We start from the raw sequence: 144,179 nt of genomic DNA on the forward strand, positions 1-144,179 counted from the left end.
CACCCAGACAGAGAAAATACTAATCAAATATGCATTAAAAGACCAATACTTTGAAAGCACAACGTTAGAAATCCATTCTAGGCTACAACATCATTAGATATTTGTTATCAAAGGGAGCGCTGCCCATTTAGGAGATGGTAAATGAAATGGAAGAGTGTGTCTGGTGCAGATTTTACCATGCGCTCATTATGTCCAGGTGGACACACACACACACACACACACACACACACACACACACACACACACACACACACACACACACACACACACACACACACACACACACACACACACACACACACACACACACACACACACACACACACACACACACACACACACACACACACACACCATTTGATGAATAAGTAAATCCATCCTGGCTATGGATACATAAAGGAGAACTCTGTGTACAGACACAGTGAACAAATCACTGTGCTCAAATCAATTGTGCTGCTCATGATAAAAAGCCCTCATCCCTCCCCCCTGTATTCCTTCAGGCTGAGCTTGTCTTGAATATTAACTTGAGCCTGGGGGTTGAGGAGAATAGATAAGGTATTCTGCCAGGCAGTACAGGGGTGTGAGAGCACACGAGCGACAGAGTTCTGAATGGGCTTTTTATTATAGCCGCTATTAACCTATCTTCCAATGTCATAATGTAGTGTGCTGTGGTTCTGGGCTTAATGGACGTCAACAATGTATTATCACTGGGGTGTATTATATGGAGTGTGTTGAACTCAAAATGGAGATGTGTCAGACTGGTTGCCATTCTGTTGGTGCTTGACAACAATGACAGGGGAGTTGGCCAATGAAGAAACAGTGATAACCAGGTTGAAGGTGTGACACTGTATTGGGCTTACCTTGTGCCTTGGTGTCCGACTAGTCGAATAACTGGTTGGAAGGTATGTTTACACTACCTGCCAGGTAAACTTTGGGCCCTAGTTACATCCTACAACCAGAGTTGATCCTAGTCAGGTCCCACTGACAGGAGAAAACTCCTGTTTGCCCCAGAAATAGAACCCCCTCTCACACCCTCTCCCTCCCTCCCTCCCTCCCTCCCTCCCTCCCTCCCTCCCTCTTTCTCTCCCTCCCTCTCTCTCTATCTCTCTCCCTCCCTCCCTCCCTCCCTCCCCTCTTTCTCTCCCTCCCTCTTTGTTCCAGAACACGGATGACATATTGGTAGCGTCTGCTGAGTGTCCCAGCGATGACGAGGACTTGGAGGAGTGTGAGCCTGGAAATGGTGAGTCCACTCTGGGGGTTCTGTGTCCACTACAGGGGGTCCATCAGCCCAGCAGAGACCCACAGAAACAGCTAGCTCCAATAACCCATTTTTTTCTACTACTGTGACCCCATGACCTCTCATATGCAGCTCTGGTTGGCCAGATGTGCACCCACCCTGGTTTCTCATTGACTAAGATCTCAAAGTGGCTCAGTGACAGCTCCAATGTCGACGTGAACAGAAAGGTCAAACGAACTTCTGACACGGGATGGACGGGGGTGTGAAAAGGGCAGGATGTTGATAGATTTTACCGTGGTTTCAGGACACTGGCTGGTTGCCTGGGAACTGCCAAGAACTCTTACATGCATCATAATGCTAAGACTGCCAGAGCTAAGTTCCACTGGGCATGTTTATGTGTTCTCCAGTGAAGACTCAAATCAAATGCTTACCCTACAGCAACCTAGGAGATCTAGAAATAACCTTTATAAAATATTTAGCTAACGTTCCGTTTTTTGATCTTGTTTTCATTTGATGTGGAATAGAACTCAGCAAAGATTACATTACGTTTGACTATTTTTATTCAATAGATGTTAAGGTGTTTTAAAAAACCACATGAAAATCGTATTACACCTTAATTAAGTGGGTGGAGATTATGGGAGTCACTGTGCTTACTAGGTAATACTGATCTACACTAAGCCGAAATATTCGACACTAGATCAATTCTCTGTGTGGTTTCACTGTAGGTGGTGGAGGCCGAAATTGAGGTGTTATCAGAATGAGAAATGATAGTTTTTCGGTAGCTGTCCAGAAGACAGAGCAGTACCACACAGCTCCTGATAGACACTAGGCTCTCTCACACTATTGTCGAGGAAACTTTCTCCTCAGTCTGGCCTTCCCTGCGAGACAGAACATCACACACACACACATGTATCCTCCACACACACACACACATTATGTTCTGTAAACCTTTCCATTTTAGTCATTTAGCAGATGCTCTTATCCAGAGCGACTTACCACTGTGAGTGCATCTTAAGATAGCTAGGTGAGACAACCACATATCACAGTCGTAGTAGAGGGGCGTGGCAACAGCCTGAATCCCTCCTTGAAAACAAAACCCCTGTGAGAGACCTAGTATTATCTGATGTGAGCCAATGACTGGGGAGATCTACCTCTCATATGAGCCAATGACTGGAGAGATCTACCTCTCAAATGAGCCAATGACTGGGGAGATCTACCTCACAAATGAGCCAATGACTGGGGAGATCTACCTCTCATATGAACCGGCTGCAGGGGCATTGTAACTCTCTGAAGGCTTTTCAGTGGAGTCCAAAGGGAAAGAAACACATACACGCACGCACGCACGCACGCACACACACACACACGGAAGCACACATCAAAACACACATACAAAGTTAAAGAAGGGGAACAGACGACAGAGAGGGAGAGAGTGAGACCGATCATGAAAGAAAGAAGCGGCCACAGAAAGACAGAGAGAGAGAGAGAGAGAGAGAGAGAGAGAGAGAGAGAGAGGGGTGGAAAGCCACATCTTGGAGGAGTGATTGGCGTTGAGATGTGCGTCACGTCTCCTTGCTCTCCGACGAGAGGGGGAGCGACAGAGAAAGAGAGAAAGAGATGTTGGATCCCTCCCTGCGTATCGTCTGAGTTTTCTATCTGCCCTGCCTGCCTCTCCCATCGGGCTAATTAATATTTGGCCTCGTTAGACTTGCTGTAATTACATCATCCAACCGAGCCTGGATTTGGTTTCGTTCACTTTTAATGAGCCCCAGACAGAATAGGAAGAATACATAGCAGGGCTCCCTTTAACAAAGCCCTGCTATCTATAACACAGCATCGGCTTTGGAGGACTCACGCACATAGTCACATAAAGAGATACAGCTAGTTCCGGTCTTCTCTCTTTATTTAAGTAGGCAAGTCAGTTAAGAACAAATTCTTATTTACAATGACAGCCTAGGAACAGTGGGTTAACTGTCTTGTTCAGGGGCAGAATGACAGATTTGATCCAGCAACCTTTCGGTTACTGGCCCAACACTCTAACCACTAGGCTACCTGCCACCCTTTAGCCTGCTAACAATCTATCTACCCATCTCTCTCTCTCTCTCTCTCCCTCTGTCTCTCTACCTCTCTATCTACCTCTCTCTCTACCTCTCCCTACCTCTACCTCTCTCTACCTCTCTCTCTCTCGCCTTCCCTGTCTCTCTACCTCTCTCTTTCACTCTCCATCTCTCTCCCTCCCTCCCTCTCTCGACCGCTCTCTCTCTCCCACACATGTACACTACAGTAATGTCTCATGAGAGGGGCAGGTGCCAGTGCTGTCACAGAGCTCCACATCAGTGAGATGGAAGGTTCAGTTCTCTTTAAAGGTGCACTATGCAGAAATCGCTGCGCAATTTCAGTTTATGTGACTAAGCAAGCAAGTATAGTGTAGAGAATCATTGAATCATCTAAGCCGATGTGAAATATGTTTTCCATAACCAAAAATATAGTATTTCCAGCTGTTTGAAGCTGGTGTACAAAACTGAAAGTAAAATATGCAAAAATGAAACTTAAGAATGGGAAGCATAGAAATACTGCACATAGAACAGATACACTGCTTCTTAGACTTGCTTTCAATGAGAATAGCAAATCTATAACACACATTTCTATGTTAATTTGGTCAGGTTCCCAAAATGTTACATACTGCAGCTTTAAAGAACAAATGGTGGGGCAGAAATAACTTTGGTCAAACTGATCCATTGAGAACAGTGTGTATCTAGGAACACCAGCTCTTTATTTTATTACATAGACTGACCAGGTGAATCCAGGTGAAAGCTATGATCCCTTATTGAAGTCACCTGTTAAATCCACTTCAATCAGTGTAGATGAAGAGGAGACAGGTTAAAGAAGGAGTTTTAAGCCTTGAGACAATTGAGACATGGATTGTGTATGTTTGCCATTCATAGGGTGAATGGGCAAGACAAAAGAGATAATTGAAGAGTTACCTCATTAATTATAATCATATATTTCATTTCTTCTTGCAGATGTATTATACAGTGTCTGAATTCAGATTTTCAGAGGAATGTACAAACTTATGCTGGTTGATACTACATATATTTCCATGTGTCAATAGACTATATTTGAGGTATTTTCTGTGCATCAATATATAGTATATTGTCTGTCTTATGAGGTACATCAAATCCAATACGCTCACTGAAGCAGAATATCAACTAGCTTCAACTCCACTCTCCAAAGGAAAAAAACACTGCAGCCATATCAAAATAAAAATGAATTCATGTTCCAAAAATCACATAAAAACTGTGAAAAAGTGTAAACAAATGTTGTTTGCCAGATTAATGTCACTTTTTCTTACTCTTTAGTCCTTAATGAGATTGTGGGTTGTGGATTTTAAAATAAAATTTTAAAATAAAATACTAAAATATTTCAGTAAATATTAGTAAGAGATGAGAAGACTGACAGTGATTGAGAGAGAGAGAGAGAGAGAGAGGGGACAAAGAAGACAAGATGGAGAGAAAAGAGAGAGATAGAAAAGTCAAACAGAGGTAAATAGGTTGATATTTCATATGTTGACTCAGCCCAGGATCAAACAAAAGTAAATAGGTTGATATTTCATACGTTGACTCAGCCCAGGATCAAACAAAAGTAAATAGGTTGATATTTCATACGTTGACTCAGCCCAGGATCAAACAGAGGTAAATAGGTTGATATTTCATACGTTGACTCAGCCCAGGATCAAACAGAGGTAAATAGGTTGATATTTCATACGTTGACTCAGCCCAGGATCAAACAGAGGTAAATAGATTGATATTTCATACGTTGACTCAGCCCAGGATCAAACAGAGGTAAATAGGTTGATATTTCATACGTTGACTCAGCCCAGGATCAAACAAAAATAAATAGGTTGATATTTCATATGTTGACTCAGCCCAGGATCAAACAGAAGTAAATAGATTGATATTTCATACGTTGACTCAGCCCAGGATCAAACAGAGGTAAATAGGTTGATATTTCATACGTTGACTCAGCCCAGGATCAAACAGAGGTAAATAGGTTGATATTTCATATGTTGACTCAGCCCAGGATCAAACAGAAGTAAATAGATTGATATTTCATACGTTGACTCAGCCCAGGATCAAACAGAGGTAAATAGGTTGATATTTCATACGTTGACTCAGCCCAGGATCAAACAGAAGTAAATAGGTTGATATTTCATACGTTGACTCAGCCCAGGATCAAACAGAGGTAAATAGGTTGATATTTCATACGTTGACTCAGCCCAGGATCAAACAGAGGTAAATAGGTTGATATTTCATACGTTGACTCAGCCCAGGATCAAACAGAGGTAAATAGGTTGATATTTCATACGTTGACTCAGCCCAGGATCAAACAGAAGTAAATAGGTTGATATTTCATACGTTGACTCAGCCCAGGATCAAACAGAGGTAAATAGGTTGATATTTCATACGTTGACTCAGCCCAGGATCAAACAGAAGTAAATAGGTTGATATTTCATACGTTGACTCAGCCCAGGATCAAACAGAGTTTGTCGGGGCCTCGGGACCCTCTAATTTGCGTCACGCTGAGGTAGAAACACTAGGCTGCCGACCAAGCCAAAACCAGGGAGAATTCATGGAACCCATCCAGAAGTGCTGTGCAGAAAGCATTGCGGAAAGGAGCAATCCGTAATCAATCAGACGGGGTGAACATAGTTTCATCAATCAACGTCAGAATACATTACCCTCCCTCAGGACGTAGGACGGCATGTGTGGACTGTGTATTAAATTATTTATTCACTGTCTATGTGAAAGGAAACTGTGTGCTTTTCGCTATTGAATGCAAACTAGGTGCAGACAAAGAACTTCTTAACTAAATCAAAGATGTAGTCTTCATGAAATGGATTATTACCCAGTATAGCAGACCATTGCAGAGATGGAGAATGCATTAGGTTAGACAGAGACTAGAAAATACTTAAATCCACTTCAATCAGTGTAGATGAAGAGGAGACAGGTTAAAGAAGGAGTTTTAAGCCTTGAGACAATTGAGACATGGATTGTGTATGTTTGCCATTCATAGGGTGAATGGGCAAGACAAAAGAGATAATTGAAGAGTTACCTCATTAATTATAATCATATATTTCATTTCTTCTTGCAGATGTATTATACAGTGTCTGAATTCAGATTTTCAGAGGAATGTACAAACTTATGCTGGTTGATACTACATATATTTCCATGTGTCAATAGACTATATTTGAGGTATTTTCTGTGCATCAATATATAGTATATTGTCTGTCTTATGAGGTACATCAAATCCAATACGCTCACTGAAGCAGAATATCAACTAGCTTCAACTCCACTCTCCAAAGGAAAAAAACACTGCAGCCATATCAAAATAAAAATGAATTCATGTTCCAAAAATCACATAAAAACTGTGAAAAAGTGTAAACAAATGTTGTTTGCCAGATTAATGTCACTTTTTCTTACTCTTTAGTCCTTAATGAGATTGTGGGTTGTGGATTTTAAAATAAAATTTTAAAATAAAATACTAAAATATTTCAGTAAATATTAGTAAGAGATGAGAAGACTGACAGTGATTGAGAGAGAGAGAGAGAGAGAGAGGGGACAAAGAAGACAAGATGGAGAGAAAAGAGAGAGATAGAAAAGTCAAACAGAGGTAAATAGGTTGATATTTCATACGTTGACTCAGCCCAGGATCAAACAGAAGTAAATAGGTTGATATTTCATACGTTGACTCAGCCCAGGATCAAACAGAGGTAAATAGGTTGATATTTCATACGTTGACTCAGCCCAGGATCAAACAGAGGTAAATAGGTTGATATTTCATACGTTGACTCAGCCCAGGATCAAACAGAGGTAAATAGGTTGATATTTCATACGTTGACTCAGCCCAGGATCAAACAGAAGTAAATAGGTTGATATTTCATACGTTGACTCAGCCCAGGATCAAACAGAGGTAAATAGGTTGATATTTCATACGTTGACTCAGCCCAGGATCAAACAGAAGTAAATAGGTTGATATTTCATACGTTGACTCAGCCCAGGATCAAACAGAGTTTGTCGGGGCCTCGGGACCCTCTAATTTGCGTCACGCTGAGGTAGAAACACTAGGCTGCCGACCAAGCCAAAACCAGGGGAGAATTCATGGAACCCATCCAGAAGTGCTGTGCAGAAAGCATTGCGGAAAGGAGCAATCCGTAATCAATCAGACGGGGTGAACATAGTTTCATCAATCAACGTCAGAATACATTACCCTCCCTCAGGACGTAGGACGGCATGTGTGGACTGTGTATTAAATTATTTATTCACTGTCTATGTGAAAGGAAACTGTGTGCTTTTCGCTATTGAATGCAAACTAGGTGCAGACAAAGAACTTCTTAACTAAATCAAAGATGTAGTCTTCATGAAATGGATTATTACCCAGTATAGCAGACCATTGCAGAGATGGAGAATGCATTAGGTTAGACAGAGACTAGAAAATACTGATTTCTAATCTCGATTCCATCCCCCAACGTAATAGAAGCAATTTTTATGCAACGTACAAACTCTGAACAGTCAGGCGTTCAACCGTTAAAATTTCAAGTGGCTCAGGACGAGCCAACGTGATAGGCAGAATAACTAAGTCCCAGTGTTTGTTCAGAAGGAGCCAACGTTATAGGCAGAATAACTAAGTCCCAGTGTTTGTTCAGAACGAGCCAAAGTGATAGGTAGAATAACTAAGTCCCAGTGTTTACATCAGTATCCATCTTTAACGATCTGCTTGCTTATTAGGGAAAATACACACCCCTTTTGAGTTTTGGTTTGGTTTTAAAAAGGTGAGTATTCCTCTAGTGCTGCGGAGAGGGTGACCGACACAGGCAAGTGACCACAGCAGGCTAGCGGAAAAGCTCAGACTCTCTCAACAGGTCAAATCATTTCACAATGGAGTGAGTAAAGTGGATTTTTGATTTTCCAAACCAAGGGAAATATTATGGGTTCTCTATGGGTTCTCAATGGGTTCTCTATTAGTTCTCTATGGGTTCTTGGCAGTTCTCTTTGTGACGATGACCGAAACGTTTGAAGCCTGTTTGAACAAGTCCATTCACACTAGCTGATTCATCATACGGCCAATGGCGTAGCTGTGCGGCCAACCTATGTGTGCGAACTGACCAATCAGAAGCTGCATATGCCGTTACAGGGCACAGTCATGGGAAGGGGAAGTATTTCAGAGGTGTTGACAGGACTGTGTCCAGACAAAGAAACACTCAGTGAAGAGATGAGCGAGTCAAGTGCAGCTGTACATGTAGATGTCTGTGTTTGAGGGTTGAGAACCCATCATCTTCCCCATTCTGTGGTTAACAGTAACTTCTCCTATCATGGCATGGCACCAATGACAAAGCTTATGGCACTCACGCTAAAGCTGTGAATTCTGTGGCCAGTAGAGAGTGGTGGTATCATTTGCAGGGGTGGTCCTATCAAAATGCTTTTGCATACTCATTTATGATAATTAGGCCCGAAGGCCTGCAACATATTTGAGAAGAATGTGAACAGTAATAAATGAAGCGGAACGCAGTGAGGGATAGTCGGCCTACAGAGAGGCAGGGGGACAGCGAGGCATCGCGTTGGCACCATTTCCGTCAGACAGACAGATGGCGAGGTAAAGATACACTACACGACCAAAAGTATGTGGACAAACATCTAATTTCAAAATCCTGGGTATTAATATGGAGTTGGTCCCCCCTTTGCTACTATAACAGCCTCCACTCTTTTGGGAAGGCTTTCCACTAGATGTTGGAACATTGCTGCGGAGACTTGCTACCATTCAGCCACAAGAGCATTAGTGAGGTCGGGCAATGATGTTGGGCGATTAGGCCTGGCTTGCAGTCGGCGTTCCAATTCATCCCAAAGGTGTTTGATGGGGTTGAGGTCAGGGCTCTGTGCGGGCCAGTCAAGTTCTTCCACACTTATCTCGACAAACCATTTCTGTATGGACCTCGCTTTGTGCATGGGGGCATTGTCATACTGAAACAGGAAAGGGCCATCCCCAAACTGTTGCCACAAAGTTGGAAGCACAGTATGGTCTATAATGTCATTGTATACTGAAGCATTAAGATTTCCCTTCACTGGAACTAAGGGGCCTAGCCCAAACCATGAAAAACAGCCCCAGACCATTATTCCTCCTCCACCAAACTTTACATTTGGCAATATGCGTTTGGGCAGGTAGCGTTCTCCTGGCATCCGCCAAACCCAGATTCGTCCATCGGACTGCCAAGTGGTGAAGCGTGATTCATTACACCAGAGAAAGCATTTCCACTGCTCCAGAGTCCAATGGTGGCGAGCTTTACACCACTCCAGCTAACGGTTGTCATTACGCTTGTGTGCGGCTGCTCAGCCAAACCCATTTCATTTTGGAACTTGGTAGTAAGTGTTGCAACCGAGGACAATTTTTACGCACTACGCGCTTCAGCACTCGGCTGTCCCGTTCTGTGAGCTTGCATGGCCTACCACTTCGTGCCTGAGCTGTTGTTGCTCCTAGACGCTTCACAATATCAGAGCTTACAGTTGACCGGGGGCAGCTCTAGCAGTGCAGAAATTTGACCAACTGACTTGTTAGAAGGGTGGCATCCTATGACGGTGTCACGTTGAAAGTCACTGAGGTCTTCAGTAAGGGCATTCTATTGCCAATGTTTGTCTATGGAGATTGCATGGCGGTGTGCTCGATTTAATACACCTGTCAACAACAGGTATGGCTGAAATAGCCGAATCCACTAATTTGAAAGGGTGTCCACATACTTTTGTATATGTAGTGTAGCTGCACCTCCATCTTATCTAGACACTCAGAGAAGAAGCTAACTATCTCTAGAGTCCAGAAGAAGGGAAATTAGGAAACATTTGAAAGATTACTCAGAATCTGACGAGTTTACAGAATATGTATGACAAGTCATTTTATAATCTATAGTGCTATCTTATTTGGGCTAATGGTTCATTCATTTTCTCTGTGAATTTTTCTATTTTCCTCAAATATGCCACTTTCTTCAAAGGTGTATCTTAACCTTCAGACACAGAGATACACACATAAAAGTAGGCACCCTTATGTTGCCAGGGTAACACAGCGGCCATTTTGGCTGTGCGGTAGGAGTTGTAGGAGTTTTGAATGGGCTGGATCCTATAAGGTTGAATACTGACTAACCTTTCTCTTTCTCAGCATTCATGTTTTTACTCCCTTTCAAGGCCTGTTTTTGTGCGCTGTGTGTTATTGTTGATAATCTTTTGAAAGGTTTTGTGTAAAAGTTGCTCTATAACCATTCTGAAAGTCCCTTGTCCTACTAATTGTGGGGTTGTCAGGAAAAATGTGGCTTGGGGGGCTTGAGCGCTGGTGTGATATGTTGGCCTGGGGGTGACAAATACATCCCAAAATACCCTCGATACACATTTCTAGGTTCCTCCCTACACAATCACTCGCTTTATCCGATCCCTATTCTGTTAAGATACATTCATTTACCTCATCAACTCAAGAAAGGCCCAGCGTTAAGACTATGTATGATTCATGTTATGGACATTTCTGTGGCTCACATTATCAATGTCTATAAAAATAAATGTCATAACCTTTTAAATTGCCCCCTAACATTTTTGCTAATTGTTTCTGGGATTGTGACCCTAACACGATTACGGGACGCGGCAGAGGGTAGCAAATTGTTTTTCGAAGAAGGAATGTAACTTGTTATTTATGTTGTGCTATGTACTGCTAACACTTTCCTATTATGTTATTGGCACTCCTATGTTTGACTCAATGATTTTGTCCTGACTTAACTTCAAAGCAATGTACTGATGTGTAACACCCTAAAATGTTTTATTAACTGTGAGTGTGATTATATTACAAAGGACAAAAAAGTAGTTTGCAAAATCATTCAATTCCCCTCTAAGACTGAATATGAAGGCATAGAGATCCGGGTAAGACAGAAGGATCTGAGAAATTGTTAACTAATGTCAAGTAATAATTGAGAATAGGATTTCTTCATGTCCCATGTTTTAGCATATCTAGTGGGAGGATATGGGTGTTGGGACCACATCTGTAGACTGTGTTTCAGGGTAGAAACTAGGGGAATCAGTTTCCCCCAGCTGGTCTTTAAGGTTTGAATACAGATCACCATGCCCCCAGGCGGAATGGGATTTGAACCATTCTTCATGAAAACTGAAAAACACAATGAATTATTCAGATAATTATTTTATTTTTCACACAAAAAATAAAATAAAATAAAAAGAAATGGGGGGAAAGTTGTTTATCACTATCCGAGAACAATCTTACACAGCTTTCTTTTTGTAATTTTTTTTTCATGCAAAAAACATGCGGCCAATTTGTTGATGTAAGTGACCTGAACTCCGTGGTTTGCTATCTTATTTAACCCAAAGAAAAACTGAAAGCTAGCGTAGAAATAGAACAGCATAGACAGGCAGCTAGAGAAGGATAACTTGTATCTAGTAGATGTTGATATGTTGTTTAGTCTTTTAAACATGTACAGTAACATATCTGTGTAGTCATGTCCAGTCTAGCGTCAGGGAGATTTCAGGAATAGCAGAATATTTATTATTATCTTTATACTATGTATTGTACATCTGTTTAGTCAACTTAACTCTTTAAATAGAAGACTAGAGACTAACTAAACTAGCTTTAGAACTAACCTCATGTTAGGTTTTAGTGATGTTCTAATAATGGTGTTGGTGTTTTCATTTGAACTGTTGTTGTTTTTCTGTTTTGGTCCCGAGGAGGTGCCCTCAGTTTCTCACTAACGCTGTCTTCCCTCCGTTGTCTCTTTCTTGTCCTAGGAGGTGAATTAGTGTTGCCCATTATAACAGTGGACTCCCTAGACCCCCCCTACGCCACCCGCTACCCCGTAATCCCCCCTCCCCCCACCTACCGCCCCTTCCTCGAAACCACCAAAGAATCCCTTCCCCTGCCCAATGGCCGCCCCCCCTGCCCACTGGATCAGGAGGACTGCGAGGAGGCGGGACCCATCGAGGTGTCCGCCTACGGCTCGGGTGAGATGACCGAGTCGGACGATGAGGACTATTACAAAAACTCCCCCCTCGTCACCGATAGGACGGTCCTTCCCCCTCCCCCCAACGAGGGCAGCGTCCAGAACCCCCGCGACCGTCACTTCTCCCACCGGCCCCCCAACTCCCACCGCCCCCCCTTGTCGTCCACCCCCACGGCCAACCCCGACCAGCTAGGCCCCAGGCTCAACAAGCCAGGCGGCAGCAGCAGCAACATTCCTGCCGGCAAGATGAACACCCGGGATCAAGTGCTGCTGCCGCCCGCCCACCCCTCCTCCGACCCTGACCGCCACCGTCACGTCCCGGGTGTAACCTACCCTCCCAATTTCCCCCATGTTCCCACCCCAGACCCCACGTCCCCGGAGAGAGGAGGGCCTCCCGGCGCGGTAGAGGTGATCAGGGAGTCCACCAGCACCACGGGTATGGTGGTGGGCATTGTGGCGGCCGCTGCCCTCTGCATCCTCATCCTGCTCTACGCCATGTACAAGTACCGTAACCGGGACGAGGGCTCCTACCAGGTAGACCAAAGCCGTAACTACATCAGTAACTCGGCCACGCAGAGCAACGGCACCCTGGTGAAGGAGAAGCAGCCGGGCACAGCCAAGACAACCATCAAGAACAAGAAGAACAAAGACAAGGAGTACTATGTCTGAGACCGGCCTAGCCAGAGACAGAGGACGAAAGGAGACGCACAGAGAGAGGGAGGGACGGAGAGGAGGAGAGAGGGAAGAGTTGAAGGTATAGGTAGGACAGAGGCACTAGATAAACTGGCAACTGTAGAGTAATGAGTCAAATCTTTGTTGGCAGAGTTTTATTTTGTTTAGTATAGAGGTAACCTTACTGACAAAATGACCTCCTAGCTTTCCTTCTCAACCCATTTAGAGCCTAAAGCAGAGAGATAAAAGATGAGATTGGCAAAGAAACATATTTCATTAGATCTACACGTACTCCTTTTTTCCCCACAGTTATTAAAAAAAACGGGTGGTATTTTTCTCCATTACAGTAATATTCATTCTCACATAGCCGTATAACCTTTTTCTTTAAACACAGAGAGACAAAGTCTTGGCTACAACAAATGGCTGCCAAACCTCGCTCAATGCAACATCATTTTGTGCCAATCGCCAGACCCAGAGCTCATGCTACAATGGAGCCAGCTAATCCAGCAGCGTTTTAAAGGGTATTGTATTGTATATAGCCTACAACCAGAGTTAAGCATGGGGCTACAGAGAGACACAGAGAAGGAAGAACCCCCATCAGTGTTAGAGCAGAGGCCTATTGTTTGGTATCAGATGCTATGTAGCGGGTCTAAACAGTCAACAAGCTAACGGATTAAATCGTAAATGTGTTGATTCTATCTACATAGATGGGTTTGTATTGGAAGTTGAAACCTCACTGCTAGCCAAGTATGATAACACAAAATGACTGCCAATATACAGAAACTACGTGTCAAATCTGCCTTCTTCCCTCCTCCTCCAAGTATTGAAACATCACCTCGCTCCTCTCGTAAAGTCTCTCTCGTTCTCTCCCCCTCCCCTTCTCTTTCACTCGTGCGCTCTCTTTCTCTCCATGTCTGTGGTCCCGAGGAGCTGATGCGACATTATTCTGCTGTGTTTCAAGCATGTAGTATTAATTTACAAAAAAGAGATGACTATTTCTGTGGAGAAAAAAAAAATGATGATGCTGATTGATAACGTTTAACTAGCGTGTGAGAACAACAAAACCTCCTACCAACAGATCCTACTTATTACGTTTTAGCAGCAAAACCAACTTCTGAGGCCAAAACCCTGGGTCGTCTTTCAGTTTTCCAACAGATAGGCTATCCGTCATGTGTTTTCTTCTGGGCTCCACACAGCATTTCCCCCTACTGAGCCCACTAATGCGGAGGAACCAGCTCACGTCGTTACTATCAAACACAGACCAGAAACCAACCTCCAGCAGACAAACTGACTTTGCTCTAAATAAATATATATATGTATAGAAGTTTCAGAGAAAAAAAACCTATGGACCTAACTGAGAGCATAAGAGGAGAAATTCACCCGAATGCGTGTGTATCAGTGGACTGGGTGATAAATAACGAATTTGATGGACGATTGATACTTTGACGTGAGACCGATTTTCCCCCCCCACACACCCCCACCAATCATACATACTATGACCAACATTCAACGACAGTGGGAAACAGGTTTCTTTCCCTCAAAAAATGCGAGACATTTGATGGAAATTGAGAATTCATTTGCTGGAGTCCCACTGTCGCCCCCTACTGTTGGGGGGAAAGCGTACGTTACCTTGGATCTGCGTTCTTGCCTCTCATTGGTCAAGACTGATGACAGCCAATGAGGGCAAGTCTAGTGAAAAACATTCAATGAAAAAAAGAATTACAGAACAAGTCAAACAGCAGTTCCCTTGCAGATGGACAAGAACTCTAGTATTCCAATTTTCTCAACTATTAAAAAAGAAAACTGTACCATGAAAAGAAAAGAAAAACCTCAAAAAAAAAGTTTGTGCAATGTCTAAATATTTGAATCTCTCATCCCATTACTAAGAAAATATGTGTTTTCCCTTCCTGTTTAGAGAAAAAATTATGACAAAGATAATTGATTCTGGGAAATTGGAAATTGATATATAATTGGTAATTGAGCAAATGTGATTTGGGTTACAAACATAAAACCGTGTTTTCTCCTTGTCAGTATGGAGAAAATATACTTTCCTCTCCATCCCTCCTGCTGCCACTTCACTCCGTTCTTTTCCTAAATCAATCCCCCCATCCTTCATCCCCTTTACTCACAATGGCAGATTGTATGTAACCATTCATTAACTGAAGACCAAACAGGGTCTTACCCATCTTCTATTTTCTATTGTTTTATATCTATCTCTATAACTGCTAGAGTCAAAACGGCTGCCAAGTCTGGAGACTGGCTCCATCCCATCATTCTTCCTCATCCAGTTTGTCCGGTTTATGTTCCTCTCCATCCTCCTCCTCCCAGTATCTTCCTGTTCTTTCTAAATGTTATTGTAAAGTGTTCCAGTGAGATGACTCTAAATATGTGTACATTAACAGAGGGGAATACACTTGGTTATATACTTCTTATATCTCTTGTTGCGTGGTCTTTTGGTCTCAATCAGTCACATATATTCCAGATGTTGTTTTTCACCTCGAAGAGTGTTAATACAACACTTATTTCAATACTCCTACTTTAACACGTACTTAACACTAAGTAGATCCTACTTTAACATGAACATAACACTAAGTAGCTCCTACTTCCACTTACAGAAGTGTAAGTTGAAGCTGGCGCTTTATAGGGACTAATGAGGCTAGATATTTAAGGTGTTATTCCAGTATAATGCTTGTCCAGTACACCTGTCAGGAGTCATTGTGAAGTCATTAATACACATGCACAGACATCACAACATAACAATCCTGTCTGCCTTCCGGGATGCGTAGGTGACGAGTGGAAGAGGAGATAAGCGTGCTGCATTGTTTCCTTACCTACACACATAGGTCGTACTGTATTTACCAGCTGAAACACTATACACTCACCGGACAGTTTATTAGGTACACCATTCAGGAAAAGGGATCACGTGGCTTTGGATTGCTATATAAAGCAGGCGGACAGGCATTCTGTTACTAAGCGAGTTTTGGGCTTGGTATGATCGTCTGTGCCAGGCACGCCGGATCCCGCATCGGGGCTTTTCATGCGGGACAGTGTCTAGGGTTTCCTGAGAATGGTGTGATAAACAAAAAGCATGTAGTCATGTGGGCGAAAATAGCTTGTTGATGAAAGAGTTTTAAAAAATGATTAACTAGGCAAGTCAATTACCAGGGAACAGTGGGTTAACTGCCTTGTTCAGGGGCAGAACAACAGATTTTTATCTTGTCAGCACAGGGATTCGATCCAGCAACCTTTTGGTTACTGGCCCAACTCTCTAACCACTACGTTACCTGCCGCCCCAGGTTGAAGGAGAATGGCAAAAATGGTGGTGTACCACCATCCAATCTCCAGCAATTGCATGATGCCATCACAACAGCATGGACCAACATCACTGTGGAATGTTTTTGACTTGTATAATCCATGCCCCAAAGATTTCAGGCTGTTCTGAAGGGAAAGGGGGTCCGACCCAGTACTAGATGGATGTAGCAAATAAACTGAGTGTATACTTAAACAATAAAGCATGAGGGGGTGTGGTATATGACTAATGTACCACGGCTAAGGGTTGTTCTTAGGCACGATGCATCCTGGTTACAGCCCTTAGACGTGGTATATTGGCCATATACCACAAACCCCCAAGGTGCCTTATTGCTATTATAAATTGGTTACAAACGTAATTAGAGCAGTAAAAATACATGTTTTGTCATACCCATTCAGGGCTTCAACCACCCAGTGTGTACTCCCATATAATGAGCACACACACTATGGAGAACATCTGGCTTCCAACCCCACACACACTATGGAGAACATCTGGCCTCCAACCCCACACACTATGGAGAACATCTGGCTTCCAACCCCACACACTATGGAGAACATCTGGCCTCCAACCCCACACACTATGGAGAACATCTGGCCTCCAACCCCACACACTATGGAGAACATCTGGCCTCCAAACCCACACACTATGGAGAACATCTGGCCTCCAACCCCACACACTATGGAGAACATCTGGCCTCCAACTCCACACACTATGGAGAACATCTGGCTTCCAACCCCACACACTATGGAGAACATCTGGCCTCCAACTCCACACACTATGGAGAACATCTGGCTTCCAACTCCACACACTATGGAGAACATCTGGCCTCCAACTCCACACACTATGGAGAACATCTGGCTTCCAACTCCACACACTATGGAGAACATCTGGCTTCCAACCCCACACACTCTATGGAGAACATCTGGCTTCCAACTCCACACACTATGGAGAACATCTGGCTTCCAACCCCACACACTATGGAGAACATCTGGCCTCCAACTCCACACACTATGGAGAACATCTGGCTTCCAACCCCACACACTATGGAGAACATCTGGCTTCCAACCCCACACACTATGGAGAACATCTGGCTTCCAACTCCACACACTATGGAGAACATCTGGCTTCCAACTCCACACACTATGGAGAACATCTGGCCTCCAACCCCACACACTATGGATAACATCTGGCTTCCAACCCCACACACACTATGGATAACATCTGGCTTCCAACCCCACACACACTATGGAGAACATCTGGCTTCCAACTCCACACACTATGGTGAACATCTGGCTTCCAACCCCACACACTATGGAGAACATCTGGCTTCCAACCCCACACACACTATGGAGAACATCTGGCTTCCAACTCCACACACTATGGAGAACATCTGGCTTCCAACCCCACACACTATGGAGAACATCTGGCTTCCAACCCCACACACTATGGAGAACATCTGGCTTCCAACCCCACACACTATGGAGAACATCTGGCTTCCAACCCCACACACTATGGAGAACATCTGGCCTCCAACCCCACACACTATGGAGAACATCTGGCCTCCAACTCCACACACACTATGGTGAACATCTGACTTCCAACCCCACACACACTATGGAGAACATCTGGCCTCCAACCCCACACACTATGGAGAACATCTGGCTTCCAACCCCACACACTATGGAGAACATCTGGCCTCCAACTCCACACACACTATGGAGAACATCTGGCTTCCAACCCCACACACTATGGAGAACATCTGGCTTCCAACCCCACACACTATGGAGAACATCTGGCTTCCAACTCCACACACTATGGATAACATCTGGCTTCCAACCCCACACACTATGGAGAACATCTGGCCTCCAACCCCACACACTATGGAGAACATCTGGCTTCCAACCCCACACACTATGGAGAACATCTGGCTTCCAACTCCACACTCTATGGAGAACATCTGGCCTCCAACCCCACACACTATGGAGAACATCTGGCTTCCAACCCCACACACACTATGGAGAACATCTGGCTTCCAACCCCACACACTATGGAGAACATCTGGCCTCCAACCCCACACACTATGGAGAACATCTGGCTTCCAACCCCACACACACTATGGAGAACATCTGGCCTCCAACTCCACACACACTATGGAGAACATCTGGCCTCCAACTCCACAAACACTATGGTGAACATCTGGCTTCCAACCCCACACACTATGGAGAACATCTGGCTTCCAACTCCACACACTATGGAGAACATCTGGCTTCCAACCCCACACACTATGGATAACATCTGGCTTCCAACCCCACACACACTATGGAGAACATCTGGCTTCCACCCCCACACACTATGGAGAACATCTGGCTTCCACCCCCACACACTATGGAGAACATCTGGCTTCCAACCCCACACACACTATGGAGAACATCTGGCCTCCAACCCCACACACACTATGGAGAACATCTGGCTTCCAACTCCACACACTATGGATAACATCTGGCTTCCAACCCCACACACACTATGGAGAACATCTGGCTTCCAACCCCACACACTATGGTGAACATCTGGCTTCCAACCCCACACACTATGGAGAACATCTGGCTTCCAACTCCACACACTATGGAGAACATCTGGCTTCCAACCCCACACACACTATGGAGAACATCTGGCTTCCAACTCCACACACTATGGAGAACATCTAGGTTCCAACTCCACACACTATGGAGAACATCTGGCCTCCAACTCCACACTCTATGGAGAACATCTGGCTTCCAACCCCACACACACTATGGAGAACATCTGGCTTCCAACTCCACACACTATGGAGAACATCTGGCTTCCAACCCCACACACACTATGGATAACATCTGGCTTCCAACCCCACACACACTATGGAGAACATCTGGCTTCCAACCCCACACACACTATGGATAACATCTGGCTTCCAACTCCACACACACTATGGAGAACATCTGGCCTCCAACTCCACACACTATGGAGAACATCTGGCTTCCAACCCCACACACTATGGAGAACATCTGGCTTCCAACCCCACACACTATGGAGAACATCTGGCCTCCAACCCCACACACACTATGGAGAACATCTGGCCTCCAACTCCACACACACTATGGAGAACATCTGGCCTCCAACCCCACACACACTATGGAGAACATCTGGCCTCCAACCCCACACACACTATGGAGAACATCTGGCTTCCAACCCCACACACACTATGGAGAACATCTGGCCTCCAACCCCACACTCTATGGAGAACATCTGGCCTCCAACTCCACACACTATGGAGAACATCTGGCCTCCAACCCCACACACACTATGGAGAACATCTGGCTTCCAACTCCACACACTATGGAGAACATCTGGCTTCCAACCCCACACACACTATGGAGAACATCTGGCTTCCAACTCCACACACACTATAGAGAACATCTGGCCTCCAACTCCACACACTATGGAGAACATCTGGCTTCCAACCCCACACACACTATGGAGAACATCTGGCCTCCAACCCCACACACACTATGGAGAACATCTGGCCTCCAACTCCACACACTATGGAGAACATCTGGCTTCCAACTCCACACACTATGGAGAACATCTGGCCTCCAACCCCACACACTATGGTGAACATCTGGCTTCCAACTCCACACTCTATGGATAACATCTGGCTTCCAACCCCACACACACTATGGAGAACATCTGGCTTCCAACCCCACACACTATGGAGAACATCTGGCTTCCAACCCCACACACTATGGAGAACATCTAGGTTCCAACTCCACACACTATGGAGAACATCTGGCCTCCAACTCCACACACTATGGTGAACATCTGGCTTCCAACTCCACACTCTATGGATAACATCTGGCTTCCAACCCCACACAGACTATGGAGAACATCTGGCTTCCAACCCCACACACACTATGGAGAACATCTGGCTTCCAACTCCACACACTATGGAGAACATCTGGCTTCCAACCCCACACACTATGGAGAACATCTGGCCTCCAACTCCACACACTATGGTGAACATCTGGCCTCCAACCCCACACACTATGGAGAACATCTGGCTTCCAACCCCACACACACTATGGATAACATCTGGCTTCCAACCCCACACACACTATGGAGAACATCTGGCTTCCAACTCCACACTCTATGGAGAACATCTGGCTTCCAACCCCACACACACTATGGAGAACATCTGGCCTCCAACTCCACACACACTATGGAGAACATCTGGCTTCCAACTCCACACACTATGGAGAACATCTGGCTTCCAACCCCACACACTATGGAGAACATCTGGCTTCCAACTCCACACACTATGGAGAACATCTGGCCTCCAACTCCACGCACTATGGAGAACATCTGGCCTCCAACCCCACACACTATGGAGAACATCTGGCCTCCAACTCCACACACTATGGAGAACATCTGGCTTCCACCCCCACACACTATGGAGAACATCTGGCTTCCAACCCCACACACACTATGGAGAACATCTGGCTTCCAACTCCACACTCTATGGAGAACATCTGGCTTCCAACCCCACACACTATGGAGAACATCTGGCCTCCAACCCCACACACACTATGGAGAACATCTGGCTTCCAACCCCACACACACTATGGAGAACATCTGGCCTCCAACTCCACACACTATGGAGAACATCTGGCCTCCAACTCCACACACTATGGAGAACATCTGGCTTCCAACCCCACACACTATGGAGAACATCTGGCTTCCAACTCCACACACTATGGAGAACATCTGGCCTCCAACCCCACACACACTATGGAGAACATCTGGCTTCCAACCCCACACACACTATGGAGAACATCTGGCTTCCAACTCCACACACACTATGGAGAACATCTGGCTTCCAACCCCACACACTATGGAGAACATCTGGCCTCCAACTCCACACACTATGGAGAACATCTGGCCTCCAACCCCACACACACTATGGTGAACATCTGGCTTCCAACCCCACACACTATGGATAACATCTGGCTTCCAACCCCACACACACTATGGAGAACATCTGGCCTCCAACTCCACACACACTATGGAGAACATCTGGCTTCCAACTCCACACACACTATGGAGAACATCTGGCCTCCAACCCCACACACTATGGAGAACATCTGGCTTCCAACCCCACACACTATGGAGAACATCTGGCTTCCAACTCCACACTCTATGGATAACATCTGGCTTCCAACCCCACACACTATGGATAACATCTGGCTTCCAACTCCACACACTATGGAGAACATCTGGCTTCCAACCCCACACACTATGGAGAACATCTGGCTTCCAACCCCACACACTATGGAGAACATCTGGCTTCCAACCCCACACACACTATGGAGAACATCTGGCTTCCAACCCCACACACTATGGAGAACATCTGGCCTCCAACTCCACACACTATGGAGAACATCTGGCTTCCAACCCCACACACTATGGAGACCATCTGGCTTCCAACTCCACACACACTATGGAGAACATCTGGCTTCCAACCCCACACACACTATGGAGAACATCTGGCTTCCAACTCCACACACACTATGGAGAACATCTGGCCTCCAACTCCACACACTATGGAGAACATCTGGCCTCCAACCCCACACACTATGGAGAACATCTGGCCTCCAACTCCACACACTATGGAGAACATCTGGCTTCCAACCCCACACACTATGGAGAACATCTGGCTTCCAACCCCACACACTATGGAGAACATCTGGCTTCCAACTCCACACACTATGGAGAACATCTGGCTTCCAACCCCACACACACTATGGAGAACATCTGGCTTCCAACCCCACACACTATGGAGAACATCTGGCTTCCAACCCCACACACTATGGAGAACATGTGGCCTCCAACTCCACACACTATGGAGAACATCTGGCTTCCAACCCCACACACTATGGAGAAAATCTGGCTTCCAACTCCACACACACTATGGAGAACATCTGGCTTCCAACCCCACACACACTATGGAGAACATCTGGCTTCCAACTCCACACACTATGGAGAACATCTGGCCTCCAACCCCACACACTATGGTGAACATCTGGCTTCCAACTCCACACACTATGGATAACATCTGGCCTCCAACCCCACAGAGGTGACTGTTACACTGGTAGTGATGGTATCTTCTTCCCGCTCAGCCCAGTCAAAACTGTTCGCTGCTCTGGCACCCCAATGGTGGAACAAGCTCCCTCACGACGCCAGGACAGCGGAGTCAATCACCACCTTCCGGAGACACCTGAAACCCCCCCTCTTTAAGGAATACCTGGGATAGGATAAAGAAATCCTTCTAACCCCCCCTTAAAAGATTTAGATGCACTATTGTAAAGTGGTTGTTCCACTGGATATTATAAGGTGAATGCACCAATTTGTAAGTCGCTCTGGATAAGAGCGTCTGCTAAATGACTTAAATGTTAAATGTTAAATGTTCTACATCCCTTTGGCTCTCACAATCCTGGAGGTACTTCGTCTGACCAATACCTGCGGCTGGAAGACATGTATACAGGTTACAGAGTTATTTAGGTTGATGAAAGCCAGTGGAGACACTAATAGGAAAGTCTGATAATTGAAATGTGTATTTGTATTTCTCCCTACACTAGTCCAGCAGTCGGCAAGCAGAAACACACACACTGCTGAATAAGAGAATGCGCATGCACACACTTCACACACGCCTCTCACCCCAAAAAAGACTTTGGTACCAAATACATTTTCTCTTTCTCCAAGCATGATACTAAAGTTATAGAAAAACATGAACAGAGAACCCAAACCCAACTCAGTCACAGAGTTCTCTGGAGCAAGCTAGGTAAAGGATGGCTTGATCATCAACTTCACATCCTAAAGAATTCCCTCCAATTATTGTTGGTGTTTCCCCTCTATTTCATCATCCCTTGTTCTTTCTCTCCCCTTTGTTCCATTAAAAAACAAACGCTCCCCCGCGGCCACACCTTAACATGACAGGTCTCCTCAAACACTACGACTCCTAACTAGTCTGAAGACATGAGAGAGAGAGGTTCGCAATAACGTCAACCCCCTTCTCTGAAAATACTAATCTTTGTTCTTCCTGAGCTTCCCTCTGCATTCATCAAAACGTCTATGGCGTCTCATAACTACGCATTGTTGGGAAAAGCGTTGTGGTAAACAAGCCTCGAACGTTGCTTTAAGGAGTACATCATCACTTCCCCCAACGAGCCGTCAGCTCTGACATAATCTGAAGCAGCCGCCGCTGCAGCACGCACAAATTAGTGTTACTGTGCGTTTGTGTTTGCGATGGCTCTTCAGTCCCAGGTTATTGTTTATTCACTTCGCTTTCTGAGCTCAAATGTCTTGTGTGATGTACGGCGTCTGATGTGTGTGTGTGTGTGTGTCTGATGTGTGTGTCTGTGTGAGATGTGTGTGATGTGTTCCCTCCAGGCACATCGTTTTAAACGACAGAGGAGCATCCCTCAGGGCCAGAAGTTGTGCCCCTGCAGAGAGCAGGGCAGGTAATCCTTCTCAGCCTATTACCTGTAAAAGGGGTTTGGGGCAGGGACTCCTCAGGGCGTTTAATATGCCAGGTCATGATAGAACTACGGGTATTATGTTGTTAACATACAATCAAAGATGCAGTGACATTGTGTCTCATATTGCCTCATGGACAAATATCAAGTGTGTGTGTGTGTGTGTGTGTGTGTGTGTGTGTGTGTGTGTGTGTGTGTGTGTGTGTGTGTGTGTGTGTGTGTGTGTGTGTGTGTGTGTGTGTGTGTGTGTGTGTACGTGTGTGTATAAACGTTTGTAACACATAGTTCTCAGTGCCACTACCAAGCCAGCTTCAGTGTTCTGAACTACTGTGTGTTAACACCATCCCAAACAGTATCAAACCCCTCTCTCTCTCTCCACTATGGTGAGAGAGAGGGCCTAGTCTCTCTCTCCTACCGCTCCCCCATACTGAAGTCTCCTCCACGGGGTGCATCATGTGTTACTGATCCAGAACCTTTCTCTAAACCGCCGGGGGCCTTCTCTGATGACACACCAGCTGATCTAGGACCTGTGGAAACATCGGGAAGCTTTCTCTGATAACACACCAGCTGATCTAGGACCTGTGGAAACATCGGGAAGCTTTCTCTGATAACACACCAGCTGATCTAGGACCTGTGGAAACATCGGGAAGCTTTCTCTGATAACACACCAGCTGATCTAGGACCTGTGGAAACCGCGGGAAGCTTTCTCTGATAACACACCAGCTGATCTAGGACCTGTGGAAACCGCGGGAAGCGTTCTCTGATAACACACCAGCAGCAGCAGCCTCTGACGAGCCTCCTCCTGCTCTCACTCTCTCGCTCTCTAAATGTCTCTCTCTCTCGCCACACGTCTGAGTGTGTAGAAATGCACAAGATGTGTCATGGCTGACAGACACATTGATAGCCACGGGTGAGGATGACACATAGATGCCCAATTTACAAGTCAAATATGTAGCGTGCGCTATCTGTGTGGATGGGAGCCAGGGAGAGATAGAGAGATAATGGAAGAGAGAAAGATAGTAAGACAGAAAAAGAAGGAGAGCGAGTAGGAGAAAGAGACAAAGTAAGAGAAAGGGAGAGCGAGAGAGTAAGAGAGAGCGAGGCTGTCAGTGTAGTGCAGAACTCTGCAGCCCTGCAGACATACTGAAGCACAGGGACGTGGAATGATGGATGAACATATAGCTACCTGCCTCCAAACACTAGTCACTGGAATAGAGCCATTCTCACTGCGCTTACCTATCAATCTGACTGTCAGAGGATTACAGCAGCTCAGAGGCAGATGGAGAGATGGAGGACATGGGGATGGGATGAAGTGATCTGTACTGCAAAGGGGAGACGTAGCTGAGATTGGAGGAGCAAGCCTAGGTGTGTCTGTGTCTGTGTGTGTGTGTGTTTTCCAAGCTGCACCATCCTTCCCCTATCATTTTTTGCCATGGTTGCCATGGTAACCGGGTCCGGCCATCGCGCGTGCTTGTTTAGGGTGTAAAGGCCATGTTGAGACCAGCAGCAGACGCCACAGATAGAATAGAGCCCTTGTCTATAACGACTCAGAGGCTTCTTCACTCAGCCCATATAACCACTCCCTGTTGAATTCTAATCACCACCGTGCCAATAACAAACTAAATCATTGTCATTGATGAATGAATCACGTTTGAGATTAATCCTACGCCCGTTCACGCAGAACAAATTAAGGACACAAAAGAATGAGTAGGTGCTCATTAAATTAGCCTGTATACCATTGTAGTCAGGCCACTGTGGCTTTAAAGTAAGTATCCAGCTCACCTAGATATATTCTTTAAATGTAGTCACATTCTATTCTACTAAAATCTACTCATCATTCCATTCAAGTCTATCAAACTAATGAGGATATTGGAGCTGACTATTCACACACAGTCAGGTGAAAACAATACCAAATGAAATCCAATTGTATTGGTCACATACACATGGTTAGCAGATGTTAATGCATGTGTAGCGAAATGACTGTGCTTCTAGTTGACAGTTCAGCATTATCTAACATGTAAAATAACAATTCCACAACAACTACCTAATACACACAAATCTATGTAAAGGAATGGAATAAGAATATATACATATAAATATATGGATGAGCAATGACAGAGCGGCATAGGCAAGATGCAATATATGGTATAGAATACAGTATATAAATACGAGATGAATAATGCAAGATATGTAAACATTATTAAAATGACATAATTAAAGTGACAAGTGATCCATTTATTAAAGTGGCCAATGATTTCAAGTCTGTATGTAGACAGCAGCCTTTCTGTGTTAGTGATGGCAAATACCACACACAGTGTGTGAGAAGTCTTAGGGAGGACTGGGATAGGGAGGACTGGGATAGGAAGGACTGGGATAGGAAGGACTGGGATAGAGAGGACTGGGATAGGGAGGACTGGGATATAGAGGGACTGGGATAGGGAGGGACTGGGATAGGAAGGGACTGAGATAGGGAGGGACTGGGATAGGGAGGACTGGGATAGGGAGGACTGGGATAGGGAGGACTGGGATAGGGAGGGACTGGGATAGAAGGGACTGGGATAGAGAGGACAGGGATTGAGAGGACTGGGATTGGGAGGACTGGGATTGGGAGGACTGGGATAGAGAGGACAGGGATTGGGAGGACAGGGATTGAGAGGACAGGGATAGAGAGGACTGGGATAGAGAGGACTGGGATAGGGAGGGACTGGGATAGGAAGGGACTGGGATAGAGAGGACTGGGATAGGGAGGGACTGGGATAGGGAGGGACTGGGATAGGGAGGGACTGGGATAGGGAGGGACTGGGATTGGGAGGGACTGGGATAGGGATAGGGAGGACTGGGATAGGGAGAACTGGGATAGAGAGGACAGGGATTGGGAGGACTGGGATAGAGAGGACAGCGATTGGGAGGACTGGGATAGAGAGGACAGGGATAGAGAGGACAGGGATAGAGAGGACAGGGATTGAGAGGACAGGGATAGAGAGGACAGGGATAGAGAGGACAGGGATTGAGAGGACAGGGATAGAGAGGACAGGGATTGGGAGGACAGGGATTGAGAGGACAGGGATAGAAAGGACTGGGATAGAGAGGACAGGGATTGAGAGGACAGGGATTGAGAGGACAGGGATTGAGAGGACTGGGATAGAGAGGACAGGGATTAGAATGGCAGGGTTGACCGAACACAATATTGGGATGACTTTCAACCGGTAAGGATAATTAATAGACCAACTGTGGAACAGCAAAAGGGGTTAGAAAGGAAAACAGAGGGTTGATGAGGAAAGAAGAGAAAGAAACAGAGAGAGTGATATATAGAAAACAAGGAGGCAGGGTCAGCTAATATGAAGACAGTCCCCAGGTGTATATATAGGAAACAAGAAGGAGGGAGGGTCAGCTAATATGAAGACAGTCCCCAGGTGTATATATAGGAAACAAGAAGGAGGGAGGGTCAGCTAATATGAAGACAGTCCCCAGGTGTATATATAGGAAACAAGAAGGAGGGAGGGTCAGCTAATATGAAGACAGTCCCCAGGTGTATATATAGGAAACAAGAAGGAGGGAGGGTCAGCTAATATGAAGACAGTCCCCAGGTGTATATATAGGAAACAAGGAGGAGGGAGGGTCAGCTAATATGAAGACAGTCCCCAGGTGTATATATAGGAAACAAGAAGGAGGGAGGGTCAGCTAATATGAAGACAGTCCCCAGGTGTATATATAGGAAACAAGAAGGAGGGAGGGTCAGCTAATATGAAGACAGTCCCCAGGTGTATATATAGGAAACAAGAAGGAGGGAGGGTCAGCTAATATGAAGACAGTCCCCAGGTGTATATATAGGAAACAAGAAGGAGGGAGGGTCAGCTAATATGAAGACAGTCCCCAGGTGTATATATAGGAAACAAGAAGGAGGGAGGGTCAGCTAATATGAAGACAGTCCCCAGGTGTATATATAGGAAACAAGAAGGAGGGAGGGTCAGCTAATATGAAGACAGTCCCCAGGTGTATATATAGGAAACAAGAAGGAGGGAGGGTCAGCTAATATGAAGACAGTCCCCAGGTGTATATATAGGAAACAAGAAGGAGGGAGGGTCAGCTAATATGAAGACAGTCCCCAGGTGTATATATAGGAAACAAGAAGGAGGGAGGGTCAGCTAATATGAAGACAGTCCCCAGGTGTATATATAGGAAACAAGAAGGAGGGAGGGTCAGCTAATATGAAGACAGTCCCCAGGTGTATATATAGGAAACAAGAAGGAGGGAGGGTCAGCTAATATGAAGACAGTCCCCAGGTACGTATCCAGCTGGTTATCTGTTAAAGGAGGTCGGTGGAAGGATGGACTTCCTATATTTCATTTGGATAAGAGATGGGGCCAATCTGTCATCATTGTTCACACAGTAGGGCTATGGACTTCCTGGATTTAAATCTCAATACTCTATTGTTGGGGGTGCATCTCAATGCTCTTTCAAAGGCATACCTGTACTACAGATCAAGACAGTAGGCTGACAAGTTCAACCCATATTCCACCTTTATTCATTTCAGAGCATGAGCAGTATGACATCATTCAATCACTTGCTGTTGTAACCGCTTTTTCCAACAGAACACTCATGTATTTACATGGTGTGCTGATCCACAGCATGGCTTATTAGGAAAAACCACCCCACCTCTTAATATGCACATTGCATATTACAGTGTAGCTTCAAAACAAGCAACGTTTATTATCTTGTGCGCTGTGACACACACAGCCGAAACAAAATGAATTCCAAGTGCCCGGTGCTTCTCAAGCAAAGTGAAGAACAAATAACTGCCGTTGTCTCGGCCATTTTGTCACAATAATGAAGCATGTAATTGTTCTGTACACATTATGCAGAGGCCAATTGAAATATTTACCCTCAAACACTCCTTCTCTGAAGTATTTTGTGTAAACACAACTATTTATTCAGCTTCTCTTATCAGCCGCCTCAAAATAGCAGCTTTGTAGTTGTTTATGTGCTGGCATGCACTTCACAGCCCCAAAACACGGCCATGGTATTTGTAGAATTAGTTTGGCTATCAACTAAAACGATGTTACACCTTTTAGGGATGCCAGTACCAAAGAACAACTACAATACTGAGTCATTTAGAATCTTGTATTAAGGACATGGTCAAGATATCGTGACAAATTGCAAAAAGGAGGCTTGGCATACTTCTCAGTGGAGCTATAACTAGTGCAAAAACATGGTCTTGTGTTTAGAGAATAACTTCTCTATAATTGAGTATTTGATCCAAAAATACATTCTGCCATAGATTTAATAGGACATTTAACCAGGATCATTTTCTTCGCCATGTGCCATCTTTTTCAGATAATGTATGTGGCAAAAGAGTAATTTCAAAAGTACAGTAGAATTCTACAAGGCAGGCTTTACAAAGCATTTTTCTTCTGTAATGTTGCTGTTCTCAATCTAACAATATGCAGTCTTGGCTTAACATAACTCACTATGATTGAACAATGCTTCTATCTTCTTTACACATCAGTTGATTATTCCGCAGTGAAAGCCATCTTTTGACCAATTTAATGGAAGGCGTTGATCAGCAGAAGAATACAAGCTCAGTAACGAGTCATGATGACGACGGCCTAAACATTGTGTATGTTTTGTCATTTAGCCTGGATAGATCCATCGAAATGTGCAAGTGATCTAAATACATGTTTTTTTTTTTTATTATAAATTAATTCAGAGAATCTTTGAATGTGCACCATGCAATTGGAGTTGTTGACAACAGATGCACGTTGAAACACTGCCCTCTGCTGTCCATCTTCAGAAAACAGGCCATTTTGACCCTCATAGTATCCCCTCTTTTTGTGTTTCTGCACGTGGGGACCGGAAGTTACTTTATTTGACCTACGTGGTTTTCAGTTTTTCTATGTCAAAGGATAGCCTGGAATGCACACTGAATATCACTCAATTTCACTATTGTTTTGCTTGAACGCAGCAATATTATGTATGTACACCAGGCCAGTGGAGAATGCTGAGGGGAGAACGACTCATAATAATGTCCGGAACAGAGCAAATGGAATGGCAACAAACACCTGGAAACCATGTGTTTGATGTATCTGATACCAGTCCACTGATTCTGCTCCAGTCATTACCACGAGCCCGTCCTCCCCAACTAATAAGGTGCCACCAACCTCCTGTTGTCCAGGCTATCCTTGATAAAGTGAAAACCCTGTAGTTCAATGTTTTTTATTTCACCTTTATTTAACCAGGTAGGCAAGTTGAGAACAAGTTCTCATTTACAACTGCGACCTGGCCAAGATAAATGTAAGGGACGTCCGGTCTCCATGTGCAGCAACACACCAAAGATTGTCAATTATATTGACAAGATAGTCAAGTGACCTCAAAGATGGAACGGTGGCGAGATCAGGTGGGACCATTCTAGCCAATGAGAGTGCAGATAAACGTATGTGAACAACAGGCCATAGAGATAGATAGAAGACTCATCTTTGTATCTGTGCCATTATAGTGTCTGTGACAGCCTCAATGGCGCTGCCAATGCTATCTCCATTTTAAAGTAGTGAATTTTGTTCTTCATTGGCTGATTGCTCCTAACTCATAGGAATCCCCACCCAGTTGACTACTTTAAAATGGTGGAAGCCCTCAATTGACCAAATTTGACACGCTCTCATCATTGACTCTCTCAACTATCTGACTTCGTAGGCTTGTTTTCATGGACAGATTTTGGGCAGAGTAAAACCTCTCACTTCCTCTCTGAGCACACCAAACAACCAGCCCTCCCACCACCAGAGACAGAAGAGGAAGCAAAACACCCCACTTGCTGTTTTTTTTTGGGGGGGGGGGGGGTCAAAGAAAGTCAATGAACTAAGTGGACCAGACCCAAATGCTATTGCATTGGTGTCTATGGGAAACACACCTATTTTTTTCCCAACGGTAAAAGGCCTGTATGAACTATCTTCATTTATCCACCATCTTTGACCACCACATGGAATCTGAGCGAGGGCTAGCCACATCCTTCCTTTGAGTAGCCTTTAGAGTATAGATAGCTTCTGCCTGTGGCCTGTGGGCATGGAGTGGCCTGTGGGCATGGACTGGCCTGTGGGCATGGAGTGGCCTGTGGGCATGGAGTGGCCTGTGGGCATGGAGTGGCCTGTGGGCATGGAGTGGCCTGTGGGCATGGACTGGCCTGAGGGCATGGACTGGCCTGAGGGCATGGACTGGCCTGTGGGCATGGACTGGCCTGTGGGCATGGACTGGCCTGTGGGCATGGACTGGCCTGTGGGAATGGACTGGCCTGTGGGCATGGACTGGCCTGTGGGCATGGAGTGGCCTGTGGGCATGGAGTGTGATTAAGTGGTGATGCTGTCTAAACTAAATGCACTTTCCTAATATAGAACTACCCCTTTTATGATGATGATATAATTGTGTGTTCATACTTTTCTGATCTTGTAGGAAGTTAATCTAACAAATGATGATAATAAAAAAACCGGAAAGAAAACAATTTAGCTCGATTTGCCTCAACTTAAAGGCCCTCAGAAAAAATGTATTTGGTCTTGTTTACTTTTTCAGTCGGACTACAAACGGCATAGGAATGACATATTCACCCAATTATATTTTTGCAAGGCATTGGAGTTCAGTTCATTGGTGTGGTTGTGTTAAAATCATCCCTGAATACAAAATGAAAGCCAGCAAACTATCAAATCAGAAGGAGTAAAAAAGTTTAGAAGCCTTTCTTTCCCTCAGAAAACTTGCAAGCACCCGTCAAAGATAAAAATCATAATTTTTACCAAGTTTTCTCCCAACGTTAATCATCTTCTTAACATTACGCTTTGATGAACCGGGAAATGCACTCTAAGGATTTGGATTTAAACAAATGTAATCTCGCATAGGGCTCAAGGTTCTCCACTCCTTCAGATTTCCCTGAAAGAAAAGGAATCAGTTGAAAGGAGAATCACCAGAACAGAAGCAGATCGGAATGCTAAGAGAAAGTCTGTGTCTATTCTTCATTAATGATGAGGATGGCGTCCTCCCTTGAGTGGAGTGCTTTGGATGAGTCGGGATTCTGATTTAATTACATTTTTACTGCTTCAATGTATTAGGCCTACCCACGCTAAAATTCTGCAAATCATTTGTCAAATATAGTATAAGAAAAATGTATTTTGTTACTTGAAAGTAGGATTTGGGGGGAAATGTAAAACATTTATTTCTAGCATTGAATGATTATGTACTAAAAACAAAGGTAAAATAAAACAGAACAAATACATAAATATCATAGAAATATGCACAGATACCTATAGACGTTCACTTCACATGGTGTCCATGGTAACAGTGAGAGCCTCAAAGACATTGGTCGGGATGGAAGAGGGTCATACATCCAGAGGGTACTCCTTTTATGCATCTTCCAAATGGCACCCTATTCCCTATATAGTGCACTACTTTTGACCGAGGCTCATAAGGCTCTGGTTAAAAGTAGTGCACTATATAGGGGATAGGGTGCCATTTGGGATGCAATAATTGCTTTCTCTGTGTGTTTTGGATGCGAATTGACATTCTATGAGGCGTAAGAGTTTTAAAGTGCAAAGTCTCAGAGTAGTACTTAGATACAGAGCCTTCAGAAAGTATTCACACCCATTGATTTGTTCAACATTTTGTTGTGTTACAGCTTGAATTTAAAATGTATTAAATTGAGATGTGTCCAAGGCCTACACACAATACCCCATAATGCCAAAGTGGAATTATGTTTTTCAATTTTTTACAAATGAATAAAAAATGAAAACTGAAATGTCTTGAGTCGATAAGTATTCAACCCCTTTGTTAAAACAAGCCTAAATAAGTTAAGGAGTAAAAATGTGCTTAACAACTCATCATAATTAGTTACATGGACTCACTCTGTGTGCAATAATAGTGGTTAACATGTTAATAACATGAAAGACCAGGGAGGTTTTCCAATGCCTTGCAATGCCTATTGTTAGATGGGTGAAAATTTTAAAAAGAAAACATTGAATACCCCTTTGAGCATGGTGAAGTTATTAATTACATTTCAGACGGTGTATCAATAAACCAAGTTACCACAAAAATACTGCCGTCCTTCCTAACTCAGAAAAAAATATATATTTAATCCATTTTGAATTGAGGCTGTAACACAACAAAATGTGGAGTAAATCAAGGGGTATGAATACTTTCTGAAGGCAAGATTTAATGATAACGTCTCTAGAAACATAAAGGCACTGCATTTTGGAGTCACATCAGAGCTCATTTGCATGTTTAGACCTCACAACATGAAATAACCTCAATTCTGAAACAGTTTCCCACCTTTTATATATAGAGTGACTTGGGGGAACACTTCCCTCTGTCGTGTTAGTGTGGTTGTTCCTGAGGATTGCAATAGTGGATCCAACTAGGCTAACATATTACAAGTTGTGCAATCATTTGAGACATGTAGCCTATTTGAATCGTTATGGAATGCAGACCATACGTAGCAGTTTAAACCTGGAGCACGGTTCACGACGACTGGACCGTTATCATCACAGTTCTACGATTAGTAGGGTACATTTATAGGACTACTGTTAAACCCCTGTTGTACACTTCTCAGCTTCCAATAGTTCACGGATTGAACATGGCAACTTTCGGGATTAATCAAACCACTATTTTTGATTCACCAATATATTTCATGCGTAAAGGCTCTCCAAACCGATTTTCCTAATCCTAAATAATATACAAGAGCAAAGCATTTTTAAGAGTATTGGTGCTGACAATGCAAAGCAACCACGCCTGCAAAGCCCGTTATGCACCTGTATAAAGGTACGTTTGAATACCAACTACTGAGAAGTGAGTAGGAAAGGTGTGCACAGGAAAGGTGTGCACAGGAAAGGTGTACATTTCCTAAGTCTGAATCAAGCTCGTACTGAGTTTAGCTGCAGCATATTATTAATGTACAGTTCCTCTAAACGTCTGGCTCAGATACTTAAAGGATTGCTGAAAAGCAAAACATTTTGGGACTATGTCAACAATGGACTAATGAAACAAATATCCCCAAAATATTTTTGGTGTGTAGTTTTCCTTTAGGGCAGTGTATATGCACTGCAGAACATGCCATTTAGTTACGCTGCATTGAATATCTGAGCCAGCCATATACAGTCACCTCCAAAATGAATGGCACCCTTGATAAAGATGAGCAAAAAAAACTCTATATAATAAATAATCATAATAAGTTATGCTAATACATTTGCTCAGAGAAACACATTTTGTTTAACAAGTAATAAAAAAATTGATTGGCACCCCTTATAAATAAAATAAAACAAAACGTAATCTGCGTTAACATTTTACTGTATTGTGGCATTCCATGGATTCCGGTTTCACTGGGGTTTAAACATCTGGTAAAACGCATGAAAAATCACTTTGTCATCCATCACCATGGGGAAAGGCAAGGAAGTCACAAATGAAGAGACGAATGGTTGTTGACTTTCACAAATCAGGCAATGGGTGCAATTAAGTCGTTTAAAAGGACTGGAAGTGGTAAACTTACATGGTAGAGGAGACAGTTGGATCTTGTCCCCACGCAGTGAGGAAGATGGTTCGGGAGGCGAAGAAAAGTCCAAGGGCCACAGTTGGAGAATTACAGAACTTGGTCACATCTTGGGGTCTCCAAATCTACAATTAGACGCCACCTCCATGCCAATAGGCTATTTAGAAGGGTTGCCATAAAACGCCTTTATTGAGAGCAACCAACACATGTAAAGGCCTGGAGTTTGCTAAATGGCATTGGCATTTGAATTGGAACCGGGTGCTATGGTCAGACGACATGAAAATAGTGCTCTTTGGCCACGCACACCCGTGGTGGGTTTGGCCTCGAAATAAGCAGACAATAACCCTCATACCTACTGTAAAATATGGTGGTGGATCTTTGATGTTATAGGGCTGTTTGCTTGCACTGGCATCATGAACTCTACCAAGTACCAGAACATATTAACCAAGAACCTGGTTGCGTTTGCCAGGAGGCTGAAACTTGGCCGCAAGTGGATCTTCCAGCAAGACAATGACCCCAAGCACAGAAAATCAAAATCTACAAAGAAATTTTGCAATGGCCATCTCAGTCTCCAGACTTGAATCCCATTGAAAATCGGTGGTTTGAAGAGGGCAGTACATAAGCGCAGACCGAAGGATATCAAGGATCTAGAAAGAGTCTGTATGGAGGAATGGTCTAAGATCCCTCCCAATGTGCTATCCAATCTCATAAAACATGATAGAAAAAGTCAAAGTGCTGTTATCCTCGCAGAAGTATTGAAAACAGCGATGTCAAAAAACATTTACACCTATCTTTTGTTAAAGAAAAGATTTCTCTGAGCAATTGTATTAGTATAACATAGTATAATTGTCCCATTTTTATGAGCGTACAATACAGCTCAGTATTTGTATTATTTATTATATACAGTATGTTTTGCTCATCTTTACCAAGGGTGCCAATCATTTTGGAGGTGACTGTGTCTATCCATCTTTGTTTCTGGGGTCCTCTTTTGTTTCAGGGGAACATGTATTTCTACCTGGTCTGTCTTTACAAAATGGCACTGGGTTAGTCACAACGTAAGCGAGGCGATGTGAGACCAAGCACTGACGGTGAAGAACAAAAACCCACTCTCACTCTGATGTGTGTGTGTGTGTGGAACGTATGGGTCAGTGAACTAAGCCCAGTGAACACACACTGCTCCTCACCCCGTCATCGCCCCGTGTATCTGAAAAGCATTGGGCTTCACAGCTGCCATAACATAGAAATGTGCACTGTCACACAGAAAAAGTGGGAAAGATGAAGACTGCTGATCCTTTCACGTGTCTAACACGCTGCACCGTGGAAGAAGCACATAGCCTACAAATAGCCTATTTCCTATTTAAATGCATTGTGCAGCTTGATATTCTATAGATATTTGTTGTAGCATTAACTAAATCTATTGTGTAGTAGAGATGTTCTATAGCTATTCACAGTTGGACAATTTACCATAGACTATTAGTGAAAAGTTCCCTGCGAGCCAAAATGTTGAATAAAATTCAATTTCCCCAGCAGGTTGTCTGTGTGGCTAGTCCGTATGCAGCTGGTAACAAAACATCCACAGGAAAGTATTATTAAACAGACTTTCCAAACAGGGATCTGCTTTAGGTAACCTTCCTTACAGCTGACAGGTCACTTCTTCTCTGCTCCCCACAAAATAAAAGTCCTGCATGTGCACCATTTGTGGGCAGCAATCCATGCACAAGAGGCTTTTAGGGGACTTTTATTTTTTACATGAGGTGTAGAGAGGAAGTGTAGGTACACATCCTTGGAAAATAAATGAATTTATATATATAAAAACATAATGGACTTGGATTAATATATGGATTAATTATTGCTGGCTTTTCATTTGAAAAACCCCAAAGGAAAATAACAAAACCACACATCTCAGGGTTGTGTTAGATTTTATTTGGTCTCGTTTTCTTTTTGAGTGTATCCTTTATGTTTTTCCACAGGTTAAACCCCATTAAAATAGTCAAGAACAAAAAAACAAGTACACACATTCTCACAAACACGCCTCTGATGCACAACAATAAAATAGTTTTTGATTAGGCCCAGCCCAGTGCGGATTTCACAAACAACTCAACAAATGACGACATCCTCTCAAAGCCCAACGACAAACTCATACGAGCAGAAACCAAGGGCTCTATTCAATTCCTATTGCCAAACTGAAATGTAAAGGCACTGTTCCCACGTTGGCAGAGAGAGCATTCAAGGTAAATGCTGCGTATGTCGGCTCACTCAGAAATTCCTTTACATTTCCATCCACGAAATCTGTAACGCTTCAGCGATACAGACTGAATAGAGCCCCAAATCTGGGAAATTGTACTACTTTGAGGAAATGCAACACAACACTCATCACATAGCCTATGTTTTTGAAGAAAATTAAAATGGATTCAGAAAGGAATGTTTAACAAACACAAAGCAAATATATATATTCTACAGAGACAGGGAGGAAGTCACAAAATGTCCACTGTTGTCAAGACATATTTCAGTCAAACTGAAGACCTCATCTCTACAGGGTGGATAGCAGTCTCTCAGTATGGGTGCCTCGAAAGGATCTCCGTTTGGGATCTTGTTCAATGTACAAGTCAGAAGGATATCTCTCGAAAAATATTTATGCCTAGAGAGATTTTACAAAACCATTTTGGTTCAATTTGGAAGCAGGAACATGAGAGTTTTCCCCAGTGAAGCGCCCATACTGTTTCATCTTAAATACTCCAGTGAAAAACTAATGTGAAATACAATAAAAACCTATGTCATCCAAAAATATGAAGCAATCAAGCATCCTAATGTAGACTGTCTCTGGCCCTCTTCAAAATGTTTTAAGTCCAGTGTTTTAAAAAAAGGGCCATTATAAATATGTCCTATCACTTGTCACCCTATATAAAAAACTCCATAGCAAGCTGATGGGAGCTGGTCACAGTAAGGAGTACTACAGTGCATTTGGAAAGTATTCAGACCCCTTCCCTTTTTTCAAATTTTGTTACGTTACAGCCTTATTCTAAAATGGATTAAATAAAATGATTCGCCTCAATCTACACACAATACCCCATAATGACAGAGTGAACACAGGTTTCCAAAATTGTTGAAAAAAAAAAGTGTGTATATATATATATATATATATATATAAACTATTCAGACCCTTTGCTGTGAGACTCGAAATTCTCAGATGCATCCTGTTTCCGATGATCATCCTTGAGATGTTCCTACAACTTGATTGGAGTCCACGTGTAGTAAATTCAATTGATTGGACATGATTTGGAAAGGCACACCCCTGTCTATATAAGGTCCCACAGTTGACAGTGCATGTCAGAGCAAAAACCAGCCATGAGGTGAAAGGAATTGTCTGTAGAGCTCCGAGACAGGATTGTGTCGAGGCACAGATTTGGGGAAGGGTACCAAAAACTTCCTGCAGCATTGAAGATCCCGAAAAGAACACAGTGGCCTCCATCATTCTTAAACGGAAGAAGTTTGGAACCACCAAGACTCTTCCTAGAGCTGGCCGCCCGGCCAAACTGAGCAATCGGTGGAGAAGGGCCTCGGTCAGGGATGTGACCAAGAACCCGATGGTCACTCAGACAGAGCTCCAGAATTCCTCTGTGGAGATAGAAGAACCTTCCAGAAGGACAATCATCTCTGCAGCACTCCACCAAATCAAGCCTTTATGGTAGAGTGGCCAGACGGAAGCCACTCCTCAGTAAAAGGCACATGATTGCCCAATTAGAATTTGCCAAAAGGCACCTAAAGGACTCTTCAAATCATGTCCAATTGAATTTAACACAGGTGGACTCCAATCAAGTTGTAGAATGATCAAGAATGATCAATGGAAACAGGATGCACTTGAGCTCAATTTCAAGTCTCATAGCAAAGGTTCTGAATACTTATGTAAATAAGGTATTTCTGGTTTTTATTTGTAATAAATGAGCAAACATTTCTAAAAAACTGTTTTTGCTTTGTCATTATGGGGTATTGTGTGTAGATTGCGGGGGGGACAATGTAATCAATTTTAGAATAAGGTTGTAACGTAACAAAATGTCTGAATACTTTCCAAATGCACTGTGTACAGTACTGTGATTAACTGAGTGTGAGTCCAAACATATCCCAGGGAATTGCACCATCCAAACCATCTTTTATAGGTTACTTACCGTTTGACGATTTTGATTAAATTAGTTAATTTAAGCAGGACTTTAGTGAGATGACCTATACCAACAAATACCCCCCACATATCTTGCATATGAACTGTTTACTCAAATGAACCAAAAGGAAAAGAGAGAGAAATCAGATAATTTATCGGATTCAGTCTAATTCAGGTTGACAGGGTAACCCTCTCTGTCAACACCTTCAAATGTTGACAGCTCCATCAGAGATATTCTAATTACATTTATTCAGTTTATGTGTTCCATATGCTTTTGTGTAAGGACTTGCCTAGTTAAATAAAAAAATATATAAAGCAGCTACCCAGAATTCAGTTCAGTTCATAATGTGTGGGAAAATGACGCATGGACCAATCTGTGGGTATTTAGTTCCAAGGTCTAGATGCGTCTCCTCCGTAGCTCTTATTATTGTCCTGATTGACTATTGACTGAGGGTAAGAAAGAAAGCCGTTACCTGTATGAGCAATTAACAAAGATGTGTCAAAAGCACATGCGTGTGTAATTGTTTCGTTTACAGCCAATCGCTCCCTCTAAAGTGTACTATATTTTGAATCATCCCGGTGTGTGTGTGTGTGTGTGTATGTGTATGTATATATTTTCAACCTTTATTTAACTAGGCAAGTCAGTTAAGAACAAATTCTTATTTACAATGACAGCCTACTCTGTCCAACCCCGGACGACGCTAGGCCAATGTGTGCCCTGCCTTATGGGCTGGATGTGATGCAGCCTGGATTCGATCCAGGGAAGTAGGGCACTGAGATGCAGTGCCTTAGACCGCTGAGCCACTCGGGAGCCCAAGTGTGGTTGTCTAGTGTGGTTGTCTTGGAAACAAATCTGCCTCATTTATTTGATTTAGGCCTCTTAACTGTTATCATTTGAACGAGAGGACAACAGATTGTGACCTTGAAGAGCTTTCAGACTAAAACGGATGAGAAATACACTTAAGAGCTAGCTTCAGAACTAGACTACACCTGGTATTGGCTTAGCCTCACACAGACATTATTGGCTCCCTAGAGACTATTTTCCCCCACGGTTGGTAAAGGTCATCTTTAATAATTTTGTTTGACAACATCATGCAGAACAAAAGTACATGGCAGGTGATCACAAAGAGACATAATCCCCCTCTGGTAATAATAGCTGGGTACGAGAGGGTGGAAATGGAGTCCATAAATCGGGTTTATTTGAATGAACGTCTAATTCATTCAGTCCAGGTAAGTAGCGAGGATGATGGGTAAATGAGCCGCATCTGGCCCTAAATCTCCACTAACGATGAAGGAGAGGGAGAGCATGCCTTGGCTGAGGCAGGAAGCAATTACCGTAATAGACCCGTTGCGATTTGTTAAGTGAAAATAAAAGAGCTTCAATAATTTGGTTATGTTACTAACTGATACAACTCAAAGCTTGACACAAATGGACAAAGTATGCATGAATGAAGCCAGTATTTGTCCTAGAGACCTATTGGCGTACTTTCCTCTCCTCCTCTGCAAAGTTCTGTTTCATTCAGGCCTGTCAGCACGGATGGGGGGGCACCGATTCGCGATGACGGATGAGGCAATGCCTGAAAGGGCAGCACGTCACAAACAACTCGTCAGGAGTTTCTTATTGGAGCGCCGCCTGTCATCCGCATCAATCAAGGGACCAGCGGCGCGACCCGACAGCGGTCTAGGAGCGTTCAAGGAATCTAGTTTCCTGTCCAAAAACCTGTCATCACCATGACCAGGTTAGAAGACCATGGAGATAATCAAAGAGAGAAACAAGGGCGGAGGGTTTTTTCTTTCAATTGGGTTAAGGCCAGGGAGATAAGGTAGACTTTTGATTCTATCCAGACATCATGAGTGAATTTGAATTGTGTACAACCGAAAAGGTCATCCCAAAGGTTATCGTCTAATGACCTTTGCACCATATGGGACAGCGGAGACAAAAGAGACACAAACACAGGCACACACAATAATATACACACACACGGATTTTGTATTGTAGATAAGTGGCAGTGGAGAAGGGGCCTGAGGGCACACACTTACTGTGTTGTGAAATCTGTTGTGAATGTATTGTATTGTTTAAAAAAAATGGTATAACTGCCTTAATTTTGCTGGACCCCAGGAAGAGTGGAGCTAACGCAACCGCATATATATTATGGGGATCCATAATAAATACAGCTAGTTACTTCAAGAAAATTGTAAATGTTCAATCTCACTACCAGTGTAGTATGACACCCAACATGAAGTGGAGATTCCACTGTATCTGTTTGTCTGATGGCTTGCCAAGATCAAAACACACTCCTCAAACAGATCACTCTGACTCTTGACCTAAAACGATCAAATATAGTCAAACTGATCATCTACACAAGATTATCACATATGTGGAGAGTGACCGTGCCCTTAGTAAAGCAAACATACAACTTCACAAAAATGCAGAGAGGCATAAGTTGAGTAAACTCTCTTTGGGGTTATCTGTGCACTACACTATAGCTTTTAAAAGGGTTGGACGCATCCGACTGACAGCGTGTGGTCTAAAGGAAATCACAGATAAGACCTTGAAGAACTGAGACGGACATGAGGGCTTGGGCCTAGACAGACTGACACATGACGAGACAGACGGACAGGCAGCAATACCGATGCTCTTGCGACAATTTCGACCATCAGTCTCAGTTTCATCCTATGGGAATTACAGGGGTTGTCTGTTGACTTGTATGTTGAGGCTAAAGTGCAGGGGTCTTGTATGAACTAGTATAGTAGGCAATAACACACCTGCCACAGCTTTAGATGACTGTGATGGGAGAGGGAAAAGCCAGGGGCCCAGAGCGGAGGAGCTGCTCTATATTCAATGGCACCCTATTCCATATACAGTGGGGAGAACAAGTATTTGATAACCTGCAAAATCGGCAGTGTTTCCTACTTACAAAGCATGTAGAGGTCTGTCATTTTTATCATAGGTACACTTCAACTGTGAGAGACGGAATCTAAAACAAAAATCCAGAAAATCACATTGTATGATTTTTAAGTAAATAATTTGCATTTTATTGCATGACATAAGTATTTGATACATCAGAAAAGCAGAACTTAATATTTGGTACAGAAACCTTTGATTGCAATTACAGAGATCATACGTTTCCTGTAGTTCTTGACCAGGTTTGCACACACTGCAGCAGGGATTTTGGCCCACTCCTCCATACAGACCTTCTCCAGATCCTTCAGGTTTCGGGGCTGTCGCTGGGCAATACGGACTTTCAGCTCCCTCCAAAGATTTTCTATTGGGTTCAGGTCTGGAGACTGGCTAGGCCACTCCAGGACCTTGAGATGCTTCTTACGGAGCCACTCCTTAGTTGCCCTGGCTGTGTGTTTCGTGTCGTTGTCATGCTGGAAGACCCAGCCACGACCCATCTTCAATGCGCTTACTGAGGGAAGGAGGTTGTTGGCCAAGATCTCGCGATACATGGCCCCATCCATCCTCCCCTCAATACGGTGCAGTCGTCCTGTCCCCTTTGCAGAAAAGCATCCCCAAAGAATGATGTTTCCACCTCCATGCTTCACGGTTGGGATGGTGTTCTTGAGGTTGTACTCATCCTTCTTCCTCCAAACACGGCGAGTGGAGTTTAGACCAAACAGCTCTATTTTTGTCTCATCAGACCACATGACCTTCTCCCATTCCTCCTCTGGATCATCCAGATGGTCATTGGCAAACTTCAGACGGGCCTGGACATGCGCTGGCTTGAGCAGGGGGACCTTGCGTGCGCTGCAGGATTTTAATCCATGACGGCGTAGTGTGTTACTAATGGTTTTCTTTGAGACTGTGGTCCCAGCTCTCTTCAGGTCATTGACCAGGTCCTGCCGTGTAGTTCTGGGCTGATCCCTCACCTTCCTCATGATCATTGATGCCCCACGAGGTGAGATCTTGCATGGAGCCCCAGACCGAGGGTGATTGACCGTCATCTTGAACTTCTTCCATTTTCTAATAATTGCGCCAACAGTTGTTGCCTTCTCACCAAGCTGCTTGCCTATTGTCCTGTAGCCCATCCCAGCGTTGTGCAGGTCTACAATTTTATCCCTGATGTCCTTACACAGCTCTCTGGTCTTGGCCATTGTGGAGAGGTTGGAGTCTGTTTGATTGAGTGTGTGGACAGGTGTCTTTTATACAGGTAACGAGTTCAAACAGGTGCAGTTAATACAGGTAATGAGTGGAGAACAGGAGGGCTTCTTACAGAAAAACTAACAGGTCTGTGAGAGCTGGAATTCTTACTGGTTGGTAGGTGATCAAATACTTATGTCCTGCAATAAAATGCAAATTAATTACTTAAAAATCATACGTGATTTTCTGGATTTTTGTTTTAGATTCCGTCTCTCACAGTTGAAGTGTACCTATGATAAAAATTACAGACCTCTACATGCTTTGTAAGTAGGAAAACCTGCAAAATCGGCAGTGTATCAAATACTTGTTCTCCCCACTCTATGTATACTAGTTTTTTGGCAGGCATTCACACACACACACACACACACACACGGATGTTGGGTTGGAACACAAGTCAGTACAATAAGGGCGTATTTTGTGTGTTTAAGCATTCAGTGTCACAGGGCACTGCATGGCTGGTTTACAAATCTACAAACTAAACCTAGAGAGGACCCTTTTGAAATACCAATATGTAATACTATGAATGGGAATAAAATTACTTTTTGCAGATTACTTTTAGAATCCTAAACCTGAAAAATCCTTGGCCATTTCCTTGTCCTTTGGTGATGACTAGACCACTCCTACTCAGTTGCACTGGACTGCCCTTATCGACTCAGACATTGACACTGCTAGCTGTTTATTTCCACTCAAGCACAATTGAAATTCCATTGTACATGCATCTTCGACTGGAGTGAATGCTCACTTTGTTCTTTATCGGATATGAAATGATGACAGACCGATTTGGGATTGACATATGCTGTAGTCTCAGGCCACACCTGCCTCTTAAACAAATCTCAATAAGAACGATGACAAAGATCAAAGATGATATGTCTCTAAGTAGTTATGTGCACATCACATAGGGGAAGAGGTAGAGAGGGGAGGCACCTTATAGGTTGAGATGCAGTCCAGTCAGTAGTCAATGGCGTGAAGCGAAAACGGACCCAATCTCTTTGGATCAAGAGAGGAGGAGTTTGCCTGACCTGAGAAGAAGTGGGATATAAGTGGTGGGTAAGGCTAGGAGTCTCTGCTGACCATCTGACCTGACCAGGAAGGAAGAACTCTGGGCCCCTGGTCACGTGACCTGACCAGGAACCAAGAACTCTGGGCCCCTGGTCACGTCCATTGGTCAGGAAAAATTCCAAGCCCTTATGAGGCAGTGCTCTAAAGGCGAGAACTTCTGTATCATCTGGAATCGCATTAAAGGGGCCTCCTGCCATGGATGCGATAAAACGAACAGCACTGCTTAAATCCACTTTAAGATCCTGACTCATTTAGTCTAAACTTTATGTTGGGGGAAATGTATCAATTAGGCAAATATCTCCATGTTAATAAATTAACCCTGTCCTTATCACAATCCTAATTAATATTATCACTCGTTCGTCAGCACAGTCATTAAGACTAATTACAAAGCTTGCCACTTGGGTAAACTCTCTTCCCCTAGAACGAAACAGCCATTGGATTCTAACGGCACGTTTTTTTTTGTGAGAGGATATCTTAACCAAATTTGTTTGCAGGCTATTATACTGTAGCTTCCCTTCTAACATGCCAATTAGTCACTAAGAAATGAGTGTAATAGTCAGTGATCCTCTTTAAGTTGCTACTTCCAGGATTTCATCCAATCAAGATTTAACAGTATTCCCATGTCGGACAGAACCAATCCGGGTAGATAATTCTGGACAAATGGGGGAGGGGCTAGAGTTATGCACCCTACCACTCTGCCATACTGTAGGGGCAAACATGTATAATGCTGTGGGCTGAAGCAGTCACATTCTTTGCCACATGAACGGAATGTGCTGTGAGGCGCCTCTAGTCTCCCCAGGCTTTGTCGCCGGCTGACCTGCCAAATAAATCAGTTGAATTTTGGGAATGTGGTCAGAATGCTATTGGAATGTTATCTTTTTCCTAGTGTAATGCCTGGGTCCTGGGTTTGTTTGGCTTTAATATCCAGAGAATTTCTAAGGAACTTCGATTGGATGATATGGCACCTCTGTAGCCATACTTGGAGTACTCTCTCACATTGACCCATCACATGTTGTTTATTGCAAAGAGAGAGACAAACATGCTTGAGACTTTTTTTTGTTTGTCGAGGGTAAGACCAGAATCATCGTCATATCTTGCACCTAGCTTCACTTAGCTCCTAGTCCTTTGCACATTTAAGACAAATCATTGAAAATAGGTTCTGAAGTAGGTTCACCACTCAAGACCAGAAACCTTTTAAAATGCTTCATAAAGCAAATTGCACTCTAAATGTCCAAGGCCCTGAATGCTTTCAGAGCTACAGATAAAGCAAGCTGCTGTTTCCAGCTTCATATTGTCCACACACTTCAAAAAATAGTAAGAGAGAGGAGTGGAAGCGATAGAGGGACTTCTGATTGAGTCTGGAGAAGCCCACCGATCTGACTCTCCAAAATATATATGAGAGAGAAAGGGAGAGCGAGAAATCCTCTGGAATAAAATGGGCATCAGACGTTGGTTTGTTGTGCACAGAAATCCACTCCCACAATCCATTGTCACTGAGCTAGATGGCAGTCAGGCTTAGCTTCCTTGTTGGTTTCTAAGGCAACACGAAACCACTCCACTGTTTGGGCACCACATTTCCCACAATTCCCCTAAAGAGGGGCAGGCATGAGTGTCATGTGCATTTTTGTTTTGAATAGGACTCCAAATCCTCCTCATTCCTAACACAGAACATATACAACCTGTATCTGTCTATTTAGGGTGCTGGGGGCCGCATTCCTAAAAAAAAAAACGCTTGTATAAACTCTGTGCTATGAGAAAGGAAAGGTCAGGGTTGGAGGTTTAGTTTAGAAGCGATCGTCTCTGGGTTGCGTGGGGGACTTGAAGGGCTTGAGTCCCAGAGTCCTCCCGGGTCGCGTCTTCTCTTTGGTGACCTCCAGGGACTTGACCCCGACCACCGCCGCCCAGCCCAGGTCGATAAGCGGCGAGTCGGCCGGGTTCAGGGGCGCCACCCGGAACGTTGGCAAGGTTGGGGACCCATTGGTGGAGCAGGGCGCCGAGCGGGAGGTGGGGAACGGTGGCGAGAAGGGGTCAAAGGGCGAGGGCGTGTCGGGCGCAATGCCTGACAATGGGTCGGCTCTCAGGGAGAATGGGTCGCAGTCCGGGGAGGGGAAGGGGTCACAGTTTGTGAAGGGGTTGGTGGGCGAGGGCTGGTACCCCAATGGGTGGCTTTCTGACCGCCGGGGGCTGCGGGCGCCACCGAACGCTCCGCCACCGCCCCCAGCAGAGATGAAGCTCCAGGGGTCAATGCGGGGTCGGATGGGGGAGGGGCGCGGGCGGGGGATGACGTTGACCTCCAGGCGACGTGTTTTGGGGCTCCAGAGGCAAGGGTCAGGGAAAAGGGAGAAGGGGACCGCCAAGGGATTGTCTTCCGACTCCAGACTGTCCTGGCACATGGGGAGGTCCAGGCCTGAGAGAGAAAGAGCAGATTAAATGAGCGGAACACAGAGATGATAATAAATATGTTACGTAATAATTAATTAAAACAGGTGTCGGAAGACTGAAGCATCAAAATCTACCACGCCCCAAACAGGTTGCTAAGATACAGGAAGATAAATAATAACCATTTCACTGACAGATTAGCTAATATAAACCACATAAATCACATAAATGCCAATTGACTAAGTGTGCAGACATTTTCTTCTTAGTCTAGTACTACAGACTGACAAAAGCCTCACTTTCAATGATGGAAATTAGACCCTACTGAGGCATTGAATAAGCACTGACGCGAGATCAGCTTCCGTGTAGATGATAGGGTTGAAAAGGTGGGTGTCAGATGACCTGAGACAGCTCTCTGGAGGCAGTAATAATAGTGATAACTGCAATCGTAATTGTGCTGTTAAACTCAACCATTGTGGTTAGGCCTATTTTATGGGCATTTTGGGAAAACCCCTTTCAGTCTGTTGGGACACAGAAAATTCCTGTAGGTGTGGTATAGGACCTTATCTATGGGGAGAATTCTCCCACTAAGGGGAAACAGTCACTAAATGGAATTAGTCTTTAGCGCTGAACTCCAGAGCAGTGCTGTTAATCAAATGCACCTCCACGACGCTTTCGACACTTTATAGTGTCCATCCATGCTCCAACAAACTGAGGCTGTTCTGGGGGGGGGGGGGGTATACTCAGTGTATATAGGAACTAGGGTGCAATTTGGGACGCATCCTAGAGAAACATAGAAATACAATTACACAGACATATTGAGTGTACCCATGAAAGTACAGTCAAATTGCTGAGCAGTGTTCTGAGATTTTTTCTTTTCTTCCTTCTAGTAATTCCATTACTGTCCAAACAAGTTGCTGGCAAAAACATTATAACAACTTGTTATTTTCATGTCATTACAGCTAATAAAACGTAACATATTACGGTGTACGGTAATTGCGTGATTTGTTTTATGTAGCTTTTGACTCTAAGTGCTCCTTGTGATGAGTTGCTTGATTAGAAGATGCTAGTTATTAGCAGCATTACAAGCAGAGACACGCTTGATGAAGGGCTTGAGGCTGTTCTACCATGGCATCCTTAGAGAAAACACTGTTGTCTGACAGACAAGACTAGATATGAAGTTAACGTATAAAATGGCACCGGAGGGCAACTCTTTAAAACAGCCCTGAACTGACTGAGAATGTATTACCTTTACTCTTTAGCTCCATCATCATTATAACTGTCAGAGCTGCTATTAAGTAAGCCACACGCAACGCATATGGGGGAGATGTGTGTTTTTGTATCGTAATGATGAAATAATAAAGATCTCCTGTCTGGAGTCTGAAGGGGGAAGTATGTTGCGTGCATGTGTCTGTATTTGTGCATATACACTCACCTAGTTGAGAGGCAGAGAGCAGGCCTTGGCTGGACCTCCTCCTCCTGTCTGACCCCTGGCCCCAGGCATCACAGCCTGCCTCCCCGTTGGTGTGGTGGGGGGACGGGGCCAACTCTGCTGGGCTAGCCTGCCCCTGGACCTGGTAATGGGGGCTCCGGGGGCTTTGAGAGGTCTGGGCGTGCCTGTGGCAGGCCCTCTCCCGGGGGTGAGGCGGAGGTGGCGTGAGGGGCAGGGGCTTCACCCCAGGAGCGTGCAGGGCGCAGGGGAAGTCAAAGAGGGGCCGGGGGAGGTGCTCCAAGCTGGAGAAGGTTATAAGGTCATCCACCACCGGGGGGTCCGAGGAGGAGGGGATTTTGAGGGCCGTGATGGGGACCTCCTGCAGAAGGTGGTGGTGGTCCAGGGGTGGGGGGTTAGTCCGGGGGGGAACCCTGGGGGGGATGTGAGGCACCTCCAGGTGTCGTCCCAGTGCCACAGAGGCCAGGAGGGAGCCGCCGCCCAGTAGGGCCCGGTGGGTGCTCCTCAGCAAGCCTCCCAGGGAGCGGTGCTCAGGCCTGGGGGAGCCCCCCTCCAGCCCCTCCTCAATGCCCGAGTCCCCCTGAGGTAGAGTAGGCCTTGGGGGCTCCTTCACCGAGGAGCCTGGGGGGGAGGAGCGAGAGAGAGCTTGGTTGGTCAGCTCATGCATACAGAATACTAATTTAGGACAATTTACAATCAGCTATTACCCAATTAGTTAGGATAGAGGGGGTGTTTGTGTGAATATGGTAAAGTAACTCTGGTAGTGATGAAGAGCATACCGTTTTGGACAGGCGTGGAGGGTCTGTACTCCTCAAAGTCATCCTTGGATTCTCCGTTCTCATTGCTGTCCATGTCCAGAAGCTTGGCTCTCATTGAAAGACTGGAACATACATAATTGCTTTAAAACACAATATTTCTGCTTCAGCCAATACAGTGCCACACAATGTTCCACATTGGATTCATATCTGGCCTGTGTGTATGGAGGGGTGGATTTTATTTATATAACCTTTATTTAACTAGGCAAGTCACTTAAGTACAAATTCTTATTTACAATGACGGCCTACCAAAAGGCCTCCTGCGGGGACAGGGATAAAAAGAAGAGAAAAAAAATATATATATATGACAAAACACACATCACGACAACACAAGAGAGACCTAAGATGAAAACATAGCAAGGCAGCAACACAACATGACAACAACATAGTAGAAACACAACATGGTAGCAGAACAAAATGGTAGCAGAAAAAAACATGGTACAAACATTATTGGGCACAGACAACAGCCCAAAGAGCAAGAAGATCGAGACAGACATAAATCACGCAAAGCAGCCATATCTGTCAGTAAGAGTTTCCATGATTGAGTCTTCGAATGAAGAAATTGAGATAAAACTGTCCAATTTGAGTGTTTGTTGCTGCTTGTTCCAGTCGCTAGCTGCAGCGAACTGAAAAGAGGAGCGACCCAGGGATGTGTGTGCTTTGGGGACCTTTAACAGAATGTGACTGTCAGAACGGGTGTTGTATGTGGAGGATGAGGGCTGCAGTAGATATCTCAGATAGGGGGGAGTGAGGTCTATGAGTTTTATAAATAAGCATCAACCAGTGGGTCTTGGGACGGGTATACAGAGATGATCAGTTTACAGAGGAGTATAGAGTGCAGTGATGTGATGTGTCCAATAAGGAGCATTGGTGGCAAATCTGATGGCCGAATGGTAAAGACAATCTAGCCGCTCGAGAGCACCCTTACCTGCCGATCTATAACTTATGTCTCCGTAATCTAGCATGGGTAGGATGGTCATCTGAATCAGGGTTAGTTTGGCAGCTGGGGTGAAAGAGGAGCGATTTCGATAGAGGAAACCAAGTCAAGATTTAACTTAAGCCTGCAGCTTTGATATGTGCTGAGAGAAGGACAGTGTACCATCTAGCCATACTCCCAAGTACTTGTATGAGGTGACTACTTCAAGCTCCAAACCCTCAGAGGTAGTAATAACACCTGTGGGGAGAGGGGCATTCTTCTTACCAAACCACATTACCTTTGTTTTGGAGGTGTTCAGAACAAGGTTAAGGGTAGAGAAAGCTTGTTGGACACTAGGAAAGCGTGTTGGAGAGCATTTAACACAAAATCCGGGGAGAGGCCAGCTGGGTATAAGACTATCATCTGTAAATAAATGGATGAGAGTTTCCTACTGCCTGAGCTATGTTGATGTAAATTGAGAAGAGCGTGGGGCCTAGGATTGAGATTTGGGGTATTCCATGGGTGAAAGGCAGTGGAAAAACTTTGTAGCGGGGCAGGGAAAAAAAGAGGGAGGAACATCAGGGATAGTTGAATTAGAAGGGGTGGGAGATGAGGAAATGTTGGACGGGCAAGCTGGCATGGCTGAGTCAAATAGGAATCCTGACTTAATGAAGTGGTGATCACAGAGCTCAGCCATGTGTTTCTTGTCAGTGTAAGGGAGGGGGTTACTACCTGCTCTCCTGTGGGCTGAGGCGCAGGACTTTGGGGCTCTTAGGGCTCTGCGGCCTCCAGTGGGGGCCCAGCCGGTCCCCGTTGGCCTGCTTGTTGTGTGGAGGGGCCTCTAGGGGCCACATGGAGCTCAGACCAAATGCCCTGTTGTTCTCACTAGGGCTGACTGGAAAGAGAGAGCGAGAGAGCAAGAGCGCGCGAGAGAGAGCGCGAGAGAGAGAGAAGTTTGGGAATAGAGGGGAGAGGTGGGGAGCGACAGAGAATGGGGGAATCAAAGCGGGCAATAATAGAAGTGAGATTCCACCTGGTGCTGCACACTTAGACTTTCTCATCCCCTCAGGGCTAGCGATGCTAATTCAGCTACGCTAATGTTAAACAAACACTGACTGCATGACTCAGCAGCTCTCGCAGAGCCATCACACAACAGGCTTCCCGTCCTAAAGGGGGTTCTGACTCCGAGATGCAAATTTCTGTCACGTTAGTCATTCACGACGTCGCTGCAATCTCTATGGGCTAACACAGTGCAAAGATGCTAAGACGCTAAAGCGCTAACATAATGCTACCGAAATTCTAACCATATGACCCCTGGGTTCAGTAAGTCATTGTCTGCCGTGACATAGCTAGCACAGATGTTTGCTAAATAAGGAAATACATTTTAATGACAACTGCACACTGAGCCCTAAAAAGTACCATTAAGCCTACAAATGATTACAGACGCATGAATCCAACCCACTTTTTAAACGCATAAATGAATCAAACAGATGTTTTCGAAAACCACTAATCCAATAAAAGATTTAATATAAATTAAATTGCAATCTTTATTGTGCTGTTAAACTCAACCATTGTGGTTAGAACTATTTTATGGGCATTTTAGGATATACCCTTTCAGTCTGTTGGGACACAGAAAATTCCTGTAGGTGTGGTATAGGACATTATCTATGGGGAGAATTCTCCCACTAAGGGGAAAGAGTCACTATAATGAAATTAGTCTTTAGCGCTGAACTCCAGAACAGTGCTGTTTATCAAATGCCCCTCCACTCCTACTTAGCGCTGTAACACACAGACCAATGAATTTAGTTGGTTTCTTATTCAGTAAAGAGACATTGTGTAACAGCACACGCATGTAAAAATACAGAGATGATTTCTGTCATTGTAGCACATGGAGCAAAGACTCCCCTAGCTGGTAGAAAGAGGACATTGCAGATATAGAGAACTAAAGGCTAAAGCAAATACGCTGTTGATCCATTGTTAAAAGGAAGGATATTTGGACTGGAACAGCTATTGTTGTGAAAGGATGTGTAAGAGGGAGAGAGGAAGTCTGTAGGGAAAGAGCAGAGAATGTAAGGGCAGAGTGAGGTGAGCGTGTAGAGGTGAAAAAAAGGATGATGTGTGTTTGGTGGAGGGGTGTGTGTCTGTGTGAACTGAGAGTGTGTGGTGGATGAAGACCACACTCACGTTGGATTGCTCGGAAGCGTGGGCCGAAAGAGGGAGAGGTGCCGGTGCCCAGATCGGGAGAGTTGCGTCTCTTCTCCAGCCCCGGGGACGCCTGGACAGTGATCTTATGGATAAAGTCTGGAAGAGACATACACCAGATGTGAGACCAGACTACACAGACAAAATAAAGATGTTGGGTCTTGTTCAGTAGGGAGGAAACGTTTTGAAACAGTAAAACAGGGAGGTACTACCTTAGCTTCGTCCAATAAGAACACATTGATTTTACAGGTGAAAAGTGTTTTGCTACAGTGTGGCCCACTGAATTCGACCCAGGTTCAAACAAAGACAAAAAAACTAACATGCTTGTCTTCAACAAGATTGTTTACCTTAGAAATACATTTATATTTTCTGTGGTGGCATGGGTGTCTGAATTTCCTTTTCATGCCATGAGAATATGGTAATATGTGAGAATATGGTCATTTGTGAGAGAATATGGTCATTTGTGAGGCCAAAGTAAACGAAAACATGAGAGGCCTGAAGGATGTCTGTCCTCGGCTAACTTGGCGTAGTAAGATACATTGGTAGTGGAAGTACTGGGAGAGAAGAAGAGAGTCAAGAAGGAAAGGGAGAGCTGGGAGAAAAATGAAGAAACAGCTGGGAGAGAGAGAAAGCTGGGAATGAGATATAGCTGGAAGGGAGAAAGGAGTTGGAGGAGAGAGGGCGAGCGAGCGAAGGGCCAGCCAGGAGTGACAGGAAGCCCAGAGGCGTGGTTGGGTTAGCTCCATGTCCCTTTCATCAACCCACCACCAAATCACTACCCTGCTGCTGGGAATGGCCTGACCACAGCCTCTATACACAGACACACACGCACACAGTAAGTCTGTGTGCATTTGGAAAGAGAGAGAGCATCTGTATGAGAAACTGAGTGCCTCTGTGTCAGGCATGATGAGTGATCAGCATTGTTTGTTTCTATGGTGAGTTTCTTATCAGTAGACAATAGGAGTGGTCTACAAGAGAAAGTGAGTCTACAGCAGATAACGGATATATGATTCTTCTGCACACTCAGTTGACACAGTAGTGAAGGAGTGTGAGGTGAGCTGAGGTGAATGACATGTACTGTAGACTGACTCTTTTTCTGCCTATGTGCCTGACCGACTCACAGACCGACCAACCAGCTAACCAACTGAACAATATACATCCGCCTATGTATGCATTGTTTTTAAATTGGCTCTATATTCTAGCATTTTTTATTGAATATTACATGTTTTGAGGTGACAGTACAGAATGACACCTTTTATTTGAGGGGATTCTCATACATATCTGTATTGTCCCCCCATTTCAAGGTCATAAGTATTTGGATAAATTCACTTACAGTATGGGAGGGACTAGATCTATAAAGTGCTTTAATTTCTAAACGGTAAAACAGATATTTATGAGAAAAAAAACTCAAAAAGGTGACATTCTGTACTGTCACCTCAAACAGTACACTTACTTCAACGCAAAATGCTGAAGTACATACTGTAAGAAAAAAAGGTGCTATCTACGTAAAGGGGTTCTTCGGCTGTCCCCATAGGAGAACCCTTTGAAGAACCCCTTTTGGGTTCTACATTGAACCCAAAAGGGTTCTACCTGAAACCAAAAATGGTTCTACCTGAAACCAAAAAAGGTTATCCTATTGTGACAGCGGAAGAACCTTTTTGGAACGTGTGTCGAGAGACATTTCAAGACATCCCAAGCAAGTTTCATCGCCGTCCCCTCACCTTGAGGCATGCTGATCTTCTCTCCATTCTTGCTGCCCTTCAACTTGTGCTTCTTGAAGGTTCCCTTCCTCTTCTTGACGTTAGGCTTCTCCTGGTTGTTCATGTGCAGGATGAGGAGACTGAGCTCCCTCTCAAACACATCCTGTTCCCACTGGGCCAGCTGCTGCTCCCTCTGCCTCAGGAACTCCTCGTGAGACTTCTGCTCCACTGCCGCCCGCTTCAGCTCCTCCTCGCGACAACGCAGCTCCTGGAGTAATTACTGGTTATTATTGTTTTACTACGCAAAACACACACTTACACAAACACCATTACAAAATGTTCCGTGCACATGCAATAACATGCGGAAACATGCACTCATAGTCCTACATACATACCCATCACAAGTGGACCCTCCGAACACACAAAATAGTCATCATTCAATCCTACTCTCCCAGCCTCTCTCTAATAGAGAAGACAGCTGGCTCCGTCTCCCTCGTCTCCCTCACCTTCTCCTTGGCTCTGAGCTCATCAAACATGTCCTGGATCTCCAGTTTCCAGTCCTCCTGCAGGGAATGAAAGGAGTCCTGAGGCATCTCCTCCACCACCTGCCTCTCAAGAGCAGTTAGCTGAACCAAGATGGAGGCAAAGTTGGGCCTGAGGTGTGGGTCCTGATCCCAGCACTCTGTCAAGGCAGAAACACTCAGTTAAGATACATTATAAAAACATGCAAATGACAGTTGCTCCACTACCAAAGTATAATCATGGGACTTTTATCTATAAGTGCAGCATTGCATATTCAGGTCATGACACAATTCAAGCACAAACAACTCTCCAACTAGCATGGCTGAATTTTAGCTGAATTTTGGCTAGGCATTGTCAAAGCTGATACCATGACAATGATTGGGAGTGACTTTTCTTTTGCGCTTTTATCAAACGTAACCGCCACCAACACAACTGGCACAGCAAATCAACCACAACCGCAAACCAACAATATCCTTCAGAAGACATATGAACGGCAGCCAAAATACATTACACAACATAACCAGCTGCTCAGTGTTCTTCCTGTATGTGACCAAATTTAACATTTTATGGAACATTTCATATTTCTCCTCCAGTTTTGAGGAAATGGAGAAAGAGAGAAAGAGAACATTATGGTAACACCAAATTCAACACACACAAGTATGCGCACGAGCACACACACACAGGACTCTTACCTGCCATGAGCTGGGCGAAGGGTTCTGGGCAGGTGGAGGGGATGGGGAGGGTGAGTTTGTTAACAGCCACTCCGTAGGCCACTGCCAGACCATCTATCCCTCTGTAGGGAACCTCCCCTGTCAGCAACTCCCACAATAGAACACCGTAGCTGGGGAGGAGAGACAGAGCGCAAGGAGCATTCAATGAAAAGTTAGGGCTGTTTATCAAGCCAGTCCCTGGTCCTTCTAGTATTAGCAAAGATTATGGATAAATGAAGATAGTTCCTTCAGGCTGTTAGCCATTGAATAAAAACGGGAGTGGGTCTCCCATAGACACCAATGCAATAGCAGCTGGATTCTACTTGTTTGAGAACCACTGAACTCTCTTCTCGGGGACCCCAAGACATTTCACAATTTTGTTGTAGCCCTGAACTAACTCAACTGATTCACCTATTCAAGGGCTTGATTATTAGTTGACATTTTGAATCAGGTGTGCTAGCTGTGGAATAGTTATAATACACGGAACGGCCGGGGGTCCCCGAGGAGAGGTTTGAGAACCCCTGACTTTGTTCATTGACTTTCATTGAATCAGGAAAAAAAGATTGTGTGGGATATCTCCCTTCCTCTGCCGTCTCCGGTATTAGCACACCTGATTCAACTAATCATGAAGCCATTGATTGACAAGTTGAATCAGGTGTGCCAGTGTTGGAACAAATATGTGGAATGGCTGGGGCACCTCAAGGAGGGGTTTGTTTTATGTATGTATTGCATCACACACTGTACAGAGCATGCAAATTATATCAACAGCTGAAGTGGAGGGAAGGCAACTGTGCAATATATTATTATTATTTATGCATTTATTTATAATAATGGCGCTCATGGAAGTGCACTATGAATCTATAAAACATGCATAAAGACAAATAGGGTAGAAAGACATCCACTTTTTTACAACAAACAACAACAATATGATAGAGCTGTTGTGTGTGTGTGTGTGTGTGTGTGTGTGTGTGTGTGTGTGTGTGTGTGTGTGTGTGTGTGTGTGTGTGTGTGCACCACACACACACGAGACGTTACCAATCCTCAGAGTGGCAAAGTGCTTGGATCTCCCACACTGTCAATTACATCCATTCAACCAACACACTCTAAAAGGCCTGTAGGAAGCCTGCAAGTGGGGCGTGTAGCCCTCAGCGTTTTAATATAGTCCTTTAATAACACCATCCAACAGAGACTGTGCCACTCCACTCCTCTGTTTTTACCTCGTCATCTGAGATCTACAGCTTTATGATGAAGAAGTAGTGACAGAAAGCGTCCCAAATGGCACCCTATTCCCCAAATAGTGCACAACTTTGGACCAGAGCCCTATGTGGAATAGGGAGCCATTTGGGATGCAGCCAGGGAGATGGGTGATAAAGAATAGGGGGGGGTCAAGATTACCCCTTAATTTTCATAGCAGGTTCCACCACCCTCTCATTAAGATATGCAAAGTATCTGTTATGAAGGTAAAATGGAAGAAGCTTGTTTGGGAATAGTGACATGTCCAAGGAGAGTGTGAGAGAGATATTTGGGTGTGTTGATGTGCTATTTTGAATGTACATCCTGTGCTTGGCCACACACAGACACACCCTTCACAGATAAAAGGGCTGCGGTCAGTTCTGCAGTGTGGCCTTCCACCCTCCTCTCTCGCTCTCTCCGTACTTGTGGACAATAGGACAGTGTGCACGACACGTCTCACACAAAGCAGGCTATGAAGTGCTGCTGCTACTGCTATCACGTGGCTGTTGACCCTCCTGCAACATATCCCTATATTCTATCACTGCTGCTATCACGTGGCTGGTGACCCTCCTGCATCATGTCCCTCTATTCTATCACTGCTGCTATCACGTGGCTGGTGCCCCTCCTGCAACATGTCCCTCTATTCTATCACTGCTGCTATCACGTGGCTGTTGTCCCTCCTGCAACATGTCCCTCTATTCTATCACTGCTGCTATCACGTGGCTGTTGACCCTCTTGCAACATGTCCCTCTATTCTATCACTGCTGCTATCACGTGGCTGGTGACCCTCCTGCAACATGTCCCTCTATTCTATCACATGGCTGTACCCTCCTGCAACATGTCCCTCCATTCTACCACGTGGCTGTTGACCCTCCTGCAACATGTCCCTCTATTCTATCACTGCTGCTATCACGTGGCTGTACACTCCTGCAACATGTCCCTCTATTCTATCACGTGGCTGTTGACCCTCCTGCAACATGTCCCTCTATTCTATCACTGCTGCTATCACGTGGCTGTACCCTCCTGCAACATATCCCTCTTCTCCATCACGGTCAGAGAAGGTGGAGGATAAGCTCCTACACACACACACAACAGTAATGGCCCTGAAATATTCTCGTCATTTATCTGTATTGTAATTTAACCCTTATTGTTGCAGGGAAGTTCTCATCTCTCGGAGAGAGATACACAGTTATGTAACGGTAGAGGTATGTAGCTATTTAATGCTGGATATTGCTTCTGCACTGCTCTACCACACACACAATCTTACCTCCAGACGTCACTGCCCTTGGAAAAGGTGGAGGACTTGATGACCTCCGGTGCCATCCAGGCGTAGGTGCCCGCTGTGCTCATCTTGGTGGTCTTGTGCCACTCCCGTGCCAGGCCAAAGTCTGTGATCTTCAGAGTTATTCCTTCCATACAATCATTCTCCATAGGCTGGGCCAGGAGGACTGGGAGAGAGAGAGAGGAAAGAAAGAGACGTTTTTATCCTCCTTTACATTTTAGACATGTAACAGATGATCTTTGCCAGAGCGACTTAAGAGGAAAGGTCAGTTGTCCAACTGAATGTATTCAACTGAAATGCGTCTTCTGCATTTAACCCAACCCCTCTGAATCTGAGAGGGTGCGGGGGCTGCCTTAATCAACATCCACGTCATCGGTGCCTGGGGAACAGTGGGTTAACCTGTCTGTGCTAGGGGGCAATATTTTCACGGCCGGATAAAAAACGTACCCGATTTAAACTGGTTAGTACTCTTTCCCAGAAACGAGAATATGCATATTATTAGTAGATTTGGATAGAAAACACTCTGAAGTTTCTAAAACTGTTTGAATGGTGTCTGTGAGTATAACAGAACTCATATTCTCCCTTTGCTTCTCTATCGAAACTACAGTGCCCGTGGGGTTATGTAGCACTTTCTAAGGCTTCCATTGGCTCTCTAAAGCGTTCATAAAGCGGATTGACGCGTCTCCTGTCTCCGGGCAGAGTACAGGAGCACAGTTTGTCAGTGGACTGCCTGGTGGCTAAGAGATTGGAAATGCGCATTCACGAGACCTCGCCATTTTTTCTCTTCCTTTTTGAATGAATACAGCATTGTCCGGTTGGAATATTATCGCTATTTTACGAGAAAAATACCATAAAAATTGATTTTAAACAGCGTTTGACATGCTTCTAAGTACGGTAATGGAACATTTTGAATTTTTTTGTCTCGAAATGCGCTCGCGCGTTACCCTTTGGATAGTGACCTGAACGCACTAACAGGTATTTGCACGTAACTTTGGATTATTTGGAACAAAAACAACATTTGTTGTGGAAGTAGCCGTCCTGGGAGTGCATTCTGACGAAGAACAGCAAAGGTAATCCAATTTTTCTAATACTAATTCTGAGTTTAGTGAGCCCCGAACTTGGCGGGTGTCAAATTAGCTAGCCGTGATGGCTGAGCTATGTACTCAGAATATTGCAAAATGTGCTTTCGCCGAAAAGCTATTTTAAAATCTGACATAGCGATTGCATAAAGGAGTTCTGTATCTATAATTCTTCAAAAAATTGTTATGTATTTTGGCAACGTTTATCATGAGTAATTTAGTAAATTCACTGGAAGTTTTCGGTGGCAATACAATTTCTGAACATCACACGCCAATGTAAAAAGCAGTTTTTTTTATATAAATATGAACTTGATTGAACAAAACATGCATGTATTGTATAACATAATGTCCTAGGAGTGTCATCTGATGAAGGTCATCAAAGGTTAGTGCTGCATTTAGCTGTGTTTTGGGTTTTTGTGACATATATGCTTGCTTGAAAAATGGCTGTGTGGTTATTTGTGTCTACGTACTCTCCTAACATAATCTAATGTTTTGCTTTCGCTGTAAAGCCTTTTTGAAATCGGACAATGTGGTTAGATTAACGAGAGTATTATCTTTCAAATGGTGTAAAATAGTCGTATGTTTGAAATATTGAAATTATAGCATTTTTGAGGTTTTTGTATTTCGCGCCACGCTCATCCACTGGCTGTTGAATAGAGTGGGAAGCTAACGTCCCACCTAGCCCATAGAAGTTAACTGCCTTGCTCAGGGGCAGAACGACAGATTTTGACCTTGTCAGCTCGGGGATTCGATCCAGCCTTCCAGTTACTGGCCCAACGGTCTAACCACTAGGCTACCTGCCGCCCCTTACAGTTAGAGCATTCAAGTTAAGGTAGGCACAACAACAACATATCACAGTCATAGTAAAGTAAAAACTTTCCTCAAAGCAGCTATCAGGAAAGTGACAGTAAGAAAAGATAAGTGAAACCTGAACAATATTTACACTAGGGCAGTCCCCGACAAAAAAAAATTTGTCAACGAAAAGTCATCTGTTCTTTCGACAAATTGATTGTTCGAATATATATATATATTTTTCCATATATAGACACTACGTGTTTGAATAAATCTACTATATGGTTTAAGCTTACGGTTTGATGAAATAAGACAAATGCCTCAAGAGGGTGCCAGAGATCTAGATAACCAGAAGAAAAAAAACCTGACCCAACTACCCACTCCTGCTGGCTTTCCAGATTCTGTCATTCCTCTCCTGAAGTTGCCGGTAACGGGCTACACGAGGAGAAGGCAACCTTTCTCATATTGAATGCCAATCTACCGATCTGAGTGCCAGTTACAGTTTTCATATGCACATTTTCGCGAAACAGTTTAATTTTGTTCATAATATCTCATATCTAAAAATCATTGACATTTGGTTAATCAACATTCTATCGAAATCTAAATGAAAATGATACAAACCTAAAAAGTAACTTCTATTGCCATTGGCAACTATTTATTTATTTTATTTTTACCGTTATTTTACCAGGTAAGTTGACTGAGAACACATTCTCATTTACAGCAACTACCGTAATTTCCGGACTATAAGCCGCAACTTTTTTCCCACGCTTTGAACCTCGCGGCTTAAACAATGACGCGGCTAATATATGGATTTTTCCCGCTTTCAAAATGTTTTTCTCAACAAAAAAACACATTCTGTGACGTGCTCAGTTTTTTGACGGCATGAAGCTTTCATTAGACCAATGAAATTGCCGAACGGGTTAAGGTCAAACAACTTTTTTGTTTACTGTTTAGATTAAATCGAGCGCTCTCAAACTTCCCATCATTCTGATTACGGTAGTCATTTTGTCACCCTCATCATGGCAAACACACGGAGAAATGCATATGATGCAGCTTTCAAGTTGAAGGCGATTGATCTGGCTGTTGGAAAAGGAAATAGAGCTGCTGCACGGGAGCTTGGTCTTAATGAGTCGATGATAAGACGTTGGAAACAGCAGCGTGAGGAATTGACTCAGTGCAAAAAGACAACTAAAGCTTTCAGAGGGAAGAAAATCAGACGGTCCGAACTACAAATTGAGTTCGAAGACTGGGTCAACACACAGAGAGCAGACGCCCGAGGTGTTGCGGCTTATAGACATGTGCGGCTTATTTATGTTCAAAGTCAAATTAAAATTCAGTGGGTGCGGCTTATATTCAGGTGCGCTCAATAGTCCGGAAATTACAGTATGTAAAAATAGCCCACATAAAGCCAACAAATAAAAACATAGCAGCCTGCAGGTAGAAAATATGCTGATAAAAATAAATATCCTATCAATCACATTGGCTACACATGGCCGGTCTGCAACAAACTTCAAACATTGTATCAACTTTTAACTTGGGTCTGGCCTGAAGCTTGCATAGCGAACTTGCAACATTGTATTTTCTTGTGCCAGTGAGCTCATGACAGACACAGCTGTAGGCTATTTGCACAAGGGATAAGAAGAGGTGCTTGACTTGGGCAGGAGCTCACCGGAGCTGTGTACCCTCACCTCAAATGTTCTACTGCTTGAGCTCCTGTTCCTCTTATAGAATATTAGCTCAAAAGTATTGTAGAGCTCCTGCATCTACATATAAACAGTACCAGCACCCAAAATGAGTTTTATTTTATGACGTTTCCACTGGATCAGAGCATGACATTTTTCCCTTTTACGTGGAGTGGTTATGGAAAGGGAGAGAGCTGGAAAGATGGTTAAAATACATTGAGGAACTATTGTAATTCTCAATGGATGAAAAAACAGACTTTGTTTGCTTGCTGTTTGAGGTGAAGAAAACCTTACTTTGAGAAGCTCCACAGGTCATTAATGGTGGTGTGTTAAGCCAATCAGAAATACTATCAGATCCCCAGGTTGCCTATAGGCCTACTTCTATGCATGAGCGTCCTTACTCAACATTGACAGGAGCGCTCCAAACAAATAACCATGACTAAACTGACAAAACTCGTAAACGGAATGAAATAAACCAAAACTTGTTTCTCACAAGTGTAGCATAGGTTGTGCGCTCTGCAAACAATGTGTCCACTCCGACAATGAGAACAGGAAGACTGGAATAATAATACTGAATGCAATAAAATAAATTACCGTAACCAAAGTAACAAACATTGTAGATTAGAAATGATAGAAATTAACAGTAAATGTACTACAAGTGATAAACAATACACAGTGCATTCAGAAAGTATTCAGACCCCTTGACTTTTTCCACATTTTGTTACGTTAAAGCCTTATTCTAAAATGGATTAAATAAACAAAAATCCTCAAATCTAAACACAATATCCCATAATGACAAAGCAAAAACAGGTTTTTAGAAATGTTTGCAAATATATAAAAAATAAAAAGCAGAAATACCTTATTTACATAAGTATTCAGACCCTTTGCTATGAGTCTCGAAATTTAGCTCAGGTGCATCCTGCTTCCATTGATCATCCTTGAGATGTTTCTACAACTTGATTGGAGTCCACCTGGGGTAAATTCAATTGACTGGATATGATTTGTAAAGGCACACATCTGTCTATATATATATATATATGACAGTGCATGTCAGCACAAAAACCAAGCCATGAAGTCGAAGGAATTGTCCGTAGAGCTCAGAGACAGGATTGTGTCGAGGCACAGCTCTGGGGAACGGTATCAGCGGCAGGGACAGTGAGACTAGTCAGGATCGAGGGAATGATGAACGGAGCAAAGTACAGAGAGATCCTTGATGAAGTCCTGAGCGCTCTTGAGCAGGTTCTCAAACTGGGGCGAAGGTTCACCTTCCAAAAGGACAATGACCCTAAGCACACAGCCAAGACAACACAGGAGTGGCTTCAGGACAAATCTTTAAATATCCTTGAGTGGCCCAGCCAGAGGCCGGACTTGAACCCGATCGAACATCTTTGGAGAGACCTGAAAATAGCTGTGCAGCGGCACTCCCCATCCATCCTGACATAGCTTGAAAGGACCTGCAGAGAACAATGGGAGAAAACTCCCCAAATACAGGTGTGCCAAGCTTGTAGCGTCATACCCAAGAAGACTCGAGGCTGTAATCACTGCCAAAGGTGCTTCAACAAAGTACTGAGTAAAGGGTCTGAATTCTCATGCAAATTAGTTTTTTAAAATTTGTATTATTTATAAAAACCTGTTTTTGCATTATGGGGCATTGTGGGTAGATTGAGGAGGAAAACCTTTTTTTAAATCCATTTTAGAATAAGGCTGTAATGTAACAATATAGAAAAAGTCAAGGGGTTTGAATACTTTCCGATTGCACTGTATGTAATGGGTAATTGATATACACTAACAATCCAACGCAAACAATTCACACAATGAAGTTATGTAACAATGAATGTGCACAAATTTGCGGGAGTGAGCGCATTCTGGAGAGGGATGTGCATTGTGCATCTGGGCGCATGGTCAATCCAAAGTCTGCATTGGCCATGCAGCATTTATGGTGATACGTCAGGGCATTCATACTTCTTGCGCTTCGCAGAGAAGTGCAGAGCTGTTGTCAAGGAAGTGAGTTTGTGTTTATACAGGATGTCAATGCGGAGCTATACAGAGCCCTCTGCATTGTTACAACATTTGGGAGGTGCATGGCAATGCGGTACAGAGCTCGATTTGGCCTCTGCATGCCTCTGGAGGCGCCGACCACATTTTAGGATCAAGCATAAATTGGCTTTAAGTCTAGGCCTCCGTCATGGATTAGTTCACTGAGATGGGCGCAAATACTGTACATATATGTCACGACTCCTACCGAAGGTGGCTCCCCCTAAAACGGACCACAGCGTGAATTAAGATAGTCGCAACCCCACAAACGCAACACGAGGAAGAGGGCAAAGGAACCTCTAAACAATCAAGGCTAGGGTTGATTACTGTATCTAAAAAAGTGGAATTCAAGAAGAACTAGCCAGTTATTCTCTTCAAATCATCAGTTGTCCAAACGTCTCTCCTACCCAAGCAAGGAGCGTCGACACGGCTGATTAGCCTCCCCAGAAGTCCACTCTCACAGAACGAGTGCGAGGGAACAGACCACTAAGAGAAAGGACACTGACATCGTGTGGACAATCAGAGACTTACACCCGGTAACGAAGGAGGTGCCGCCATCGGAGAAGAAGGTCTTCGGCTAAACCTCCTAAGAGGAACTCGGTCCAGGAAGAGATACCCAATGGAGACCTTCAACAAGTAATTACATAATTATAATGCTGACCCATTAGAGCGGCAGTTCGGGGAAAGGTGTTAGGGCTAAACTAAGCATAGTTTACAAATGTATCCAAGTGTGCTTTTCCCTCGTTCTCTCTCTCTTTCTAAATCCCCATTTGTGTAACACGTGTCATATTGTGTTGGCCCGCTAGGGACCTGTTTCATTGTACTAAGGCTAGACTGTGTGTTTGTGTATATTAGAATTTATTTATGCTGCAGTAGTTTATGTGTCGGGGGGCTAGGGTCAGTCTGTTATATCTGGAGTATTTCTCCAGTGTCCTGTGTGAATTTAAGTATGCTCTCTCTAATTCTCTCTTTCTTTCTCTCTCTCGGGGGACCTGAGCCCTAGGACCATGCCTCAGGACTACCTGGCATGATGACTCCTTGCTGTCCCCAGTCCACCTGGCCGTGCTGCTGCTCCAGTTTCAACTGTTCTGCCTGCGGCTATGGAACCCTGACCTGTTCACCGGACGTGCTACCTGTCCCAGACCTGCTGTTTTCAACTCTCTAAAGACAGCAGGAGCGGTAGAGATACTCTCAATGATCGGCTATGAAAAGCCAACTGACATTTACTCCTGAGGTGCTGACCTGTTGCACCCTCGACAACCACTGTGATTATTATTATTTGACCATACTAGTCATTTATGAACATTTGAACATCTTGGCCATGTTCTGTTATAATCTCCACCCGGCACAGCCAGAAGAGGACTGGCCACCCCTCATAGCCTGGTTCCTCTCTAGGTTTCAGCCTTTCTAGGGAGTTTTTCCTAGCCACTGTGCTTCTACACCTGCATTGCTTGCTGTTTGGGGTTTTAGGCTGGGTTTCTGTACAGCACTTTGAGATATCAGCTGATGTAAGAAGGGCTATATAAATACATTTGATTTAGCTTGTTAGTAAATAAATAATCAACTCAATTGGTGTGGTACGGAGTGATTTAGTGAGAGCCGGGTTTGTGCAGATTTACGAATTATGTGACGTTCAGGATGAGACTGTAGAGGAAATTAATTGATTAGCGACTGCTGTAAAATCTATATTCTGATATTCTTTGAGTTAATTTGGGAAATGAAAACTCATTAAACAAACATTTCCCATAGTGCCCCAAGTGACTGAGTTAATGATCACCTGATTAATTTAATCATGTAATTATAAAATAAGTTAATTACTCGATAAACAGCAGTCGTCACATTAATGATACAACGTTACGACATATTTTAACAAACCTAATACAATGGCACATTTAAGCGCAAGAGGAAACGCTACAGATTCAGGGGTGTGTCAGAAATATTTGGCTATTTTCACTATCACAATTATCGGCGCACTTGCTGGCGTTGCCGTGAAAGGGCTGTGTTTTTATGAATAAACAAGTTGTGGGTGTGTCGAGGTTTGGCCCCTCACTGGCCAATCAAAACGGGCTCCATGGCATAATATGTGGTTGCTTCAGATTGTGTATTTACGGTATTTTATGTATTGCCTTGGAATCAACTCTAATTCCAATGTTAGTCCGTTATAGTTTATTAAATGGCTTACAGGAACTAAATAAAATGTAGACTTTATATGTTAACTTGAACCCATTTGCAGTCCACATTGTTGTAAAGGAATTGTATGGCTTCAATAGCATTCACACTGATATAGGGGCTAGGCCTACTGTAAATAACACTTTGGCTGAGCAAGGACATGCTGAACATTGTCAATAAGCAAGATTCAATTAATTATTGATAAGGCCTAAAAATAGAACGAATAATTCTAATCAAATTCTGAACAAAACAAACCAAGACTTTCTTTTAAATAGACTATGTCACACTTACAGGCACCATCATTTCTCCCCGTGGGAATATAATATTAAAACAATGCAGACTATGATAGGTTTGAGGCACATCCAAAACGGGACCTGCATGGTTAAAATATGCTATGCTCTCTCTGGTGTGGATATGCTCTCTCTGGTGTGGATATGCTCTCTCTGGTGTGGATATGCTCTCTCTGGTGTGAGATGAAGAGGTTGAAGCTCTGGAAATAAGCCAAACGTGGTAGGATTTGACCGACCCCATGCCCTCCTCCTTCACTGCCCAAATGGGCATCTTCAGGGTGAATGACAGGCACCCAGCGTCCAGACAGAGTCGGCATTATGGAAGAATTTAACGTGTTACAGGGAAGTAAGCATTGTACTATTTACAGACACTTTCAGTTTATTTCAGAGTATAAGTGCATGTTTTCTTTCTGTGTCTCGCTCTCTTTCTCTCTGTTTCACCCACAAACACACTCTGGATCCCTCCCTCTGGAGACATCTGCCTGGCAGCCCAGCGGGTGTGCCATGTTTGACGTCACAAAGGAATGCATCACAAGAGTCTGGGGTGAGGGGGGGGGGTATCGTGAAAAGGCTCAGCTCTCACAATGAACAGTAACCTCTGCACCCTCGCACAGTGCTCGCTCTGGCGCACACACACACACACACTTCAACTACTAGAAAGATGGAGAGAACAGCAGAACACACAGACGTATGCACATGGGAACAACACATGCAGTGTCACACACAGCATCAAATAAACATGCATATTGGAAACACAGAGATGCCTTAGGAGGACTTTCTAAAAACTGAGCAGAGACACAGTTGAGAGCTGATGCCATTAAATTATGTGATGAGAACCAGACAAATGCCCTCCGTCCCGCTTGGCCTCTCTATTTTGTCTTTCCAAGAATCATACCGTTTTTCTCATTTATGTGCGTCAGACTTCCTCTCATTCAGAGGATTTACAGTAAAACCATTGTCTTAGAATCGTAGGTTATCAGGTAACTACAGAAAAACAAACCAAATGGGGTAGAAATGAGACGTTAGACAGGAAACTTTAGACAGGACACTTTAGACAGGACACTTTAGACAGGACACTTTAGACAGGAGACCTTAGACAGGAGACTTTTCTTTGTCAACGTTGTTAGCTGCATGATGAGTCCTTGTCTTGGAAAAAAGGCCTTGTAAGCGAAACGTAAACAACAATAAAACGAGTCTCCATTCCATCCATCAAATGTCGCTATTTTATTGTATTTTTTTATTTAACTAGGCAAGTCAGTTAAGAACTAATTCTTCTTTATAGTGACGGCCTACCCCGGATAACGCTGGGCCAATTGTGCACAGCCCTATGGGACTCTGGATGTGATACAGCCTGGAATCGAACCCTGGTCTGTAGTGATTCCTCTAGCACAGAGATGCAGGGCCTTAGACCGCTGCACCACTCGGGAGCCAGAGTTGGGCACATTTCAAAACAAGGGCTGCATCCCAATTGCCAGCCCATTCCCTACATAATGTACTACTTTTGACCAGTAGCCCTATGGGCCCTGGACGCAAGTAGAGCTGGGAATTACCAGGGACCTCACGATACGATATTATCACAATACTTAGGTGCCGATACAATGGAAAGATGTGTTTTGTACACTCAGTGTATGTCTGGTGCAGAAGGGAAAGCATGAGAAAGCATGAGAAAACAAGAACTCATCTTCAGGAAGTGACGCCAATAAGACCAATCGGCTCTGTCCCTTCCTCAAAACAGAGGGCCTATTTCACCATTGCGCTTCATCGTGCACATTAAGACAAATCCTATTATTAGAAACTGGGGTTAACAGGGGTCAGGTTGCTCTCATGATTGATACAGCCAGAGAGGACTGTGGGATATTTGGGTGAATGACAAATCGGTCGCTCCGATGAGAGAAGGTTGATTGTTATCGACCAATAGGACACCCAGAGGTGTCTGCCAGGGTCGTGACTTGCAGTAACTGAAAGAAAACTGTTAAGATGTACAGACACACACGCACGCAGTCACACACACAGACAAAGCCTTTTAGCAATGTCAGCATGCTCAATAGTCTTCCTCCACTTCCTGTGATGAGGCAGAGTGTATCCTTAATTCAGACCCTCTTTGGCACAACGCACCACGTGACCACGGCATTCTCCACTCAATATAATTGGCTGCTTCAACAATAACCAGTGAACTGTGTGACCACTGACTTCTATAGCATGACATATCAGGGTTCAAGGTTCACCAACTGATGTAGCAGACTAGAAGTCTATGGCCTTCTAGCTAACGTTACCATAAGCCTTATGTAGAAGGTAATAGGCCTATGTAACGTTACCATAACCGTTATGTAGAAGGTAGTAGGCCTATGTAACGTTACCATAAGCGTTATGTAGAAGGTAGTAGGCCTATGTAACGTTACCATAACCGTTATGTAGAAGGTAGTAGGCCTATGTAACGTTACCATAAGCGTTATGTAGAAGGTAGTAGGCCTATGTAACGTTACCATAAGCGTTATGTAGAAGGTAATAGGCCTATGTAACGTTACCATAACCGTTATGTAGAAGGTAATAGGCCTATGTAACGTTACCATAACCGTTATGTAGAAGGTAATAGGCCTATGTAACGTTACCATAACCGTTATGTAGAAGGTAATAGGCCTATGTAACGTTACCATAAGCGTTTTGTAGAAGGTAATAGGCCTATGTAACGTTACCATAAGCGTTATGTAGAAGGTAGTAGGCCTATGTAACGTTACCATAAGCGTTATGTAGAAGGTAGTAGTAGGCCTATGTAACGTTACCATAAGCGTTATGTAGAAGGTAGTAGTAGGCCTATGTAATGTTACATAAGCGTTATGTAGAAGGTAATAGTAGGCCTATGTAATGTTACATAAGCGTTATGTAGAAGGTAATAGGCCTATGTAACGTTACCATAAGCGTTATGTAGAAGGTAGTAGGCCTATGTAACATTACCATAAGCGTTATGTAGAAGGTAATAGACCTATGTAACGTTACCATAACCGTTATGTAGAAGGTAATAGGCCTATGTAACGTTACCGTAAGCGTTATGTAGAAGGTAATAGGCCTATGTAACGTTACCATAAGCGTTATGTAGAAGGTAATAGGCCTATGTAACGTTACCATAAGCGTTATGTAGAAGGTAATAGGCCTATGTAACGTTACCATAAGCGTTATGTAGAAGGTAATAGGCCTATGTAACATTACCATAAGCGTTATGTAGAAGGTAATAGACCTATGTAACGTTACCATAACCGTTATGTAGAAGGTAATAGGCCTATGTAACGTTACCGTAAGCGTTATGTAGAAGGTAATAGGCCTATGTAACGTTACCATAAGCGTTATGTAGAAGGTAATAGGCCTATGTAACGTTACCATAAGCGTTATGTAGAAGGTAATAGGCCTATGTAACGTTACCATAAGCGTTATGTAGAAGGTAATAGGCCTATGTAACATTACCATAAGCGTTATGTAGAAGGTAGTAGTAGGCCTATGTAACGTTACCGTAAGCGTTATGTAGAAGGTAATAGGCCTATGTAACGTTACCATAAGCGTTATGTAGAAGGTAATAGGCCTATGTAACGTTACCATAAGCGTTATGTAGAAGGTAGTAGGCCTATGTAACGTTACCATAAGCGTTATGTAGAAGGTAGTAGTAGGCCTATGTAACGTTACCATAAGCGTTATGTAGAAGGTAGTAGTAGGCCTATGTAATGTTACATAAGCGTTATGTAGAAGGTAGTAGGCCTATGTAACATTACCATAAGCGTTATGTAGAAGGTAATAGGCCTATGTAACGTTACCATAACCGTTATGTAGAAGGTAATAGGCCTATGTAACGTTACCGTAAGCGTTATGTAGAAGGTGATAGGCCTATGTAACGTTACCATAAGCGTTATGTAGAAGGTAATAGGCCTATGTAATGTTACATAAGCGTTATGTAGAAGGTAGTAGGCCTATGTAATGTTACATAAGCGTTATGTAGAAGGTAATAGGCCTATGTAACATTACCATAAGCGTTATGTAGAAGGTAATAGTAGGCCTATGTAACGTTACCATAAGCGTTATGTAGAAGGTAATAGGCCTATGTAACGTTACCATAAGCGTTATGTAGAAGGTAATAGGCCTATGTAATGTTACATAAGCGTTGTGTAGAAGGTAGTAGGCCTATGTAACGTTATCTTAACAGTTGTAGTTAACTGGTCACTGCTTGTCATTGTGAATAAAGGGAACAAGTACATATGGCAGTACTACACCCAGAGCTGGTACCTGCCTCTCTGTCCAGCTCCAGACAATCAACCTCCTGACACAGGCAGGGCAACCAAACAGACGCCCGAAAGACGGCTGTTCCATCCCCATGGCAACGGGACTCTGTTTGGTATAGTTTGTTGTTCAGAAAACAGAGTATGTAGTCACTTACTGAAATGACTCTCTCAGGAGCGACCTAGAAATGTATTTACTGGCCCGGTATACAATGGATACCTATATGGGAAGCAAGATCTTCGGCTCTGTTGCATTGCATTGTGGGAAGAAAGGTTTCCCAATGCCTTATCTTATCTAGGGGAAGTCAAGCTATTTAACATGTTACAGGGAAGAAAGCCTTGTGCTATTTCCCTTGGTTCACTCCAGACCTGACTGCAATAGCATCGAACAGTCCCCGCGATATGCAACTGTTCAGGGAAGTCAGGAATCAATACACACAGTCAGTCAGGAAAGCAAAGGCTAGCTTTTTCAAACAGAAATTTGCATCCTGTAGCTCTAACTCCAAAAAAATGTTGGGACACTGTAAAGTCCATGGAGAACAAGAGCACCTCCTCCCAGCTGCCCAATGCACTGAGGCTAGGTAACACTGTAACCACCGATAAATCCACGATAATCGAGAATTTCAATAAGCATTTCTCTACGGCTGGCCATGCTTTCCTCCTGGCTACCCCAACCCACAGCTCCGCACTCCCCACAGCTACTTGCCCAAACCTCCCCAGCTTCTCCTTCACCCAAATCCAGAAAGCAGATGTTCTGAAAGAGCTGCAAAACCTGGACCCGTACAAATCAGCTGGGCTAGAAAATCTGGACCCTCTCTTTCTAAAATGATCTGCCGCCATTGTTGCAACCCCTATTATCAGTCTGTTCAACATCTCTTTCGTATTGTTCGAGATCCCTAAAGATTGGAAAGCTGCTGCGGTCATCCCCCTCTTCAAAGGTGGTGACACTCTAGACCCAAACTCTTATAGACCTATATCCATCCTGCCCTGCCTTTCTAAAGTCTTCGAAAGCCAAGTTAATAAACAAATCACTGACCATTTCGAATCCAACCGTACCTTCTTCGCTGTGCAATCCGGTTTCCGAGCTAGTCATGGGTGCACCTCAGCCAAGCTCAAGGTGGTAAACGATATCATAATAGCAATCGATAAAAGATTGAAGATGGCTGCACAGTACATCGACCTGGCCAAGGCTTTCGACTCTGTCAATCACCATATTTTTATCGGCAGACTCAACAGCCTTGGTTTCTCAAATGACTGCCTCGCCTGGTTCACCAACTACTTCTCAGACAGAGTTCAGTGTGTCAAATGGGAGGGCCTGTTGTCCGGACCTCTGGCAGTCTCTATGTCGGTACCACAGGGTTCAATTCTCGGGCTGACTCTCTTCCTTGTAAATATCGTCGATGTCGCTCTTGGTGATTCCCTGATCCACCTCTACGCAGACGACACCATTCTGTATATATCTGGCCCTTCTTTGGACACTGTGTTAACAAACCTCCAAACAAGCTTCAATGACATACAACACTCCTTCCGTGGCCCCAAACTGCTCTTAAACACTAGTAAAACTAAATGCATGCTTTTCAACCGTTCGCTGCCCGCACCCGCCCGCCCAACTAGCATCACTACTCTGGACGGTTCTGACTTAGAATATGTGGACAACTACAAATACCTAGGTGTCTGGCTAGACTGTAAACTCTCCTTCCAGACTCATTTTAAACATCTCCAATCCAAAATTAAATCTAGAATCGGCTTTCTATTCCGCAACAAAGCCTCCTTCACTCACGCCGCCAAACATACCCTAGTAAAACTGACTATCCTACCGATCCTCGATGATGTCATTTACAAAATAGCCTCCAACACTCTACTCAGCAAACTGGATGCAGTCTATCACAGTGCCATCCGTTTTGTCACCAAAGCCCCATATACCACCCACCACTGCGACCTGTATGCTCTAATCGGCTGGCCCTCGCTACATATTCGTCACCAGACCCACTGGCTCCAGGTCATCTATAAGTCCTTGCTAGGTAAAGCTCCGCCTTATCTCAGCTCACTGGTCACGATAACAACACCCACCCGTAGCACGCGCTCCAGCAGGTATTTCTCACTGTTCATCCCCAAAGCCAACACCCCTTTGGCCGCCTTACCTTCCAGTTCTCTGCTGCCAATGACTTGTATTTGTAGACTTGTATTTCCCTCACTAACTTTAAACACCAGCTATCTGAGCAGCTAACCGATCGCTGCAGCTGTACATAGCCCATCTGTAAATAGCCCATCCAATCTACCTACCTAATCCCCATATTGTTTTTATTTACTTTTCTGCTCTTTTGCATACCAGTATTTCTACTTGCACATCATCATCTGCACATCTATCACTCCAGTGTTAATTTGCTAAATTGTAATTACTTGCTACTATGGCCTATTTATTGCCTTAACACAATAGAAAAAAATAAAGTCTATATCCAGTGTGTGCAAATGGCGTGAGGTATTTACTTTACGGTTGTTTACTCCATGTGTAACTCTGTGTTGTTGTTTGTGTTGCACTGCTTTGCTTTATCTTGGCCAGGTCACAGTTGTAAATGAGAACTTGTTCTCAACTAGCCTACCTGGTTAAATAAAGGTGAAATAAACTACAAATAAAAAACATTACATCTCAGTGTAGGTGAGTGAGTTAGCACTGATATGCACTTTAGGCACCACAACCAAGGAAGGGCTGTGGGCCTATTTCAATTTCTCAGCAGCTTATCAGAGAACACACATTTGCATTCTCCAGAGGCATGCCGTTCCAATAAATGTAGCACGTACTTACACACAGATATTGGTTGTTCTTTTTGCAACGTTACGGAATAAGGCCTCACCTGCGTTGACAACTTGACTAAATTCATTAGTAGCATGACACTGATCAGTAATTCATAAAGTGGTCATCTGTCTCTACTGTTCATTTCTCTCCAATCTCCCTCTCTCTCTCTCTCTCTGCCCTCCCCTTCTGTGGGTTTGGTCCGGATCTGCTCTCTGTCCGTAGGCGAGGGAGAATTCCGGCAGGGGTGGGGGCTTTCCCCGGGAAGAACGAGAGCTTTGTCCCCTGTGGGACGGAGCCATAGGCTGACAGACAGTCTGGCAACCTCAAACTCTGAGGGAGAGGGAGGGAGACAGAAAAGAGACACAGAAACAGAGACTGAGACAGAAGAGAGACAGCGACAGAAGATAGGGAGAGACGGAGATACATGTCCAAATCACAGTGAAGCTAACATCAACGCTGTCTGAGAGAGTTATTAATGATTATCTCTGCATCATGTAATGCACCAGGGGCCTGAGATAACTCACCTATTAACCAGCGCTAGCTAACAAAAACTACTGGAGCCACAATGGCTGCCAGTCGTTGAAGTTTAACCTCCATTCGCTGAGTATCCTCAAAGATGATCTATATATTGACAAGATATTGGACTGTCTGCTCTAACAATAGGAAAAAATGTCCGCAATAGGGGAGGGCAGGCGGGAGGAGTCGGAAACATTCTGGCCAATGAGAGGGCAGACACGTATGTGAACAGGCACAACTCCTATATAAAATATTCCCAACTTGGTCTGCTCAAGGCTAGATTCTCGCACAGACCAATTTGGGGGCGGAGTCAACCCTATCAATTCACCTCTTCCTCTCTGGTATCCTGGGAAATACAGAATGTGGGGGTCGCCAAGGGGTCAATCAGGGGTCGAGGTCAGGAGGTTGTGTCAGACTTAGCTGGTGGTAAGTGGGCAGTCACTTTCTTTTTTTTTTTTTAACTACCCCTTTTTAAAACATGGTTCAATGCATTGGTCCCATGTCGTGCATTGACCTACCTAGCTAATCAAGGTTTGGCTGACTAAACACTCTCCAATGTTTGCACAGTTGTGTAGAACAGCACTGCAACAGATAAATCAGTTTCAACTGACACAGAGAGCCAAACGGAAATGTAGAAGTATGATAAGTATCCCTCAACTCTAATACAACAACTGCACATACACATACACATGCTCAGGTACAGAGATTGAAACATAATATAGGGAAATGTGTCAAATGTTTCTGGCCAAATATCTGCCTGATCCTTGCATCCATTTAGCATTCACAAGTCAGTGGTGAGAATTCTCTATCTACATGACAACTGCCTTACAATCACTGTAGAAAAGATGCCAAACCAAGCTAGTGAGAGAAACCAAATGTTAGCCTAAACCTGGAAAAAAATTATCAACGATTTCCTGGGTTTTGGAATCCTCTCACATCCTGTGTGGTGTGACCTTACAGTGCCTCGTTGTCCCCTCTCGTCCCCTGGAGTTCTGTTGTTCGGGCCGTCATTCTAAAGCTCTCTGTTCTACGCAGCATATTATTATTCTGGAACATTAGTCAAGTGTGTGTGTAGGGGGATTGTGTGTGTGTAGGGGGTTTTTTTTTTGTGTGTGTGTGTGTGTGTGTGTGTGTATGTATATGTGTGTATATGTATATATATATATATATATATATATATATATATATATATATATATATATATATATATATATGGTGTACGTGCATGCGTGTGTATCAATGCATGTGTGTATCCAAGCCAGAGTTACCCAATGGGGCCAGCAGTGCGTGTGTGAAAGGGAATCCCGTGCCAACTCCTACCTGCTCCAGCATCCTTCCCCCCCCAACCTAATCAGAGCCTGGGATCTCCGGATGCAGCCTGCCGGCATTTCGAAAATAAAGAGGGGAGGGGGGGGGCCTGGGCCTAGTGAACTCTTATCAGAGCCAGTCAGACACTGTGCCAATGGAAACACACCGGAGCCAAGCCCTGGTTGAACTCCTCCACAGAGCCTGGTACTGCCACCCCATCACAGGTGATGCCTGTCAGGCAGCAACACGCTGGCATTGAAGATATGCCAATGTCAGCGAAAGGATAAGTACAGGTTTGTTCCAATCAAGACTGAGGGAGTTTTTCCTTGCCACTCTCTGTGTCGGCTGTGTTATAGTTGGGGGTTTTGAACTTTGTTGTCTCTCCTAACATGGACAGTAAGCGAAACTATGCACTTTGTGACAAAGGTATTTGTAGAAAAAACCTTGATTGGTTGGTGAATTAATATAGAAGATTGGAATGAACTAATAGCAAGGTAATTTATTAAATTGATTTGAGGTTACATTTAGCATTGCAACCTGTTTCTATCTACAAGACCAGGATCTCTTCCTAGTTGTATTTCAAGCCACAAAAAGAGCATAGCTTGTTTGCAACTTTAAAATGCAGAGTAGTTATTGATTTGAATTTACGAGAACCGTCTCTTCCTACTCATCCCATGACCTACTTAACAAACCACATACTTTATTTTAAATGACTAACTGGCCATGACTGTGAAGCCCTATCTCTAACCATCACAGTGCTTTAAGAAAGTATTCATACCCCTAGACTTATTCCACATTTTTGTTCTACAGACTGAATTCAAAATGGATTTAAAAAAATTTAACTATTACAAAGTGAAAACATATTTTTAGAAATGTTTGAAAATGTATTAACTATGAAATACAGAAATATCTCCTGTACATAAGTATCTACACCCCTGAGTCACCTTTGGCAGCGATTACAGCAGTGAGTCTTTCTGGTTGTCTCTAAGAGAAAGTATTTGCACACCTGGATCGTACAATATTTGCACATTCTTTAAGCTCTGTCAAGTTGGTTGTTGATCATTGCTAGACAGCAATTTTCAAGTCTTGCCATGGATTTTCAAGCCGAATTCAGTCAGAATTGTAACTAGGCCACTCAGGAACCTTCAATGTTGTCTTGATAAGCAATTCCAGTGTATATTTGGCCTTGTGTTATAGGTTATTGTCCTGCTGAAAGGTGAATGTGTCTCCCAGTGTCTGTTGGAAAGCAGACTGAACCAGGTTTTCCTCTAGGATTTTGCCTGCGCTTAGCTCTATTCCGTTTATTTGTATCCCCCCCAAAAAAACTCCCTAGTCCTTGCCAATGACAAGCATACCCATAACATGATACATCCACCACCATGTTTGAAAATATGAAAAGTGGTACTCAGTGATGTGTTGTGTTTGCCCCAAACATAACGCTTTGTATTCAGGACATAAATGTAATTTCTTTGCCAAATTTTTTGCAGTTTTACTTTAGTGCCTTATTGCAAACAGAATGCATTTTTTTTATTCTGTACAAGCTTCCTTCTTTTTACTCTGTCATTTAGTTTAGTATTGTGGAGTAACTACAATGTTGTTGATCCATCCTCAGTTTTCTCCTATCACAGCCATTAAACTGTAATTGTTTTAAAGTCACCATGGAACTCATCGTGAAATCCCTGAGTGGTTTCCTACCTCACTGGCAACTGAGTTAGGAAGGACACCTGTATCTTTATAGTGACTAGGTGAATTGATACACCATCCAAAGTGTAACTAATAACTTCACCATGCTCAAAGGGATATTCAAAGGGATATTCAATGTCTGCTTTTTTTTAACCCATCTTTGCGAGGCATTGGAAAACCTCCCTGGTCTTTGTGGTTGAATCTGTGTTTGCAATTCACTCTTCGACTGATGGACCTTACAGATAATTGTATGTGTTGGGTACAGAGATTCTGTAGTCATTGAAAAATCATGTTAAACACTATTATTGCCCATAGAGTGAGTCTATGCAACTTATTAAGCAACGTTTTACTCCTGAACGTACTTAGGCTTGCCATAACTTCAGGGGTTAAATACTTATTGACTCAAGGCATTTCAGCTTTTCATTTTTAATTAAATTTGTAAACATTTCTAAAAACATAATTCCACTTTGACATTATGGAAAATTGTGTGTAGGCCAGTGGCACAAAATCTAAATTTAATTAATTTAAAATTAAGCCTGTAACACAACAAAATGTGGAAAAAGTAAAGGGTTGTGAATACTTTCAGAAGGCACTGTACATCCATTTACATATAATTCCTCTAGGATTCTCTTTCTAATGTCCATATCAAGGCTCGTCTTCATACAGAGTCTCAGAGTTAGATCATAATGAATAAGATGACATGGACAAAACGGGACCTGATCCTAGATCAGCACTCTTTAGCCAATTAGTGCTTGACTCTGTAGTCTCCACCTACATACCTGTGACTGGCAAAGCAAGTCTATTGACGCAGCAACCCCTGTTACAGATAATACAAGTCACTATGCATTTTAGGAGTTTATCAAGTTCAATATGTCTATTTCCTGGACTGAATACCTCACATGCCACCACTGTGGGCTAAATGTCCAAATTGCCCTCATAATTCCCCTCAGTGAACTTGGGAATGTTGATGTGTGTGAGTAGCGAGAGACTGCAAGTGTCTGTGAGGGCAGAATAACACAGGGGATGTTTTCAGTGCGCTGCATTGGGGCGCTAGGGGCCCTGAGTGAAAACATGCTGGTGGTGCACAGCTGTGTCAGATGCTTGTCCACTCTGGGAAAAAAGTGTTGATCCAAGATTTATTTAAACATTTTCTAGCATGAGAGCTACTTTTAAAAAGAGTTGATCCAAGGTCTTTTTAAACCAGGGTATTTAAACATTTTCTAGCATGAGAGCTACTTTAAATAAATTATAGCCTTCAAATAGGCACATTCTTTTCTTCTCCCCTGCGACTGTTCCCGGGTCCTTAGTGCACTATGTTTTCTGCCAATATACCTGGTAGAATGATGGTTGATAAACTTCTAAGGGGGCCCTATACATTTTTTATTTTGAAAACGGTTTTACATTTTCTCAAATTATGTTGTTTTCTCAGTTGTATTTTTGCTGGTTTTAGAAAGAAAAAAAATATATAATAATCGCTCTCAAAATTACAATTGTTTATAGAGCAACAATGAAATAAATTGGATGTTCTGAGTCCATGTCAATGCTTAAACCACATCTGAATACCATTTTTTTTTAGGTCTGGAAGAAAACTAACAAATGTAATTTTGGGGGGGGGTGTAATTCCCCCTTTAATTGCCATTCTGGCCCTTTAACTGTGAATCTAGCGAGTGAGGAATGTGCAGTCTAATGTGCCGGTCTAGCGATGGTTCTGTACTGCTGCTGATCATTTCATGGCAAAGTTTGCAAATAACAAATAATAGATTTACTTCTGCCAGGTAAGTCTACTTTGCAGTTAACATTTAAGCTTTTGGGGAAAGTATTTCTGTCAACCCACAAGACGGTTATCACATCAACTGGCTACACACAAAGTGATTGACAAACGCACGCACCACAGACAGACGCAATAATCCTGGAAATGAATTTGCAAATATTGTGTTAGATTTGGCTTTTTAAACCAATAGTGGCTAACCAGGGGTGGGATATTGTCAATGTTGCATTGATTTGATAATAGCTGGGAGCTTGCAGTGTTTGATACTTGTGAGATTTGTTTATGACAGTTTGCAGTGAAACACGTGAAAAGTACTTTCAGAATAGATTGGAGAGCTACTCATAGGTGGGCTATGAGCTACAGGTAGCTATCAACCTGTTTTTAAACTGTGGTTCCTCTTGAAAACACAATTAAGTTAAGTTTGACTCCACCAACGCTTAGTGTGGCATTTTCCATGTGATTTCCAATTATAGTTGGCCAAGCTCCAGAGTACACGCGCGCACACACACACACACTCCCCCTCTCTTTGTTTCATGTGTGTTTTTTCCTGCTGTTAATCTGGCCTTGTATTGATCTCGTTCTACAAACGTAGAGCGACTTTGGGTCATTGAAAAGCGCAATATAAGTCCCATGTACTATTATAAGTGTGTATTTATAATTAATCTAAATATACAGTATGTGTGCCAATGTGTTTATGACTGATTGTGTGCATCTGAGGGCCAATGTGTCAATGACTGACTGATGTTGAGGTGTGTGTGTGTGTGTGTGTGTGTGTGTGTGTGTGTGTGTGTGTGTGTGTGTGTGTGTTGTGTGTTGGATTAATGCAGGGGCTTACCGGGTGAAGCCCCTGGGCCCAGGCCCGTGAGGGGCCCAAGAGGCAGCAAAAAAATAATTATATATCTACATTTTTAATTGTTTTTAAGACACTTAATTATATACAGTACCAGTCAAAAGTTTGGACACACCTACTAATTCAAGGGTTTTTCTTTATTTTTACCATTTTCTACATTGTAGAAAAATAGCGAAGACATCAAAATTATGAAATTACACACATGGAATCATGTAGTAACTAAAAAAGTTATTTTATATATTTATATTTGAGATTCTTCAAAGTAGCCACCCTTTGCCTTGATGACAGCTTTGCACACTTGGCATTCTCTCAACCAACTTCATGTGGTAGTCACCTGGAATGCATTTCAATTAACAGGTATGCCTTGTTCAAAGTTCATTTGTGGAATTTCTTTCCTTCTTAATGCGTTTGAGCCAATCAGTTGTCTTGTGACAAGGTAGGGATTGAAATTTTCTTCAAGTGCAGTCGCAGAAACCATCATGAAACTGGCTCTCATGCGGACCGCCACAGGAAAGAAAGACCCAGAGTTACCTCTGCTGCAGAGGATAAGTTAATTAGAGTTACCAGCCTCAGAAATTGCAGCCCAAATAAATGCATCACAGAGTTCAAGTAACAGACACATCTCAACATCAACTGTTCAGAGGAAACTGCGTGAATCAGGCCTTTATGGTCAAATTGCTGCAAAGAAACCACTACAAAGGACACCACTAAGAAGAAGAGACTTGCTTGGGCCAAGAAACACGAGCAATGGACATTAGACCGGTGGAAATCTGTCCTTTGTCCAAATTTGAGATTTTTGTTTCCAACAGCCGTGTCTTTGTGAGATGCATAGTAGGTGAACGGATGATCTCCGCATGTATGGTTCCCACCGTGAAGCATGGAGGAGGAGGTGTGATGGTGCTTTGCTGGTGACACTGTAGATCATTTATTTAGAATTCAAGGCACACTTAACCAGCATGGCTACCACAGCATTCTGCAGCGATACGCCATCCCATCTGGTTTATGCTTAGTCCCACTATCATTTATTTTTCAACAGGACAATGACCCAACACACCTCCAGGTTGTATAAGGGCTATTTGACCGTGAAGGAGAGTGATGGAGGGCTGCATCAGATGACCTGGCCTCCACAATCAGCCAACAAGTGCTCAGCATATGTGGGAACTCCTTCAAGACTGTTTGAAAAGCAATCCAGGTGAAGCTGGTTGAGAGAATTCCAAGAGTGTGCAAAGCTGTCATCAAGGCAAAGGGTGGCTACTTTGAAGAATCTCAAATATAAAACATATTTTGATTTGTTTAACACTTTTTTGGTTACTACATGATTCCATATGTGTAATTTCATAGTTTTGATGTCTTCACTATTATTCTGCAATGTAGAAAATAGTCAAATTAAAGAAAACCGCCTGGAATGAGTTGGTGTGTCCAAACTTTTGACTGGTACTAGATAGATAGATATATATATATAAAATATATCCTTAATATTGTAAAAAAAACAAGCACAAACACACACACACACACACACACACACACACATACATATATATATATTTTTTTTTACAATACAAGGAAATATATACTGTAAAAATAACTATGAATTAAGTTATCACAAGGGCATACAGATATCTGCCAAAATAAGGAAACACCAACATAAAGTGTCTTAAAAGGGTGTTGTGTCACCACGAGCTGCCAGAACAGCTTCAATACGCCTTGGCATAGATTCTACAAGTGGACCTAAACCATGCCAGGAAAATGCACCCCACACCTTAACATATAGTTTGTATCCCTTGTTTACTATAGTGTTTGCTTTATTTTGGCAGTTACCGGTATGCCTACAGTCCAGGAGGCCGCAGTTTTGGCAGCATGTGCGCTAAATATAGGCTACAGTTTGTTGCATTGTGGCCATAGACATGTAATCCATAGATGAGTTTTGTAACCTCTGACGCTGGCAATCTGACTGTTAAACTCATGGGTACACTAGCATTGGATGCCATTCCTGACATGGCAGTTCCCATTCATCTATAGATTATATTTCTGTAGTTGGTGCAGCTGTCGGTTTGCCTTTTGCAAATAAAAAAAAAACTCCCAATTTGTAGCTAACAGCAGAACTGTTTTTCAAAGTATCTCATCTTGAGATGGTCTATTGCCACGACGAGCACGTTGGCCATCACCGTGAGTAACCTATGGCTTCATCTTCAACATTAGGCGAGTCAGTGTGCCACTGGAAATTGTATTTAGTAGCCAGATTGAGCTCTGTTTCTCAGTGTCAGAGTAGCCACTCATTTAGGTCATTTGTGTGGTATTAAAAAAGATTCAGCTAATGTCTTTTGCCATGTAAACAAGGTAGAATTGCATGAAATGCGTTTTTATAATCCCCGGGGTTTATGATTTCTTAATCCAGCCCTGTGTATACGTGTACACGCTCACTCGTGTGTGTGTGTGTGTGTGTGTGTGTGTGTGTGTGTGTGTGTGTGTGTGTGTGTGTGTGTGTGTGTGTGTGTCTCTCTTTGCATCTACTTTCCAGTGATGGCCCCTGGCCTGCATTCAAGGCCGTCTTCTGTGTGCACTTTCTTCAATGGTCCTGTTCAATCAGTACGCTTCACTGATGTGTAACTACAGCACAAAGCTACAGGCTCTTCTCCTTTCAAATCTCTACAGCTATAAATAGTGTCTGTCACCCTAAACACAGCTCTATCGTTGCAACAGTGCACTAAAAAAAGTATTTTAATTCACTTTAAAAGTCTTTAAATGTCACCCACCATCTCAGATTGTTCTGAAATCATTTCTGTAGTTAGAAACATATTAAATATGCATTCCGGCAAAATTATTTTGTTGAAATAGATTTTGATCTTTGAGAAATTAAACGAATTCTTTGATTGTGCCCAAATTGGCCATTTTAATTTGTAGGATTCATATCATATTCAATAATTATATTACCTAACATCAGATTTGAACCAAACTTTTTTCTAACAATGAATAAGACATGAGAAATCCAAAGAAATTGTCAAAAGCAGCCCACAGACACCCCACGCCCATCCCACCCCGACAAAATATCGTATCAGGTTTCTATGACTGACAAGTAGTATAGAGATGCGGCTCAAAGTATTGATTCTTCATCCTATGTAATGTATTCTCAGTGAATTTGGTGATGATTCTTTCCCCCTGTTCAGAGAAATGAGTAATTGAAGTTGTTAGGTTTATGTCCCATCCTACATCCAGGTATTACCAGGTTCTGACTACTAGATAGGGTTGTTCCTGCTATTAGGTGTCTTCGCCGGCTATCACTATTGAACACTAGAAATAAAAGTTGGACACCTTTGCACCAGAACCTTCTGCATTCTTCTGAATATCTGCCCTTAAGACCGCATCTCTACGCAATCTATTTCACAGTTCACCTAATAGCAGGAACTTCGTTGTGGATCAATGGTTTGTGATTATTTTTAGAAGCTCGAACACCTCAATGTTCCTTCAATGGCCGCTAACTTGAGCGCCTCGCTACCTTTCCTTGAACCCTTAAAGCATTTCGCTAAACCCCTAACAACATCTGATAAATATGTGAATGGTATGTGACCAATATAATTTGATTTGATTAAAGAGGTGGTTCTCCTGTACACTTTAAAATTATCGGTAAACACTGAAGAAACCATGCCCTTGTTCTCTCGCTCTCTCTATAGGAACAGATTGAGTTTCAAAAGATACATCGGGAGCGAACACAGACCTCCCTTTCCCCAAACAACTGGATATTGCTCACTGCCACAACAGAGGACATGTATAGGCAGGTCTGGGACAAAGCTTCAGAGAAGAAATAAAAAAAACAAGAGGTAGGAGGTAGTGCAGAGATAACATCTTTACAGCACAAAGAGGGACTGTGTTGGTTGTGTTGCTCCATATAGCCTACAAACCCTACATTTAAAAAATATATATATTTGCGCAACAGGGATGTTTTCCAGTCCAGTGGGTTCGTTGATGTCTGCTCAGTCAGAACAGTGGAGAATGAGAGTGGACGGGAGTGTGTGGGAACAAGTTAAGATTAAGAATACTTTATTTGTCAATTGTACACAATGTCCAACTAAAATGTGACTTCTGATTTATCCCAACCCTTCCAACAGACAAACATACAGGTTGGAGAGGTTGGGGCAGGGGGCTGCCATACTGGGCGCTCGTGGAGCAGTTGCTGTGGGGGGTTAAGTGCCTTGCTAAAGGGCACAACGTCAGGCAAGGCAATGGCATCAAGGATTTTATACCAGCCACCCTCCAGTTGCCAGCTCACTTCCCAACAGATCTTTTTCCTGTCAGACCCGGGATTCTCCCAGCTGCTGGCTTGCCTCTTAATGAGGAAGATGGAGGTGATGGACTGAAACAGTGATACTTTGGCCTACTTAGTGTTTGGTGTGACGGAAAACCTTGAAATTAGGTGTAGAACTAAGAAGACAGACCTACCATGGCCCATTTTCTCAGAAGTGCTGTCGGTCTCTTGTCTAACAAAAAAACTGCCTTGATCTTTTTCTGTTTGCCTAACGTAACACGGCTGTACAGAGAGATTATCCAAGATGGAAGTGGGTCTTTGGTGATCTGAACGAACGGAAATGAGGGGATGTTGAACAAAAACAAACACTGAACCATTACAGATATTGCCAAGCCACTGACAGGGATTATCGGACTTGTCAAAATTATGATAATAATGGTTTTGCCTCTGTGTGAATTCAGGTGGCCTTGTGTATTGACAATCAAGGATACTATCAAGCCTCTCAGCCTGACAGTTCCAAGTAGCTTTTGGTTTGAGAGGGTTGAATTCTCTGTATGAACTTTATTGCATCTATTTGATGTGGTTTAATGGACAAAGTCCACGAAAGGGCCTAGATGACCAAAGCTAGAGCCCAAAACACCTACTTAAGCCTACATCACGGTCATTCTCGCAATCAACATCATCAAAGTTCAAGGAGTGACTTTTGACGGTCTTTAAAATTCACCCACTAGAATTCTTGACCTTTGCTTGCGAAGCGGCTGGTCTCGTTATCGAGAAATGCTCGCTAGAGGTTTCACAATTTCCTCAGACTGAGAGCTCTCTCTCTCTTTCTGTGATATGTATACAGGCTACAGTGCTCACATGATATGAAGCAATAACCTAGCGCAACAGAGAGAGAGATGCTCCGTCCAAATAATCATCTCATTTCCCACGCTCCCTGTGAGATCAAGCGAAGAGCAAACACAACAAAACATGTGACAAAATTGAAATCCCTTTTGGACTGCAGCCAAAGTGAATTAATAGTGTCCAATTTTGCCATTTGAAGGGACAATAATAATCAAATGTGTATGTTTGTGCTTGTTATTTGTGAGCTATTAGAGCCGATATTGTAGTGGAGAGGGGAGAAGAGTGAGCTTCGCCAAAGACAAAGTGTGTGGTGAGGTGTAGCCTCTGGCAATGCAACAATATAACCTATAGCACAATGTCCTGAGTCCTGTAGGTCAAGCTCCCCAGCAAATAGGAAGACTAACCATTTCACTCAGAGCCAATTGAACTGGTGAAACTGAATTTGACAGTTTGTCATGGAGCTAAGGAAATGTAGTAATTCACAACAGTTGACACCTGTTTATGACCTTCTAGCTCTCTTTAGTGTTGTCTATAACAACGTTCTAACCTCTGTGCATCGTTAAAACCAGCCTACTGTGGACGTGACTAGTGTAGTGACTTACTGTTGTTAGACTTGAGGTCACGATGGATGACAGGAACGATGGCCTCTGTGTGCAGGTAGAGCATCCCTCTAGCAATCTGTACTGCCCAGTTGACCAAGACGTGCGGCGGGATGCGGCGCCCAGCCAGAGCACGGCTCAGCGGGCCACCGGACGCATACTCCATGATGAGGCACAAGTTGGGTTCCTGTAAGCAAACCCCTTTGAGGGCGATGATGTTGCGGTGAGTGAGCATGGCAAACAGCCGGGCCTCCTGGCGCACGTTCTGGGCCGTCACGCTGATGTCCTCGTCTGGGTCCTGGCGGGCCGCCTTCACGGCGACCTCCAGCCCACCTCTCCATGTCCCGCGATACACCTTGCCGAAGCCGCCGACTCCAATGACCTCCTCGAGGCTCAGTTCCGTGAAATCCACGGCCTCGGGTTCGAACTCCCCCACCCCCACTACGGCTGGCCCAAGCTCCCCAACCACGCCAACTCCATTGCCCTGCAGTTTCCCATATGAAGGAGGCTTGAAGGAGACATAGTTCGAGGGAAAGATTCCCACTTTGTTGTTGACCTTGCCTGCCCACCAGCCCTCGTCACCGGATATCTCAGAGTCCAGTGACAGAACTTCCACCAGGTCACCTTTGTGGAGGGTGAGCTCGTCTTTACCGGACGCCTCATAGTCGAATAAAGCCGTCCACACGGGATTGGTGAAGTTCCCTTTTTGTGATCGATCCAGACCTTTCCAGTTCGACAGTGGGCCACGGGTAAAAATGTTCTTCAGTGGCTCCATGGAGCCACAATGAACAGATGTTCAGACACTGGGTTTGATTCTGTATGGTTTTGAAAATAAAGTACAATAATGTACTTTATTGCGCCTCTCTCCCGTTTGTCTGTGTCTAGTTGGCTCATCAGGGACCAATGAAATTTGTTCAAAGGCCTGGCCAACAGGAACACAACCGTGTTCAAAGACAACAGGATAAAAAATGTCTCTCCTGCAACCTGACATGGACTGCATATGTTTCCATTAGAGCTGGCAACAATCAAACAAAGGCCATGGATGTGACCAGTCCTACCAAGTGTGCCGATGGGTAAAAAGGCAGAATTGTCTCCATAAAGCAAGTTTCTACTCAACTGTTGTGGTGTGGTTTCTCAATGCGTGGTTTGAGCACATAGCTCACTCAATTACTCTATTACTATACCAAAAATGGTCACATATTGACCAATGATTAGGTGCTGCTTCTTGAGATATGAAATATAGGAGAACTTATTCAACTATAGCAAAACCACGACCGTGTAGAACACTGGATGGATCACATCATACCAAAATGAGCATCAGGTGGTTGTAGAATATCCAGAACATTGGACAATAATAACCCAACGGAAGAGTTCAACTCCGTTTAGTTGTCCATTTTGAGTTCTGCATTTTTAGCCATGAAGTGAGGTGGCCACCATAAGCAGGAAGCGCTGAGAAGAGGAGAAGAATAGCAGGAAAGGCGCATTTAGTCCTGAGAATCCCGTGCTTTACGACAAGTTTCAAAGTTTACCAATTCGCCCTAAACCATGAGCACGAATAACGGTGTCTGGCCAAAACTTCTATGCGTTCTGTCAACAAATCCCGCACCCGTTTGCGCAACTGTATCCATATTTGCTGTCTTACCCGATGGTGACATACAATGTCTCAATTGTATACGTATGTATTTTCAAAAAAGAACTTGATATCCACCTAGTTCGCAACAAGAAGAGTTGTACAAACCTGCTTAGGAGTCTACTTTTTCTAAAAGAGAAACGCACACCAAAAACAAATCCTGTATTGTGCGTAACGATAATTTAGTGCCAAGCCCTGGCAAGCTCGTCGTTATTATCAATGTCATAATTGATGCATTAATATTTGTTATCATGTCCCCTCTTCCTTAAGCAGTCTTCCCTCGTCCCGTTCTCGAACCACTCTACGTCTGTGCTTACAGTCAAAGAAGAGGGTGGGGTTTAGAAACTTTTTTCCCAACAGGAAAAGAATCAGGGGGGTATTCATTATTTCTTGCAACGGAAACAGTTTACCGTTTAAGAACCAAACGGAAGCAAACAGAGCAAACGGAACAAAACCGGGAAGGGACCTATCTGATTTTGTCCAATAGAAGCTCTCGTTTTCGTTGCAAAACTTTTCCCGTTTGGAGTAAACGGTTTTGTTGCAACAGACGAAACGTTTTGCAACAAAATCGGCGAATACACCCCTGGGCCCTGATTAGAGAAACAACGCAACACTCGCTCTGGTCGAGAGAGGATGGAGAAGGCAGTAATATGTGGACTAATTCCTAATTCCCGTGTTCTGCATTTGAGGTTTACTGGAATATCTGAGTGCCAAATAAATATGCATGTCGCACAAAGGAGCCTTATTGTCATTAGGCCACTAATTGTTATGGGCCAAGTGTCACAACTGGATGAGGTTAAACACTGAGTGTACAAAACATAAGGAACACCTGCTCTTTCCGTGACATAGACTGACCAGGTGAATCCAGGTTAAATAAGGATTTTTAAGCCTTGAGACAATTGAGACATGAATTGTGTATGTGTGCCAGTCAGAGCATGAATGGGCAATACAAAATATGTAAGTGTATGGTTTGAGTGTGTCAAGAACTGCAACACTGCTGGGTTTTTCACGCTCAACAGTTTCCCGTGTGTATCAACAATGGTCCACAATCCAAAGGACATCCAGCCAACTTGACACAACTGTGGGAAGCTTTGGAGTCAACATGGGCCAGCATCCCTGTGGAACGCTTTTGACACCTTGTATAGTCCATGCCCCAACGAATTCAGGCTGTTCTTTACCTTGGGGCAAGTTAGTGGTCCGGTCCAATGTGCAAATGTTGACATATAAACATCATCATTGAGTTTATAAGGCCTATAATGGGTTACATAGTCTCAAATAATATTGTGGTTGATCATACAGTCATATGAAACAGGGATAATTGTCCTTGTCATTACTGTAGTGTAGATAGGGGAGGGGGCACCTTTGCCGTGTGCTGCTATGTGGAAACAGTGTTGGTCCTTCTGTGGTAGCTTCCCTGCCCCGTGGTAGGTGCTTGTTGCTCCGCTGCTTCCTAAAGTCAACTCCCCCACCAAACACCACCCATGCATCCCCCACCCCATGTATCCCCCATCTCATGCATCCCCCATTCCATTTATCGGGGCAACAGGTAGCCTAGCGGGTTAGAGCTTTGGGCCAGTAACCGATGGTTGCTGGATCGAATCCCAGAGCTGACAAGTTACAAATCTGTCGTTCTGCCCCTGAACAAGGCAGTTAACCCACTGTTCCCCGGTAGGCCATCATTGTAAATAAGAATTTGATCTTAACTGACTTGCCTAGTTAAATAAAACATGTATCCCCCACCCCATGCTACCCAGCGCTGACTCATTGCTTGTGCAGGAAGGATGCAGTTATTTTTGTGGCCAAGTGGCTGAGACGGGCCTAATGCTACATTTACAATATGAAAGCAAACTCAGAAGATGGGGGGAGGGGGGTATAAACGGTGCACAGTGACAATAAAAAGAGTATTTCCTCTGTGCAGTGTCTAATCAAATAAACCTCTCCCACAGATCAGACCTGTGCTGGCCTGCACTTCAATCACCTTGCCTACTCTGTTGATGACATAGCCTTGACAGGCAAAACCACACATCAGCTATGGTGACAAACGGCCATTGTTTAAAAGTTTATACACTTCATAGGAGTACTGACAACTAATGCATGGTCGGCTTGGCCATTTCTTTTGTCCATGCCTGACAATCTGGCACACCCCTCAGGAAGTCTTTGGAGACATGAAGGCTGTTTAGAGAAATATAGATTTTCCATATAGGAATGTGAAGCCAAGAGAATGTGGGTAGCAGGGTGGGGTTGAACACAAAGGACGTTTTACACTACGGTGAAGCTGTGTGCAATGTTTTGCTTATGTGCCAATGGGATTAAGTTCATTGCCAGTTTCAATGGACTCAATAGCAAATTGCTTATGGCATCAAGGCTTGTTATGTCACAGAATTGTTTGGTAAAACATCTCGTGCAGTTATGTGAAACAAAAATAAAACAATTGAAAAAGTTAGCAGTGTCTTATTGAAATCTGAACTTTATTTCACCCATACAAAATAAAAAGAATGTTAAAGTTTACATACAGCGTCAAGTTTAACTGCCTACCTTTAAACATTTCATATCAAGACAGACAGACATTAAAACAATCTAAAAAGAGAGAAAGAACAACACGTAATACAAAGGCAAATTTTATTCCAAGTGGGGAGAGGAGGGTACGATATCTTGAAAACAAATTATAGGTGAGAAAGGGGAGGGGTTTAACAACTTTAAAAACAAAGTTATGCTTCAGGAGCGTCACAGTATCTTTCAGATAAGAATAGCCAGCAGAGACACTTGTCTTCAAGAGATGGTTTGGGGGGGGGGGGGTTACAAAACAACATATTTCATGTCATACCTCCAAAGTAGTGACTTGTCACCCAAATTTCAAATGAACAAACAAGAACATCCAATTGGAGTTGTAAACATTAGCATAATTACATGTGAATATGGTTGAAGTAAGCTAACGGTCAAGGTCTTCATGAGGATAAATTATCATAAAAAGTTGAATTAAAAAGGGGGAAAAAATGCATTGACAAGAATTCATAACCTTTCGTAAAATACATCTCCTTACCCATTTGTTGAGGGCCTATGTAGCCTAACAATCAAACTAGTTGGCAAGGATGACCTGCCACTCTGCCAAATTCATGATAATCCTCACAGACAATAATCTCATCTCCTTTTTCTATAGGTAAGTGCTGATCACTTTTAAAATATGACTTACTGCTGCTCTGAAATCATCAAGTAGGTGTCTGTGTGTACAGTATTCTATGAGGCTATGTTAGGCTGCACAGGTGTAACTGTTTGTGGATCTCAACCGAACTTGAGCAGACATTGAAAACGGAAATGGAGTGATATGTTCTTTGAACACCAATGTCGTAAACAGAAAACACAGAGAGAGAATAACCAAAGTGCAAACTACAATGGGGGACTTAATAATCAAACCTGTCCTTGGGCTAGGCCAGAGCCTTTTCGACGCATCAACTGTTATTTTTTTTTGTAGTCGAAATAGAACGACCACCTGTCTTAAAAAAAACAACCTGGTTCAAATTTTCTCCACAATAAAATAAGAAAAAAAATTATAATTAAAACATAATATACAACCGATTACTCTCGTCTTCAGCGGTGGTGGCTGTCATGTCTACGAGCCTTACTGACAGTTGGAGACTTTTCCTGAACAATGAGCTGCGTGTGAGCGTTTCCCCAGACCCACCTCTTTGTCAATGCAGCCAAACAAGAGAACAACTTATGAGAAAATGAAAGGTAAGAGCGGGGGGAGCTAAGAGTCATAGTCTTCATCGTCGTCGTCGTCGTCTTTGTGCGGCATGGATGGGGGAGGCGGGGGTGCGGTGCCCATCAGCGAGGGGTGGGGGGCAAAGGAGCCCAGGGACATGGCCAGGCCCCCGTGTGCGGTGCCCATGTGGAGGTACTGAGGTGGTATGGTGTCTGGGCTGTGTCACACAACAGAGAGAAGAGTCATGTCCTGGACTTGGAAAACATTGTTGAAACGTTTTGTAAATGAGAAGTAATCATTGAACTTGTCCAATTAGCAACAGATTTTTGCTCTACTGGACACCACCCAGAAAAATGAATATCTGCTTCACTTCAGTGTGTGTGTGCGCGCGCGTGTCGCGTGCACTAGTACAGTGAAATGCCTTTCTTGCTTGCTCTTTCCCAACAACACAGTAATCAATATCAGTAGCACAAAAAGGTGAACAAAAACACAAGTGAAATAGAAATAATAACAACACAAGAAAGTTAGTTAGCTATATACAGGGTCAGTCCCAAAACCACATTTACAATTTACAGGGATACTGGGTGGCAGGCAGTGCGTGTTTACCTGTGGAATCGGGATTGCGGCTGCAGGTTTGTGCTTGACTGAGAACCGTCCTCCTCATCCCCATCTGTCTCGCTGTCCTCAGAGTCATCCTGTTCCCATGGCAACAAAAAGCTAAATAAGCCTCTGAAATCCACACACTCTTCCGTCTCAGAACTCTTTCCCATCACACCTGATATAACTTCAATTGGCCACCTAGCCAAACTAACTAACATTTCCCCCAATACAAGGTTACTGTTACCGAAGGTAAGGTTGTGTTTAGTGACCGCCAAATTAAAGGTCAACACCGACCTCTTGCTCCGACTCTGTGTCTGATAGTTTCTTGTCTTTGCCCTTGGAGCGGGCTCCTCCGTTCTTGCGGCCTGACCCCGGCTTTCGACCTCTGCAGGACACCAAGTAAGAACACAAAGTTAAGATTTCATAATTCACATTTTCCATTGACCAAAACTTTAGGGGGCAATCAGTCGTATCTATCCAAGTCAACAGTGGGTATCATTCAGTGTCCGTTACCTGCGTGCAGCTTTTTCCCCCCCCTCTGCGTGGTTCTCCTCTCCCTCGCCCTGCATGTCTGGTACTGCTGCTACCAGGTCCTTCAGGAAGTCAAACTGCTGCTCCAGCTCAATGCACTGTTTTCTGCACACAGACACACATTGTTTAAAACATTACTTCCCCAGACATCCAAAAGCACTGATAGGCAAGAATGCTGACCATTATGATCTGTAGTCCTACCAACTTTTGTGACCAACACTGATAACTGAATAAATGACTTACAAGTGTGACGTTGTCATTGTTTTTGCGTTCCGGGACTGGGTGACTTGACAGGCTTTCGTCAGGAGAGACTCCAGGAACAGCTCCAGAGCTCGTGCTGGTGGTTGAATTAAGAAAAGGGAAAAGTAGCCACTAGCCGACGGGACCAGGCTGCCATGTTTTCTTGTCTTCAATAAGTCAATTACAGTTAGATATTTCACAACTACTCAAGAGTGAACACTAGACTGTTACTAGGCCAACAAACACTCAAAACAGTGAGTCAAATGAATTTCATTCAAACGACACAACACAATCACAAACAATTACCCTATAAGCTAAATCTCCATATTGTCATTGGAAAATAAACACATTTTGAAATGCAGTTACTTGAAACTTGCAATGAAATACAGCCAGGTGAAGCTCTCAGGCCTGATAAGGATACATATGATGACAGGAACTGCGGCAGCCACTTTGCCTATCTCTTCATCAGTCTGCATAATCTTCTTAATCCTGGCCTGTAATAGGAATGGGAAAACATCAGTGAAAGAGTGCTTTAAAGATTCTACTGCTATTAAGTATTTGCATGATTGCAGACTGTACTAATTGATCAATCAACCAACCACACATGAACAGCACACTGACCGCAGTTAGATGACAAGGAAACTAGGCTACAGACAGCAATGGCTGAATGTGCAACGCATAGGCCTAACCCAGGGTTTCCCAAACTCTGTGCACGTTTTGGTTTTTGTCCTTGCACTACCCAGCCAATTCAAATAATCATCAAGCTTTGATCATTTGAATCGGCTGTGTAGAGTTTGGGCAAAAAACAAAACATGCACCCCTTGGGGTCCCAAGGACCGAGTTTGCGAAATGCTGGCCTATCTGAAACACCTGAGGATTTAGGTAATGAGCAGAAGTCATGCAGAGCGTAACATGATGACGATCTTGATAGGTAGCTAATAATACCACACTCGAACTGGGAGCTAGTTGTTTGTTATGGTGACGATTATATAATCTACAGGCCTATTTCTTTTGAAGATGTACCTGTTATTCTCCTACCAAGTTCACCTAGCTAGAGACCACCATGCACCTACTTGGTTTCAGCCCTGTCTGTTTTGGCTCATCTCACATCTCAATAGAGGGAGGAGGTCATCTACAAAGCCATCTAGCTACCTCACTCCCTCTACTGCACCTGCTGTCTCGACCTCTGAATGCTGAGCTATGAAAAAGCCAACTGACATTTACTCCTGAGGTGCTGACCTGTGATTCTTATTTGACTCTGCTTGTCATCTATGAACGTTTGAACATCTTGAAGAACGATCTGGCATTAGTGGCCATGTACTTTTATCATCTCTACCTGGCACAGCCAGAAGAGGACCAGCCACCCCCCAGAGCCTGGTTTCTCTCTAGGTTCCAGCCTTTCTAGGGAGTGTTTCCTTAGCCACCGTGATTCTAAAACTGCATTGCTTGCCCTCTGGGGTTTTAGGCTCGGTTTCTGTATAAGCACTTTGTGACAACTGCTGATGTAAAAAGGGCTTTATTAATAAATGTTCATTGATTGACTGAGTGAGTAGCGGCAGCAGGTATCATGACATTCATAGGGGGACTGGTTTTCTGACCACTTAGCCATTATACTAGCTAGCAACATCCTCTTATTTTCCATACAAGACGTGTCACTTATTTTGATGCAAATCCCTACCTAACATGGTAATACTGATTTTGGTCAATAATTAATCCAGGTCTCTCAGCACAGATGGCAAGCTTGCAAATAACAATGACCACGCTAGACAGCAATGCATTTTTAATGGCCACCCTCCCCTAAATAGTGGCTGGCTAACTCGTTACCACATTAGCTAGATAACATATCGAACGATACAGCTCTAGTTAGCTAGTTACTAAGTAACTAGTTAGTTTTGTCTTCTTGTATTGCAAACTAGCTAGCAACCAAGCCCAAATCCCATTCATGGGTGCACTGTTTAAGCTAACGTTAGCAAGCTACTTAACAAACGCGTTGGCAGTCCCAGCTCATACTTAGCTAGATCATTACCGTTAGCTAACTGCTTAACAAGCAAAGTATCAACTTACCGGAGGGAATCTGGCGTTATATTTCTTCTTTTTGCTGGGCATTATTGAGTATCCGTTCCAGTTAACTTAAAACAATCTCCAATGGTGTGTTATTATATGTCCCTCCAACACGCACCTAAGTGGGTACCTATCGTTAGCTACTAGCTAGCCTAGCACGTAGCAACGTCGTCTTCTCGAGATGTTCCGCAGGGTCTCACGTTCCGTAGGGTTCTCGCCTAAGCCTGCACACTGTCTAGTCTGGTCTGGTCTGGTCAAATAGACAGCACACGGGTTTCAAATAATAAACAAACACAGATTGATTATTATCAAAGGACTCCCGTGTTGAGGTAAAATGCAACATTGCAAGCTATACGTGACAAAACGCTAGAAGTGCATGATACAAATGTAATGTGGCACTATATTGGATCACTCCTTCCGTGCGGCAGGATACACCCCGAGTAAGAATTTCAGGTTAGTCTGGTGTACCGGGTAGTGCTGCGGCTGACACCCTTAAATAACTCTCAGCGCACTACTTCCATCTCTTCATTTTCTCGGCTCATTCCAGCGAGGATTCGTTTGGTAAGAGCTCTATGTTAGTGTATAAGCGCATAAGTAATACCCGCAGCAAGCTAGCCTCTCCATCAAGGTGCTCTACTGTCCCCCCACTCGGTTTAGTTTGTGCTATCTCGTTTGGTTTTCGTCCTTGTTTTTATTACTAACCTGGGCGATACTCGGTTTGGTATATCCAGTATTGTGGTGCTGAGGGTTTGTCTTAGTTGTCTGTCCACCAGAACCCTCCTGGTCTTAGCCCTCGGGTTCGGGTACCGCGCCTACCCCACTAGATCCGGAGACTACATGTTTCATTTCGGCGGGGTGGCAGTTCTCCCTGAGAATGAACTAGGTGTCATGAGGCGCAGTCGTCTAGACTCGTGTGTTACGTAGAACTATATTGGATCACTCCAGCATGGTATTATTTAGCGCGGCAGGATACATTCCCACTAAGATGCTTCAGTCCAAACACCAACTGGCTGCATTCCAAACACACCTTCCCCCGTCAGCCCTCAAATTAAGTGAACACTTCTGATAACATATCATGCGGTATGATGACGAGTTGACACTTGTAGGGCAAGGTACGAGGGAAGAAGGAATGAATTTTAAATGGTCGACCTTGGCTTAAAGTTAGTCCAACGAATGTGTTTTCATTAATCATGGAACCACCGGTAGCGGTATGTGCTTTTATATGCGCTCTGTCAATTTTTATTGCGGATGCGTTGTCATCTAGCCATGATATGAAATGCAGACATCGAATACTAGCCATCCGACGATATCGGGTAAATCGAAAATTGTGATGTGTGTGATGTCTGCTAAATGACGTAAATGTAATGTAAATGATGTCAGGGAAAGTTGTATGCCCTAGCTAGCATTTCCAAAAGCTAAACGAACAAAAACGTCATTACGTGTTTGTGCTGTCGTGCATTAGTAGCACAATTTTGAACTTTAGATTTGTTTTTACTTATAATTGTATGGTGACTTGATGTTGGTTTTAAGTTTTGGCGGACGTAATCTTCGAATTGAATTATGGGGCGTTTTAGGCCCTGGATTGAATAGAATCTTACTCTTATCACAAACGAGGGCTGAGGGGCCAACTTCACTTGCTTGGCCAATTGTTTGGACCGGTGGAAAAGATTGCAGCGAGGATTCCCACAAGGGCATAAGGCAAGGGTAAGTGGAGGGTTTGTCTTTTCCGCATTTGAAATGCAGCCAGAATTTCAGGTTAGTACCAGGTAGTACTGCGGCTGACCCTCTTCCTTTTCTTGGCTCATCCCAGAGAATTTGCATGGTAAGAGCTCTGTTAGTGTAAAAGTGCAGAAGTATACCTGCAGCTATTCAATATCTTGGAACAGCTAGCTAGCCTCTCCATCAGGGTGCTCTGCTGTCCGCCCACTCGGAATGGCTTGTGCCATCTAGTTTGTGTTTTGTCCTTGTTTTTATTACTTGTGACAGTGTACCAACCTGGGCGATACTCGGTTTGGTCTACCAGTATTGCGGCACTGAGGGTTTGTCTTAGTTGTCTGTGACTTGTCTGTCCCCAGAACCCTCCTGGTAATAGCCTTCGGCTTTGGGGACCGTACCTACCCAGCAAGATCGGGAGACTGTTTGTTTTGCTCTGGCGGGCTTGCAGTTCTCCCCTGAGTGAACTAGGTGATGCGAGGTGCACCACGTTTAATCTCTCACAGGGTACAGCCATGTTGCCTAGACTCTTGTGTGTTCCACGGTGAACGAGCTATGCAAAGTAGCTAGCTTAACGAGAGGTGACCATTGCAGGGCTAAGCACAGTTATAAACACACTTTCCTGAAGTCCTGCCAACCAGCACCTCCACGTATAAAGCAAGAAATAAGCTATAAACGTGTTTGAGGTAGAATGCCCTGCCCCTTTATGGTCAGGCAGTTTACACTGTTGGCTTAGCTTTCCACAACGAAAGCTACAGCCATTCAGCTCGCCTTCAGATAATGAGACTAGGCTGATACTGCAGATCCCATTCTATACTATCGTACAGTGTTTACTATAGACACAGTAATATTAGCCCGGCCATAGTGAGTTTACACTTTTTTTACGTAGTTGCTGGGTTGTGATCGTTTTTGTTACAGTAATCAGTTTCCCTTAACTCACATCTCTGCACTATTACACTAAGGGTTTCAGTGTGTAGCTGTGTTTACTATAGTTCTGTTGCACTACTTTACAGTACAGACTAAATATCCCTTAATTGGAAACTTTTTTTTAATTTTTGTTATTTATTTCACCTTTATTTAACCAGGTAAGCTAGTTGAGAACAAGTTCTCATTTACAACTGCGACCTGGCCAAGAAAGCAGTGCGGCAGAAACAACAGAGTTACATGGAATAAACAAGCGTACAGTCTAACACAATAGGGGGAAAAATAGAAAGTCAATATACAGTGTGCAAATGGCATGAGGAGGTAGGCAATAAATAGGCCATAGTAGCAAAGTAATTACAATTTAGCAGATTAACACTGGAGTGATAGATGAGCAGATGATGGTGTGTAAGTAGTGATACTGGTGTGCAAAAGAGAGGCAAAGTAAATAAAAACAATATGGGGATGAGGCAGGTAGATTGGGTGGGATATTTACAGATGGACTATGTACAGCTGCAGCGATCGGTTAGCTGCTCAGATAGCTGATGTTTAAAGTTAGTCTCCAGCTTCAGCGATTTTTGCAATTCGTTCTAGTCACTGGCAGCAGAGAACTGGAAGGAAAGGCGGCCATAGGAGGTGTTGGCTTTGGGGATGACCAGTGCTGTTCACCTAATACCTTTTTTCAACTATTGGTTAGAGCCTGTAAGTAAGCATTTCACTTTAAGGTCTACACCTGTTGTATTTGGGGCACGTGACAAATAAACTTTGATTTGATTTGAAAATAGCTGGGCAGCAACTAGGGTTGCACATTTTGGGGAATATTCAGAGGTGGAAACTTTATGTGGGGATATATGGGAATTAATATTAATACTATATAAATGTAGATGTTTTTTGCATTGGATTTAAACTCGGCAACAAAAATTCCTCTCACTGTCAACTGCATTTATTTTCAGAACTTAACCTTTGTAAATATTTGCATGAACATAAGATTCAGCAACTGCGACATAAACTGAACAAGTTCCAGACATGTGACTAACAGAAATTGAATAATGTGTCCTTGAACAAAGGGGGGTTCAAAATCAAAAGTAAGTCAGTATCTGGTGTGGCCACCAGCTGCATTAAGCACTGCATTGTATCTCCTCATGGACTGCACCAGATTTGCCCGTTTTTGCTGTGAGATGTTACCCCACTCTTCCACCAAGGCACCTGCAAGTTCCCGGACATTTCTGGGGGGATGGCCCTAGCCCTCACCCTCCGTTCCAACAGATCCCAGATGTGCTCAATGGGATTGAGATCCTGGCTCTTCGCTGGCCATGGCAGAACAGTGACATTCCTGTCTTGAAGGAAATCACACACAGAACAAGCAGTATGGCAGGTGGCATTGTCATGCTGGAGGATCATGTCAGGATGAGCCTGCAGGAAGGGTACCACGAGGGAGGAGAATGTCTTCCCTGTAACACACAGCATTGAGATTGCCTGCAATGACAACAAGCTCATTCTGATGATGCTGTGACACACCGCACCCAGACAGTGTCTTAATGACCGTTCCACAGGTGCATGTTCATTAATTGTTTATGGTTCATTGAACAAGCATGGGAAACAGTATTTAAACCCATTACCATGAAGATCTGTCAAGTTATTTGGATTTTTACGAATTCTTTGAAAGACAGGGTCCTGAAAAGGGGACGTTCCTTTTTTTGCTGAGTTTATTTAACATATCATATGGAGACAAACAAACCTTTTACCTTAATCATTTGCCATGTCTACTTATAAGTCCTTCCAATAGAAAAAAACAAAACAATTTAGTTACAAATTGACTCTTCACATGGGATGATTTCACTGAACAAAAGGGAATATTGAATGATCCCCAATAATCCAAAATGTAATGCTTCGCATGCCCAAAAACAATTTCAACATCTGTGAAATGATAGTCTAGAAACTAAAGCTTTGGTTGTCTTCCTCTCAGGATTCCATGTCTTCTCCCTGGACCACCTCAATGTCCATCTCTTGAACGTCAGACTCTGAAGCCTCATCTTCACTGTCACTTTCCAATCTTGTTGATGGCTCGTTGTCAGGCTCAAAAAGCCTCCGATTTGCACGGATGGCCACCAATTTTTCAACCCTTGTATTGTTCAGCCTCTAGCATGCTTTGGTGCGTGTTCCCAAACAAGGACCAGTTGCGCTTTGAGGCGGCTGATGTTGGTGGGATTTGGAGGATATTGGAGGCAACAAGGGAAAGTGCCTCAGATCCACAAAGTCCCTTCCACCAGGTGGCTGATGAGATGTTGGCACGACTGCCATATTGCATCTCCATCCCAAAGCCCTGGCTTGGAAGTGTACTTTGCCAGACTGCCAAGAACCTTGGCCTCCTCCAGGCCAAGGTGGTGAGACACAGTAGTGTTGACACCATAGGCCTTGTTGATCTGTGCACCAGACAGGATGCTCTCGCTAACATACTTGGGGTCCAACATGTACGCTGCAGCGTGTGTGGGCTTCAGGCAGAAGTCTTCAAGCTTTTTGATGTATTTCAGAACTGCAGTTTCCTCTGTTTGGAGCAACAGTGAAGTGGGCAGGACAGTACAGATTTCTTCCCTTACATCTGCAAGCAGAGTCTGAACATCAGACAGGGTGGCATTGTCTCCCTCAATCCGTGCAATGGCTACTGCTATAGGTTTCAGGAGTTTCAGGCTGCTTACCACTCTCTCCCAAAATGCATCATCCAGGAAGATCCTCTTGATGGGGCTGTGCATATCGCAGACTGATATGGCCATTTCTTGGAGACTCGTTCCCCGCCAGGAGACTGTCAAACATGATGACAACACCACCCCAATGGGTGTTGCTGGGCAGCTTCAATGTGGTGCTCTCACATTGCTTGGTGATGTAGATTGCTGCTATAACTTGAAGACCCTTCACATATCTAACCATTTCCTTGGCTCTCTTGTAGAGTATCCATTGTTTTGAGTGCCATGATGTCTTTGAGGTAGAGGTCGACCGATTAATCAGAATAGCCGATTTAATTAGGGCCTATTTCAAGTTTTCATAACAATCGGAAATCGGTATTTTTGGATGCCGGTTTGGCAGTAACAATTTGTGTTATTATTATTTTTTTTTTTACTTATTTAACTTCCTTGGGCTAGGCGGGACGAATTCGTCCCACTTACGTAACAGCCAGTTGAATCCTGTGGCGCGATTTTCAAAACCTTTGAAATGCTATTACTTCAATTTCTCAAACATATGACTATTTTACAGCTATTTAAAGACAAGACTCTCGTTAATCTAACCACACTGTCCGATTTTAAAAAGGCTTTACAACGAAAGCAAAACATTAGATTATGTCAGCAGAGTACCAAGCCAGAAATAATCAGACACCCATTTTTCAAGCTAGCATATAATGTCACAAAAACCCAGAAGACAGCTAAATGCAGCACTAACCTTTGATCTTCATCAGATGACAACCCTAGCACATTATGTTATACAATATATGCATGTTTTGTTCAATAAAGTTCATATTTATATCAAAAACCAGCTTTTTACATTAGCATGTGACGTTCAGAACTAGCAAATTCCCCGCAAACTTCCGGGGAATTCGCTAACAATTTACTAAATTACTCACGATAAACGTTGACAAAAAGCATAACAATTATTTTAAGAATTATAGATACAGAACTCCTCTATGCACTCGATATGTCCGATTTTAAAATAGCTTTTTGGTGAAAGCACATTTTGCAATATTCTAAGTACATAGCCCAGGCATCACGGGCTAGCTATTTAGACACCCGGCAAGTTTAGCACTCACCAATATCAGGTTTACTATTATAAAAGTTTGATTACCTTTTGTTGTCTTCGTCAGAATGCACTCCCAGGACTGCTACTTCAATAACAAATGTTGGTTTGGTCCAAAATAATCCATCGTTATATCCGAATAGCGGCGTTTTGTTTGTGCGTCCCAGACACTATCTGAAATGGTAAATCAGGGTCGTGCGCATGGCGCAATTCGTGACAAAAAAAATCTAAATATTCCATTACCGTACTTCGAAGCATGTCAACCGCTGTTTAAAATCCATTTTTATGCCATTTTTCTCGTAAAGAAGCGATAATATTCCGACCGGGAATGTCCATTTAGCTAAACAGAGGAAAGTAAACAAAGCTTTCGGTCGACGCGGGCACGAGCCTGAGTCTCACAGTACTGTAACCAGCCACTACCCAAACGCGCTACTTTTTTTCAGCCAGAGCCTGCAAAGCCACGATTCAGCTTTTTACCGCCTTCTGAGACCCTATGGCAGCCGTAGGAAGTGTCACGGGACAGCTAAGATCCTCACTCTTCAATAAACAGAGACAAGAAGAACGACACCTTGTCAGACAGGCCACTTCCTGCATGAAACCTTCTCAGGTTTTTGCCTGCCAAATGAGTTCTGTTATACTCAGACACCATTCAAACAGTTTTAGAAACTTTAGAGTGTTTTCTATCCATATGTAATAAGTATATGCATATTCTAGTTACTGGGTAGGAGTTGTAACCAGATTAAATCGGGTACGTTTTTTATCCGGCGGTGTCAATACTGCCCCCTAGCCCTAACAGGTTAACTAGGCAAGTCAGTTAAGAACACATTATTTTCAATGACTGCCTAGGAACGGTGGGTTAACTGCCTTGTTAAGGGGCAGAACGACAGATTTTTACCTTGTCAGCTCAGGGATTCAATCTTGCAACCTTACGGTTAACTAGTCCAACGCTCTAACCACCTGCTTTACATTGCACTCCACGAGGAGCCTGCCTGTTACGCGAATGCAGTAAGAAGCCAAGGTAAGTTGCTAGCTAGCATTAAACTTATCTTATAAAAACAATCAATCATCACTAGTTAACTACACATGGTTGATGATATTACTAGTTTATCTAGCCAGTCCTGCGTTGCATATAATCGCTTAGGTACACGTTGCTCCAACCATAAACATCAATGCCTTAAAATCGATACACAAGTATATATTTTTAAACCTGCATATTTAGTTAATATTGCCTGCTAACATGAATTTCTTTTAACTAGGGAAAATGTGTCACTTCTCTTGCAAACAGAGTCAGGGTATATGCAGCCGTTTGGGCCGCCTGGCTCGTTGCGAACTGTGAAGACTATTTCTTCCTAACAAAGACAGCCGACTTCGCCAAACGGGGGGTGATTCAACAAAAACGCATTTGCGAAAAAAGCAATCGTTGCACGACTGTACCTAACCATAAACATCAATGCCTTTCTTAAAATCAATACACAGAAGTATATATTTATAAACCTGCATATTTAGCTAAAAGAAATCCAGGTTAGCAAGCAATATTAACCAGGTGAAATTGTCATTTTGCGTTCATTGCATGCAGTCAGGGTATATGCAAAAGGTGGGGCCGCCTGGCTTGTTGCGAACTAATTTGCCAGAATTTTACGTAATTATGACATAACATTGAAGGTTGTGCAATGTAACAGGAATAACGTATATTAATGACCTAAGGCTCGTGTTTCTGTGTGTTATGTTATAATTAAGTCTATGATTTGATAGAGCAGTCTGACTGAGCGACGGTAGGCAGCAGCAAGCTCGTAAGCATTCATTCAAAATAGCACTTTTGGGCATTTTGCCAGCAGCCGTTCGCAATGCATTGCGCTGTTTGACTTCAAGCCTGTCAACTCCCAAGATTAGGCTGGTGTAACCGATGTGAAATGGCTAGCTAGTTAGCCGGGTGCGCGCTAATAGCGTTTCAAATGTCACTCGCTCTGAGACTTGGAGTAGTTTCCCTTGCTCTACATGTGTAACGCTGCTTCGAGGGTGGCTTTTGTCGATGTGTTCCTGGTTCAAGCCCAGGTAGGAGTGAGGAGAGGGACGGAAGCTATACTGTTACACTGGCAATACTAAAGTGCCTATAAGAATATCCAATAGTCAAAGGTATATGAAATACAAATCGTATAGAGAGAAATAGTCCTATAATAACTACAACCTAAAACTTCTTACCTGGGAATATTGAAGACTCATGTTAAAAGGAACCACCAGCTTTCATATGTTTTCATTTTCTGAGCAAGGAACTTAAACGTTAGCTTTTTTACACATATTGCACTTTCTTCTCCAACACTTTGTTTTTGCATTAATTAAACCAAATTGAACATGTGTCATTATTTGAGGCTAAATTGATTTTATTGATGTATTATATTAAGTTAAAATAAGTGTTCATTCAGTATTGTTGTAATTGTCATTATTACAACAAAAAAATTGGCCGATTTTAATCGGTAGCGGCTTTTTTGGCCCTCCAATAATCGGTTTCGGCGTTGGGAAAAAAAATCAGAATCGGTCGACCTCTACTTTGAGGAGTAGATTCAATTCATGAGCAGCACAGCCAATTGGTGTGGTATGAGGGTAGGACTCCTCCACTTTAGACCAAGCAGCCTTCATGTTCACAGCATTGTCTGTCACCAGTGCAAATACCTTCTGGTGTCCAAGGTCATTGACTGCCTTCAGCTCAATGCGCAATGTAGAGACCGGTGTGTCTGTGCTCTTGTAGAATACTGGTTGAGGGGTGGAGATGATGCAGTTAATTATTCCTTGTCCACAAACATTCGACCACCCATCAGACGATTGCAATAGTCTGCTTTCTCTGATTTGCTTGACCTTCACTTGAACTCTGCATCCAGCAAATGAGTAGATAAAGCATGTCTGGTTGGAGGGGTGTATGCTGGGCGAAGAACATTCAGAAATATCTTCCAATACATATTGCCTGTGAGCATCAGAGGTGAACCAGTTGCATACACAGCTTGAGCACAGTTCATCGGCGTTTGACTATGTTCCTCCATTGAGTCAAAAAAAACATCTGATTCCAGGAGGAGCATGAGCTGTTGCTATCGATAAGGTGTCTGATTCATCATTTTCACGTCGAACAGAAATAGAGGGGCTTTTGTCAAGAGGTTGCTTGTTGTGAGCACTGAGGGAACTTTATGCACTTGGCCAAATTATTTTGGATCTTTGTTGCATTCTTCACATGATTTGGCACAGTATTTGCAAATGTACACAGCTTTCCCTCTCCATTAGCTGCAGTGGAATGTCTCCACACATCAGATGGTGCCAATGGCAGTTTCCTGTTAAGATTAGGGGGAAAAAAATTGAAAAACCCTAAATACAATTCCATGTACAGATAAATAGTTAAGCAGTTAGATTAAACAACTCCTTTGTAAGATACATTTTTTTAAATGAAACCTGTATGGGAACAGGTAAATTAACACTCCTCAGTTAGCAGGCTCAAGCAAGCTAAAACTCACATGGTAGCAGAAACTAACTAGTAGAAAGTGTTAACAAGTTAGAAATGATTTAAAAACACTTTGCTGTAGGCTACTATTTACTAGTTAACAAAAAATCATGAATGTCATATAAAATATATTCACCCCACCCAGTATTGTAGTCAAAACTTACCAGAAAGCATGTAGTCCAGTGTAGTAGTGTGGGCTCAATAGCATCTCATTAGTGTGCAAGATCTTGAGAATCAGCTGTACATGTGATGGAAGAATGCACTGTGCATGCAGAGGGTTACAATTCCTATGAATTGAGGATAGTTTAACCAAAATATGCCACAAGACCTATAATTTCCTTGTGTATCCCACAATGATGAATTTTTGCCCGGGAATTTAGGAAATTAACTTCCCACGGAAAAATTCCGGAAAGTTTTTACCCTTTGCAACCCTAACAGCAACGCTCCCCATCCAACCTGACGGAGTTTGCAGAGAATAATGGGAGAAACTCCCCAAATACAGGTGTGCCAAGCTTGTAGTGTCATACCCAAGAAGACTCGATGCTGTAAACGCTGCCAAAGGTGCTTTAACAAAGTACTGAGGAAACGGACTGAATACTTATGTAAATGCCTATTTCATTTTTTTATTTTCATGAATTAGCAACAAAAAAAGACCTGTTTTTGCTTTGTCATTATGGGGTATTATGTGTAGATTGGAGGGGGGGATTGAATCAATTTTAGAGTAAGGCTGTAATGTAACAAAATGTGGAAAAAGTCAAGGGGTCTGAATACTTTCCGAAGGCACTGTAGCTGGGTTTACTGTAGTTTTGTTACATTAGTTTACAGTACAGACAATATCTATCCTAGTTTCCCTTAGAAACTGGCGTAACAGCTAGATTCCACTGCTGGTCTTGTGCAGTGTGTAGCTGGGGTTGCCATTGTTTTGTTACATTGCAGGGTATGACTTCCTCCCACAGAGAGAAACTACCATTTCCAGTGGGGGGTTTTTCTTGAGAAATGCCAGGTGTCCCTGCCCACAGGCAGGGAAGGGTGACACTCTGTAGTCACCCTGTGGTGCTGGCATTGGCAGCTTCTCACAGGCCCAAAAGCCAAACTGAGAGGCAAGTGGAGTCCACATGGGCACTGAATACAGTGATGGAAGGCTACGACCTCCGATGCTGGCCACCGCTGTAGTTCTGGTTTTCTAGTGTTAATGCCCTAGTTGAGTGTTTCAGAAGGAGTTCAGATTACCTACATCCAGATCCCTCATTCTGGCCAAGGGTTCTGTCTGACAGACACGTTAACCGGTCAATGCAGTTGTCCACACTCGCTGTTGCGGGTGAACTAGGGTTTTCCCCCAGTGTGTTGTGCCTTGCCAGGGCAATGGACACTTTTCAGACGCAGGCAATACGAAAGCTTTATCAGGCAACTATGGTGAGTGTTGGGCAAGGGCCTATCCAACCGGATTCTCACATTGCATGGTGGACACTGTTACTGCAGCATTTTGGCCGCCCTGCCGGCCTTTGCCTTTTGCTGTGGTGGCACATTCTACTGTAGGAGTTAACTGCCTTACCTGGATGTTTGGATAGTCTGCCCCATCAGCGAACAGGCCACAAGACACAAGGACCCTCTTGACACACATTTGTGTTATGGGACTCACCCTCAACGAGAAGAGTCACCTGATCCCCTCACGGAAGGTGATCTACCTCAGGATGTCCATAGACTCGACTCTCATGAGGGCACATCTCCCTTAGGCGAGAGTAACAAAATTGGTGGCTTCACTGTTGGTTCCACTGGGCATTCTCCATCAGGCCACTCAAGCGATGGTTCAACTCCCGCGGGCGGCCTCCAAAACAACACACCATCAACTGTTTGATTAGTGATTTGTTTGAAGACCTCATCCAAGTGGCTATCCTGCTCCTTCCAGGTAAAGGGTGTGAGCCTGACCCGAGTCCACTGCAGAGAGCTGGTGTGCACTGAAGCCTCTGACAGGTTGAGGTGCGTTGTTCAGAGGCAGTTGGACGCTGGAGCAATGTGCTGGAGCTCAGGGTGGTTTGCCTAGCTCTTCAACAATTCCAGCCCTACATGGTAGGACAGCATTTCTTAATCCAATGGTTCGGGAGCTCTTGCCGTGGGCTCAGACCCGTTCGGCATTGCTCAGAGGAGCACACATCCCAGGGTTCTTGAACAATGCAGCAGACATGCTCTTGAGAGATGCTGCTTTACGCTTTCCAATGGTTCGGCCTCTCAGGGACCCCATTGCAGCTGCCCTTAAGGCCCGACGTTCTCTTCAGGCTGGGGGGCCACTGGCATCCGGACCTGACGCTTCGGGCTTGGCCTCAGAGGTGTTAGTGGACCAGTCTTGGCCTTCAGGACAATGTGGTGAACACGCTGCAGAGCGCCATGGTTTCTTCCACCAATGCGTCATGAAATGTGGTGGGGCATATTCTGTACCTGGTTTGAGAGCAATATGTGCAAACGGTTTTCAGTCACTGCTTGATCTGGGCCGAGCGGAATCATTTAGTGTATTTAGCCGTCATGATGAAGGCCAAGAGGGACCTGTGGCTGGCTACCCATTGCTCTCCAAATTCTATGAAGGGAGTTCGACGTCAGTGTCCAGCAATGGCCCGCTCGGTGCCAAACTGGAACGTTGACGTGGTGCTGTCAGCACTTGCTTTGTCGCCCTTGAGCCCCTAGAGTCAATGACTTTGAAGCAGCTATCCATGAAGATGGCATTCCTGTTGGCTATTACCTCCACTAAGAGGGTGAGTAAACTTCATGCCTTTTCAGTGAGCACTGAAGGCATTTCAGAATGAGTCCAGATGAGAAATTTCACCCTCCGTCTTAACCCCTCATTCTTGTCGACGGTCCTGTTTGACAGACATGAACCGGCCCTAACATTTGTCCGCAAATGCTCCTCCCGCGGCTTCTGCTGTAGTGGTGCATTCTACTAGCGGACTAGCTACATCGTGGGCACTGCTGCAAGGAGTTCCCCTCAATGACGTGCGCTTTAGCCAGTCGGGTATCATCTAGCACCTTTTTCTAGTTACTATCGAATCAATGTTGCCCTGTGCTTGGTGTTGCCTCCATTTCCCTGAGTGGGGACAGAGGGACATAGCAACTATGACTGCCCTGAGCTCAGTCCTACGGGACTTTGTTCTGTCTGACCCTTATCTAGTTCACAGATTTATTTTTATTATTATTTGTATTTATTTTTACATTTTACATTTTTTTTAAATCTGGTATTGTGATACCATATTGGAGTGATCCAATATAGTGCTACATAACGAAGGTTATGTATGTAACCATGGTTATTTGAGCTATTGGATCACTCAAATCCTCTGTCTGATCTACAGTGCTTCAAAGGACACAAGGTGGAAGTAGTTCGGCGTTGGGTCAGCACATTTAAGGGGGTCAGCCGCAGCACTACATGGGACTAATCGGAAATTATTACGCAATGTATCCTGCCCCCTTAAAGGATACCATATTGGAGTTATCCACATGATCCACACAAGTGGTTACACGCATTACACATGAGTGATCCACATAAATGGTTAAATACGTAACCTTTGTTATTTTTCAAATAAATTCAGCAAAAAAAGAAACGTCCCCTTTTCATGACCCTGTCTTTCAACGATCATTTGTAAAAATCCAAATAACTTCACAGATCTTCATTGTAAAGGGTTTAAACACTGTTTCCCATGCTTGTTGGTCATTCCCTGTGGCTCAGTGTTTAGAGCATGGTGTGTGCAACCCCAGGGTTGTGGGTTCGATTCCCACGGGGGGCCAGTACAAAAAAATAAATGCATGAAATGTATGCATTCACTACTGTAATTCGCTCTGGATAAGAGCGTCTGCTAAATGACTAAAATGTAAATGTAAAATGTTGTTCAATGAACCATAAACAATTAATGAACACGCACCTGTGGAACGGCTGTTAAGACACTAACGGCTTACAGACTGTAGGCAATTAAGGTCACAGTTAAGAAAACTTTGGACACTAAAGAGGCCTTTCTACTGACTCTAAAAAAACACCAAAAGAAAGATGCCCAGGCTCCGTGCTCATCTGCGTGAACGTGCCATAGGGATGCTGCAAGGAGGCATGAGAACTGCAGATGTGGCCAGGGCAATAAATTGCAATGTATGTACTGTGAGATGCTTAAGATAGGGAGACAGGACAGACAGGTGATCATCCTCGCAGTGGCAGACCACGTGTAACAACACCTGCACAGGATCGGTACATCTGAACATCACACCTGCGGGACAGGTACAGGATGGCAACAACTACCCGAGTTACACCAGGAAAGCACAATCTCCATCGGTGCTCAGACTGTACGCGAGAGGCTGGACTGACGGCTTGTAGGCCTGTTGTAAGGCAGGTCCTCACCGGCAAGAACGTTGCCTATGGGCACAAACCCACCGTCGCTGGACCAAAAAGTGCTCTTCAATGACGAGTCGCGGTTTTGTCACCAGGGGTGATGGTCGGATTTGCTTTTATCGTCGAATGAATGAGCGTTACACCGAGACCTGTACTCTGGAGAGGGATGGATTTGGAGGTGACGGGTCCGTCATGGTCTGGGGCCGGTGTGTCACAGCATCATCAGACTGAGCTTGTTGTCATTGCAGGCAATCTCAACGCTGTGCGTTACAGGGAAGACATCCTCCTCCCTCATGTGGTACCCTTCCTGCAGGCTCATCCTGACATGATCCTCCAGCATGACAATGCCACCTGCCATACTGCTTGTTCTGTGCGTGATTTCCTGCAAGATAGGAATGTCACTGTTCTGCCATGGCCAGCGACGAGCCCGGATCTCAATCCCATTGAGCATGTCTGGGACCTGTTGGATCGGAGGGTGAGGGCTAGGGCCATTCCGCCCCAAGAAATGTCCGGGAACTTGTAGGTGCCTTAGTGGAAGAGTGGGGTAACATCTCACAGCAAGAACTGGCAAATCTGGTGCAGTTCATGAGATGTACTGCAGTACTTCATGCAGCTGGTGGCCACATTTGTTCAGGGACACATTATTTCATTTCTGTTAGTCACATGTCTGTGGAACTTGTTCAGTTTGTCACAGTTGTTGAATCTTGTGATGTTCATACAAATATTTACACGTTAAGTTTGTTGAAAATAAACGCAGTTGACAGTGAGGACTTTTTTGCTTAGATACTGTTCGCTAGGCTACATGCTATTTTGTATACGAGGTGTTTCAAAGTTTTGCTAGCTACATTGAAATCATGGAGGCTTGAGCAGGCTTAAACATTGCTAGCTGGCCAGCTACCTTAGTACAGAAACATTTCATTACTATACTGTAAGTTGCTCTGTTCATGCAAGTAAAATGTAAATATTTATCCATGCTAACAAGCTAGCTAGCTGTTTAACAAAGCTAGGCAAAAACAGCTTCCATCTTTTGGTTGTACGAGCTCATTGTGGGCTTTCCATGCTCTCTGTTGTATGCTTGTTCGGGATGAGTGCAAAGGCAGTGTTCTCATGAACAAGGTTTTATAACTTTTCCTACTCAAACTAACATCCATGCTTATCTACAGGAAAATTGTGCACCCATTTGACCATTGCTGAGAACCCACCCCAGGAACCCCTTGTTGAGATTCCACCATGGAGGATGTTCAGGTGGAGGAAGATGTCCCAAAGGAGGGTGCAGAGGTGGAGAACCCAGAGCCTTTATCTGCAGAGAGCTATGCAGCAGAATCCATGGCTGCAGACACAGACCCCTGGATCATATTTGACTCTCGCAAAACGCCTGCAGCTGAGTTTGACGGCTGGCTGGAGACCAACAGGCCATCCCAGGTGGGGCGTTTCGGGGACGAGGCGAGTGGTAAAGGACCTGTGGGGTGGATCGCTGTGTTGGGCCCGGGCCACTGCCCTGCCACAGGGGACGTCATTGGACTCCAGGCAAGCTGGGAGAGGCTGCTGACCAGCGGGAGAACCATCACCTTCCAGACTGTGAAGGAACTGGCACTGAACCACGGGGTGCTCACCGGCAAGTGGCTGATGCACCTGGACTCAGGCTTCAAGGTGGACCATGCCTGGGAGTGTGTGGCCAGAGCAGCCCTGGAAGGGAAGATCTTCCAGACCAAGGTGAGCCCGCGCGACCCCAAGTCTGACCGTAAGCACGTCATCTGTTCCTATAACAAGGACTTCACAGACGAGAACGAGGTGATGAGGCTGGATGCAGTCATCCGGGCAACGGGGGTCAAGTGCTTGCTGTCCTTCAAGCCGGATGTTTACACTTACCTGGGTATTTACCGCAACAACCGCTGGAATCTCTGCCCCACCATCTACGAGAGCAAGTACGACCTGGAGTGTGTGCCCCGGCGTTCCCACATCATCAACAAAGTCACCAATCTGGAGGTTACCTAGGAAAGGAGTGTGGGAGGATAGTTTGCTATTGCTAAACAAGCACTTAATGTTGGACACATGCCATGAGTCAGGCTATGTTGTACAGTACTGTACTTCTGACTTGGGTTCAGTTAATTCCCTGAAGTATGGGGTTTAATATTTCTGAGTTCTTCCTATGTCTCGAAGCAGACTTGTTCATTGTGCTGAAATTAATTTCAGATTTCTTGCCATAGTTCATTGCAGGGTGCTTCAAGATTCAGATTATATTGTCTACCATACAAGCAAAAATGTTTTACTACTTCAACAAAAATGTTGTAAATCAAGTCTTTAATTAACTTATTCGGTAGTGCAGCTGCCATCCACAACTCTGAAACCAGAGCTTGTCACTGGTCATGCATTGACTGAATACATGCATGTTTTGTTGCGATTCTGTACCTTTTTAACATTTACAAAGGTTGCTGTACTACAAAGATGTCACGGTATCTGTAATAAAAATGTCTTACCATTTTCATATGTTTTGTACTCGATGTTATCAATTACAACAATTGCCAAATAAATTTATTTTAAACGTTCTCTGTTGTATTGTCAGTTATCAGGATCGGTGGGTCCCCCATGGGACGGTTGAGCTAATGTATGTTAATGCGATTAGCATGAGATTGTAAGTAACGAGAATTTCCCAGGACATAGACATATCTGATATTGGCAGAAAGCTGAAATTCTTGTTAATCTAACTGCACTGTCCAATTTACAGTAGCTATTACACCATGCTATTGTTTGAGGAGAGTGCACAGTTATGAACTTAACGTTAATAATAAACCAATTGGGCAGTCTTGATACAAAGTTTAACAAATGCAATGGTTCATTGGATCAGTCTAAAACTTTGCACATACACTGCTGCTATCTTGTGGCAAATCTAAATTGCTCCTGGGCTGGAATAATACATGACCTTTCTCTTGCATTTCAAACGTAATACAAATAAAAAACCAATGTGTTTTTTTTTTTGTACCAACTTTTACAAGATCTGTGTTGTTCACATTTCCACATACTTCAAAGTGTTTCCTTTCAAATGGTATCAAGAATATGCATATCCTTGCTTCAGGTCCTGAGCTACAGGCAGTTAGATTTGGGTATGTCATTTCAGGCGAAAAAAATAAATAAAAAAAGGGGCGGCTCCTTAACCTGTTGGGGGTAGGGGGCAGTATTGACACGGCCGGATAAAAAACGTACCCGATTTAATCTGGTTACTACTCCTGGCCAGTAACTAGAATATGCATATAATTATTGGCTTTCGATAGAAAACACCCTAAAGTTTCTAAAACTGTTTGAATGGTGTCTGAGTATAACAGAACTCATATGGCAGGCAAAAACCTGAGAAGATTCCTTACAGGAAGTGCCTTCTCTGACAAGATCTTGTTCTTCTTGTCTGTTTATTGAAGACTGAGGATCTTTGCTGTAACGTGACACTTCCTACGGCTCCCATAGGCTCTCAGAGCCCGGGAAAAAGCTGAATGATATCGAGTCAGCCCCAGGCTGAAACACATTTGCGCTTTTGGCAAGTGGCCGATCAGAGGACAATGGGCTTAGGCGCGTGCACGAGTCGACCCCGTGCTTTATTTTCTTTCGTCTTTTTACCTAAACGCAGATTCCCGGTAGGAATATTATCGCTTTTTTACGAGAAAAATGGCATAAAAATTGATTTTAAACAACGGTTGACATGCTTCGAAGTACGGTAATGGAATATTTAGAAATTTTTTGCCATGAAATGCGCCGTGCTCGTCACCTTTCTTTAGCCTTTCAGATAGTGTCTTGAATGCACGAACAAAATGCCGCTGTTTGGATATAACTATGGATTATTTGGGACCAAACCAACATTTGTTATTGAAGTAGAAGTCCTGTGAGTGCATTCTGACGAAGAACACCAAAGGTAATCAAACTTTTCTAATAGTAAATCGGAGTTTGGTGAAGGCTAAACTTGCTGGGTGTCTAAATAGCTAGCCCTGTGATGCCAGGCTATCTACTTAGAATATTGCAAAATGTGCTTTCACCGAAAAGCTATTTTAAAATCGGACATATCGAGTGCATAGAGGAGTTCTGTATCTATAATTCTTAAAATAATTGTTATGCTTTTTGTGAACGTTTATCGTGAGTAATTTAGTAAATTTTTAGTAAATTCCCCGGAAGTTTGCGGGGGGTATGCTAGTTCTGAACGTCACATGCTAATGTAAACATCTGGTTTTTGATATAAATATGAACTTGATTGAACAAAACATGCATGTATTGTATAACATAATGTCCTAGGGTTGTCATCTGATGAAGATCATCAAAGGTTAGTGCTGCATTTAGCTGTCTTCTGGGTTTTTGTGACATTATATGGTAGCTTGAAAAATGGGTGTCTGATTATTTCTGGTACTCTGCTGACATAATCTAATGTTTTGCTTTCGTTTTAAAGCCTTTTTGAAATCGGACAGTGTGGTTAGATTAACGAGAGTCTTGTCTTTAAAATGGTGTGAAATAGTCATATGTTTGAGAAATTGAAGTAATAGCATTTCTAAGGTATTTGAATAACGCGCCACGGGATTTCACTGGCTGTTACGTAGGTGGGACGAAATCGTCCCACTGGCCCTAGAGAAGTTAAGAGGAATATTTATACTATATTGAGTGACATTGTGGGAAGTGTAGTAGGCAACATGTACAATCACTTAGCAAACCCAAATGTTTCAATTAATCACATTTTCTGCCTGCATATATACTTGTACAAAATATTATACAAGTGTCTTTTCAGTGAGGCAGTATTGACTTAAGTACAAAGTTATGGTTTAAACATGTTTTATTTGATGTAAAATCACCTGCAGCCGAAGTTCATATACCATACCGCAAAATGTAATGGTATTACACTGGCCTAAAAGCAAACTACACTGTGAATGAGCATAATTGACGGGCAGAAATGATATTTAAGATACCGACTCAACAAATCTTTTTTACTAAGCGTATCAGTGCATCTGCTACATTTCTGACATCTATAAACAATATCCTTCCTGTTCCAAAGATGTATTGAATATTGAAAATTACAGTGACAAGTTATACTTAGATGTTAACATGGTAAAACTGTACATAACATTTTAGATATGTCACCAAGGTGAGTACTATATCGCGCATATCATCACCTAAGGCAGGGGTGTCAAACTCATTCCATTGAGGGCTGCTGGCTTTTCCTTTAAATTAAGCCCTAGACAACCAGGTGAGTGCAGTGCCTTACTAATCAGTAACCTTAATTCATCAATCAAGTACAAGGGAGGAGCGAAAACCCGCAGACCCTCGGCCCTCCGTAGAATGAATTTGACACGTGTACTAAAGCCTAAGCACATTGTCATTTCAATGTATTCTTGTCTTGCTTTATAGTACGGTGATATTACACTTCCTACAGTATAGGCTAGTAATAAACTATTCCAATTAAAATGTTGAATGGTTGTAATGCATAGACATCTGCCTCGCTCATCTACAAATATGTCAGTCATTCCACAGAGGGCCAAGTGTCTGCAGGTTTTTTTTTCTTCTTTCAATTAAGACCGACAACCCGGTGAGGGGAGTTCCTTACTAATTAGTGACCTTAATTCATCAAGTACATGGGAGGAGTGAAAACCCACAGCCACTTGGCCCTCCGTGGAATGACTGACACATGAAATAGTTGACCAACAATTTTAAGGATTTTCATTGGTTAGATTGCGTAGCTGAACTGGGAACTTATTTTGTGCTTGCAAAAATGTTTCCCTTTTTGAGAAATATTTTCCCTTTTACATACAAATGTTAAAGTTCTCAATGAGAAGCTGTGAAAGCCAAAGTTAATATTATGACCCGATTTCTGGTTAAAATCGGAATCTTCTGACATTCTTCGAGTCCAACAAAACATATAGCACACAATCAAGCACAATATAATAGATGACAGAGCAATCATTTTGATTCTCATTTGGAGAACAACCACGTGTCATCCCAAAAGGCCTTGATACAGAAAGTGGTTGTCGAGTGAAAATTAGTCGGGGCATGGACTGATACAAACGGGAAACTGTTGCGTGAAAAACCTAGCCGCGTTGCAGTTCTTGACACAAACCGGTGCGTCTGGCACCTACTACCATACCCCATTCAAAGGCACTGAAATCTTGTCCATTCACCTTCTGATTGACACACATACACAATCCATGTCACAAGGCTTAAAATCCTTCTTTAACCTGTCCCCTCCCTTTCATACACTGAAGTAGATTTAACAAGTGACCTCAATAAGGGATCATAGCATTCACCTGGTCAACTCTGGACCTCAAAGCCAGTGCCACTGCATTTTTTTTAACCAGGGAGATATTTAGACCTGGGACACCAGGTGTGTGCAATTATTAACAGGAAAACCAGCAGGCTCTGGACCTCGTAGGGTAAGAGTTGAATATCCCTGGGCTATGTAATGGAAAGAGCAGGTGTCCTTAATGTTTTGTGTACTCTGTATGTTACATCTTCGGGCGTTGTAGGAAAGATGCAGTGTTAAAAACACTCGTCAGCCTAAGTTCCATTGCTATCGGGAAACCGGGCCCTGGACTATCCAGTCCATACATTGACAATGATTCAAGAAGACACATTTCAAACCGTTCAAAAGTTCTTAGGGACCAGGAGTGAATGCCACTGCCTTTGGAGACTAGATACAGGCCTGGGTTTATACACAACCCAGTGGAGGTGTATCTTTAGGGGTTGACAAAAAGTGACAAATCCTTGCGTCTCATGATTGCCCACAAACTGGCAGTTACCAGGGGTTCCCTGTAGCCCTCTCTCATATATTCACTCTGTTCGAGTACAGGCAGGGTTCTGCAGCTGTCCTAATTAACATGTCCACAATCCACATAGAGAAGAGAGCAAACGGCACCATCATCTGATTCTCAATCCGCCAGCCTTCAAATGTATTTTCTTTGTAGTCCATTAGAATAACAAGTACAAGGGAAGTTTGGTTGAAAGGGAGCTGGGTCTCAAAAGGCAAGGGGACAGAAATGTAGTATTGCAGTAAAAATATCTGTAAAATCACAGAGGTCTCTAAGTCTGATGTCCGGACACGAAACCGGCCTAGTTGCCACTGTTCAGGATGGACATGAGACGGTCTTCGTCTATGGAGCTGAAGACGTCCAGGTCGTCGAGGACGGCCGGCTGGCTGGAGTTGCCAGGAGAACTGTCGACCATGCCCTCACTCTGGAGCAGGTTCACGATGCTGTTGGGGTAGTTCATCCAGGTGCTGCCGCCACAGCTGTTGTTGACCACAGGGTTGGTGGCAGGTAAGTGGCAGGGTGCCTGAGAGACCGACACCCTACTGTTCCCTGGCCCCTCTCCAGCCAGACCACTCTGGACCAGCATAGCCTGGAAGTCGTCGATGTTTATGCTATCTAGTGTCCCTGACTGGTGGACCTCAGAGAAGCTGGGGAACTCGGGTAGCTCCTCATCCACCATGGGGCCATCCACCCTGAACTGGGAATCCTGGACCCCGAAGGTAGAGGTGGGCTCTGGGGTAGCGGCTGCGCTCACTGGCTCCTGGGGACTAGCAAAGGTGGAGAAGGTGAAGCCGTGGAGGTCCGACAGGTTGACGGTGGGGAAGGCCTGTGAGGTGGCTGCAGATGCCTGGGGGTTGGTGGTGAATCGGGCCACGGGGGTGGCTTTGTGTTGGGAGTCCAAGGTCAGGCTGTTGAGGAACTTCCAGGTCTCTGCTGGAGTGGAGGAGGAGGGCTCTGCTTTGGGCTGGGTTTGGAACAGCTGGCCAGGCTGGGGGCTGTCGTAGTACGGCTGGGGCTTCACAGAGGTGGCACGAGGGGGCGCCACTGGGTTCACTGCAAGAGACAAACAGTCAATACCACTGTCCCCTACCCAATGCTGTTGAATTTACAAATTAACTTAGATAACATAGAAACATAACTGTTTAGGGACCCTATGTTAACTTCTGGCCACTAATGTTACATACAGAACACCCTTAACTGTATGAAGAAGAAACAGCTAAATAAGTAGGATGATTTACCAGGCTGGCTAGCTACTGGCTTGGCGGCGACTGTTCTTCTGGCAGTGTTGAAAGGCCTCTCTGCTGGCATGGCCACTGGAATTCAAACATAAACCATCACACATTAACTCCCCCAAAACCATCAGATGACACAGCTGTCTAGTTCAGTGAGTGACATGGATCATTATATACACCTACCTGATATGGACCCCAGCTTCAGATTCTGGAACATTCCCTCTGTCCGTTTTCGCTTCTCTATCAGTCTATATTCATCTGTATAGTGAAAAAATAAGACTTAGTTTGGGTGAAAGGTTTTGCATGACAACTTCACAGCCTACAGGAGTGTCGCCAAAAGAACCAAACGGGTCGTCATAGTAACGAAAAGGGAAGAGACCTGGGTCGGAGGGCAGGAATTGGAAGTCCATTGGCTCGCTGACCTCGCGGTCCGAGGGCCTGCGGAGCTGCATCTTCACTCTGATTGGCTCAGTCAGGTTGGTGTCGTAGAAGGGCGGGGTACGGAACACGATGGCCACCTGCCTGTGGACGTCCGCCTGGGAGAAGGTGCCCTTCCCCTCCCACGAGTCCTGGAAGAACCGTACCTCGATGTCCTCTGTGGAGGGAACAAAGAAGAGGTGGAAGCGGGGATGGGAAGGAGGAGGTGAGTTTCTGGCTGGGAGAATTCATTCAGGGCCAGTCCAGCTGACCTGGTAACATTTTGTAACAACATAATTGGTAGCCCACAGTTTCATGTAATACAGAGAGGAGATAATAGAACGAAGGGACTAAGTTTGAACAATTAAGTGGGCTTATACGCAATACTATCAAATGGGTGTCAGTTAAGTGGCTACCAGTGGGCTTATACACCATGATTGCAAATGGGTGTCAATTAAGTAAGTGGTTACCAGTGTGCTTATACACCATGATTTCAAATGGGTGTCAATTAAGTAAGTGGTTACCAGTGTGCTTATACACCATGATTTCAAATGGGTGTCAATTAAGTAAGTGGTTACCAGTGTGCTTATACACCATGATTTCAAATGGGTGTCAATTAAGTAAGTGGTTACCAGTGTGCTTATACACCATGATTTCAAATGGATGTCAATTAAGTAAGTGGTTACCAGTGGGCTTATACACCATGATTTCAAATGGGTGTCAATTAAGTAAGTGGTTACCAGTGTGCTTATACACCATGATTTCAAATGGGTGTCAATTAAGTAAGTGGTTACCAGTGGGCTTATACACCATGATTGCAAATGGGTGTCAATTAAGTAAGTGGTTACCAGTGTGCTTATACACCATGATTTCAAATGGGTGTCAATTAAGTAAGTGGTTACCAGTGTGCTTATACACCATGATTTCAAATGGGTGTCAATTAAGTAAGTGGTTACCAGTGTGCTTATACACCATGATTTCAAATGGATGTCAATTAAGTAAGTGGTTACCAGTGGGCTTATACACCATGATCTCAAATGGATGTCCGGCAAAGAGGAACTTCAAAAGAGTCCACACACTAACAGGAGAACAAAGCCGTTGAATGCAGGTAAAAATAACAAACAGGCTCAACTCAATAACACCAACAACAATTGGAGTGTTTGTGTCAGACAAACCTTTTTGCACTTTGTCACAGAGTAGGAAGATCTCGTCCCCTCCTCTGCAGCTCCCAGAGTTTCTGTTCACTCGACAGATCTTCAATTCTGCTGTGTTGGGTGCTCCTGTGAGAGAGAGAGACAGGAGTGAAGGAGTGTTAAAGGGCCACAGCATCTGTCTAGCTCATGTTTATAAATGAGTGAAACTGACAGAGCAAACAGTGGAACAGGAACAGCCTGGACAGAACAGTGACAGATGAGGGAGCCAGTGTGTACTCAGTGAGTGTTTGGTGAGTGTGTGTATCTAAAGATTGTATCTCGTGTGTGTGTAGCAGACTCACTGTTGTCATAGATGGGCTGAGACACCACGGGCTCCAGAGGGTGGAGTTCACCGGTAGGTAGAGTGATCGAGGCCTGGAAACAAAGCCTCACTGCATTCAGGTCAAACTCCTCCTCCCACACCTTCGCCTCGGGAACTACCGCCAAAACACAACACAGTCAGTCACAAAGCCAAAGGGTGTGGCATCTGGGATTGGCTATCTGGCATTGACAAGTGATAAAACAAAATCGATAGTTACATATCGCAATAATATTTTTATCATACTACAGCAAACATACAGTGAGCAATATGTTTGTAACATCAAATTGCAATAAACTCGCAGTATCAAATGCAATATATATAGAATCGTGAGAATCACAATACATAAGTATCGTGATAAGATGAGGTCTCTGGCAATTCCCAGCCCTAGCATTGACTGTATCGTGTCATGGTCACAGAGGACAAATACATTACTATTTACACAACATTATTGGATTAAACCAAGGTAAACAAAACATGAAAATGAGATTGGATGAGTCAATATGTGCATAACTGTCAATGTTATGACAATGGACCGACTGTGTGTGTGTCTGTCTGTACTCACTGTTGAAGGGGTTGTTTTGGGTCTGCAGTCTACAGGAAACTGCTTCGTTCACATCCTTTTTCTTCACACACTGAATGCCCAGGTTCTGAAAACTGAGATCAGTGAGAGGAGTCAGAGTGAACGTGTGTGAAAGTGAGATAGAGATCGACCACAAGAGGGTGCTTCATTCAACCACACTCTGGTTCTCGTCTTTAAAAAATCAAGACTATGTGAAACAACTTTTCCTGACCTAAATGGTCATATAAATGATTAACTGGTAATCTTTTGGTCATCCAAGTATATGTCTTCTATCACACTCACACACAGTCTAACCTGTGTACTCGTCTCTCCTGCAGGTCTGCCTCATAGTAGCCATGTTTGCAGTCTTTCCCCACCAGCTCGTGAGGGTGGGGCTTGTGAGGCGGGTTCTTGGTCACCAAGGAGACACGGACACGCAGGGGACCATTGTAGTTGTGCACCTGCATGGGAGCAAACCAGGTTAGCAGGATGTGTGTTATCACACGCCACAAAATCTCCACCACTTCCTTTCCTATGTCATACATGGGATACAGCTTCTGTCAAATTTGACATCAAAAATTATATATTTTTTTTTACATTTTAGCTAACCCTAACCCTTTTCCTAACCTTAACCTGACACATGAATTAACCTAACCTGCTGTGTAAGGTATCCTAAACCTGCAAAAAAAAAGTCAATTTCAACAAAAGCTATAGACAAAACCCCTGTTATGTAGTAGTAAAACAGACAGCTATGGTTATAACTAGACAAAATGGCTAATTTGCGTAACACATTATATAATAATTTATCCATCAACTACAGTATATTAGAATATATGGTGAACGTAGTCATGGTTTTGAAGGTCTCTGAACGTCTCAATAAGCTACAGTGCAAATAAAGCATGGCCCCTTAATACATGGTTAGCTAAGTGTGCCAATTATGTGTAATTTAAGGGTGCCCTAACCTTGATGGCGGGGTGTGTCTTGGTGGTATCGTTGCTCTTCTCTCCCGGGATGCTGCCCGCCGAGCGCCCCTCACACTTGTACCTGAACCTCATGCCTCTGGGCTTGGGCTGCTCAATGATCTCTATGAAAGAATTCCCTGCAGAGAGAGAGAGAGAAATACACTGTGACCTTCATTCCAATGGGATCTCATTACTATCTCAATGTAACTGATTGGCACACATACACAATCAATGTCTCAATTGTCTGAAGGCTTAAAATCCTTATTTAACCTGTCTCCTCCCCTTCATGTACACTGATTGAAGTTGATTTCAGTGTATTCATGGATGCCAAGGGAAGTCAGGCTTTTGTCTCTGTGTTTCATAATTTTCCTTCAATTCGCAAGAGACTGAATGGGTCTCGCCGGAGAAAGCATCCGAGCGGGCAAAACAGCACCCCTCTGTCTCTGTATGTGTAGGCCATCTATCTGATGCTGTCTGGTCAAAAAGAGAGTATGACATTGTTGCCGCCCGTAGCATTGAATATAAGGGAAGCTAGCGAGCATTAAGCCTCCCTTGATTAATAAAAAAGTATTAAACAATAGCCACTCAGCGTTGAGCTAAACTGAGTGAGCTCAACTGTGAATCTATTGCCTGCTCCTGTTGGATTATTAAACCATTGTTAATTCGACGTTGTCTGCATCTGGGTCTACCTTCATACCTGATCCAACCAATTCTCCGTATTGGCCAATGATTATAACGGCAATTCTGATCCAACCATAAGTTCATACATTGTTCCCCTGGCCTGAGAGGATGGAAGTTCAATATTTACCTAGATGTAGAAGGCTAATGTTAACTAGCTAACGTTGCCCATTAAAGGAAGTTAGGCTAGCGAGCAAACTTTTTAGCAAGGTAGCCTACGACAACAAAAAATGTAAGCGTGACGTGTACTGTATCACAGAGTCATATACCTTTTCGTCAACATGAAAAGAGTGGAGGATGGCGAGGGTGAGTCAACATGTTTTTTCTACTTGCACGAACACACACACACACACACACACACACACACACAGAAATCAGAACCATGGACAGCCACATCATATTTAGCTTACGTTGATTGGATTAAATTGTTTTTGGTATCTTATAGTTACCACTGTATTAGACTAAGCATAACTGATTTTATGATGATGAAATGGTGCTGGAATAGTGGAGGCAGCTCCTGTTTTCTTTCCACTTGCGGTAACTCCGTGGTTCTAAATCAGTAGTTGTATAGTCGTCCGAAAATGTCGGAAACATGAACTTACTTGACCATGCTGTAGGTCATGTTACTGTTGCTCTCCGGTTATGTGATGAAACAAAAACATTTCTGGCTTGACTTCCCCAGTTATTTACCCAGTGGTTTCATCTACTGGTGGATTTAACAAGTGACATCAATAAGGGAATCATACAGTACCAGTCAAAAGTTTGGAATCACCTACTCATTCCAGAGTTTATTTATTTTTACTATTTTCTACATTGTAAAATAATAGTGAAGACATCAAAACTATGAAATAACATATAGAATCATGTTTTAACCAAAAAAGTGTTAAACAAACCAAAATATATTTTATATTTGAGATTCTTGAAAGTAGTCACCCTTTGCCTTGACAGATTTGCACACTCTTGGCATTCTCTCAACCAGCTTCATGAGGTAGTCACCTGGAATGCATTTCAATTAACAGGTGTGCCTTGTTAAAAGTTCATTTGTGGAATTTCTTTCCTTCTTAATGCGTTTAAGCCAATCAGTTGTGTTGTGACAAGGCAGGGGTGGTATACAGAAGATAGCCCTATTTGGTAAAAGACCAAGTCTATATTATGGCAAGAGCAGCTCAAATAAGCAAATAGAAACAACAGTTCATCATTACTTTAAGGCATGAAGGTCAGTCAATCCGGAAAATGTCAAGAACTTTAAAAGTTTCTTCAAGTGCAGTCGCAAAAACCATCAAGCGCGATGATGAAACTGGTTCTCATGACCACCACAAGAAAGGAAGACCCAGAGTTACCTCTGCTGCAGAGGATAAGTTCATTAGAGTTACCAGCCTCAGAAATTGCAGCCCAATAAATAATTCACAGAGTTCAAGTAACAGACACATCACAACATCAACTGCTCAGAAGAGACTGCGTGAATCAAGCCTTCATGGTCGAATGCTGCAAAGAAACCACTACTAAATGGCGCCCCCTTACAATTTCTGGTTGCGACAACCAATCATATTGCCGTCTGCAACCAAGAAGTAACTAAGAATTGCACTCCCCAACCAATCCGAGACGCCAGTGCAACCAAGAAGTAACCAAGAATTGACCAATGAGGATAGAGCTATGACAGGACCTTTAAACGCTAGAAGAGGACCATGGAAAAATGTATTTCCTCTCAGGTAATTTTGTTCGAGTTATCTTAAGTAATGTTAGCTACGACTTTTTGTTATCTGCTGTTTTCATTGATCATCATCATCAATTGGAATATCTAGCTGGTAAAAATATCTAGCTGGTTAAACCGTTAGCACGGTTAACAAGATTTACAGTGTAACTACATTAACGCTATCTAACTCGTTAGTAAACTGGTGTTTTGACACTAACACAGTTTATCGACGTAACGTAGCTAGCTTAATGTCCGATGACTCTGACCATCAAAATAGTCTTAACCCCACTAACGTTATTTACATAATTATCTGGAGTTATTATTTTCTTATTACCATAGCTAGCTATCTAAACAAAGTGAGATTTTTATAGCTAGTGTTTTGTCACTCAACTCAGCATCAGCAAACCACTCCTTTTCTCTTTTAATTCATTTTGCAAATTGGACTAGACATGGCTATAGGGCAAACACTGTCTTGATATCAAATAGGCTAGTGTCATCATGTTAATTATGAATTAAAAGGCACGAATGATATCCTATGCACTTGCTTATGCTGGTGTATCTGTTTGTGGTAGAATTGTGCTTTAGCAAGTAGCTAGAGATGACAACATAGGTTGCTAGAGTGAAGGTCATCAGTTGGAACAAATTGTTCCTTACACTGTTCCACGCAAATACACTGGTCAAATCAAATGTTATTTGTCACATACACTGAATACAACAGGTGTAGACCTTAGAGTGAAATGCTTACTTACAAGCCCTTAACCAACGATGCAAAATACCTAAAAGAAAAAGTTTTAAAAAAAAGTAAAAATAACAAAAACTAATAATTAAAGAGCAGCAGTAAATAACAATAGTGTGGCTATATACAGGGGGTACCGGTACAGAGTCAATGTGCAGGGGCACCGGTGTCGAGGTAATTGAGATAATTATGTACATGCAGGTAGGGTTGTTAAAGTGGCTATGCATAGATAATAACAGAGAGTAGTAGCAGCGTGGGGGGTGCGAAAAGTCTGGGTATCCATTTGATTAGCTGTTCAGGAGTCGTATGGCTTGGGGGTAGAAGCTGTTTAGAAGCCTCTTGGACCTAGACTTGGCACTCCGGTACCGCTTGCCGTGTGATAGCAGAGAGAACAGTCTATGACTAGGGTGGCTGGAGTCTTTGACGATTTTTAGGGCCTTCCTCTGACACCGCCTGGTTTAGAGGTCCTGGATGGCAGGAAGCTTGGCCCGAGTGATGTACTGGGTCATACGCACTACCCTCTGTAGTGCCTTGCGGTCGGAGGCCGAGCAGTTGCCATACCAGGCAGTGATGCAACCCATCAGGATGCTCTCGATGGTGCAGCTGTAAAATCTTTTGAAGATCTGAGGACCCATGCCAAATCTTTTCAGTCTCCTGAGGGGGAATAAGTTTTGTCGTGCCCTCTTCACAACTGTCTTGGTGTGCTTGGACCATGTTAGTTTGTTGTTGATGTGGACGCCAAGGAACTTGAAGCTCTCAACCTGTTCCACTACAGCTCCATCGATGAGAATGGGGGTGTGCTCGGTCCTCTTTTTCCTGTAGTCCACAATCAACTCCTTTGTCTTGATCACGTTGAGGTAGAGGTGGTTGTCCTTGCACCACATGGTCAGGTCTCTGAACTCCTCCCTATAGGCTGTCTCATCATTGTCGCTGATCAGGCCTATCACTGTTGTGTCATCGGCAAACTTAATGATGGTGTTGGAGTTGAGCCTTGCCGTGCAGTCATGAGTGAACAGGGAGTACAGGAGGAGGCGATTGAGCACGCACCCCTGACGGGCCCCGTGTTGAGGATCAGCGTGGCAGATGTGTTGTTACCTACCCTTACCACCTGGGGGCAGCCCGTCAGGAAGTCTAGGATCCAGTTGCAGAGGGAGCTGTTTAGTCCCAGGGTCCTCAGCTTAGTGATGAGTTTTGAGGGCACTATGGTGTTGAACGCTGAGCTGTAGTCAATGAATAGCATTCTCACATAGGTGTTCCTTTAATCCAGGTGGGAAAGGGCAGTGTGGAGTGCAATAGAGATTGCATCATCTGTGGATCTGTTGGTGCGGTATGCAAATTGGAGTGGGTCTAGGGTTTCTGGGATAATGGTGTTGATGTGAGCCATGACCAGCCTTTCAAAGCATTTCATGGCTACAGATGTGAGTGCTACGGGTTGGTACTCATTTAGGCAGGTTACCTTAGTGTTCTTGGGCACAGGTACTATGGTAGTCTGCTTGAAACATGTTGGTATTACAGATTCAGACAGGGAGAGGTTGAAAATGTAAGTGAAGACACTTGCCATTTGGTCAGCGCATGCTCGGAGTACACGTCCTGGTAATCGGTCTGGCCTGGCGGCCTTGTGAATGTTGACCTGTTTAACCTGTCTGGGCTAGGGGGCAGTATTTTCACGGCCGGATGAAAAAACGTACCCAATTTAAACAGGTTACTACTCTGGCCCAGAAACTAGAATATACATATTATTAGTAGATTTGGAAAGAAAACACTCTGAAGTTTCTAAAACTGTTTGAATGGTGTCTGTGAGTATAACAGAACTCATATAGCAGGCAAAAACTTGAGAAAAAGTCAACCAGGAAGTGGAGGATCTAAGAATTGTAGTTCTTCTTTCTAGTCCCTTTCAAAACTACAGTATCTGTGGGGTTACGTTACACTTCCTAAGGCTTCCATTGGCTGTCAAAAGCCTTCAGAAAGTTGTTTCAGCCTTCTCCTGTTACTGGGGAGATAATAGGAGCTCAGTTACTGAGTGGACTGCCTGTGGACAAAGGGATTTTTATCCTTGAATGAATACGCTATTGTCCGGTTGGAATATTATCGCAATTTTACATTAAAAATACCATAAAGATTGATTTTAAACAGCGTTTGACATGCTTCTAAGTAGGGTAATGGAACATTTTGACTTTTCGTCTCTGGTACCGCGTTCGCGCGTTATGCCTTTGGATAGTGCTCTGAACGCACGAACAATGGAGGTATTTGGACATAAATATGTATTATTTCGAACAAAAACAACATTTCTTGTGGAAGTAGCAGTCCTGGGAGTGCATTCTGACGAAGATCAGCAAAGGTAAGAGAATATTTCTAATACTAATTCTGAGTTTAGGATGCCCCGAACTTGGCGGGTGTCTGTATAGCTCGCTGTGATGGTTGAGCTATGTACTCAGAATATTGAAAAATGTGCTTTCTCCGTAAAGCTTTTTTAAAATCTGACAAAGCGGTTGCATCCAGGAGTAGTCTATCTATAGTTCTTTAAATAATTGTTAGATATTTTGTCAACGTTTATGATGAGTATTTTTGTAAATTGATGTGCACATTCACCGGTGGTTTTGGTGGGAATACATTTTCTGAACATCACGCGCCAATGTAAAATGCTGTTTTTGGATATAAATATGAACTTTATCGAACAAAACATACATGTATTGTGTAACATAATGTCCTAGGAGTGTCATCTGATGAAGATCCTCAAAGGTTAGTGCTTCATTTAGCTGTGTTTTGGGTTTTATTGACACATGTCCTTGCTTGGAAAATGGCTGTGTGATTATTTTTGTCTATGTACTCTCCTAACATAATCTAATGTTTTGCTTTCGCTGTAAAGCCTTTTTGAAATCGGACAATGTGGTTACATCAAGGAGAAGTGTATCTTTAAAATGGTGTAAAATAGTTGTATGTTTGAGAAAGTTTAATTGTGACATTTTGTTGTTTTTGAATTTGCCGCCCTGATATTTCACTGGCTGTGTCCCGCAGGTGGGACGCTAGCGTCCCACGTATCCCATAGAAGTTAAAGGTCTTACTCACATCGGCTGCAGAGAGCGTGATCACACAGTCATCCGGAACAGTTGACGCTCTCATGCATGTCTCAGTGTTACTTGCCTCGAAGCGAACATAGAAGTTATTTAGCTCGTCTGGTAGGCTCGTGTCACTAGGCAGCTCTCGGCTGTGCTTCCCTTTGTAGTCTGTAATAGTTTGCAAGCCCTGCCACATCCAACGAGCGTCAGTGTAGTACAATTGGTGTAGTACAATTCGGTGTAGTACAATTCGACCGTAGTCCTGTATTGACGCTTTGCCTGTTTGATGGTCCGTCGGAGGGCATAGCGGGATTTCTTATAAGCTTCCGGGTTAGAGTCCCGCTCCTTGAAAGCGGCAGCTCAACCCTTTAGCTCAGTGCGAATGTTGCCTGTAATCCATGGCTTCTGGTTGGGGTATGTAAATACAGTCACTGTGGGGACGACGTCCACTTATTGATAAAGCCAGTGACTGATGTGGTGTACTCCTCAATGCCATCAGAAGAATCCCGGAACATATTCCAGTCTGTGCTAGCAAAAAAGTCCTGTAGTTTAGCATCTGCTTCATCTGACCACTTTTTTATAGACCGAGTCACTGGTGCTTCCTGCTTGAATTGTTGCTTTAAGCAGGAATCAGGAGGATAGAGTTATGGTCAGATTTCCCAAATGGAGGGCAAGGAAGAGCTTTGTACACGTCTCTGTGTGTGGAGTAGAAGTGGTCTTCCTGTCTGCTTATCGCGGAATACAGCTCATTTAGTGCGGTTTTAGTTCCAACCTCACTCTGTGGTGGTATATAGACAGCTACAAAAAAAACAGATGAAATCTCTGGGTAAATAGTGAGGTCTATACTCCACCTCAAGCGAGAAAAACTTTGAGACTTCCTTAGATATAGTCCACCAACTGTTGTTTACATAAATGCATAGGCCCACGCCCCGTGTCTTACCAGAGGTTGCTGTTCGGTCTTGCCGATAGAGTGTATAACCCGCCTGCTCTATGTTCTTAATGTCGTCGTTCAGCCACGACTCGGTGAAACATAAAATATTGCAGTTTTTAATGTCCCGTTGGTAGCATATACGTGCTTTCAGTTCGTCCCATTTATTTTCTAGCGATTGAACGTTAACTATAGAACAGAGGGCAAGGGCAGATTAGCCACTCGTCGCCTGGTCCTCACAAGGCACCCTGATCTTTTGCCTCGAAATATAAGTTTCCTTCTCCAGCGAATCACGGGGATCGGGGTCTGGTTGGGTGTCAACAGTATATCCCTTGCGTCAAACTCATTGAAGAAAAACTCTTCGTCCAGTTTGAGGTGAGCAATCCCAGTTCTGATGTTTAGAAGCTCTTTTCGGTCATAGGAGAAGGTAGCAGCAACGTTATGTACAAAACAAGTTACAAACCACGCGAAAAAAAACAACAAAATAGCATGATTGGTTGAGGGCAGATAAAACGGCAGCCCTACCCACCGGCGCCATCATCTTGACTGGTAATGGCAATATAATGCAATTAATAATCTAATGCAGCTTTTATATTTAATACAAACAGCAACACATTTCTCTTTGTGAAATGTTATTATAGAATTATTCCATACTCAATCCGGTGTATTCTCATATATTTATGTCGTTTTTTTTCTTTAGGGGAGCTGATAGGTTTGGAGTACCTCTTCGATCAAACTGGTTTGGTGCTGCAGGATTACAAGGCTGCCATTGAGGAACTGGAGACAGGTGATCCTGATGTCCAAGAGGAGGATGATGAGGGCTTTGTGGAGCTTGTGGAATTTCAGGACCTGACAGTTCCAGTGGTGGAGACAGCCCTGCCTCTTGTTGGCACCTTTCATTTTACTCCCACCCCCTCTACCAGAATCCAGTCCACAGCTGCATCAGCCAGTCCCCTGTCCTCCACTCCTGTTCGGGTTAATGTTACTCCTTAGTCCAGGACCAGAAATGTTATTTTTAGTGTGAATTGACTCTGGCAGTCAAAACAGCCAAATACACCTTCTGATCGTGAATCGATTCTCAATTCCGGTACGGGTTTAGAAACATAAAACACAGCAAAATAATTTCACATGCAAAATACACACTTAGTGTACACTGTTTTAACACAGTTGCAGCCAAGCATATTTTTTTGTGACAACATGTTGCAGCGCCCTTCTTCTGTTTACACATAAGTGTTAGGAGACACAGATAGATTTTTAGCACAGACTCTGAAAACACGCTGTAACATGGAGATATGGCCGTGTGGTAAGGTAACATAAAGGTGTGTATAATTTTAACCTTTTGTTTAGAGAGTCTGGGCTCTAAACAAAACTCCCCCGTACAGAAGACGCCTTCATCCAATAACTCTTATGTGTGATGTAATGAAGTGAGAGTCATGATCAACAGGCTATCTCGATAGAAGCAAAGAGTTGGAATACAAACTAAATATACAGTGAGCTCCAAAAGTATAGGGATAGTGAAATATTTGGTTCTTTTGGCTCTGTACTCCAGCACTTTGGGTTTGAAATGATACAAAGTGCAGACTGTCAGCTTTAATTTGTACATAGTCCCCCCCATTTAAGAGGAACCAAAAGTATTGGGACAAATTAACTTATGTTTATTAAAGTAGTCGAAAGTTTAGTATTTGGTCCCATATTCATAGCACACAATGATTACATCAAGCTTGTGACTATACCAACTGTTGGACGCATTTGCTCTTTGTTTTGGTTGTGTTTCAGATGATTTTGTGCCCAATAGAAATAACTGTTTTTTAATGTATTGTCATTTTGGAGTCACTTATTGTAAATAAGAATAGAATATGTTTCTAAACACTTCTACATTAATGTGGATGATACCAGGATTGCGGATAGTCCTGATGAATTCTGAATAATGATGAGTGAGAAAGTTACAGACACACAAATATCATGCTGTATGACATAAGGGCTATGTTGAGAGGTAGCTTGCAAGTAAGCATTTCATTGCACTGTTTACACCCCGCTGTATTCTGTATATATGATTTGTAAAATTGGGTTTGATTTTATTTTTGACAGTAAGGATGCTTGCCATTTCAGAAGACATAGTTCTGAAAAAGAGTACACCGGGGCTACTGTATATCTCTGGATAAATTTGGCCAGGAGGACTGTACTGCTTCAAGTTGGCAACCCAGTAACAAGGCACACTTGTTGGGTCAACACGAGATGCAGTTCAACCTTTAAAGAAAGCAGACCTTCAAGTGGGTTGTTGAAAATGCTCTGTGGTATGCTGGGTATTTGGTGGCATCGATGAAGAGTGACGCAAAAAAAAAAAAAAAAAACATGCTGCTAATCAGATTACTTTGAAGGTGTGCCTGGAGGTCCCGCCCCACCATCCAGTCCTCCGCTCCTGTATGTACTACTCCACCACCAGCTGGTACTCTGTCCGTGGACTTGACACCTGTCTGGGCCTCTGTTCATGATCTCCACACCTGTGCCCGTCTGGGCCTCTGTCCGTGCCCTCGACACCCGTGGCCGACACCGGTGCCCGGCTGGGCCTCTGTTCATGATCTCCACACCTGTGCCCGGCTGGGTCTCTGTCTTTGAATTCCACACCTATGCTCGGGTGTCCCTCAGTCAGCCCCGTCCTCTGCTCCTTACAGGCTGGGCATTCTGATGGCATTCTTAATTCACTCTGAGCACAAAACCCCTTATCTGAATTCTCTAATTACATTTTGATCAAGTGTCAGTCTTTGAATGCTCCATTGTATAAACAATTTAATTTTCCTGCTTGTGTGCCTTGTGCACTGATTTCAAACAATTTGAATATATTTGTCATTCTCACGTCTTCCTCCAATTCTGTGTTTTGAATTACTTTCTTGATTTATAATCAAAACAATTTAGCCAACATTACGTTTTCAATGTGAACTTGATATTACATGTATAGATATGCTCTGCATATGTGGGAACTCCTTCTAGACTGAAAAGCATTCCAGGTGAAGCTGGTTGAGAGAATACCAAGAGTGTGCACAGCTGTCATCAAGGCAAAGGGTGGCTACTTTGAAGAATCTCAAATATAAAATATATTTTTATTTGTTTAACACTTATTTGTTTACTACATGATTCCATATGTGTATAAAGAAAACCCCCTTGAATGAGTAGGTATGTCCAAACTTTTGACGAGTACTGTAGCTTTCACCTGGTCAGTCTATGTCATGGAAAGAGCAGTGTATATCAGTATGTGTTTCAAAATAAAGCTGATGCTTCAAGTGAATACAGTCATGACAAGGGAGAAGCCATAAAGTGAACAGAGGAGACAAACAGAAAACAGGTCCACAGCGTGATATAACTCTCCTTACCTTGGTTCAAAGGGGGCTGTCCCCATCCATACATTCCTATGGAGATGGGAGAAATTGACACAAAAACATTTACTAGAACAAATAAGTCAGTAAGAAACAACTATCAACCAAAATCCACAACCCATAATTCCCCTCAACTATTCTCAGATGAGAAAAGGCAGACAAGAACTGCAAATGTTGGAGATCACAACAGTTTGCGGTACAAATTCAGCTCCTTCTCCATAAGCAGAAGAGTGTTAGCTAAAAGTAGATGTTAAAGGGGGAAGTTCACCCTCAACTCCTACCCTATGAGGTCTGGAGCTTGATGGTTTTCTGTTCTACCTGATAATTAATTGCTCCCACTTGGTGTCCCAGGTCTAAATCAGTCCCTGATTAGAGGGGAACAATGAAAAAATGCAGTGGAACTGGCTTCGAGGTCCAGAGTTGAGTTTGAGGGCCCTGGACCCTTCAAAAACCAAAACGTGCACCCCTTGGGGTCCTGAGGACAGAGTTTGGGAAACCCTGATTTAGATGTAGCTAATAAGAGAATTTTACCCCTATTTTCGCATTGAAATCCAGGAAGTAGATTAATGCGTGCCGCTAGTCGGGTCGTCACTAGTTACCCCAGCCACAAAGTCATAAAACCTGCCTATCTCCACAATTTCTCTTCTTAAAATGTGATTTTAATTATAACCTTAACCTTAAAAGAAGCATTTTTATATAAAAATACAGAAATCTAAATACTCAAGCAATGGACCTACAAACTGTCTGGGGCGATGACAAATGGCTAGGCAGGTGTTATAAACGGCCTAGGAGTGTTTTGGGGTGAACTCCCCCTTTAAAATAATTTTTTAATTTTTTATTTAACTAGGCAAGTCAGTTAAGAACAAATTCTTATTTACAATGACGGCCTAGGAACAGTAGGTTAACTGCCTTGTTCAGGGGAATAACGACAGATTTTTACCTTGTCAGCTCGGGATTCAATCCAGCAAACTGGCCCAATGCTCTAACCACTAGGCTACCTGCTTGCCCAAATAGCTGGAATGCAAAGCTAAATGCACTGAAAACAAAGGAGGTTCCTCTAAAAACACAATAGCAGGCAAGGTATAATTGCAGAGAAATTGCAAGGTATAACACAGGGGAAATAAAGATTGTCAGATTACCGTTATTTTTACCACCTGACATCACTTCTATTGTGTCTGAAATAGTTCAATAGAGCAGTTGGTTTATAGAACACATCTACAATAAAGACGTTTTCTAGTTCATGGAAAAAAGACTGGAAACTGTGTTTCTTCCTTCTGCATCAACTGGGTAGACAAGATTGATTACACATGGTGTTTGAGCATGGGTTGAGTTGAGTGTTATTACATGACATTAACATTTTTAGAAAGTTTTCAAAGCCTCCCTTATGTTGTAGCTTTGATGATTGTATAGTTAACTTTGACAATGATGTTCAACTCCTGATAAAACAGTATATTACTCGATTTTCAGACTCGTTTTTAAATCAATGTAAATAATGCAGCAGGAACGAATACATGTACAACTTAGGCTATATTGACAAGAGGTTAATTCGTTAGTGAAAGTGGGTGCTCATCAAATGTATTTATAAAGCCCTTTTTACATCAGCAGATGTCACAACGCGCTTATACAGAAACCCAGCCTAAAGCCCCAAACAGCAAGCCATGCAGAAGCCCACAGTTACCAGACTAAGGCCATCTTCAAAGCGAAAGTAACGCCCTGGCACGCAATTGACAAACCCAGTGCCTTTATTATTTCAATGTGCCATCACCGACTGTCCCACACGTGACATATTACAAGAACGTTTGCTTTTTGTGAGGTGCAAATGTGTGTGAGACGCGACTAGCGCATGTGTGTTGTAGCACTGATTTGGTAACAAATTATCCAGCTTGTTGACGTTCGACCTTCAAGCCTATTAGGTGCAATGTAACGTTGAGTCACATTCTTGTTGCGTTGCTTTATTAACCGGTTTTATTAACCTGTTATTAACCTATCAGCGCAAAACCTCGCTGTGACGACTATGACGATTTCCTAAATGTCATACATTGTAAACATTTAGGCATTAAACATACAGCTACATCTATCAAATAGGCATATGCAATGTTGTGTAAACACCATGACGTCATTTCGGGGACATTGTCCCCTTAATAATTAGGCTAAGCGTCAACAAAGTTGTATAATTGGTCATACAAGTGAAATATTTCACTGCGGCTAAAGTCAAATATATCGGAGAATCGCGTAGCCTAGGCCTCTTGACTGTCGCACTACCCTAGTGTTGGGATAAAAAGGCATCCATAATGTGCATAGGCTACTGATAGCCTATACAGCTTCAATGTCACGAAGGATCACGTTCTACTAGATATGATGTAAAATAATACATCTATAATAGATGTGGGCCTATCTCAAACCATGTCCAACTTCCTAGTAGGCTACAGTGCTGGCAAGTCGCGGACAGTGATCTCCATTATGTTGTATTGACTCCTCCTGCGGCAGTACAAAACCAATGGTATCGGGGCTTCCCCCTTGTGCGCAAACAAGTTGCTAAGCTTCACACGAGACTCGAAAATGCATTAACTTTGAGGATCAGTTTGTAAACAAACTTACCATCCATTTCCGACTTCTACTTCTTCCACGTTGGTTATTGGAATAGCCTTTCCCCTAGGGTGTTTGTCCCTTGAAAACAGGTAAATTTGTAAACTTGTCGTGACAGATCGCTCTTTAGCCACCTCCGCCTTTAAGTCTCCAATGCAATTTGCCACCACCACCTAAAATGGGGCGGAAATACCCAAATGACGTAAAGGAACAGAAAATGTATATTGGTTTCGTTGCAGTCATAACACATTTAAAGTTAAAAACAGTCACAAGGACCGACTGTGAGATTGGGTGCAATTTAACTGCGTCTTTGTAGCCACTATGTTGCGCAAATGTACAATAAAGTAGGCATATCTACAGTATTTCTATTCTGTTGATATGTTCAAACTGAGTCGATGGAGAATACATATTTCAACATAGTAAAATACAATGGTTTGGTAGCCTATCTTGTAAAGTCCAGTGGTTCCCAAACTGTGAGGTGCATCCCAAGTGGATGCACAAATATATACAGTACCAGTCAAAAGTTTGGACACACCTACTAATTCCAGGGATTTTCTTTATTTTCACTATTTTCTACATTGTAGAATAATAGTGAAGACATCAAAACTATTAAATAACACATATGGAATCATGTAGTAACCAAAAAAGTGTTAAACAAATACAAATATATTTGAGATTCATCAAAGTAGCCACCCTTTGCCTTGATGAAAGCTTTGCACACGCTTGGCATTCTCTCAACCAGCTTCATGAGGTAGTCACCTGGAATGCATTCCAATTAACAGGTGTGCCTTGTTAAATGTTCATTTGTGGAATTTCTTTCCTTCTTAATGAGTTTGAGCCGATCAGTTGTGTTGTGACAAGGTAGGGGTGGTATACAGAAGATAGCCCTATTTAGTAAAAGACCAAGTCTATATTATGGCAAGAACAGCTCAAATAAGCAAAGATAAACAACAGTCCATCATTACTTTAAGACATGAAGGTCAGTCTTTGAAAGTTTCTTCAAGTGAAATCGCAAACACCATCAAGCACTATGATGAAACTGGCTTTCATGAGGACAGCCACGGGAAAGGAAGACCCAGAGTTACATCTGCTGCAGGCACATCTCAACATCAACTGTTCAGAGGAGACTGCATTGAATCAGGCCTTTATGGTCGAATTGCTGAAAAGAAGCCATTACTAAAGGACACCAATAAGAATAAGAGACTGTCTTGGGCCAAGAAACACAAGCAATGGACATTAGACCGGTGGAAATCTGTCCTTTGGTCTGATGAGTCCAAATTTGAAATTTTTGGTTCCAATTGCAGTGTCTTTGTGAGATGCAGAGTAGGTGAACAGATGATCTCCGCATGTGTGGTTCCCACCATGAAACATGGAGGAGAATGTGTGATGGTGTGGGGGTGCTTTGCTGGTGACACTGTCTGTGATTTATTTAGAATTCAAGGCACACTTAACCAGCCTGGCTACCACAGCATTTTGCAGTGATACGCCATCCCATCTGGTTTGCATTTAGTGGGACTATCATTTCTTCAACAAGACAATGACCCAACACACCTCCAGGCTGTGTAAGGGCTACTTGACCAAGATTCCATATGTGTTATTTCATAGTTTTGATGTCTTTACTATTATTCTACAATGTTCTACAACCCCTGAATGTGTAGGTTTGTCCAAACTTTTGACTGGTACTGTATATATTTTTTAAGGAACTCAGTCCAGCTTTCAACTTACTCTCGAAAGTTGTAATAATAGAATGCACAAGGTGCAATTTTGTGATTGGGTAGTGTATCACCAGTTTTCCTCTTGCCCTGTCAGTCATTGCATACCTTAGAGAGCTATTTATAACTTGTCAGAAATGTCCAGATCAACTAGCCTATGTCAGCTAACATTTTTAACTAAGTTGTTTAGCCCATAGATTTTGTAGACATGGCAAAATGTATAGAATTGCAAGAAATAAACTTTAAAACTGCAATATTTTTCTGCATCCCATGGCAAAATGTGTAGAATTGCAGGAAATAAGCTTTAAACCTGCAAAAATGTCTCTCCGCCAACAAGAAGGGTGTGAACAGTTTGTGTCATGAACAGTGCTTGTGCCCATAGAAATAGACAATGCTGGAAGGGGGGCCTGAGTGAAACATTTTGGGAATCCCTGTTATAAGCTACACAACTTGCCCACAGGGGCACGGGTGTCCATTCGATGTCTGTTCTCTGTTGGTTCAACATCATTTCATTGAAATGATGTGGAAACAACGTTGATTCAATCAGTGCATGCCCCGTTGGAGGCCACTACCAGCATGTGGTTTCATTATTTTGTTCCTTATACAATTTGCCCATAAAAAGGCCAATTCCCTATAAACTCTATTTAGTTTGTTGTACATGTAGGCTATATATACTGAACAAAACTATCAATGCAACATGTAAAGTGTTGGTTCCATGTTTCATGAGCTGAAATAAAAGATCACAGAAATGTTCCATATGCACAAAAAGTTTATTTTTCTCAAATTTTGTGCTCAAATTTGTTTACATCCCTGTAAGTGAGCATTTCTCCTTTGCCAAGACAATCCATCCACCTGACAGGTGTGGGATATCAAGAAGCTGATTAAACAGCATGATCATTACACAGGTGCTGGGAACAATAAAATGCCACTCTTAAATGTGCTGTTTTGGCACACAACACAATACCACAGATGTGTCAATTTTGAGGGAGAGTGCAATTGGCATGCTGACTGCAGGACTGTCCACCAGAGCTGTTGCCAGAGAATTGAATGTTCATTTCTCTACCATAACGTTGTTTTAGAGAATTTGGCAGTATGTCCAACGGGCCTCACAACCTCAGACCAGATGTAACCACGCCAGCCCAGGTCCACCACATCCGGTTTCTTTACCTGTGGGATCATCTGAGACCAGTGTAACAGTATACAGTGAGGGAAAAAAGTATTTGATCCCCTGCTGATTTTGTACGTTTGCCCACTGACAAAGAAATGATCAGTCTATAATTTTAATGGTAGGTTTATTTGAACAGTGAGAGACAGAATAACAACAACAAAAATCCAGAAAAACGCATGTCAAAAATGTTATAAATTGATTTGCATTTTAATCGGGAAATAAGTATTTGACCCCTCTGCAAAACATGACTTAGTATTTGGTGGCAAAACCCTTGTTGGCAATCACAGAGGTCAGACGTTTCTTGTAGTTGGCCACCAGGTTTGCACACATCTCAGGAGGGATTTTGTCCCACTCCTCTTTGCAGATCTTCTCCAAGTCATTAAGGTTTCGAGGCTGATGTTTGGCAACTCGAACCTTCAGCTCCCTCCATAGATTTTCTATGGGATTAAGGTCTGGAGACTGGCTAGGCCACTCCAGGACCTTAATGTGCTTCTTCTTGAGCCACTCCTTTGTTGCCTTGGCCGTGTGTTTTGGGTCATTGTCATGCTGGAATACCCATCCACGACCCATTTTCAATGCCCTGGCTGAGGGAAGGAGGTTCTCACCCAAGATTTGACGGTACATGGCCCCATCCATCATCCCTTTGATGCGGTGAAGTTGTCCTGTCCCCTTAGCAGAAAAACACCCCCAAAGCAAAATGTTTCCACCTCCATGTTTGACGGTGGGGATGCTGTTCTTGGGGTTATAGGCAGCATTCTTCCTCCTCCAAACACGGCGAGTTGAGTTGATGCCAAAGAGCTCCATTTTGGTCTCATCTGACCACAACACTTTCACCCAGTTGTCCTCTGAATCATTCAGATGTTCATTGGCAAACTTCAGACGGGCATGTATATGTGCTTTCTTGAGCATGGGGACCTTGTGGGCGCTGCAGGATTTCAGTCCTTCACGGCGTAGTGTGTTACCAATTGTTTTCTTGGTGACTATGGTCCCAGCTGCCTTGAGATCATTGACAAGATCCTCCCGTGTAGTTCTGGGCTGATTCCTCACCATTCTCATGATCATTGCAACTCCACGAGGTGAGATCTTGCATGGAGCACCAGGCCGAGGGAGATTGACCGTTCTTTTGTGTTTCTTCCATTTGCGAATAATCGCACCAACTGTTGTCACCTTCTCACCAAGCTGCTTGGCGATGGTCTTGTAGCCCATTCCAGCCTTGTGTAGGTCTACAGTCTTGTCCCTGACATCCTTGGAGAGCGCTTTGGTCTTGGCCATGGTGGAGAGTTTGGAATCTGATTGATTGACTGCTTCTGTGGACAGGTGTCTTTTATTCAGGTAACAAACTGAGATTAGGAGCACTCCCTTTAAGAGTGTGCTCCTAATCTCAGCTCGTTACCTGTACAAAAGACACCTGGGAGCAAGAAATCTTTCTGATTGAGAGGGGGTCAAATACTTATTTCCCTCATTAAAATGCAAATCAATTTATAACATTTTTGACATGCGTTTTTCTGGATTTTTGTTGTTGTTATTCTGTCTCTCACTGTTCAAATAAACCTACCATTAAAATTATAGACTGATCATTTCTTTGTCAGTGGGCAAACATACAAAATCAGCAGGGGATCAAATACTTTTTTCCCTCACTGTAGCTTTCGTCCCTCTCCTCGCCCCAACCTGGGCTTGAACCAGGGACCCTATGCACACATCAACAACTGACACCCACGAAGCACCGTTACCCATCGCGCCACAAAAGCCATGGCCCTTTCAGAGCAAGGGGAACAATTACTTCAGGTCTCAGAGCGAGTGACGTCACCCGATTGAAACGCTATTAGCGCGCACCACCGTTAACTAACTAGCCATTTCACATCGGTTACACCAGCACCCAGACAGCTGATGAAACTGAGGGATATTTCTGTTTGTAATAAAGCCCTTTTGTGGGGGAAAACTAATTTTGATTGACTGGCGCTGGCCCCCCAGTGGCTGTGCCCCTGCCCAGTCATGTGAAATCCATAGATTAGGGCCTGATGAATGTATTTCAATTGACTATGTCCTTATATGAACTGTAACTCAGTAAAATCGTTGAAATTGTTGCATGTTGCTTTTATTCAGTATATATAACACAGATTGGTAACCTATACTGTCTTGGATAGAGGTAAAGGATAAAGTCACCAGTGCCACGGTGTATACATTTATACTGGTGCACTATTCCGGCTTTTGGATCATGCAGCGCGCCATGTGGCCAGAGGGAGGCACCAAAAGCCAAATTTGGAATCGACAGTTGACCCATCGCCCTCTCGAGTCTCCAAAATCTCTCGTGGACAGACTACATAAACATAATGGCACCGTTAATCGAGCATCTGACCAATTACGCGAGACTTTCAGTTCTCAACTCCAAGAGAATCAAGAATCCCATTGCAGGAGTAATAAAAACAAGCCAGTTTATAAGATTTCCAGAAATTTCAATCAATTAAATTCACCCATGTTGAAGTGATTTACAAATAGACTACTGAGATGTTTTATATGTGAAAAAAAAATCCTAAAACATTATAAGCGTTTCACAATGAATTAAGAAATTGCAAATTGGAATTCCCTTTACTGAAATATGGCCATGGCTAATCATCATTATGCATTATGCATTATGCTTTATTGGATTTCATTCAATAGGTTAAGTAGGCTATTTCTGCATACTTGTTATTGATCTATAACACACAGACACTAGCATACACCTATTATGATTAGTCCTACATGTTCTTAGCTGTGTTGTTACCATTGAACCTGTGGCATTATAGGCCTATAGTATAGGTCTACAGTGTTTTCCCAGTACAAAACACCTTCGGGCGGAGAGACCCAGGAACGTGCATTCCGCTGGCTGTGAGTCGGCGGTGGTGTTCATGCGGTGCCTGCCAGGGACTGTGGCAGCAGTAAGCAGTGGAGAGAGAGAGTGCTGTTTCAGAGCACCACCCACTACAGAAATGGCGGAGGGGGAATTGGACGTCGACTCGCTGATCGCCCGACTATTAGAGGGTGAGTGTATTATAGGTTTTATATTTTTTAAATCACATTTCAAATCAGGGGGCTGGACATTGCGTTGCGGTATAAAACACTGTCCTTGCAGTGGAGGCCCTGGTTCAAGGGAAGGGGAGACCGGGGTGTAATCGCTAGCCAAACAGTTGCTAAAACGAGTGTTTCTATTGGACAAATTCAGGAAGGTCCTTCCCCGTTTCGTTCCGTTTGCTTTCGTTTAAGAAACGTTTTGCAACAGAATCGGCGTAATGAATACGCCTCCGGAGTTTAAGCGTATAGGTTTAACCGTAGTGAAAGGATACTTCAATGTTTTGGAAATGAAAACCTTTATCTACTTCCCCAGAGTTAGATGAACTCGTGGATACCATTGTTATGTCTCTGCATGCAGTTTGAAAAAACGTTGCTGTTAGCACAATTGTCTCTTTTCGGTTTATAGGAAGTTACTAACTAGAGTTATCGCAATGACTTGAAGTCCAAGGTAACTCATATAAAATGTATTTGTCACATGCTTTATAAACAACAGGTGTAGACTAACAGTGAAATGCAGTGCCAGCTATAGCCTTTTGGGGACCCTAAGCAAGTTTTGGTTGGAGGGCCCCCCACCTCACTGCAAAACAGGTCAGGGCCACTGGGCATGTGCCCTTTGTGCCCGGTCGGTATTCGGCCACGATTACTTCAAGTTTAGATAGCTCGCTAGACTAACTACCAATCAAAAAATGGTTAGCTGACATAGCTAATTGAGTGGCTGTCAGTGAAAAAGGGAGGGTTTTTGGGGGTCGGGACCCCCTAGCGGCCTGGGGCCCTAAGCGACCGTTTATGTTGCTAACACCTGGAACCGGCCCTGGTGAAATGCTTACTTACAGGCCTTCCCAACTATGCAGAGATTATTTTTTTTTTAAATAGTAGAAAAATATAGAACAATTATAACACTAGGAATAAATAGAAAAATAATAACACAAGGAATAAATACAAAATGAATAACGATAACTTGGCTATATACACAGGGTACCAGTACCAAGTCGATGTGCAGGGGCATGAGGTAGTTGAGGTACATACAGTATGTACATATAATGTAGGTAGGGATAAAGTGACTAGGCAACGGGATAGATAATAAACAGTAACAGCAGCGTATGTGATGAGTCAAAAGAGATTAGTGCAAAAAGGGTCAATGCAGATATTCCTGGTAGATATTGGTTAACTATTTAACTAACTACACTGAATAAAAATATAAGGACTGTCCACCAGAGCTATTGCCAGATCATTTAATGTTAATTTCTCTACCATAAGCCGTCTTAAAAGTCGTTTTAGAGAGTTTGACAGTACGTCCAACTGGCCTCACAACTGCAGACCACGTGTATGGCGTTGTGTGGGCGAGCGGTTTGTGAACAGAGTGCCCCGTGGTGGTGGAGTTATGGTATGAGCAGGCATAAGCTTAAAACAAAGAACGCAATTGCATTTTATCGATGACAATTTGAATGCACAAAAATGTAGTGAAGAGATCCTGAGGCCCATTTCTTTTTTAAAGGTATCAGTGACCAACAGACACATGTCTGTATTCCCAGTCATTTGAAATCCATAGATTAGGGCCTAATTAGTTTTACTTAAATTGATGGATTTCCTCCAAATGAACTCAGTAAAATCAATGAAATTGTTGCATTTATATTTTTGTTCAGTATATTTAGCGGTCTTATGGCTTGGGGGTAGAAGCTGTTCAGGGTCCTGTTGGTTCCAGACTTCGTGCATTGGTGCCGCTTGCTGTGCGTGCTAGCAAATACCATAGTCTTCCAGTCATTGTGCTAACGCTAGCTAGCATTGGCTCGCGAAATTAACTTCCTTCATACTGCTGCAGAGACATAAATATGGTATCCATGAGTTCAACTAACTCTGGGGAAGTAGAGAAAGGGCTTCAATGCCAAAATCCCGAAGTATACCAATCCCCCATTTCTGCCAACTATATTGACACTCGGTGCTGCTAAAATAACGTCATTTGAAACTGTTACAATCTGACAAAATATGAGTTTTGTTGCTTAAATGTTTACAAAGTGGCAAAACTCTAAAGTGTTGGTTTGGAATTGTACTGTTATTGGTAGGCTGACTGAAAGGATGTAGGCCTAGGCTATTTTAGGAAAAACTGAGGATTGGGTCAATTTCCTCTCGAGGCTACTCACGGATAATTAGAGGTGGAACCACAATCAATCGATCTAGATATCGATTTGTTTTGATGTGCAGAAATGTGAACAAGTCTAACCTACATAATTGGCCTTCCCTGTAGCTCAGTTGGTAGAGCATGGTGTTTGCAACGCCAGGGTTGTGGGTTCGATTCCTACGGGGGGCCAGCACAGGAAAAAAAAATGTATGAAATGTATGCATTCACTACTGTAAGTCGCTCTGGATAAGAGCGTCTGCTAAATGACTAAAATGTAAGTTAGTATTTTTCTTAAGTAGCCTGTCTACTATATGTAAAGCATAACATAAAAGCATACACTTGATTGAATATTTATGATAATATAATGAGATACTCCTACAGTTTATAGTAACTAGATGGATGTAGAGTGAAGACAATTGTTGGATTTTCCAACTTGATTTACCAATTCCTCTGTTGCAAAGAACCCTTCAACAAATGCTTGCCTTTATCACCATATAGGCAAATGCTAATACTACACTGCAGTTACTGAGTCAGTTGCCTATTGGCATTATGTCACTTAGGCTGCGTTTACAGAGGCAGCCTAATTCTGATCTTTTGCCACTAATTGGTCTTATGACAAATCAGATAAGCTCTTTTGGCAAGAATTGGGCAAAATTTCAGAATTGGGATGCATGTGTAAAGGCAGCCTTAGAGGACAGAAAGTTTGGAAATTACCATATATATATGTATATATACTCACACACTACCGTTCAAAAGTTTGGGGTCACTTAGAAATGTCCTTATTTTTGAAAGAAAAGCAAAAAAAATGTTGTCCCTTTAAAGTAACATCAAATTGATCAGAAATACAGTGTAGACATTGTTAATGTTGTAAATGACTATTGTACCTGGAAAAGGCTGATTTTTAATGGAATATCTACATAGGCGTACAGAGGCCCATTATCAGCAACCATCCTGTGTTCCAATGGCACGTTGTGTTAGCTAATCCAAGTTTATAATTTTAAAAGACTAATTGATCATAGAAAACCCTTTTGCAATTATGTTAGCACAGCTGAAAACTGTTGTTCTTATTAAAGAAGCAATAAAACTGGCCTTCTTTAGACTAGTTGAGTATGAAGGCTATTCCATGCGAGAAATTGCCATGAAACTGAAGATCTCGTACAATGCTGTGTACTACTCCCTTCACAGAACAGTGCAAACGGGCTCTAACCAGAATAGAAAGAGGAGTGGGAGGCCCCGGTGCACAACTAAGCAAGAGGACAAGTACATTAGAGTGTCTAGTTTGAGAAACAGATGCCTCACAAGTTCTCAACTGTCAGCTTCATTAAATAGTACCCGCAAAACATCAGTCTCAACGTCAACAGTGAAGAGGCGACTCTGGGATGCTGGCCTTCTAGGTAGAGTTGCAAAGAAAAAGCCATATCTCTGTCCAGTTTCTGTGGGGTTTTTTTTGCCCATCTTAATCTTTTCTTTTAATTGGCCAGTCTGAGATATGGCTTTTTCTTTGCAACTCTCTCACAACTCTCTCACACTTACAACCTCATGCTAATCAGTGGACGGGACACCGATCCCAAATATGTTTTAATAAGCTTCTTGATATGCCACACCTGTTAGGTGGATGGATTATCTTGGCATAGGATACATGCTCACTAAAAGGAATTTAAACAAATTTGTACACAACATTTTAGAGAAATAAGCTATTTGTGTGTGTGGTCTGGTATCTTTTATTTCAGCGCTTTATATTTCTGTTTAGTGTAGTAATCATAAGGAATTCAAGGAGTGCTCTGCTCCTCTTCTTGTATGGCAGTTATGTTGTACCAGCCACAGAGAGATGTACAGGCTGCTCTGTTCACAAGTAGGTGCTTTCACGCTGTAAGGTACATTGTAAGTGCACTTAGTTTAGATCTCAGCCATTTGGAAAGTGCCTGTTTGTTCTGAAGTAGGCTAAATTTAGAACTTTGGCAGTTTTCTCCTAAAGTTTAAGACGATATACTTCAACTTGGCAAAAAATTCAGTTATTCTGAGATTTTGTATTATTAATGCAACATAGAACTACGAGTGTAAAGGGTTATGTGCTCCTGATTCTGTAGTTAACCTATTGTTGTGCCCACACAGCCAGTTATGAGTAGAGCTTGCTGGGCACGATGTCTCACAGAAGCACACAGTTTTACAGATGGGTGAGGCTACAGTATGTGCTCTTAGGAACGAAAGTCAAACTCAATGACATTGTTCTTCCTGTGTGCTCTGTAAATGGACCGAAGTAGTGATGGACAAACGTTGAATATACACACACCAGCAGACACACATACGATGAAACCGGCAGACCCCATGTTATGGATATGCCAATATAATCATCTTTGGCTTGGTTTGGAGTTGAGACAGTCCCACAGAGAGAGTGTGAGACAGTAGTGGAGAAGATGGATATTTGCCGAGGCAGTTGTGCCTGAGACTGACCCAGAGGTAATCTGAGACCTCTGCAGTACTGAGGAAACTCGGAGGGGGAAAATGGCCGGATCTGGTCCTAAAGGCTTGTGTGTGTGTGTGTGTGTGTGTGTGTGTGTGTGTGTGTGTGTGTGTGTGTGATGAGGGGGTTCTATCAATGGTCTGACTTTCTGACTGAACTTCTACTAAGGCTTGAGTGTTCTGTTTTTGCTGCCAACAGCAGAGAAAGTGGGCCAACAGCAGCTCCATAGCATTCTTCCTGCTAGCTCGATGGTTGGACATGCACAGACACACACACACACACCAGCTCTAGTTGGTCTGTTCATTGTTATAAGCTAGCTGCTCTCACGTCTCAATCATATGTCAAAATAAAATCTATTTGTCACATGCTTCCCTAAACAACAGGTGTACACTGTCAGTGAAATGCTTACTTACGGGTCCTTTTCCAACAATGTAGAGTTAAAGATAAAAAAAAAAATTTGAAATAGTAACACGAGGAATAAATACACGCTGAAAAAACAAGTAAAAATGGCTATTTACAGGGTGTACCAGTACTGAGCCGATGTGCAGGGGTACGAGGTAATTGAGGAATATATGTACATTGTAATGTGTGCGCTGAGAATCGGGAGTGAATACATTTAATGAATGAACGAAACATAATGCAAAACAAGAAACACGAACAACGCAACGACATGAAACTGAAACAGAAACAATAACGCCTGGGGAAGGAACCAAAGGGAGGGACATATATATGGCAGGTGATCAAGGAGGTGATGGAATCCAGGTGAGTGTCATTATGCGCTGATGTGCGTAATGATGGTGACAGGTGTGCGACATAACAAGCAGCCTGGTGACTAGAGGCCAGAGAGGGAGCACACGTGACAGTACCCCCTCCCCGATGCGCGGCTCCAGCCGCAGGTTTCTGACCAAAATGACGATCCCGGGGATCAAGAGCGGACCGGTTGCCTCTGCTGAGGCGCGGGAACCTGTCGACCCGGCTGAGGAGCGGGAGCATGGTGACCTAGAGCGCCGGAGAGAGAGCATACGTGACAGTACCCCCTCCCCGGCGCGTGGCTCCAGCCGCAGGATGCCAACCACAGGGACGATCCCGGGGATCAGGAGCGGACCGGTTGCCTCCGCTGAGGTGCAGAAACCTGACGAACCGGCTGACGCGTGAGAGCCCCATGTTCCGGCCGAAAACTCCACGGTTGCTTCAGCCGAGGCACGGGAACCTGACCACCCAGCCGAGGCATAGGTGCCCGTCGAGCCCAGCCGGGTCATGGGAGCCCGACAAACCGGCTGATGCTTCCCAAGTAGCTCCGGTTCTGACATCCGGACCCAACATCACCTCCAACACAAAAATAAATAAATAACTCCCTGATGCTTCCCTTTGGTGAGGCGTTATTCTGTAATGTGTGCGCTGGGAGTCAGGAAGCAAGTTCAGGGAGTGAATACGTTTTAATGAATGGACGAAACATAATACAAAACAAGAAACACGAACAACGCATAGACATGAAACAGAAGCAATAACGCCTGGGGAAAGAGGTGTGCGCCATAACGAGCAGCCTGGTGACCTAGAGGTCGGAGAGGGAGCACACATGACATACATATAGGTAGAGCTGACTAGGCAATCGGATGTACATACAGTGCCTTCAGAATGCATTCGTACCCCTTGACTTATTCCAAATGTTGTTGTTACTACCTGAATTCAAATAGATTCAATTGAATTTGGTTATCACCCATCTACCCTCAATACCACATAATGACAAAGTGAAAACATGTTTTTAGACATTTATTGAAAATGAAATAGAGAAATATCTCATTTACATACAGTACCAGTCAAAAGTTATTAAAGTTTTTTATTATTATATATATATTTTTTTACTATTTTCTACATTGTAGAATAATAGTGAAGACAAACTATGAAATAACACATATGGAGTCATGTAGTTACCAAAAAAGTGTTTATATTCTATATTTTAGATTCCCACATATGCTGAGCATTTGTTGGCTGCTTTTCCTTCACTCTGAGGACCAACTCATTCCAAACCATCTCAATTGAGTTGAGGTTGGGTGATTGTGGATGCCTGGTCATCTGATGCAGCACCATCACTCTTCTTCTTGGTCAAATAGCCCTTACACAGGCTGGAGGTGTGTTGGGTCATTGTCCTGCTGAAAAACAAATGATAGTCCCACTAAGTGCAAACCAGATGGGATGGCGTATCACTGCAGAAGGCTGTGGTAGCCAGGCTGGTTAAGTGTGCCTTGAATTCTAAATAAATCACTGACCTTGTCACCAGCAAAGCACCCCCACACCATCACACCTCCATGCTTCACAGTGAGAACCACACATGCGGAGATCATCCGTTCACCTACTCTGCGTCTCAC

The 144,179-nt window shown here is 43.4% G+C and overlaps 6 protein-coding genes and 1 long non-coding RNA gene across 18 annotated transcripts in view; 4 read left to right on the forward strand and 3 right to left on the reverse strand.

Annotated features, from left to right (window-relative positions):
* Window positions 1-15,367, forward strand: part of LOC106608688 (neurexin-2) — a 1,106,898-nt gene extending 1,091,531 nt beyond the window's left edge. For 7 of the 8 annotated variants that reach the window (XM_045721575.1, XM_045721576.1, XM_045721574.1 and 4 more), the window contains 2 exons: window positions 1,162-1,240; window positions 12,052-15,367. In XM_045721575.1, coding sequence (XP_045577531.1) covers window positions 1,162-1,240; window positions 12,052-12,932 — 960 coding nt within the window. In that variant the 3' untranslated portion in view covers window positions 12,933-15,367. The remainder of the gene's footprint in view (window positions 1-1,161; window positions 1,241-12,051) is intronic. The other variant, XM_045721577.1, reaches the window with a different exon arrangement.
* Window positions 15,368-43,276: 27,909 nt separating this feature from the next.
* On the reverse strand, window positions 43,277-85,740 carry LOC106608687 (mitogen-activated protein kinase kinase kinase 11). Its single transcript, XM_014206786.2, has 10 exons — window positions 83,795-85,740; window positions 56,868-57,048; window positions 54,350-54,498; window positions 53,642-53,817; window positions 53,157-53,403; window positions 51,418-51,534; window positions 49,966-50,128; window positions 48,282-48,382; window positions 47,488-48,123; window positions 43,277-46,083 (listed from the first exon to the last, which is right to left on the reverse strand). The coding sequence occupies exons 1-10, from the start codon at window positions 84,564-84,566 to the stop codon at window positions 45,461-45,463; spliced, it is 3,165 nt and encodes a 1,054-aa protein (XP_014062261.1). The 5' UTR covers window positions 84,567-85,740; the 3' UTR covers window positions 43,277-45,460.
* Window positions 85,741-87,870: 2,130 nt separating this feature from the next.
* On the reverse strand, window positions 87,871-92,951 carry LOC106608686 (dr1-associated corepressor). Its single transcript, XM_014206785.2, has 7 exons — window positions 92,557-92,951; window positions 90,914-90,986; window positions 90,496-90,589; window positions 90,235-90,357; window positions 90,016-90,106; window positions 89,728-89,816; window positions 87,871-89,338 (listed from the first exon to the last, which is right to left on the reverse strand). Exons 1-7 carry the CDS (start codon window positions 92,596-92,598, stop codon window positions 89,167-89,169), a joined length of 684 nt encoding a protein of 227 aa, XP_014062260.1. The 5' UTR covers window positions 92,599-92,951; the 3' UTR covers window positions 87,871-89,166.
* A 70-nt stretch (window positions 92,952-93,021) lies between these two features.
* Window positions 93,022-109,354, forward strand: cssa07h11orf68 (chromosome ssa07 C11orf68 homolog). Of its 5 annotated transcripts, none has more exons than XM_014206634.2 (3): window positions 93,098-93,114; window positions 94,168-94,257; window positions 107,972-109,354. In XM_014206634.2, exon 3 carries the CDS (start codon window positions 108,039-108,041, stop codon window positions 108,801-108,803), a length of 765 nt encoding a protein of 254 aa, XP_014062109.1. In that variant the 5' UTR covers window positions 93,098-93,114; window positions 94,168-94,257; window positions 107,972-108,038; the 3' UTR covers window positions 108,804-109,354. The 5 variants fall into 5 exon arrangements, with proteins under 5 accessions (XP_014062108.1, XP_014062109.1, XP_045577308.1 ...); XM_045721351.1 differs by lacking the exon at window positions 93,098-93,114 and adding an exon at window positions 95,782-95,889 and having other exon boundaries at window positions 93,768-94,257; XM_014206633.2 differs by lacking the exon at window positions 94,168-94,257 and having other exon boundaries at window positions 93,022-93,114.
* Window positions 109,355-111,591: 2,237 nt separating this feature from the next.
* LOC106608684 (putative transcription factor p65 homolog) lies at window positions 111,592-131,590 on the reverse strand. The gene is made up of 11 exons (XM_014206784.2): window positions 131,321-131,590; window positions 128,720-128,755; window positions 118,261-118,397; window positions 117,614-117,759; window positions 117,302-117,393; window positions 116,720-116,854; window positions 116,400-116,504; window positions 115,187-115,402; window positions 114,991-115,065; window positions 114,814-114,888; window positions 111,592-114,628 (listed from the first exon to the last, which is right to left on the reverse strand). Exons 1-11 carry the CDS (start codon window positions 131,325-131,327, stop codon window positions 113,877-113,879), a joined length of 1,776 nt encoding a protein of 591 aa, XP_014062259.1. The 5' UTR covers window positions 131,328-131,590; the 3' UTR covers window positions 111,592-113,876.
* Window positions 117,636-128,217, forward strand: LOC106608685 (uncharacterized). The gene is made up of 2 exons (XR_001329564.2): window positions 117,636-117,778; window positions 126,052-128,217. It is a non-coding gene; the product is annotated as an uncharacterized lncRNA (long non-coding RNA).
* A 5,528-nt stretch (window positions 131,591-137,118) lies between the features above and the next one.
* The window catches only part of ppp1cb (protein phosphatase 1, catalytic subunit), a 35,934-nt gene continuing 28,873 nt past the window's right edge, over window positions 137,119-144,179 (forward strand). The window contains 1 exon segment of the mRNA NM_001141688.1: window positions 137,119-137,206. Coding sequence (NP_001135160.1) covers window positions 137,155-137,206 — 52 coding nt within the window. The 5' untranslated portion in view covers window positions 137,119-137,154.

This window comes from Salmo salar, chromosome ssa07 (genome assembly GCF_905237065.1).
Source record: "Salmo salar chromosome ssa07, Ssal_v3.1, whole genome shotgun sequence".
NCBI lineage: Eukaryota > Metazoa > Chordata > Actinopteri > Salmoniformes > Salmonidae > Salmo > Salmo salar.

Coding starts and splice junctions, on each gene's coding strand:
- LOC106608687 (XM_014206786.2), bottom strand. CDS start 84,566: ATGGAGCCACTGAAGAACATTTTTACCCGTGGCCCACTGTCGAACTGG. Junction 53,404..53,641: donor AGCTCAGAGCCAAGGAGAAG/GTGAGGGAGACG, acceptor TAATTACTCCAG/GAGCTGCGTTGTCGCGAGGA. Junction 46,084..47,487: donor GCTCTCTGCCTCTCAACTAG/GTGAGTGTATAT, acceptor TTTCTCTCTCAG/GCCTGGACCTCCCCATGTGC.
- LOC106608686 (XM_014206785.2), bottom strand. CDS start 92,598: ATGCCCAGCAAAAAGAAGAAATATAACGCCAGATTCCCTCCG. Junction 90,987..92,556: donor ATAACGCCAGATTCCCTCCG/GTAAGTTGATAC, acceptor TTCCTATTACAG/GCCAGGATTAAGAAGATTAT. Junction 90,590..90,913: donor CGCAGTTCCTGTCATCATAT/GTATCCTTATCA, acceptor TTCAACCACCAG/CACGAGCTCTGGAGCTGTTC.
- cssa07h11orf68 (XM_014206633.2), top strand. CDS start 108,039: ATGGAGGATGTTCAGGTGGAGGAAGATGTCCCAAAGGAGGGTGCAGAG.
- LOC106608684 (XM_014206784.2), bottom strand. Junction 118,398..128,719: donor ACAGCCCCCTTTGAACCAAG/GTAAGGAGAGTT, acceptor CTCTCTCTGCAG/GGAATTCTTTCATAGAGATC. Junction 115,403..116,399: donor CTGTGACAAAGTGCAAAAAG/GTTTGTCTGACA, acceptor TTCCCTCCACAG/AGGACATCGAGGTACGGTTC.